This window comes from Hemitrygon akajei, chromosome 2 (assembly GCF_048418815.1).
Source record: "Hemitrygon akajei chromosome 2, sHemAka1.3, whole genome shotgun sequence".
Lineage (NCBI taxonomy): Eukaryota > Metazoa > Chordata > Chondrichthyes > Myliobatiformes > Dasyatidae > Hemitrygon > Hemitrygon akajei.
Genome location: NC_133125.1, coordinates 164,861,255 through 165,005,433, shown reverse-complemented (window position 1 = coordinate 165,005,433; position 144,179 = coordinate 164,861,255). Strand labels below are relative to the sequence as shown.

At 46.0% G+C, this 144,179-nt stretch overlaps 2 protein-coding genes across 3 annotated transcripts in view; both read right to left on the bottom strand.

Annotated features, from left to right (window-relative positions):
• LOC140718028 (zinc-binding protein A33-like) overlaps nt 1–13,910 on the bottom strand; it is a 21,487-nt gene extending 7,577 nt beyond the window's left edge. The window contains exons 1-5 of the mRNA XM_073031617.1: nt 13,451–13,910; nt 13,272–13,367; nt 2,794–3,027; nt 2,141–2,163; nt 1,935–2,053 (exon numbers count right to left, since the gene is read on the bottom strand). Coding sequence (XP_072887718.1) covers nt 1,935–2,053; nt 2,141–2,163; nt 2,794–3,027; nt 13,272–13,367; nt 13,451–13,861 — 883 coding nt within the window. The 5' untranslated portion in view covers nt 13,862–13,910. The remainder of the gene's footprint in view (nt 1–1,934; nt 2,054–2,140; nt 2,164–2,793; nt 3,028–13,271; nt 13,368–13,450) is intronic.
• Nucleotides 13,911–32,701: 18,791 nt separating this feature from the next.
• Nucleotides 32,702–124,356, bottom strand: vars1 (valyl-tRNA synthetase 1). Of its 2 annotated transcripts, none has more exons than XM_073031616.1 (31): nt 124,278–124,356; nt 120,967–121,371; nt 114,568–114,711; nt 106,106–106,250; nt 103,334–103,527; nt 103,068–103,152; nt 100,127–100,227; nt 97,587–97,711; nt 94,376–94,540; nt 93,382–93,463; nt 91,108–91,227; nt 90,275–90,383; nt 89,057–89,145; nt 85,696–85,786; nt 84,180–84,304; nt 82,369–82,472; nt 80,949–81,107; nt 69,497–69,587; nt 66,736–66,841; nt 65,807–65,877; nt 64,125–64,250; nt 61,635–61,739; nt 57,203–57,271; nt 55,860–55,938; nt 53,399–53,526; nt 47,320–47,475; nt 46,269–46,475; nt 44,260–44,371; nt 43,141–43,313; nt 35,210–35,359; nt 32,702–34,504 (listed from the first exon to the last, which is right to left on the bottom strand). In XM_073031616.1, exons 2-31 carry the CDS (start codon nt 121,327–121,329, stop codon nt 34,436–34,438), a joined length of 3,843 nt encoding a protein of 1,280 aa, XP_072887717.1. In that variant the 5' UTR covers nt 121,330–121,371; nt 124,278–124,356; the 3' UTR covers nt 32,702–34,435. The 2 variants fall into 2 exon arrangements, with proteins under 2 accessions (XP_072887717.1, XP_072887716.1); XM_073031615.1 differs by lacking the exon at nt 124,278–124,356 and adding an exon at nt 124,092–124,208.
• Nucleotides 124,357–144,179: the final 19,823 nt, after the last annotated feature.

The following is a 144,179-nucleotide window of genomic DNA, read 5'->3' as shown; positions in this document are numbered from 1 at the left end:
AAAAGACAGGGAATGGAGGGATGTAGAACGTGGGCAGACAGAGAGATGAACAGACAGGGAATGGAGGGATGTAGAACGTGGGCAGACAGAGAGATGAACAGATAGGGAATGGAGGGATGTAGAACGTGGGCAGACAGAGAGATGAACAGACAAGGAATGGAGGGATGTAGAACATGGGCAGACAGAGAGATGAAAAGACAGGGAATGGAGGGATGTAGAACGTGGGCAGACAGAGAGATGAACAGACAGGGAATGGAGGGATGAAGAACGTGGGCAGGCAGAGAGATGAACAGACAGGGAATGGAGGGATGTAGAACGTGGGCAGACAGAGAGATGAACAGACAGGGAATGGAGGGATGAAGAACGTGGGCAGACAGAGAGATGAACAGACAGGGAATGGAGGGATGTAGAACGTGGGCAGACAGAGAGATGAACAGACAGGGAATGGAGGGATGGAGAACATGGGCAGACAGAGAGATGAACAGACAGGGAATGGAGGGATGTAGAATGTGGGCAGGCAGAGAGATGAACAGATAGGGAATGGAGGGATGTAGAACGTGGGCAGACAGAGAGATGAACAAACAGGGAACGGAGGGATGTAGAACGTGGGCAGACAGAGAGATGAACAAACAGGGAACGGAGGGATGTAGAACGTGGGCAGGCAGGTGGAATTAGTGTAATTTGGTCACATGGTCAGCACAGACACAGTGTGATCAGGTTACTGAGGGAACTGAGAAAATACATCGTGGAGGCTCCGGTCACAAAGAGTAAACAAGGGAGGATTGAACTCTGAGAAACGCCTGGTCACAGCTCTCTGACCCGAGGAGTTTCAGAGACAGAGGAGTATACAGAAGAGGGAAATTCAAGGGCAGAAAATGAACACGTGATCACCCCGCAATTGAGGTAAAGGACAGTTTTAAGGGGTTCAATGTGTATATTAAATGAAAGAGTAACTCGTGAATAAATTGGTTTCTTTAAGGGACAATCTGGAGCCACTGTGGAGGGAAATGGTTTTATATGAATATTTGAATATATTAATATTTCTCATCTGTATTTCCCAGGGAGAAGGTCACGAAAACCAAGGAATTCAGGAAAATAAGTTCAGGAAATGACATTTTGGAACATATTGCATTACAAAATAAGAGGTGCTGGTGAAATCTTGACCGAGGTCAATACTGGTTAGTGTGTCTGGGCTCAGTCTGATAATGATTCAATGTGGTGGTTTGATAACAACAGTGAGACTCGCGAGTCCAGCAGGGGGCAGACTTGAGTCTGCAGTCACAGACAGGTCAGACAGGGTCAGTGGCTCACGAGGATCTCGTGTGCATCTTTCTGACAATACTGGATACCACTCCGATCCAAGCTTTAATTTATTTTATTTAGAGATACAGTACGGAACAGGCCCTTCCAGCCCAACGAGCCACACTGAGCAGCAACCCACCTATTGACACTAGTCTAATCACAGAACAACTTTCAATGCCCAACGAACTTACCAACTGCTACATCGTCAGATTGTGGGAGGAAACCGGAGCACTCGGAGGAAACCCACATGGTCAAGGGGACAACATACAAACCCATATAGACAGTGCTGGAACTGAACTCGAACTCTTGACACCCAGAGCTGGAATAACTCCCCAGATTATGTGGTCAGGTTCACACTCATGTCCTGTCGGATTTGTACGGTCTGGATGGGACCAGGATGCAGTGTTTAATCTAACAGTCCCGTGTACTGGTTGTATTGTGCCCCTGTGTCGGTGTGTTCAGGGGTCTGATATCTCTAGCTGACCATCTGACACTGATATTTCCCAGTAGGTAGGATTGAAACTGGAATAAAACTACAGTTCCCCTTCAGTCCATTGTTACAGACAATCTTTGCTTTTAATTCTCATTAATTGTGTCTCATAAACAAGGACAAATGAATATGCAAATTTTACCTCGATTAATGGCATCAAGTGTTTCTCTCAACGCTGTGTTCAATAAATAGAGATGATCGAATTTTTCAACTGGAAGGACACCTTCTGTCACTGACAATTGCTGGGGGTAATCGCTAATTCTGCAAATATAAAATTGTTGGTGATGAACTGCAATTTTGAACTGGTTTACAAATCCATTCAGAGATTCAGCAAAGAGCATATCTTACCTCCTCTTCCGACGAGTTTCCTCCTGAAATAAATAAAACACAAATCTGAACAGACTGAGACTTACAGTCCTCATCCTGAATTTCATCCAAATCATTACAAGATGTTGTAAATTCACATTCCTACAGTCACACGCATGTACGAACAACACAGAACGACTTGGTAAATGACAAGGAATATTTCTGAAAATGTAAAGAAACAGTGTAGGTTTCCCTTAGTTCTCTAATCTAATGGAAAGCACATTTACCTATTGATGATAAATCTGATGTGTGGGTCACATTCTGGAACTGATCCTTTGTTCTCACTGATTGACAGAGAGACCGTCTCACCCACAGTACCAGATACACTCACAGCATGTGACTGGAACTGGATATTAATGTGAGTTTCAGGGATATTTGATATGGGAATTGAGGAAACAATCACCAGTTCAGTGTCATGTTCAGAGTAACTCATTCACAAGAAGATTGCAGATGGTCCTGTGACATACCGATATTGTGGAATTCCAGTTTTGGGACAACGACAGTCCTGAACTTCTGAAACATCTTTTTTGTCTTAAATCAGTTTACAACCATTTGTAAATGTCACAGTTACTTCAAATATATTGATCCCAATTTTGTCTACTTTCACAAAAGCAAAAAGAAATATAATCTCTCACCTTGAGAAATATCACACTCTCTTTTTGATCCATCTGTTCCTGTAACCTTGAGATCTCCTCCTGAATAGAATTTAAATTCTTTTGAATCTCTCGAAGATTTTTCTCCATTGGATTTAGAATCCTCTCCTCTTCTTCCCTGAGATCTCTGAGTATACGCTGCTCTTTCTCGGTGAGAATCTGGTGCAGTTCAGCAAACTGTGATGTGACGTGGGACTGAAGGGTGTGTGACTGTTCCTGTCAAGTGAAAGGTGAAGATTATTTACTATATTCCTTTGACGTATTTCCTTCTGACATGGAAGGTGTGCGTTCAAATCATCAAATTTATATTGGTTCTCAGAACAATCCCATCAATCCCATTTCCTCATGTTGTCCTGAACACATTTCTTGCTCACATGCCCATTAACTCTGACCTGAGTCACATACCCCATCTTAAGCTCAAAGTTCAATGCAAAATTATTATCAACATACAGACGTGTCACCATGTACAACCCTGCGATTCCTTTTCTTGCAGGTAGTCATGTTAAATACAAGAAACACAATTGAACCAATGAAGGACTGTACCCAACGGGGCGGACAATATCAATGTGCAAAGAAAAAGCAACAAATGTCCAAGTACAAGAAGAAAGAAAAAAATCCATAATAATAAATAAATAAACAAACAAAAATAAATAAATACAGAGAACATGAGATGAAGAGCCTTTGATCGTGAGTCTAGTTCAGTGGGAACAGTTCCTGTACCTTGTTCCCGATGACAGCTGCAAGAAGAGAGCGTGGCCTGGGCAGTTTGGGTCCATGATGAACGATGATGTTTTCCTGCGACAACGCTCCAAGTAGATGTGCTCAATGGTGGGGAGGGCTTCACCCGTGATAGACAGGGTCATATCCACTTCTTTTGTAGGTTTTACTGTACAACGGCACTGGTATTTACAAACCAGGCCACGATGCAACCTGTAAATATAGTCTCTACCACACATCTATAGAAATTTGTCACTTTTAGATGTCATGCTGAATCTTCACAAACTTCTAAGAAAGTTGAGGTGCTGCCATACTTTTTCGGTAATGGCACTTACATGCTGGACCCAGGATAGATCCTCTGAAAAATGATAACACGTAGGAATTTAATGTTGCTGACCCTCTCCTCCTCTGATATGCCAATGACAAATGGCTTAAGGACCTCCGGTTTCTTCCTGCTGAAATCAATAATTTTCTCCTTGGTCTTGCTGACATTGAATGAGATGTTGTTATGAAACCACTCAGCCATATTTTCCACGTCCCTCCAGTATCCTGATTTGTCAGCACCCTTCATCTGGCCAATGACTGTGGAGTTATCAGCAAACTTAACTATCGTACTGGTGTTGTGCTTCGCCTCCCAGTCATAGTGTGAGTAGAGCAGGGGGCTAACACATAACGTTGTGGTGTTCCTGCACTGAGGGAAATGGTGGAGATGTAACCAATAGGAATTGACTGGGGTCCGAAAATTGAGGATCCAGTTGCACAAGGAGGCATTGAGACCTAGGACATGAATTTTATTGATTAGTTTTGAGGGGCAAGTAGTGATGATGGCTGAGCTGTAAGCAGTGAAGAGCATCCTGATGTACTGTGCCAATAAGGTAGTCACCCCCCCCCCCCCAGAAGCTTTCATGTTTTATTGTTTTACAACATTGGATCACAGTGGATTTAATTTGCCTTTTTTGACATGATCAACAGAAAAAACTCCTTCGTGTCAAAGTGAAAACAAATCCGTACAAGGTGATTATAAATATAAAACACAAAATCATTGATTGCATACGTATTCAGCCCCATCAAGTCAGTATTTAGTAGATGTACCTTTGGCAGCAACTGCAGCCTTGAGTCTGTGTGGATAGGTCTCTATCAGCCTTGCACATCTGGACACTGCAATTGTTCCCCATTCTTCTTTACAAAACTACTCAAGCTCTGTCAGATTGCATGAGGACCGTGAGTGAACAGCCCTTTTCAAGTCCAGCCATGAATTCTCAATTGGATTGAGAATTGGCCAATCCTGGACATTAACTTTGTTGTTTTTAAGGCATTCCTGTGTGGCTTTGGTTTTATGCTTTGGGCCATTCGTTCACTGGAAAACAAACCTTTTCCCAAGTCACAGTTCTCTTGCAGACTGCACAGGATTTTCCCCTGGATTAACTTGCATTCATTTTGCTGCATTCATTTTACCCTCTACCTTCACAAGCCTTCCAGGGCCTGCTGCCGTGAAGCATCCTCACAGCATGATGCAGCCACCACCACACTTCACAGTAGAGATGGTGTGTTTTTGATGGTGGACGGTATTCCGCTTATACCAAACATAGTGTATAGTCTGATGGCCAAAAAGCCCAATTTTCGTTTCATCAGACCATAAAACCTTCTTCCAGCTGACTTCAGAGTCTCCCACATGCCTTCTGGCAAACTCAAGGGGAGATTTCATGTGAGTTTTTTTTCCCCACAGTGGCTTTTACTTTGCCCCTCTCCCATAAAGCTGTGACTGGTGAAGCATCCGGGCAACAGTTGTTGTATGTGTAGTCTCTCCCATCTCAGTCACTGAAGCTTGTAACTTGCCAGACCAGAATGTTACTGATCTGATTCATCCAGGTTTCTGGGTAGGGAAAATTCTGAATGATTTTGTGGGGACAACTCGTATACAACAGCTTTTATACAGTCTGTGATAGCCGTGATTTATTCATTCAGATTGTCTGTTTTATTTCTTGGATTTAGTTGATTTATCAAGCCCTTTTGGCGGCAGTTATAAGTAATGATCAAAAATCTTCTTATTTTGGGTTATATAGAGGTACCCGGCAGGGTTGCCCTCTTACTCTGTTGTTATTCAATCTGGCCCTAGAACCTCTTGCAATTGCTCTTCGGGACTCCAGTGAGGTTTTGGGTATTAAGAGAGGAGATAAAGTACATAAGGTTTCATTGTATGCAGATGACTTGCTAGTTTATGTTTCAGATCCTAACAAATCTATTCCTGCTTTGTTATCTATTTTTTCTGAAATTGGTAGTTTTTCTGGATATAAATTCAATTTGCATAAAAGTGAGTTATTTCCTATTAATGAGCAAACACGAGGAAATCTGCAGATGCTGGAAATTCAAACAAGAGATTTGAATTAATCTCTTATTATCTTTCCTTTTGGTTAGTCCTGACGAAGGGTCTCGGCCCGAAACGTCGACAGCGCTTCTCCCTATCGATGCTGCCTAGCCAGCTGTGTTATACCAGCATTTTGTGTGTGTTGTTATTTCCTATTAATAATTATTTTGATCAATATGACCAATTTCCTTTTAGTATTGCTAAAAATAATTTTACTTATCTCAGAATTAAAATTACCAAAAATTTTAATAACCTGTATAAATATAACTTTAATCCATTAATTGAGTATACACAGCAAGTAATATCTAAATGGCCTCCTTTGACATATCATTAATTGGCCGTATTAATGCTATTAAAATGATATTGTTACCGAAGATTTATATGTGTTTCAAGCAATCCCCTTTCGTTCCTAAACTGGTTTTTTTGGATAGAATAGACTCTAAAATTTTATCTTTTATTTGGAATAATATAATTCCTAGATTGAGTAAACCTTGATTGGAGAAATTAAAAAAGTTTGGTGGTATGGCTTTGCCAAACTTTAAATTGTATTATTGGGCAATTAATATTCATTATATTTCTTTTTGGATTCATTTTTCAGACATACATGATTGTCCCTTATGGGTAGATTTGGAGAAAAACTCGGTGAAGGGGTATTCTTTGGCTTCTTTATTAGGAGCTCCTCTTCCTTTTTTGCTTTCTGATCGGCAGTCGAGATTTTAATCCTATTATTAAACATACATTAAGAATTTGTTTTCAATTTTGTAGATCCTTTCACTTTAATAATTTTGTTCTTTCTAGTAAAATCCAATTATTTTTTAAGCCTTCAATTTTTGATCAGACCTTTTCAATTTGGAAAACCAAAGGAATAGTAACTGTTTTAGATTGGTTAGTGGATAACTGTCTAATGTCTTTCACTCAATTAGTGGATAAATATGACCTATCTAATGTATACTTTTTTTAGATAGTTGCAAATTAGGAATTTTCTACGTAATTTACTGCCAGATTTTCCCTCGGCTTATTCACCCAATATTATTGATACACTTTTTCAAGTTAAACCATTTCAAAAAGGACTGATAGCTATAATTTATAAATGGTTATTGAATTTGCGTATGTTATCTAATGATAAAATTAAAGCTGTGTGGGAATTGGAGTTTTGTAAGTATCTTTCAAATAATCAATGGGATAAAAAATTTTATTTAGTAAATACTTCTTCTATTTGTGCCCATCATTCCTTGATATAGTTCAAGGTAGTGCATCGGGCGCATTAGTCAAAGGACAAATTAGCCCATATTTTTTCTAATATTAATGCTATTTGCGATAGATGTAATATTGAGGTGGCTACTTTAACACATATGTTCTGGTCCTGTATCAAGTTAGATAATTTTTGGAAAGAAGTCTTTAAAACTTTATCTAAGGTTCTGAATTTGGATCTATAACCGAATTTACTCACAGGAATTATTGGGATCATTCCATCGGAAGCAGGAGATATTCCTGTTTCTGCTCAATGGATGATAGCTTTTACAACTTTATTGGCTAGGAGAGCCATTTTGCTTAAATGGAAGGATTCTAATCCACCTACTGTTATTTATTGGCTTACCTCCATTATGTCCTGTTTAAGGAACTCGGACATTTGATACATCCTCTAAATTTGAGGAAATTTGGCAACCTTTTATTCAATATTTTCATATATAACCATATAACAATTACAGCATGGAAACAGGCCATCTGTTTATTCTCTCTATTTTGTTGACATCTTTCCTATAATTCAGTGACCAGAACTGTACACAATACTCCAAATTCAGCCTTACCAATGCCTTGTACAATTTTAACATTACATCCCAACTCCTGTACTCAATGCTCTGATTTATAAAGGCCAGCATACCAAAAGCTTTCTTCACCACCCTATCCACATGAGATTTCACCTTCTGGGAACTATGCACCATTATTCCTAGATCACTCTGTTCTACTGCATTCTTCAATGCCCTACTATTTACCATGTATGTCTTATTTCATATATGTCAAACTCAAGGCCCGCGGGCCAAATCCGGCCCGCGGTGGAATTATCTTTGGCCCGCGAGATAATATCTAATTACTATTAAAGCTGGCCCCAGTAATCGAAGCGCCTATGGCGTATGATATGGATAATGCTGAGTTTATTCAGGTACCAGGTTTTCAGGGTTTTTAGTGTTTATTCGGCAGTCTTGCTCGGCAGTCTTCTTCATAAGAAACGGAATTTGTAAAGGGAAACACTTTGTAGTTATAGCAGAGACTGAGACACATGACAGCAGGCTGAAAAAACGGAGGCAACGAAAGCTGTGTTCGCACGCGTCCGACTGATCCAGCCCGCATGAAGCTGCATTTTGCTCAATCCGGCCCGTGACCTAAAATGAGTTTGACACCCCTGTCCTATTTGGATTATTCCTACCAAAATATAGAGTTATATATGCCAGTTACATTTTTGAAGTTTTGGATTTGATCAGAAAGTTTTTCCTTGTTTTTTCTTGCTTTCACTCTCAGAGCTGCCCGGGTCTTTTTTTCTTTTTTCGTTTTTTTTTTGTGTTTTTGGTTTTTTCCCTGTATATTTCAATTATTTCCTTTTATTTGAACTGTTATTGATATAAATATTTGTGATAATTCTCCTCTTGTTTTATATATATATACTTTTTTATTTAACTAATAAAAAGATGGATAAAGAAGAGTCTGTGATACTGGATCTGCTGTTAAGGAATCAGACAGGGCAGGTGACAGAAGTTTGTGTAGGGGAACACTTTGGATCATTTGACAACAAAGCCATTAGTTTCAAAGTAAATATGCAAAGAGATACGTCTGGTCCAAAGGTTCAGATTCAAAATTGGAGAAAGGCCAGTTTTGATGGTATCAGAATGATCAACAAGTGTGGATTCGGACACTCTGCTTTCCAGCAAAGCTGTACTTGGAAAGCAAGAGGCCTTCAAAAGGAAAACTTTGAGAGTACAAAACTTGCATGACCTGTCAGGTGATATTGTCAAGATATTGAAGCCCTGGTTAAGAGAAAAACTGAGGTGCATAGCAGCTATAAGCAAGTAGGAACAACTGAGGTGCTAATGGATGCAAGAAATGCAAGAGAGCATTTTAAAAATAAATCAGGAAGGCAAAAAGCAGGGATGAAATTGCTCTAGCAGACAAGGTGAAGAAGAACCCCAAGGGAATCTACAGGTAAGGTAAGGCTACCAGAAAGGAGCTTAAGAATGAAATTATGAGAGCCAGAAGTGGCCATGATAAGGCCTTGGTGGACAGAATAAAGGAAAACCCCAAGGCATTCTACAAGTATGTGAAGAGCAAGAGGAGAAGATGTGAGAGAATAGGACCAATCAAGTGTGACAGTGGAAAAGTGTGTATGGAACCGGAGAAGATGGCAGAGGTACTTAATGAATATTTTGCTTCAGTATTCACTACAGAAAAGGACCTTGGTGATTGTAGGGATGACTTGCAGCAGACTGAAAAGCTTGAGCATGTAGATTTTAAGGAAGAGGATGTGCTGGAGCTTTTGGAAAGCATCAAGTTCGGTAAGTCACCGGGACGGGACGGCATGTACCCTAGGCTAATGTGGGAAGCGAGGGAGAAGATTGCTGAGCCTCTGGTGATGATCTTTGCATCATCAATGAGGACGGGAGAAGTTCCAGAGGATTGGAGGGTTGTGGATGTTGTTCCATTATTCAAGATAGGGAGAAGGGATAGCCAAGAAAATTACAGACCAGTGAGTCTTACTTCAGAAGTTGGTAAGTTGATGGAGAAGATCCTGAGAGGCAGGATTTATGAACATTTGGAGAGACACAATATGATTATGAATAGTCAGCATGGCTTTGTCAAAGGCAGGTCGTGCCTTACAAGCCTCATTGAATTTTTTAAGGATGTAATTAAACACATTGATGAAGGTCGAGCCATAGATGTGGTGTATATGGATTTCAGCAAAGGATTTGATAAGATACCCCATCCAAGGCTTATTGAGAAAGTAAGGAGGCATGGGATACAAGAGGACATTGCTTTGTGGATCCAGAACTGGCTTGCCCACAGAAGGCAAAGAGTGATTGTAGACAGGCTGGTGACCAGTGGTGTGCCTCAGGGATCTGTTCTGGGACCCCTACTCTTTATGATTTTTATAAATGATCTTGATAAGGAAGTGGAGGGATGGGTTAGTAAATTTGCTGATGACATTAAGGTTGGGTGTGTTGTGGATAGTGTGGAGGGCTGTCTGAGGTTACAGCGGGACATTGGTAAGATGCAAAACTGTGCTGAGAAGTGGCAGATGGAGTTCAACCCAGATAAGTGTGAGGTGGTTCATTTTGGTAGGTCAAATATGATGGCAGAATATAACATTAATGGTAAGACTCTTGGCAGTGTGGAGGATCAGAGGGATCTTGGGGTCCGAGTCCATAAGACACTCAAAGCTGCTGTGCAGGTTGACTCCATGGTTAAGAAGGCATACGGTGCATTGGCCTTCATCAATCGTGGGACTGAGTTTAAGAGCTGAGAGGTAATGTTGCAGCTATGTAGGACCTTGGTCAGACCCTACTTGGACTACTGTGCTCAATTCTGGTTGCCTCACTACAGGAAGGACGTGGAAACCATAGAAAGGGTGCAGAGGAGATTTACAAGGACGTTGCCTGGATTGGGGAGCATGCCTTTTGAAAATAGGTTGAGTGAACTTGGTCTTTTCTCCTTGGAGCGAAGAAGGATGAGAGGTGACCAGACAGAGGTGTACAAGATAATGAGAGGCATTGATTGTGTGGATAGTCAGAGACTTTTTCCCAGGGCTGAATGGCTAGCACAAGAGGACATAGTTTTAAGGTGCTTGGAAGTAGGTAAAGAGGAGATGTCAGGGGTAAGTTGTTTTATGCAGAGAGTGGTGAGTGCATGGAATGGGCTGCCGGCAGCAGTGGTAGTGACGGAAACGATAGGGTCTTTTAAGAGACTCCTGGATGGACATATGGAGCTTAGAAAAATAGAGGACTATTGGTAACCCTGGGTAATTTCTAAGGTAAGGACATGTTCGGCACAGTTTTGTGGGCCGAAGATCCTGTATTGTGCTGTAGGTTTTCTATGTTTCCAAGGTACATTAAGAGCAAAAGGGTTGTCTGAGAAAAAACTGATCCTCTGGAAGCCAGAATGGTAATCTATGCGTGGAGTCAAAATGAATGGGAGAGATCTTAGATGCATTCCTTGTGTCTGTATTTCCTCGGGAGATGGATACAGAGCCTATACAAGTGAGGCAAAGCAGCATCAACTTCATGGACCCTGTACAGATTACTGAGGAGTAGTTGTTTGCTACCCTGAGGCAAATCAAGGTGGATAAATCCCCAGGGCCTGGCAAGGTGCTCCCTCGGACCCGACAGGAGGCAAGTGCAGGAATTGCCAGGGCCCTAGCAGAGGGCCTTAGTGCCAGAAGAGGTACCAGAGGATTAGAGGATAGCCAATGTTGTCCAACTATTTATAAATGGCTCTGAACAGAAACTATAGGCCGGTGAATCTGACGTCAGTTGTGGAAAAGCCACTGGAACTTTTCTAGGACAACAGATATAGGTGTTTGGATTGACATGGGCTAATAAAAGACAGTCAGTATGGCTTTGTGTGTGGTAGGCCATGGCTAACCGAACTTATGGAGTTTTTCTAGGAACTAACCAGAAAATTGGATGAAGGTGAGGCAGTGTAAGTTGTCGACATGGACATTAGAAAGGTATTTAACAAGGTCACACATGGGAGGTTGATCAAGAAGGTTCAGTCACTCAGCATTCAGAATAAGGTGGTAAATTGGATTAAACACTGGCTTTGTGAGAGAAGCCAGAGTGTGGTAGTAGAGTGTTGCCTCTCTGACTGGAGGCCTGTGACCAGTGGTGTGCCACAGGGATTGGTGCTGGGTCTTTGGTTGTTTGTCTTCTATATCAATGATCTGGATGATAATGGGGTTAACTGGATCAGCAAATTTGCAGATGACCCCAAGATTGGGAGTGTAGTGGAAAGTGAGGAGGGCATTGCTTGCAGACGGACCTGCATCAGCTGGGAAATGGGCTGAAAAATGGCAGATGGAATCTAATTCAGACAAGTACAAGGTTTTGCACTTCAGTTGGACCAGCCAGGGTAGGTCCTACATGGTGAATGTAGGTCACTGAGGAGTGTGGTAGAACAAAGGGATCTGGGAATACAACCCCATGATTAATTGTAGTGGTGTCCCAGGTAGATAAGGTCCAATGAAAGCTTTTGTCACATTCACCTTCATAAATCAATGATCCGAGTACTGGAGATGGGATGTTATGTTGAAGTTGTACAAGACATTGTTGTGGCCTAATTTGGAGTATTGTGTGTAGTTTCGGTCACCTATCTACAGGAAAGATGTCAACAAGGCTGAAAGAGTACAGAGAAAGTTTACAAGGATGCTGCAGGGTCTGGAGACCCTGAGTTCTCAGGAAATATTGAACAGGTTAGGACTGTATGCTTAAGAATGGAGAAGATTCGGAGGGGATTTGATAGAAATAATTAAATTATAAGAGGTATAGGTAGGGTAAATGCAAGGAGGCTTTTTCCACTGAGGTTGGGTGGGAATACAACCAGAGGCCATGGTTTAAGGGTGAAAGGTGAGAAGTTTAAGGGGATAACGAGGGGGAACAATCAGTCAGAGGGTTGTGAGAGTGTGGAATGAGCTGCCAGCACAAGTGTTCCATGCGAGCTTGATTCAATGTTTAAGAGAGTTTGGGTAGATACATAGATAGTAGGGATATGTAGGGTTATGGTCCAGGTACAGGTCAATGGGAGTAGACAGCTTAAATAGACTCATCATGGAGTAGATGGGCCAAATGGCCTGTTCCTGTGCTGTACATCTCAATGATTCTCAGCCTCTATGACTCTGTGTTTCGGCCTGGCTTGAAATGTTCCCCTCCTCCCTCTCTTTTGGCCATGACCATGAACCTTCGTCCACTTAAATATGCCAGAACTGCATGTTTAACACGGAGTGCATCAGAAGATAGAAAAATTGCTAATTAATTAAAACGTTTGATACTACGTTGCTTAAAAGGAAATTTCAGACTACAGTTTGCAATGAGAGTAATTCAGAAGAAATACATTTATAAGTTTCGTCAGCGGCCCACAGAACATTGCTGAGGGTCACCGGTGCCATGTTTGAAGTAGTAAATAGGGTTAATTACAGGAACCAATTAACCATTCAAAGAACATGTCTGTGAGATGTATCTGAAACTGTTGTGATCACAGGGAGAACATGCAAACTCCACACAGACAGCACCAGATGTCAGATTGAGCCCAGGTCACTGGATCTGCGATACTCGGCTATTTTACACTAAAGGGAACAAATCTACACAACAATATCAGAAATTCAGCTCAGAAGCCTCACCCGAACTCCGGAAATCTTCTCCTTCTGTTGCTGTTCCATTTCCTCAAAGTACGCTTTGTTTTTTGTGAGAGAGTCGAAGGAAGATTTAACCCGATCCTGGGAATTAAAGAGTGAATAGATTGGACACAATACATACATGGCACAACAGAAACAGACGAGCGAAAGTGGTTTGTTTTTACCTTGTAGACTTGAACGGCTTCTTCAACCGGCATGAAGTTGTGGGACTTGTGTTCCCGCGCAGTCGCACAGATCACGCAGATCAGTGTCTTGTCCGTCTCACAAAACAGCTTCAGCTCTTCCTCATGTTCCTCGCAGTGAAGTTTACTCTCCTTCTCTTTCGGATTCAGGTTTAGTTTTCGAGCTTTCTCAGACATATTTGCCAAGGCCCGATTGACCTTGAGGGTCCGGTCTGCAATCTCTTCTCTACATTCCGGACAGGAGTTTCTCTCCTGTCTTTCCCAACACTGTGTGATACAGGAGCGACAGTAGTTGTGTCCACACTCCAGAGTGACAGGTTCAGTGAAGAAATCCAGGCAGACGGGACAAATTGCCTCCTCGGTTAAACTCTCGACCTGCCGTTGGGAAGCCATGTTCAGTCCCGGTACTTCCTGACTCAGAATGCTTTCACTTTCGGGGAGCTGCTGAATCCCTGCAGTACCGGGACCGTCCACTAGAGGCGCCGAGTCTCAGTGATGAACGGTCCTGCTGAGGGGTTTCGGCCCGAAATATCCACTGTACTCTTTCCCATAGATGCTCCCCGGGCTGCTGAGATCCTCCAGCATTCTGTGTGTGTTGAACGAACGTCATGTTGGTGCACGTGTTCAAAGTGAAGGAATGGCAGCCATATCTACACCAGGGTAGAATCAGAAACACAGTAAACAGGTCGGAATATAAAAGAAACAGAGAGAAGAGGCTGGTTTATTGTAAGACAGAACTGAAAGGGACAATTCCTGAAAAGCGAGACAGTCAGTGTTTCGGATGAAGGATCTCGACTCGAAACGTTGGCTGTTGATTTCCCTCTGGAGATCCCGCCAGACCCGCTGATTCCCTCGTGTTACTTTTTTGCTCGAGGACCAAGGAGAGTCAGACTAGGGTGTAAAACAGTGGTTCAGTGCAAACTCACAGCAACTATTACATAAGTTAATGCTATGAAACTGGGGGTGTTGAGAGAATACTGTGTTGCGAGGTGACAAATGCCGGGGGCGATGACCGAGATGTGGCTGCAGGAGAAAGCACAGGACTGGACATTATACATCACAGGGTGAAAACATTCAGTTTATCCTTGAGGTTATTATTTATCGATAATTGGTGTCCTATTTGCCTTCTCAATAGTGATTATAAAATTGTGGCCCAAATCTTTGCTAACAGAATGGAAGTAGTTTTACCATTTATTAATGATGAAACACAGTCAGGTTTCATGAAGGCTCGTCATATCTCTAATAATGTCAGATTAGTTTTAGATCTTATTGATTATTCGCATCTTTTTCAAAATCAGAGTTTTATACTGTTTTTAGATTTTTACAAAGCTTTTCATACTATTGAGGATCAGTTTATCTTCTCTGCTCCTGGTAAATTTGGATTTGGTCCATTATTTTGTAAGGTGGTTAAGGCTTTGTACACAAACGCTGATAGTTCTATAAAGTTGGGGACTTCACTGAGGTTTGATGTGAATAGGGGGTGAGACAAGGTTGTCCTATCTCACCTTATTTATTCCTTTTATGTGCTCAGCTGCTCACCTATTCCATCCAGTCGAGTCCTCTAAAAGGCATTTCCTGTGCAAATTCCAATTTTCTGATTAGTCAGGTTGCAGATGATACGATTCTTTTTTTAAATGATGTTTCTGAAATCTCATTGGCTTCAAGTTGTATTTCTGCTTTTTCCAAAGCCTCAGGCCTCTGTTTAAATATTCACAAATGTGAATTGTTTCCTCTTAAAGGTTGCACTCAATCTGTAATTAGTAATATTCCAGTAAAAGACAAAGTTACATATTTGGGGATAACTATTGTTAAAACGAATACATAAGGTGTGTGGATAATTTTCAACCTCTTATAGACAAAACCAATAAAAGATTAAACCAGTGGCTTCAAAGTGACTTATCGTTGAAAGGCCGGGTTTTGCTTTGTAAAGCAGAAGGTCTTTCTAGGCTTATGTACATAATTCTCCACTTATACGTCGATAAAAAAATCTGTAAATTGATAGACACCATGTTGTTTAATTTTTTATGGAAAAACACAGTTCACTATATTAAAAAAATCTGCTGTCATGAATAGTTATGACAAGGGGGGTCTAAATTTCCTTGATTTTGACAGTCTTAATAATACTTTTAAAATTAATTGGATTAAACAATTTTTACATAGTCCTACTATATGGAATTGTATTCCTTCTTTTGTCCTTTCCCAGGTTGGTGGTTTGCTATTTTTTCTTTTATGTAATTACAAAATAGACAAAGGTCCTCTCCGTTTATCTCAGTTCCATAAGCAGATGCTTTTATCTTAGTCTTGATTTACAAACACAATTTTTCTCCTCATAGTTATTTTATCCAGAATAACCACAACATAACTGATAATAATGAATCTTTGTTTTATAAAGGTTGGTTTAATAATAATATTTTGTTAGTTAAACAGATACAATTCCTTCTGGTGTAATTATGTTGTTTAGAAATACATCATTTGGTAGTTGAACTACCCAGCCTGGATCTATCCAGTACAGCTGGAGGAAATATTTGTTTTCCTCCGTCTTTTAAAAAAAATGGAGGTATTAGAATTTTGTTTCAAAAAGACATTACTTCTATTCCTATGGCTGTTAGTTTTTGGAATAGTCACTTGGGGAGTCTGAGGTGGAGGAGTATTTGGGGCTTATTTAAAAAATCTTTATTCAGGAATAAAATTAAAGAAATTTATTTTAAAATTATACATAGATATTATCCATCCAATGTTTATTTGACAAGGTTTAATTCTGATATTGAAATTAACTGTTCTTTTTGTGGTTTATATCCAGAAGATTTATTTCATCTGTTTTGGGATTGTAAATACAGTATGTTAAAACTTATTGTGTTGATGTTTGTCAATTTATAGATCAATATATTAATGTGGATTTTACTTTTGTTTTGAAAATGTTTTATTTGGGTTTACTAATAATACCAAATCTCATAGGGATCATTTCTTTATCATAAATCTTTTGTTAATTTCCAGCAAATGTTGGCAATAGGAAACCTTCATTTATATTTTTAAGTCAGACTTCAAACTACACATTAATACTCTGAAAACTTCCCATGACCAGAAAGCTGTAAAGACTGTACAAATTTATCAATGTTTCGGGTTATTTCTGTTAACGTTTTTTGTTTTGTGACTCCCTTTAGATATAGTTCCTTCTGTCCAGCAATTAAGTGGAATGGATAGAGTGGACAGCCAGCACCTCTTCGCCAGGGCACCACTGCTCAATACAAGAGAACATGGCATTAAGGTAAGTAGTGGGAAGTTCAGGGGGATATTAGAGGAAGGATTTTCACTCAGAGAGTGGTTGGTGCGTGGAATGCACTGCCTGAGTCAGTGGTGGAGGCAGATACACTAGTGAAATTTAAGAGACTACCAGACAGGTATATGGAGGAATTTAAGGTGGGGGGTTATATGGGAGGCAGGGTTTAAGGGTCGGCACAATATTGTGGGCCGAAGGGCCTGTACTGTGCTGTACTACTCTATGCCAGAGGATTGGGAAACTTTTAAAGAGCAACAGAAGATTAGTAAAAAGGCAATACGGAGAGAAAAGATGAGGCACGAAGGTAAGCTAGCCAAGAATATAAAGGAGGATAGTAAAAGCTTCTTTAGGTATGTGAAGAGGAAAAAATTAGTTAAGACCAAAGTTGGGCCCTTGAAGGCAGAAACGGGTGAATTTATTATGGGGAACAAGGAAATGGCAGATGAGTTGAACAGGTACTTTGGATCTGTCTTCACTAGGGAAGACACAATCTCCCAGATGTAATAGTGGCCAGAGGACCTAGAGTAACGGAGGAACTGAAGGAAATTCACATTAGGCAGAAAATGGTGTTGTGTAGACTGATGGGACTGAAGGCTGATAAATCCCCAGTGTCTGATGGTCTGCATCCTAGGGTACTTAAGGAGCTGGCCCTAGAAATAGTGGAAGCATTGGTAATCATTTTCCAATGTTCTATAGTTTCAGGATCAGTTCCTGAGGATTGGAGGATAGCTAATGTTATCCCACTTTTTAAGAAGGGAGGGAGAGAGAAAACAGGGAATTATAGACCAGTTAGCCTGACATCAGTGGTGGGGAAGATGCTGGAGTCAATTATAAAAGATAAAATAGTGGCACATTTGACAATAGACAATAGACAATAGGGGCAGAAGTAGACCATTCGGCCCTTCAAGCCTGCACTGCCATTCTGAGATCATGGCTGATTTGGATAGCAGTAACAGGATCGGTCCAAGTCAGCATGGATTTATGAAGGGGAAATCATGCTTGACTAATATTCTGGAATTTTTTGAGGATGTAACTATGAAAATGGACAAGGGAGAGCCAGTGGATGTAGTGTACCTGGACTTTCAAAAAGCCTTTGATAAGGTCCCACGTAGGAGATTAGTGGGCAAAGTTAGAGCACCTGGTATTGGGGGTAGGGTACTAACATGGATAGAAAATTGGTTGGCAGACAGGAAACAAAGAGTAGGGATTAATGGGTCCTTTTCAGAATGGCAGCCAGTGACTAGTGGGGTACCACAAGGCTGGGTGCTGGGACCGCAGCTATTTACAATATACATTAATGATTTAGATGAAGGGATTAAAAGTACATAAGCAAATTTGCAGATGACACAAAGCTGGGTGGCAGTGTGAAATATGAGGAGGATGTTAGGAGAATGCAGGGTGACTTGGACAGGTTGGGTGAGTGGGCAGATGCAGTTTAATGTGGATAAATGTGAGGTTATCCACTTTGGTGGCAAGAACAGGAAGGCAGATTACTATCTGAATGGTGTCAAGTTAGGAAACGGGGAAATACAACGAGATCTAGGTGTCCTTGTTCATCAGTCACTGAAAGTAAGCATGCAGGTACAGCAGGCAGTGAAGAAAGCTAATGGCATGCTGGCCTTTATAACAAGGGGAGTTGAGTATAGGAGTAAAGAGGTCCTTCTGCCATTGTACAGGGCCCTGGTGAGACCACACCTGGAGTATTGTGTTCAGTTTTGGTCTCCAAATTTAAGGAAGGATATTCTTGCTTTTCAAGGAGTGCAGTGTAGGTTCACAAGGTTGATTCCCGGGATGGCGGGACTGTCATATGTTGAAAGATTGGAGCGACTGGGCTTGTATACACTGGAATTTAGAAGGATGAGAGGGGATCTGATTGAAACATCAAGATTATTAAGGGATTGGACACACTAGAGGCAGGAAACATGTTCCCGCTGATGGGTGAGTCCAGAACCAGAGGCCACAGTTTAAGAATAAGGGGTAGGCCATTTAGAACGGAGTTCAGGAAAACCTTTTTTACCCAGAGAATTGTGGATCTATGGAATGCTCTGCCTCAGAAGGCAGTGAAGGCCAATTCTCTGGATGCTGTCAAAAAAGAGTTAGATAGAGCTCTTAAAGATAGTGGGGTCAAGGGATATGGGGAGAAGGCAGGAACGAGGTACTGATTGTGGATGAGCAGCCATGATCACATTGAATGGCGGTGCCTGCTCGAAGGGCCGAAGGGCCTACTCCTGCACCTATTGTCTATTGGACCCCTGGCTAATCTGCAAAAGCAAAATCAGAGTGGGCCCTCCGTTGGTCAGGATTGTCCGTGGCCATTGCGTCCTAGCTGTCTACGCAAGCCAGGACAGTACAATATAGACAGCAAGCTGTTGCCCATGCAGTAAGCTCCCGTTCTCCACGCGGCTGATGGTTCACCGATACAGTTTAGCACCAGTGGCGTCGCAGGAGTTTCCAGTCGGTATTTAACTCAACAAAAGGAATCCAGCTCTGGATATCTTGCCTGGAGTTTATTCCAGAAGGCTTCCCCGTGAGTGGTACGGTCGCAAGATAACAGAGGTTTTGAGATCAGATTTCCTGTTCGCTGAGCTGTGAACAATGGCTGATGACCCCATCTCCCTCAAAGGCTATTGACTCGCCTTTGCCCCTTCTCCTGTCAGTAAAGACGGTTCCGACGGGCTTAATAGTTAAACCACACGTGAATACCCGGATCTAGACTTGTTTGTCAGAGATTATTTCAGATGTACAGCATTGGGGGTCTTTAATAGCGGGAGCTTCTCCTCACTGCACAACCCCCCCCCCCCCGGATAAGACAAGCTTAAGTAACCGATAATCCCGTTTATTTTCTCTGTCATATATGATGTGAAGTGTGTTGTTTTGCAACAGAAGTACAATGCAAAGACATAAAATCACAATGAATTATAAAACAAATGGTACAATAAAAGGAATAATGAGGTAATCAATGGGAATCAGGGGAAACATCCCTGGCACAAAGAAAGTGATTGTGGTGTTTGGAAGCCAATCATCTCAGCCACAGAACATCTCTGCGGGAACTCCTCAGGGCAGAGTCCTAGACCCAAACATCCCCAGCTGCTTCATCAATGACCCTTTCATTCCTATTCACGGGTAGGAAGTGACCAAGGAGAACATCAAGAAGTTCATTGTCCCCAAAGGGACTTAGACAGCATGGCAGGGTCAGAGACAACTGAGGAAACTGCAGACAGGGTGTAACACCTCATGCGCCCAGCAGGCGGCGCCGCCACCTCCAAGAGCAATGTTGTCATCTGTCTGGGAGGAGATCCTCACTCCTCATCACTAGGAGGAATCTCAATAAGATTTACGAGACACACCCGAGTCTGATTGAGAGGTGTTTAAGGCTGGGGCTGCGTCTGCCAGTTGCTCAGTCTTTATACTGTCTCTGTTTGTCAGAATCAACTGCTGGAGTTGAATAACTCTCTGTGGATTTACTGACCTGCGGCTGTATTGTGTAAATTCTGGCCTGGGATCTCGCCTGTGGAAACACCCGTGTTCTGTGGAACAACTTGTCTTGATTTTCTCCTCAAGGCTTGGTTCTTGTGAGACAGATTATCTGAAGCTTTTTTGTTATATTCTCTCGGAACTCCTCAGCTGCCCGTCTGTTTGGACTCTGAACAAGTGAATGTGGCAAGACGGTTGTGCTGAGCGCCTCTGACTGTTGAAGTAACATTTGAAGACATTTGACGAACACTGTCGCTGTCTCTGTCTGCAATTGTACTGAGACCCTCCTACACCCCTTACAGAGTTGCAGCAACTACTACAGTGAACGCGGTGGATTGAGGGACGAGTATAAGGCAGCACTTCATCGCGGAATTCTCAAAGAGCATCTTCCATTCTCGGGTCCGCTCCATGGAACTGGATGAGACCTGCTCACATTTCTTAGAACAAAAGTCTCCCGGGGGGGGGGGGGGGAGTTTTATGATACACACCCTTATTGAAGAGGAAATACTAGGTAGCATCCTCACAGACAGACCTACTGAGGATCTGTTGGTCCTTCTATAACGGTCTGTATGACCGAAAGGCCACAGAGTGTGCAGCCTCCCGAACGTCCTATCATCTATCACGCAGGTGTTAGACAACAGCAAGCGGGAGAGTCTGGACCAGCCACTGACACTGGAAGAGCTCCATCCGATTGGCTCCATCCGTTCCTATGACTCGAATAAAACTTCCAGCAGCGAAGCCTTTCCTTGGTATTGGTGTAGAGGCTCCATCTCACTTCTGAAGTGGTTGGAGAGTCCCGACTGTCTACTTTTCTCCACGTGGGGATCTTCTTTCACTTTATTGATTGTCAGCAGCCCCCCCCCCCCCCCGTCCCCAATCACTTCGAATCCCGTCCATTCACGTCTCTGACATCTCCTCCATTCACTTGGACTGAGCTTCATCTTCCGGGTTCACCCGTCATCCACCTGGTAACGCGCCCAGTTCCTGAACGATATTGCCAATTACCAGACCGTCGCCAAAACAAATCACTGAACCCCTCCCCCATTTTGTCCATCATCATTTCACCTTCCCAGACATGCCCCCATAATCCAGGACGAGCTCCTAATGACCCGTCTGATCCGACCTCTTCCAAATTTGTACATGACGCCCTCCCAACACTCCAGTGATCTCTCTGTCCACACTTCCGATTCGCTCTACCCCCCTCAGCTGTACAACTCTGAACCCAACTCCCTGCTTCCACAACGGGGAATATTACAGAACGCAGGACCCTCAAGCAAGACCAGGATTGCAATATTTTAGCCTCCCTATCACATGTAAGCTGCCGCCCTCAGCGCTGATGATCCAGTTTCCGGTGATCTCAGTGTCATTGAGTCATTCAGCACCGACACTGCTGCAAGATCATCAACTCAGTGAGAGAGGCTCTTCGTTCTGCCCGAAACCTGTTGGTCTCCCAGCACAGCGAGGTATCCGTAAGGGAATGTTGCCGACGATCATATTCCAGGCTGCAGGAAGACGAGCTTCGGGACGCAGTAAATGTCAGTGCAGCCAGTGTCGGTATCGCTCTTGAAGGGGCTGAGTCGAGTTGCGAAGCCCTCAAAACTTGAAATGGAGCATCATCCACGGGGCAACCTGAGTGGCAATGGTTTATATACTGTTAACATGAGTGAATATATTGACCATATGATACTAAGAATGTAAAACATTTTATCCACGTTGTGTCTTCTCTGCATACTTTATTATGAATAAAGTTTATTTTTAAAATACAAAATGCAGCTCAGAAACAGACCTTCTCCACTCGATTCATCGTCAGCCGTTACCCACGCATTATACAAATCCTACACTGCAGTTCCCACATTCGCCTCATCAGTCACCTCAGTTCAGGGGTGAAAGCGAGAACTGGGAGACTCTGGAGAAGGTGCACTGCCCTGTGCGGCCAGCAGGTGGGAGTATCGCTCCGGTTATTCGTCCTCACTCTGCTTTCACAGTTTGTCAAAGGAAGCTGATGAAAGCAACATCCTTTGTAATTTTTCTCTGTAGTTTTTCAATCTTATTTACTTCTTTCCTGTTGACAACTGCACACAATGATCCTAATTAGGCCTCACATCTTCACATCTTATGTCTTCACGTCTTACACATCTTCGAAACATCAACCCATCTCCTACACTCAGTAATTTGATTTATGAAGGACAGCGTGCCAAAAGCTTTCTTAACAACCCTATCTATCGAATTGACAATAAACTGGACTGGTCAAAGAACACTGAGACTGTCTACAAGAAGCGTCAGAGCCGACTGTATTTCCTAAGGAGACTCAGGTCCTTTAACATCTGCCGGACGATGCTGAGGATGTTCTACGAGTCTGTGGTGGCCAGTGCTATCATGTTTGCTGTTGTGTGCTGGGGCAGCAGGCTGAGGGTAGCAGACACCAACAGAATCAACAAACTCATTCGTAAGGCCAGTGATGTTGTAGGGGCGGAACTGGACTCTCTGACGGTGATGTCTGAAAAGAGGATGCTGTCCAAGTTGCATGCCATCTTGGACGATGACTCCCATCCACTCCATAATGTACTGGTTAGGCACAGGAGTACATTCAGCCAGAGACTTATTCCACCGAGATGTAACACTGAGCATCATAGGAAGTCATTCCTGCCTGTGGCCATCAAACTTTACAACTCCTCCCTCGGAGTGTCAGAAACCCTGAGCCAATAGGCTGGTCCTGGACTTATTTCCACTTGGCATAATTTACTTATTATTATGTAATTATTTATGGTTTTATATTGCTATATTTCTACACTATTCTTGGTTGGTGCGACTCAATTTCCCTCGGGATCAATAAAGTACGTCTGTCTGTCTGTCCATCTGTGCCACCACTTTCAATGCGTTATGGACCCTGATCCCTTTGTTCCACCGCACTACTCGGTGCCCTACTTATGGAGTTCTTCCTTAATTCGTTCTGTTGTGTTTTTTGTTTCGTTTTGTGGCCGCCTGCAAGAAGTCAAATCTCAAGGTTGTACAGTGTACACACACTGATAATATATGTACTTTGAACTTGAACTTTGAAATTTGAGTGTTCTAACCAGCTGCATCACCGTCTGGTTCGGGAATCTGTCCACAAGTCCCTACAAAGGACTGCGAGGACCGCTGAGAGTATCATCGGGGTCTCTATTCCATTCATCGGAGATAGTTATCAGAATCAGGTTTAATATCACCGGCATATTTCATGAAATCTCTTAATTTTACAGCAGCAGTACAATGAAATAAATGATACATAGAGAAAACACCGAATTTCAGTAAATATATATATTAAATAGTTACGGTAGTGGGAGAAAAAACAGAAATGAAAAATGGAGTGAGGTGGTGTTCATGGGTTCAAGATCCATTTAGATTTTGGATGGGAAAGCTGTTCCTGAATCGCTGAGTGTGTACCTTCAGCCTTCCTGAAGGTAAGAGTGAGACAGGAAGAGAGAAACAGAACAAGGGAGGTATATGGGGTAGAGGTGTAGATGGGGCGAGCAGGAGTTGGGGAGAGAGGTGGAGATGGACGAGAAGGAGATGCGGGAGAGCTGGAGATGGGGGAGAGGTGAAGATGAGGGAGAGGTGGAGATGGGGAGGTGTGGAGATGGGGAGAGGTGGAGATGGGGGAGAGCTGGGGAGGGTGGAGATGGGGAGAGAGGTGGAAATGAGGGAGAAGTGGTGTTGGAGATGGGGAGAGGTGGACATGGGGAGATGTGGAGATAGGGGAAAGGGAGATGAGGAAGAGGTAGAGATGGGGCGAGAGGGAGATGAGGGAGAGGTGGAGATGGGGAGGTGTGGAGATGAGCGAGAGGTGGAGATAGGGGAGAGGGAGATAAGGAAGAGGTAGAGATGGGGCGAGAGGGAGATGAGGGAGAGGTGGAGATGGGGAGAGGTGGCGATGAGCGAGAGGTGGAGAGGGGAGAGGGAGATGAGTGAGAGGTGGAGATGGGGCGAGAGGGAGAAGTGGAGAGTTGAAAATGGGGAGGGTGGAGATGGGGAGAGGTGGAGATGGGGGAGAGGTGGAGATGAGGGAGAGGTAGAGAATTGGAGATGAGGAGAGGTGGAGAGTTGGAGATGGGGAGGTGTGGAGATGGGAAGAGCTGGTGAGGGTGGAGATGGGGAGAGGTGGAGATGAGCGAGAGGTGGAGATGGGGAGATGTGGAGATAGGTGAGAGGGAGATGAGGAAGAGGTAGAGATGGGGCGACAGGGAGATGAGGGAGAGGTGGAGATGGGGAGAGGTGGAGATGGGGGAGAGGTGGAGAGTTGGAGATGGGGAGGTGTGGAGATGAGCGAGAGGTGGAGATAGGGGAGAGGGAGATGAGGGAGAGGTGGAGATGGGGCGAGAGGTGGAGATAGGGGAGAGGGAGATGAGGGAGAAGTGGAGATGGGGAGAGGTGGAGATGGGAAGAGGTGGAGATGGGGAGAGGTGGAGTTGAGGGAGAGGTGGAGAGTTGGAGATGAGGAGAGGTGTGGAGAGTTGGAGATGGGGAGGGTGGAGATGGGGAGAGGTGGAGATGAGCAAGAGGTGGAGATGGGAGAGAGAGGTGGAAATGAAGGAGAGGTGGTGTTGGAGATGGGGAGAGGTGGAGATGGCGAGAGGTGGAGATGGGGAGAGGGAGATTAGGGAGAGGTGGAGATGGGGCGAGAGGGAGATGAGGGAGAGGTGGAGAGTTGGAAATGGGGAGGTGTGGAGATGGGGAGAGGTGGAGATGGGGGAGAGCTGGGGAGGGCGGAGATGGGGAGAGGTGGAGATGAGCAAGAGGTGGAGATGGGGAGAGGTGGAGATGAGCGAGAGGTGGAGATGGGGAGAGGAAGATGAGGAAGAGGTAGAGATGAGGGAGAGGTGGAGATGGGGAGAGGTGGAGATGGGAGAGAGGTGGAGAGTTGGAGATGTGGAGGTGTGGAGATGAGCGAGAGGTGGAGATGGGGGAGAGGGAGATGAGGGAGAAGTGGAGAGTTGGAGATGGGGAGAGGTGGAGATGAGGGAGAGGTGGGGAGTTGGAGATGGGGAGAGGTGGAGAGTTGGAGATGGGGAGAGGTGGAGATGGGGAGAGGGAGATGAGGGAGAAGTGGAGAGTTGGAGATGGGGAGATGGGGAGAGGTGGGGAGTTGGAGATGGGGAGATGGGGAGAGTTGGAGATGGGGAGGGTGGAGATGGGAAGAGGTGGAGATGGGGAGAGGTGGAGATGGGGAGAGGTGGAGGTGAGGGAGAGGTGGAGAGTTGGAGATGGGGAGAGGTGGAGATGGGAAGAGGTGGAGATGGGGAGAGGTGGAGATGAGGGAGAGGTGGAGAGTTGGAGATGGGGAGGGTGGAGATGGGGAAAGGTGGAGATGGGAAGAGGTGGAGATGGGGAGAGGTGGCGATGAGCGAGAGGTGAAGATGGGGAGGTGTGGAGATAGGGGAGAGGGAGATGAGGAAGAGGTAGAGATGGGGCGAGAGGGAGATGAGGGAGAGGTGGAGATGGGGAGAGGTGGCGATGAGCGAGAGGTGGAGATAGGGGAGAGGGAGATGAGGGAGAGTTGGAGATGGGGAGGTGTGGAGATGGGAAAGGAGAAGATGGGGAGAGGTGGGGAGGGTGGAGATGGGGAGAGTTGGAGATGAGCAAGAGGTGGAGATGGGGGAGAGAGGTGGAGATGGGGGAGAGAGGTGGAGATGGGGGAGAGAGGTGGAGATGGGGAGAGGTGGAGAGGGAGATGGGGAGAGGTGGAGATGAGCGAGAGGTCGAGATGAGTGAGAGGTGGAGATGGGGGAGAGAGGTGGAGATGGGGAGAGGTGGAGATGGGGGAGAGAGGTGGAGATGGGGGAGAGAGGTGGAGATGGGGGAGAGAGGTGGAGATGGGGAGAGGTGGAGATGGGGGAGAGAGGTGGAGATGGGGAGAGAGGTGGAGATGGGGAGAGGTGGAGAGGGAGATGGGGAGAGGTGGAGATGAGCGAGAGGTCGAGATGAGTGAGAGGTGGAGATGGGGAGGTGTGGAGATGAGGGAGAGTTGGAGATTGGGAGAGAGGGAGATGAGGGAGAGGTGGAGAGTTGAAGATGGGGAGGTGTGGAGATGGGGAGAGGTGGAGATGGGGGAGAGCTGGGGAGGGCGGAGATGGGGAGAGGTGGAGATGAGCAAGAGGTGGAGATGGGGAGAGGTGGAGATGAGCGAGAGGTGGAGATGGGGAGAGGAAGATGAGGAAGAGGTAGAGATGAGGGAGAGGTGGAGATGGGGAGAGGTGGAGATGGGGAGAGGTGGAGATGGGAGAGAGGTGGAGAGTTGGAGATGGGGAGGTGTGGAGATGAGGGAGAGGTGGGGAGTTGGAGATGGGGAGATGGGGAGAGTTGGAGATGGGGAGGGTGGAGATGGGAAGAGGTGGAGATGGGGAGAGGTGGAGATGAGGGAGAGGTGGAGAGTTGGAGATGGGGAGAGGTGGAGATGGGAAGTGGTGGAGATGGGGAGAGGTGGAGATGAGGGAGAGGTGGAGAGTTGGAGATGGGGAGGTGTGGAGACGAGCGAGAGGTGGAGATGGGGAGAGGGAGATGAGGGAGAAGTGGAGAGTTGGAGATGGGGAGATGGGGAGAGGTGGAGATGAGGGAGAGGTGGGGAGTTGGAGATGGGGAGAGTTGGAGATGGGGAGGGTGGAGATGGGAAGAGGTGGAGATGGGGAGAGGTGGAGATGAGGGAGAGGTGGAGAGTTGGAGATGGGGAGGTGTGGAGATGAGGGAGAGGTGGGGAGTTGGAGATGGGGAGATGGGGAGAGTTGGAGATGGGGAGGGTGGAGATGGGAAGAGGTGGAGATGGGGAGAGGTGGAGATGAGGGAGAGGTGGAGAGTTGGAGATGGGGAGAGGTGGAGATGGGAAGTGGTGGAGATGGGGAGAGGTGGAGATGAGGGAGAGGTGGAGAGTTGGAGATGGGGAGGTGTGGAGACGAGCGAGAGGTGGAGATGGGGAGAGGGAGATGAGGGAGAAGTGGAGAGTTGGAGATGGGGAGATGGGGAGAGGTGGAGATGAGGGAGAGGTGGGGAGTTGGAGATGGGGAGGGTGGAGATGGGAAGAGGTGGAGATGGGGAGAGGTGGAGATGAGGGAGAGGTGGAGAGTTGGAGATGGGGAGAGGTGGAGATGGGAAGTGGTGGAGATGGGAAGAGGTGGAGATGGGGAGAGGTGGAGATGAGCGAGAGGTGAAGATGGGGAGGTGTGGAGATAGGGGAGAGGGAGATGAGGAAGAGGTAGAGATGGGGCGAGAGGGAGATGAGGGAGAGGTGGAGATGGGGAGAGGTGGCGATGAGCGAAAGGTGGAGATAGAGGAGAGGGAGATGAGGGAGAGTTGGAGATGGGGAGGTGTGGAGATGGGGAAAGGAGAAGATGGGGAGAGGTGGGGAGGGTGGAGATGGGGAGAGGTGGAGATGAACAAGAGGTGGAGATGGGAGAGAGAGGTGGAGATGGGGGAGAGAGGTGGAGATGGGGAGAGGTGGAGAGGGAGATAGGGAGGGTGGAGATGGGGAGAGGTGGAGATGAGCGAGAGGTCGAGATGAGTGAGAGGTGGAGATGGGGGAGAGAGGTGGAGATGGGGAGAGGTGGAGATGAGTGAGAGGTGGAGATGGGGAGGTGTGGAGATGAGGGAGAGTTGGAGATTGGGAGATAGGGAGATGAGGGAGAGGTGGTGATGGGGAGAGGTGGAGATGAGGGAGAGAGGTGGAGATGGGGGAGATGAAGGAGATTTGGAGATGGGAAGAGGTGGAAATGTGGAGAGGGCAGTGGGGAAGGGGGAGGGCGGGGGGGGACAGACGATGAGAGCACGTGGTGTACAGAGAGCTGAGAAGAGAGATGGGGAGTTGGAAAGAGAGAAATGGCGTGATGCAGAGAGAGATGGAAAGACAGAGAAATAGAGATGGAGATAGAGAAAGAGACAGGAATCGGGAGAAGGACCAATCAGAGACGGAGACGGACTCGACAGAAGCATTTAAGAGCGGGAGCGATTTTACGAAGTTTAATATGGAGAGATGATTCTCTTGTGAGAATATAGAGCGGAAGACCTGAGGATAATGAGATGTTTTTCCTGAGATTTTGGTTTTTGAAACCTCTCTACAAAGGGCGCTGGAAGGAGAAATCCTTCAATATTTCTAAAACAGAGCAAGATTACTGATAAACGGGGTTTGGGCGTGGCTTAAAAGATTACGATAAGCAAATATGCGGAGTTGAGATTTCAATTCGATCAGCCGTGCTTTGATGGAAAGCCGAATATAGATGGGATGAATAGTCTCTCCAATTTGTATGACCAAAGAACATACGGCAGTGAAGTCTTTGAGAAGCAGCTGGGAGAAATCCCCTGACAACCTTCAATCGCCGCATACTGCGTTTCAGAGGTTGAAATGCAATGTGCCCGACCCCCAACATACGCCGTTACATGAGAAAAGGGGCGGAAAATGGCGCCGCCCACTCGCATTTCTGCTCCACGGGAAGTGTCAAGGAAAAGACGGTGGATCGCGCAGCTGGAGAATCTGAATCAGGTTTATTATCACCGGCATGTGACGTGAAATTTGTTAACTTAGCAGCAGCAGTTCAATGCAATACATAACCTAGCAGAGAATAACAAATAATAATAAATAATTTTTAAAATAATAAGTAAAAAAGTAAATCAATTACGTATATTGAATCGATTTTTAAAAACGTGTAAAACCAGAAATACTGTATACTGTATTGTCCAAAGAATCTATGTCCATTTAGGAATCAGATGGCAGAGGGGAAGAAGCTGTTTCTGAATTGCCTTCAGGCTTCTGTAGCTGGTAACAGTGAGAAAAGGGCGTGCCCTGGTGCTGAAGTTCCTAATGGACGCTGCCTTTCTGAGACACCGTTCCCTAAAGATGTCCTGGGTACTTTGTAGGCTAGTGCCCAAAATGGAGCTGACGAGATTTACAACCTTCTGCACCTCCTTTCGGTCCTGTGCAGTAGCCCCTCCATACCAGACAGTGATGCACCTTGTCAGAATGCTCTCCACGGTACACTATCGAAGTTTTTGAGTGTATTTGTTGACATGCAAATCGCTTCAAACTCCTAATAAAGAAGCTGTCTTGCCTATTTTGGGACCGGGTCAGATCCTCCGAGATCTTGACACCCAGGAACTTGAAGGCAACGAGAACTCGACGCTGATTGGACAGCTCCTGGACGGCCGATTCCAGTACTAGGCCCAGCCAGCACTTGCCACCTAATGAACCATCGCTCGGCTGAGTCCGGGTGGGGGTGGGAGCGTTGCCAACTGCTCTTGGCCACGGGAAACAGCGAAATCGCGAGAGAAGGGATTAAAAATAAACGCAGGGACCTAGAATGTCGAGCTCTGTTGATGAGTGTGTGGGTTTTAGCGCAAACGGGGGTAAGTGATTCTCCAAACCCCGAAGGAATGGGCCACACTAAAATACCCAGGATAAGGAATCGGTCTGAAAGAAGGATAAAGTAGACAGAAAATTTGAGTAGTGGGAAATTTGCCGGGTTCAGGAGACATGCATACCACTATCGGCTGTGGAGAGGGTCCAGCAAGCTTTGGAACAAACACTGCGGGTGATGGAAGTCTGCAGTGAAGCGAGAAATGTGGTGGGACCGTCGAGGAGAGGAGAGCAGTGAATCCAATCTACTTTCTCTGGTAGATTCACTGATCATTACAATACCTCTCCCACCTCCCAGCAACTAGTAAAGAAAAACACATCTCACCATGGTCCTGCTGCCAGCTCTCTGAAATCTCTGTTCTCTAATCACTGAGCACTGTTACTCAGAGCCAACCTCGCCTCACCTCCCAAGGCCGCCAAATCATTTTGAACACTCGCACAAAAATAACATTTCTGCCCTCAAACAAAAGACTAAAAATCCTCAGCAGGTCAAACAGCGTCTGAGAGGAGAGAGTCGGTTTCACATCCATTCTGATCACCTTGTGATTGGATGGACTAGAATATAAAAACAAGCATGTGATGCTAAGACTTTATAAAGTACTGGTGAGGCCTCACTTGGAGAATTGTGAGCAGTTTTGGGCCCCTCATCTGAGAAAAGATGTGCTGAAACAGGAGAGGGTGCAAAGGAGGTTCACAGAAATTATCCCAGGATTAAACAGCATGTCACATGAAGAGTGTTTGATGGCTTTGGGCCAGTATTCACTGGAATTCAGAAGAATGAGGAGTGATCTCATTGAAACCTATCGAATGGTGAAAGGCCTGGATAGATGTGGAGAGAATATTTCCATGGTGATGGAATCTAAGACCAGTGAAGATGGCTTCAGAACAGAGAGGGATCCTTTCAGAACAGAGAAGAGGAATAACTTCTTTAGACAGAGGGTTGTGAATGCATGGGATTTGTGGAGGACAGGTCTTTATTTAAGGCAGATGGTGATAGATTCCTGATTGGTCAGGGCATGAAGGGATATGGGAAGAAGGCAGAAGATTGGTGTTGAGAGGAAAATTGGATCAGCCATGATGAAATGGCAAAGCAGACTTGATGGCCCAAATCTGTTCCTATATATTACTGTCTTATGGTCTTTATGCAGAGGTCCATAGATCTCTCAGAGTTGAAGCTGTATGATGTATTGGTCTTCATTACTCAGGGGACTGAATTCCAGAGCCACAGGCTAGGATGCAGTTCTATAAATTCTGGTTGGGCAACACATGGACTATTGTGTTCACATCTGGTCACATGATTATAGGAAGGGTGCAGAAGCTTCAGAGAAAATATTTAGAGAAAATATTCAGAGAAAATAGTGCAGAAAATATTTACCAGAATCCTGCCTGGATTAGGGAGCATTTAAAGTAAGGATGGGTTGAGTGAGCTCGGGCTTTTCTCTGTGGAGAGGAGTCTGAGAGGTGACTTGATAGAGGTGTACAAGGTAATAAAAGGCATCGACGGAGTGGACAGCCAGAGACTTTTTCCAAAGGCAGAAATGGCTAATAAGTGAGGGCATAATTTTAAGGTGATCATGGTATATCTCACAATCCGTGGCCTCCAAGTCCATCTCCTGCTCATTCACAGAGCTGGAGTCGTTACTCATGTTCCCTTTCCCTCCAACCTCAAAGTTCTTCAGACTCTACTTACGTTCTCCCTGAGGGAGGAGCTCTAAAGACTCAGAGAAAAATAATATATCTTCTTCTCCTAAATGGGCAAGTTCATTTCAAAACAGATTCCTTCCTCCAGCCCTGTCCACAATCTCAATTCTCCCTCAAAGAAACATTCTCCTCACATCCAGCCCGCCAAGATCCCCTTAGAGTCATAGATACAGGGTCATCCACCCATTTGCTCCATGCCAACCAAGATGCCAATCCCACCTAGTCCCACGTGTCCATGTTTGGATAGCATTCTTCTAAATCTTTCTTATTCATCTACCCATCCAATTGACTTAATGTGAATTACTAGCACACTTAAGTGGGATGTTATGTGGTTTATAATCTCACTGAAGGAATTGCTTGCACAGACTATAGGCAACTGCTCCAAAACCAACAGGACATTAGACAGTGCAGGGACTTAAAGGTTTGCAGGAACTGAGTCCTGGGTCACTTATCTAAAAAATTGCAACGGAGCAATCACTCAGTTAGAGTATGCTGTTCTCACAAGGGGTTGTTCCCATAATGGAGAGGTCAGTGTGTGATTTTGTTTAGTGTGGGGATGCTGATACACGGGCAGCCACCATACAGGCTTTGACAGATCAGGATCAGGGCTCAGTGGCGCGGAATGCAAGACGACCAGGGATCCTTCACTGCTGCAGCTTTCCTCCAGTGTGATGTCCACTGCCATTGTGATGTGTCCTCATCTTCCACCAGTTCCACTGTTGAGCTCCTGGTTGGATTGCCCTTTGACTGGACCGTTCGCCTTTGACTGTATCGCCATGGGTGGCCCTACCAGGAGCTAAGCTCCAGAATGCATCACTGTCAAGATCTCAGGAACTCACAGGCCTCTCCACCACGACAAGGTGATGATCTTCAGCGAAGAAAATTACAGGCGTTTCCTCATACCTTTCAATTCCCTCTCCCACCCATCTCACTCTTCATTACTTCTTATTAACACCACCCTTTGAAAGAGAATTATTTTTTCTTTGGTCACATTAAGGCAATTACAAATTGTATTTTAATCACTTGTTTTTCACGAGGCAAAGTGATTCAAACTATTGAACTGGCAGAGATTTGCATTATCAATATCATCTGGCCAAGTAACACACACAAAATGCTGGAGAAACACAGCGGGCCAGGCAACATCTATGGGAAAAAGTTCAGTCGACGTTTCAGGCCGAGACCCTTTGGCAGGACTGTACCCAAAACGGTGAATGTACCTTTTTTTCCAAAGATGCTGCCTGGCCTGCCTACTTCCTCCAGCATTTTGTGTGTGTTGCTTGGATTTCCAGCATCTGCAGGTTCTATCTTGTTTGTGATCATCTTGTCAAACCCATTGTTGCAACAAATGTTATCAGTTAACAAATGTTTACTCTACAAATTAGAATAATAATCACATCAGCAGAACCAATACAAAGCAACTCAGGTTTATAGTTGGTTACAGATTGAAAACTCCAAACAAGCCAACATTCTTGCAAGAAAACAAAACTTTTTTTTATTTAGACTCATTCCAGCTCTAAATTGGGAGGTGGAGGAGAGGGGTGGGGTGGGGAAATGGCCAGTGTGTGCCAATGCACATTGGGAGGAGGGTGAATGACTGCTGGGAAGGAGCAAGTAAACAGGACAGCAGGTGGGGTAAAAGGATCAGGGGTTGGTGGTGGGGCGGTGGAACAAGATGGGAATATCTGAATCAAGTTGCTATACAACCAGAACAACGTGGAGATTGTCACAGACTGACGTGGCTGTAACTCACTGCAATACTGGGCAGTGATGATGCCAACACAGATCGACGTGAGGGAGTCCTTCATTCAATATTCAGTTTTTTTTCTTCTTAGGACTGCCTTGTGATATACAGCAGAACGTAAATCCTTTCCCAATTCCACAGCGGTGGAGATCCCAAAACCTGGACTTGGACACTGGGAGAATGCCGGCACTGGAAGTAGATTCCATCTTGTCAGTACAAGGTGAGATCACCTGCAAAAGATATTCTGCAATCTCCCAGCGGAACAAGATGGCAGCTGGGAGATGTTCACAGCCTTGGGCCACAAGCCATCATCCGGATAAACTGAAGGGGGCGGCTGAAATTCAAGCCCACCCCTCTGAAAGATGCCTGGTGGTTCAGCGGCACAGTGACTGGAGACGCTGCATCACGGCTCCAGACCCGTGTTTGAACCTGACACCCCCCCATCCCCGGACAACTAGAACAATGACTGACAGCTAATCAGCTCCTCCTCCCCCCACCTCACATGGCAACTACCTGAAGCCCCCTCTTCCCCACATCCATTAGCTACTGAAGCTTGTTGCTTCCCTTCTCACCCTTCCAAATGAGCTCAGCCTGACCATCGGTCACTATAAATCCCTACAGCAGATCATTCCGGTGAAGTCCGGAACCTTAAAACCTCGAGACCATCTCGAGTGAGAGGGAGAGGGAGAACAGGAGGGCACAAGTTTGCCGAGAGTTGGTGTTGGGCTGGTTAGGAGACAGACACAAGGTCTGTCTGCAGGGCTGCATGGCCTCAGTAAACGGGGAGATGGAAAGGGGACGGAGAATTAGGAGAGGGAGGAAAAGTTGGACAAACAGACAACAACTTGGAGAAATGAACGAGACAGAAAGTGAAAGAGAGAAACAGAGGCACTGAGGGAAAACAACATGAAAGTGAAGGTGAAAAATTGAAGGGAGAAATCAGAAAGAGGAAAGAGGGAGAGCTCAGGAAAACAACGGGGAAGTAATGACAGAGAGGGAGAAAGAAAGAAAAAGGGAGAGAGATGAGGAGGAAGAGAGTGAAAGAGGGAGAGAGAGAAAAACGGGAAGAGTTGGAGTGGGGAGAGAGAGAGAAAGCATGCCACTCTCAGAGGGAGAGCGGGAAAGAGTGAGTGCAGGGAATTCCCTCTGAGGTGGAAATGAACCAACCTGTCACCCATAGATGAGGGAACGGTGGGGATTGGCACACAAATGGGACTGAATGGAAAGGAGTGAGACAGCAGGCACTTCATGTCACCCATCACCAACCCGTCCACACCAGAGCTGGGTTTGTACCCGGAAAGTCAGGTGTGCTGCGAAGAAGGGCCACACCATCCTTCAGTTATACACAGTCACAGGAGAGCGGTTAAAATCCCCGGCACCCTCCCTGCTTCACTCAGCAGGTCAGATCATCTTCTCAAAGTTCCTCATGGCCTCTTCCACCTTCTGCAGTTCAGTTTCGCTTTGCTTCAACTGGGAAGGAAAGGAGAAAATCAAATCCAGCTCAGGATGCACTGCACAATAATGTTCAGGTGAGGTGGAGAGACTGCAGGAGGCTCAGCCCCTCTACCACATCCCATCATTCAAACAGGATCATGACTGACTTATTGTCCAACCACACCCCCCCCCCCCCCCCCCCCCACCTCAGGATTCCTTCATATCAGCTCTGGATTTAAAACAGGTTAAACACAATCCCAGCCGAGGGTTGTGAGAGAAGATAACCCTCTCTGCACTCCTCCATTGCACTCCAGGTTAGGTACACTGTGCAAAGCTCTCTCCACACACCCCCAGTGTAAGAACAACACTGATCAGATACAGAGTGAAGCTCTCTCTATACAGTCCCATCACATGCTCCCAGGGTGAGTTCAACGCAAGTCAGATACAGAACTGTTTTGGCACAGACCACAAACACAAAACTTACACTCCTAATGTGCAGAGTCAGCTGTGTTTTAACCTGTGGGAGGGGTTTCTGTCTCTGGAGCCATACATCCAGTGACTGCCTTCAGCTGACAGACACGTCCCATGAATCATAGACTGACTGGGTCCACCCACAGGGTCCAGTGTGAGAGATGGCCACACCCCCCTCAATCACTGCAGACTAGATCAAAAAGCTTAACCTGCGTGTGAAGCCCCCAACAGACCCCGGGCACAAACTACTTTCAGATTCACCCTCCTCACCTTCTCCACCTCCATGTCCTGGATTTTCTGAGGCACTTTGGTGCTGTAGTCAGCTTTGGACATTTTCTCCCTGAGTTTCGCAATCTGTTTCTGAACCTCTCCCTGCTTGGTCCTGAGTTTTGTGACCTCCTTTTCCGCATCAATTAGTCCCTTTTAAACAAAAAGCAAAAGAAAATGGAAACAGTTATAGATTGAAAGATTAGCTCACTATATTCTGCATCCTGTTTTCCTTTGTATGAACTCAAGATATGGAATTATCTGTTTATACAGAAGGCAAACAACATCCTTTCACTGTACATGTGACAGTAATGAAGAGTGGTGTCTGTATAACAGTGGGGGCAGCCGGATGTTGAGGTTAATGTGTACCTGCCCACACCTTCATTTATTTCATCCCACCACACACTTGCTCGGTTCTCTCCCAGAAATTGAAAACTCCTGAATTGCCCCTTCCCCAAGTGCTCCAGTTCCCTTTCCGACCCCATCCTAAAGGCATGTTAGTGGGCTGCTGGAAGTTACATCTATTGGAGGCAGCGACAACATAGTCTGCCCACAATGTTCAGCAAAACAACACAAGCAACGACAACAAGAGAAAAGCAAAACAACAGCAAAACTAACCTCTTTTCCACCCACCTACCCAACCAGTCACACAGACAGGAGTATAAACCCAGGACAGGTTGCCTCTGAGCTGACAGTCCCTGGCCCCTGACTCTCCGACATCCCTCCAATTAGAGACTTTGTCTATCACTGAGAGAAAATACACCCAGGCTGCACACTCCCTCCTCAAAGCTGTAATGTACCCGGCCTCCATTCATCTCCTGTGTGCTGTCATGTTCTCCCTCCGACACAAGATCAGAACTGTATGAACCCTGTGGTTTAACCTCAGTCAGAAACAGTTCCAATGAGGCTTCGATGTTTCTCCTTCCTTGCCTCAGAAGACACATGATCCAACCACACAACGTGCAAGAGTTGTTTCTCTAGGATCAGGGATCCCTACTTGGTGTTCACTAACCCCTCGATTACTGGTAGGGGTCCATGGCATAAAAAAGGTTGGGAACCCCTGCTCTAGCACTGTGTGAAAGTCCACAAAGTGGGAGAGGAATTCAGCAGGTCAGGGGGTATCTATGGAAAGGAATAATGAGTCGAAGTTTCTTGCTGAGACCCTTCATCTGGACCAGCCTTCGTCTGAAATTTCAAGTCTGTATTCCTCTCCATAGATGCTGCCTGACCTGCTGAGTTCCTCCAGAAGTTTGTCTGTTGCTCTGGATTTCCACCATCTGCAGAATCGCTTGTATATCTGCTCAATATTTTGCTCATTTTTTAGACTATTTAGTTACTATTTTAGAGATTCTTATTGTAACAGTGATTTTGTGTCTGTTACTCTGGATTGCCACCACCTCCCGTGTTTATACATGGTACAAGATATCTTTCAGTATAATCTTTTTTTTCAATATATTACTTCAGTTTTTGGTTTGATAAGACAGTATGTATTGCCCACCCGCTAAATCTCCTGGTCAAGACTGGGGAGGGATGTTGAGCTGCCATCCAGATCAATGACAGTCCCGGCAAAAGTGGTTCCTGATGGGGATGGATGGTAACGTAGTAAATAGTGTAATGCTGTTACAGAGTCAGTGTTCAGCAATCGGGGTTCAATTCCCACAGCTCTCTATTAGGAGCTTGTACGTTCTCCCCGTCACTGTGTGGCTTTTATCCGGGCACTCTGGTTTTCACACACCTTCCAAAAATGTACTGTTTACATGAATGCGAGGACAATGGAAGATACGGACATTGCGTAGGTGGAAGAGATTAGTTTAGTTGGTGTATCCAGAGATACCAGCCACGTGACAGATGCACTGCCACCTGGCTGGTCGGAGGACACACCACATGCCAATCAACATTTGGTCCCTCCCAACTAATCAATGCACACCTAAATTACTGGTCACCTTAATTGGATTATCTCGCCCAGCCCCATGATTTAAAAGGTGAGACTTGGCCTTCCTTGCCCTCTCTTACAGACCACCTCATTGGAGGTAAGTGCATTGATTTATGTTTGGGAAGGTCTATCGTTTGTCCTGGTAAGGGAGCCGCAGCTATCCAAGGTCAAGGGGGATAGCTGTTGTAGTGCTTTTCCCTTGTTCTTTGTTTGTGTAACTGTACCCTGTCCCTACACCGCTTCCTGTGTATTGTAGTTGCTTGTGTTGACCGGACTTCCCCTTGTAAATAAATTCCTTATTAATAAAACTGTGTGTGTCCAGGCCTCTACTGTTGAGACTCAAAGAACCAGTTATTTCCATCACAACATTTGGCGCTGCAGAGCAGGGTCTCATAGGTTTTGGCTGGACACAAGCACAGAGGATAATGTTCTGGAATAAGGGGAAGAAAGCCAGTGCAGGCTCCCAGGATAAGATCCCGGGGTGGGCTGATGAAAGGGAGGGATTTGAGAGTCTGGCCAGCGTGCTGGCAGACCACAGAAAACCAGTGGACTGGTCTGAGCAGTTAAAGCCCCGTGGAGAGAAGCTGGACCATCATGTGGTCTCCCTCCTGAAGGAATCAGGGTTCCCCAAAGCCAAGGGGAGTCCAAGGGATGCCTTCTGGTTGTTTGCGTCCCTGCTGAGACACCAGGTTAGAATTACTGATCACCTGCAGCACTTGTGTGGTCAGAAGGACAGGGAAATTGAAGACCTCAGTCAGGGTTGTTGCACGCTGAAGGAAGCAGCACAGGCTGCCCAGGCCCGAGCCAATGACCTTGAAGTTAGGGGAACTGAATTTGCCTGTCGCCTCATAAAACTTCAGCAGGCCAGGGCAGCCCGTCGGTCTGGCTGGCAGCCGGACCCATTAAAGATTCGAGCCTTAGTCCAGTGTGGCGACAAGCTGGACGCATGGCTGGGGGATGGGGACATCTGGCTGATAGTGACGACGAGGGGGTGCCCGAGGAACCAAGGTCCCACAACCACCCTTCTCCCTTCTCACCCGAGCTCCAACATGCCCGACCCATCACCACGCGGTCCCAGGTTCACCGCAGGGAGGAAGGGAATGAGGGGGAGACGGCCGGACCTTCTCCTGGTCACTCCGAGACCACGGAGACCCGGGACTTCTCCCCCAAGGAGCTGACCCAGTTGGCGGATCGGTATCGCCAACGACCAGGCGAGCACCTGGCCGCCTGGCTGCACCGGCTGTGGGACGAGGGGGCCCCAACCTCAGCCTCTCCCATCAGGAGGCAAGCGCCCTGGGAAACCTCTCTGACCAGCAGAGCATAAACAATGCGCTGCGGGCGCCACAAGCAGAAATCCGCGACGGCACAACCCTGTGGGATCGGGTAGTGACCGCGGTACGAGCTCGCTATCCCACACTTCTGGAGTGGGATCTACACGGGTGCCCGCAATGGGGTACGGTCAGTGAGGGCACCCGGGTTATCAGGGAATGGGCACTGGTCAACGGCATCTATCAAGGTGCCTGCGACCGTAACTTCCTTGAAAACACACGAGTGACCGGTGCCCTAGTGGGATACTTGGTCACTACCGCACGCCCCGATCTGAAGTCGGTAATCCTGCCCCTCATTGCACCAGCTAGCGGTAGGACCGTACGGGATGCCATCACCCTCCTGGAGGGATTAGAATATATACAGAGGGGGGTACCTACGCAGGTCCGGAAGACCGAGACAAGGGGCCTAGACACTATCCCTCTCAGATATACACGCAGGCAGCTGTACACGGACCTGCTGCGTGCAGGGGTGGATCGTAACCAGTTAGATGGCATCCCCACCCCCAACCTATATGCCCTGTGGAAGGAGCATTGCAGGGGGAAGACTACTTACAAAAAGACCACCACCCGAGTCCCCACCCTCAGAGTTATTCCACAGCCGCTGAGTAGACGTAACGAATGCTGGTGCAGACTCCGCAATGCGCACACTTCTAACTTTTCAGTGGGTCACAGCAACTGTCAGCGAAACTGGTACCCGGGTGCCCCAGTGACCACTGCCGACGATGCCGCTAAGCTGGGAGCTCCCTGGACTCTAAACGGGACCCACTGGATCTGCGGCCACTGCGCCTACCCGTGGCTCCCCACGAGCTGGTATGGCTGCTGCTTTCCAGCATATGTGGTGCCCTTCATCCACCCCCTGAATGACCTTGGGGAGCATCTGGCATACAGCGGCCACCGGGACAAGAGGGCCATTACAGAGGCAGAGAGGTTCTGGATGATAGCCTTTCCCAGTTATGGTACGGCCCGGCTGTCCCGGGAGGTGATCCAGATGACCAGTGTGCTCGAGACTTTGGCCAACGAGACGGCAGTGGCACTGCAACACACGGAGGATGCCCTCACCCGAACGGCGGCAGAACTGACCCCTGTCAGGATGGTCGCCCTGCAGAACCGAATGGCACTGGACTACCTACTCGCTGCTGATGGTGGAACGTGTGCAGTGGTTGGTAAGGAATGCTGTACCTTTATCCCTGATGAGTCCAGCAACATCACTCACATTCGGGACTCGGTGGCTAAAACTCAAAAATCAAGGGACCAGCTCCTCCAGCACAACACGTCATGGGGCAATTGGTGGCCGTTTGGGTCCCTAGGGGGGTGGTGGGCAATTGTCATTCACTGGTCCATCGCACTCATTCTTGTAATCATAGCCATTTCTATACTATGTTGCGCATGCCAGCTGATTAAGAGTGTCTCTGCATTTACTTAGCTGCTCAAAATTGGTTATTTCTGGTACATGCGATTTTGTTTCACTCTCTTATGTGTGTTGGCTATGTGGTGCGTCTTCCGAGGGGTGGAGTGTATCCAGAGATACCGGCCACGTGACAGATGCACTGCCACCTGGCTGATCGGAGGACACACCACATGCCAATCAACATTTGGTCCCTCCCAACTAATCAATGCACACCTAAATTATTGGTCACCTTAATTGGATTATCTCGCCCAGCCCCATGATTTAAAAGGTGAGACTTGGCCTTCCTTGCCCTCTCTTACAGACCACCTCATTGGAGGTAAGTGCATTGACTTATGCTTGGGAAGGTCTATCGTTTGTCCTGGTAAGGGAGCCGCAGCTATCCAAGGTCAAGGGGGATAGCTGTCGTAGTGCTTTTCCCTTGTTCTTTGTTTGTGTAACCGTACCCTGTCCCCACACCGCTTCCTGTGTATTGTAGTTGCTTGTGTTGACCCGACTTCCCCTTGTAAATAAATTCCTTATTATTAAAACTGTGTATGTCCAGGCCTCTACTGTTGAGACTCAAAGAACCAGTTATTTTCCATCACAACAGTTGGCAACACACACAAAATGCTGGTAAAACTCAGCAGGCCAGGCAGCATCTGTGGAAAAGAGTAAATAGTCAATGTTTCAAACCGAGACCCTTCATGAGAACTGCAGAAAAAAGATGAGAAGTCAGAGGAAGGTGGTGGGGGGAAGGGTGGAAGAAATACAAGGTGGTCGGTGATAGGCGGCGTAGTTGGTGAGGACAAAGGAACCCTGTACCTGGTGAGGTGTGGGAGGATCGGGTGAGGGTGCTGACCTTTTATACCAAAAGACACAGGAGCACAGAAAGGCCATTCAGTCCATCGAATCTGCTCTGCCATTCTGTCATCGTCAATTTATTATCCCTCTCAACCCAATTCTCCTGAATTCTCCCCATAATCTTTGATCAAGAAACAATCAACTCCACTTGAAGTATACCCAATGACTTGGCCTCCACAGCCGTCCGTGGCAATGAATTCCAGATACACCACCCTCTGGCTAAAGAAATTCTTTCTCATCTCTATTCCAAATGGAAGTTCATTCATTCTGAGGCTGTGCCCTCTGGTCTACACTTACCCACTGTAGGAAACATCCACTCCACATCCACTCTGTCTAGGCCTTTTCAGTATTGGGTAGGTTTCAATGAGATCCCCCCTTATTCTTCTGTATCCCAATGAGTACAAGCCCAGAGCCATGAAACACTCCTCATACGCTTCCCATTTCATTCCCAAAATCATTCTCGTGAACCTCCTCTGGACCCTCTCCAATGCCAGATCAGGGGCTCAGAACAGCTCACAATACTCCACGTGTGGACTGACCTTATAAAGCCTCAGCATTACATTCTTCTTCTTATATTCCAGTCCTCTCAGAATCAATGTTAACGTTACATTTGCCTTCCTTAACACTGACTCAACCAGCAAGTTAACCTTTAGGGAATTCTGCTCAAGGACTCCCAAAACCTCTGATTTTGGGATTTTCTTCCCATTAATAGTCTACGTCTATATTTCCTCGAGCAAAGTGTGTGACCATACACTTCCATTTGCCACTGCTTTGCCTATTCTCTCCATCTCTCCAAATCCTCTGTATACTCCCTGCTTCTACAACACCACCTGCCCCTTCACCGATCTTCACATCAGCTGCAAACCTGGCCACAAAGCTATCAATTCCATCATTCAAATCATTGACATATAATGTGAAAAGTAGTGGTGTCAACATCAACTCCTGCGGAACACCCCTTGTCAACAGCAGGAAACCAGAATGAACCCCCCTTGATTCCCAGCTCTTGCCTCCTACCATCAGCCAATCTTCTATCCATGCTTGTATCTTTCCTCAAATACCACAGGCTCTTGTTAAGCAGTCTCATTTGCAGCACCTTGTTGTAGGCATTCTGAAAATCCAAGTAATTCCCTTCACTCCACTGTTACACTGTTACATCTGACTTTAACGTCTCCCTCTCAAACTGCAGGATGAATTCTATCATATAATGATTACTACCTCCCAAGGGTTCATTTACATTAAATTCCCTAATCAAATCTGGTCCATTACACAGCACCCGATCCAGAATTGCCTTACCCCTACTGTTCTCAACCTCAAGCTGCTCTTAAAAACCCATCTCAGAGGCATTCTACAAATTCCTCTCTTGGCGTCCAGCACCAGCTTGATTTTTCCAATCTGCCTGCATACTGAAATCCCCCATGACTATCATAACATTGTCCTGTTTTCATATACCCTTCCTGTCTTCAATTTCAATTTATATCCCACATCTTGGTTCCTGTTCAGAGGCCTGTATATAACTTCTATCAGGGTCTTTTCACCCTTGAAGTTTCATAAATCTACCCACAGTGATCTATATCAATCTTATTTTATCTCTTTCTAAGGATTTGATTCAAAATTTTTTAAAACCAACTAAACCACTCCAACTCCTCTGTCTACATGCCTATCCTTTTGATACAAATTTTTAAAAATGTCAATCAAACCCTCAAGTCTTCTCTCCTCCACCTTGGCTCCTAAAAGCAAAGCCCCAAGCTCACTTAATCTAATATCATAAGACATGCTCTTAAATGCAGGCAGCATCCTGATTAATCTCCTCTGCACCAAATGCACTAAATCTTCCAGAGCCTTCCTATAATGAGGTGACTAGCAATAAGAACAATATTCCAAGAGTGGTCTCACCACAGTGTTATAAAGCTGTAAGATTACTTTGTGGCTCTTGAACTCGATCCACCAACTAACAAAGGCCAATTCACCAGACGTATCTTAACCACCCAATCAACTTTACTCTTTGTTTTGAATATCTAATAAAATGTATGTAACCACAAGATCTGTGACCCATTTCTGACATCCAATGAACCTTCTGGCCAATATCATCCCCAGATCCAACACTGGTAATGGCAAGGCGAGAAGCTTTGTGCTGCTGGTGACAAAGAAACGGTTAAGAACAGACATTCCAAAAACCAGAATTGGCCCACCAGGTGTAAATACCATGAACGCACAAAGACACGGCCAACAAGAAGCTTGGCATATGCTGGGCGATGGAATATTATCACTGAAATTGGAATTAAGATGGGCATATTCTCCAGGTTCAGGAATGTTGACTTCCCTGCAACCAAATAGATCCTCTTCACAAGATACTGGAGTAACCCAAGGGGTCAGGCTGCATCTCTGAAAGGACAGTGTCAGGGAGGTGATGTTGAGATCAGCTTACCTTCAGCATCAGGTGGACAGAGCAGCGGTCCGAGGCGATGGCGACGGCACAACCAGTTGGACAGTCCTTGTCCACCAGCACTGTCACCGTCTTGCAGGAGGACAGCGTCTCGATGTAGGAGGTGAACAGACTCACCAGATCGGCAGTACTTTGGTCCAAGCACTTCAAGTAACCTTCAGGAAATAAGCAGAAAGACTGTGAGCCCGAGAGTCCTCGGGTAAGTCATGGTACAGGGACGACTCTACCGCTGCACCGCAGTCTGGGACTTCAGTCTCCTGCACCTCCTGTCCTGTGGTAGTTGTGAGCAGATAGCATGGTCCAGGTGGTATGAGATCCTTGTGTCAAAGGGAGGGAGGCTCATTCAGACAAACATGGGGTACAAGTAAGGCAGAAAGCAGTAAACATTTTCCCCATCTAAAACCAGATGGTGTACTTCTCCAAACTTGTCTTCAATGTTACAATCAAACCCACATCCAACACTTCCACTGGCAGCTCATTCCACACTCTCACCACCCTCTGAGTGAAGAAATTCCCCCTCAGTTCCCCCTGATTTGTATTGGTCTATTACTGGTTTTGGTGTATTATTGTCACAAGTACGGAGATACAGTGAAAAGCTTGTCTTGCAGAGTGTTCATACAGATCAGATCATGACACAGTGCATTGAGGTAGATCACGGTAAAACAGTAACAATGCAGAATAAAGTGTAACAGCTACACAGAAAGTGCAGTGCAGGTCAACAATAAAGTGCAAGATCATAATGAGGTCGATTGTGCACCAAGAGTCCATATTATTGTACAAGAGGTCTGTTCAATAGTCTATAACAGTGTGATAGAAGCTGTCTCTGAGCCTGTGGTACATGCTTTCAGGCTTTTGTATTTTCTGCAGGGTTCACCATCCGACATTTCTCTCAAGGACAGTATCTCCCCCAGCGCTGACTTCCCTCTGTGCTGCACCGGACAGCCGTCAGCTGGGATCCGATCGACGATCCCCACCAGCCAGGAGAGACTGAAGCACCGACCCATCTCTGGGAACAGCGCCACACAGAGGGAAGCGTGGGAAGTGCAGCCAGGAAAATTCAAGTGAACAGTGCGGGGCAGCGGTGTGGAAATGCAGACTCACAGTCAGCCTTGGTCTTGGTGAGGTTGTAGTCGGCTCGCAAGGACCGGATAGTGTGGATGATGGACAGGACAAACTCCATGTTCCGGTCGAGTTCCTCGTCCCTCCAGTTGTACTGCAGGAAGAGAAGAAGAGAAGGAGGACTGAGGCACGTCAGTGTTTCTGACATTCACAGACAATGAGAACAGTCTCAGGGCCACTTTCGTATCACCACTGCTGGCAGCCCGTTCCAGGCACCCATGGGAATACTTACCCTATACACCCCTTTAAACTTCCCTCTCGCTCAACCTAACACTGAGCTCTCTATTATTTGAGATTTATACCCTGGGATAAAGACACTGAGTATCTGCCCACTTTGACCTCCAGCTACAGTGAACCTCGGTATCCCAATCCAGCAGAAACATTTTTGTTCCCTTTGGAAAAGCTGCAAGTACTTGTATATGGATCACTCTGCATTTAAAAAATCTACCCCAGATGTCTACACTGTCAATGCTCCCCCCCCCACCCCCCCCCCCCCTCCGTCCAACAATCTCTCTGACACCGTAACCCCCCCACCACCGCCACCTCTGGCAGCTCACCGCTTCGCCGTGCACCTACGCCCCATCCATCAGGAAAAAGCCAGATCTCCCACAGACCACCCATTTTAATTCCAACTCCCATTCCCATTCCGTCATGTCAGTCCATGGGCTCCTCTGCTGCCACAATGAGGCCACACTCAGGTTGGAGGAACGACACCTTATGTTCCATCTGGGTAGCCTCCAACCCGATGGCATAAAGATCAATTTTCTAACTTCTGGTAATGGCGCCCACTGCCCTCACCATTCCCCATTCATATTATCTCTTCACCTGCCCATCATCTCCCCCGGTACTCCTCCCCCTACCCTTTCTTCCATGGCTTTCTGTCCTCTCCTATCAGATTCCCCCTAATCCAGCCCTTTATTTCTTTCACCAATCAACTTCCCAACACTTTACTTCACCTCTCCCCACCTTCCCGGTTTCACCTATCACCTACCACCTTGTATTTCTTCTACCCCTCCCCCTAACTTCTTCCTCTGACTTCTCATCTCTTTTTCTCCAGTCCTAATGAAGGGTCTCGGTCCAAACTGTCGACAACACTCGTTTCCATAGATGCTACCAGGCCTGCTGTGTTCCTCCAGCATTTTGTGTATGTTGCTTGCATTTACAGCATCTGCACATTTTCTCTTGTTTGCCAGTAGCATTATACAGTTAACTTATTAAATTTGTGACATAAATGCTCCTTATAATTTGTCAATTTATTTGTGTTAATACTACTTTAAGTGTTGTGTGTGTCTTACACATACAATGCTGTGCAGCTTGGTCAGAGGAATGTTGTTTCATTTGGCTGTATACCTGTACAATTGAAATGACAATAAACTTGAACTTACACTTCCCCTCCTTCATCGTACAACCGTCCCTTAGTTCACGTGACATTAATAAACCTCTTCTCATTACTACCATCAGGGCGGAGGCACAGAAGTCTGAAGACACACACTCAACATTCTAGGAACAGCTTCTTCCCCTCCGTCTTTCTGCTCCTATGTCTTATGGTCGTATCAGATTTCCGACAAAGAACACATGAACCATATCTCACTTTTGAGAAACAAGCACAAAATACTGGAGAACTCAGTAAGTCAGGCAGCATCTATGGAGGAGAAAAGATCCTGATGAAGGATCTCAGCCTAAAATGTTGACTCTTTATTCCTCTCCATGGATGCTGACTGACCTGCTGAGTTCCTCCAGCATTTTGTGTGTGCTGCTCAAGACTTCCAGCATCGCTTATGTTTACGTGTTCTATTTTGCTTATTTTTTGCACTATTTATTTATTTTTATGTTTCTGATTGTAACTTGCAGTAATTTTTGTGTCTTGCTCTCTATTGCTGCCACAAAACAACACATTTCACGGCAGACGTCAGCGGTAATAACCCTGATTCCGATTACCGGTTTCCTGTGAGTCCTACAGCGAGCAAATATACACACAGACGCACACAAACCTCATCACACTCGGGGTACGAGGTCACACTGATACTCGGCGGGTCCTGAGCCTGTCGCCTCGGCAACCTTTGGTACAACTCCTCGGTGATGAAAGGCATGAAGGGGCTCAGAAGGCGGAGGGCCGCGTCCAGGCAGGTGTACAGCGTATTCCTGGCTGCACGGGCAGCATTCTCGTCCGGGCCAGCAAACACAGGCTTCAAACATTCCTGAGAGAGGGGAGAAGGAAAATATGACGATCGTTTCAGGCATAAGACCAACTTGCACTGGAGGATTTTATAAATGGCAAAGGAGAGAAAAAGTACCACAGGGCAGGGGCAACCGAAGCCCAACTGGGGTTCAGGGACCTCGGTGGGGTTTGAGGCTAGAGCCAAGAGCCGGACCGGATCTGGTACCTGGTGAACAGACTGGAACGTGGGCCAGAGAACGAACCCACAGTCTATACCAGACCAGAGCATGCAGCCAGAGATGGGGTCTCGAATGAATTTGGGAGCCAGCACCGGCAGCTGGAGCAGGACGTGGAGCCCAAATATGGAGTAGAGAGTACAACTGGAGCAAGGGGCCTGGAGAGTAGACCGGACTGCGGACCAGAGTAGACCAGATCATATAGGTGGAGGAGGGCCTGGAGAGTAGACTGGAGCCTGGAACCAGAATGGAATGTGTATCTGGAGCTCAGGCCCAGAACATGAACCATGACTGGGATCTGGATTGAAGTGTCCAGCCAGACTCCGGATCCCAGGATGCAGCATGCAGTTGGAGCCCGGAGCGTGGATCAGACCTGGATCCGGACCTGAGCGGTCAGCTGGAGCTGAGGCCCAGACTGGAGATGGGACCTAGGACAGGAGCCACACAGCAAAGCATAGGATCTATTTCAGTTTCTTTTCAAAAGCTGAACAAAACTCACCAGTTTCTATTCCCTGATTCACAGGCCACACTGTAAAACTCATTACTCTGCTTTGTAAAACGTTAAATATAATGAAATAAAAACATGTTTGCTGCCATATTAATGGGAGACCTAATGAGGACATTGTGACGGGTCAGTTGGGAACTCACCAGGTAGACATTAGACAGCTCATACAGCCAGAAGTTGTAGATGGCAGTGGTGACCTCCGGGAAGTCGTACTGCCTGAAGCTGTGGTCACAGGTCCGCACTGCGTGGCTGAGGCGGCTCAGGATCCAGCGGTCCATCAGACTCTCCTGTGACGAGCGCTGTACAGGGAGGGAGAATGGGGAGAACACAGGGGCAGATGGGCAAGACAGGAGAAAGAATGAGACATAGAGTCCCTATCTGCCCAGCCTCTGCCACCTCCCAAAACAATCCCAGCTCTCCAATCCCATTCCGAGATTCCACACTGCCGGAATTTTTATCTTTAATCCACTTCGAGAAGTAAACTCAGGAAATGATTTTCACAGTGAACGACATGGTCCTGACGAGTGTTCTCGACCAGAGGGACTCAGGTATAGAAGTATATTAGACCATAAAATACAAGAGCAGAATTAGTCCATTCGGCCCATCGAGTCTGCTCCGCCATTTTATCATGCCTGATTCCGTTTTCCTCTCAGCACCAATCTCCTGCTTTCCCCCCAGCCCCCATATCCCTTCATGCCCTGACCAATCATGAATCTATCAACCTCTGCCTTCAATAAAGTCTTGGCCTCCACAGCTACCTGCAGCAACAAATTCCACAGCTTCGCCACTCTCTGGCTGAAGAAATTCCTCTTCCGTCTCCATTCTAAAAGGATGCCCCTCTATTCTGAGACTGCATCTTCTGGTCTTAGACTCCCCCCACCATAAGAAGCATCGTCTCCATATCCACTCTATCAAGCCTTTCAGCATTCGATAGGTTTCGACAAGATAGGCCAAAGCCAGCATGGTTTCCCGAAAGGAAAATCCTGCCTGACAAGCCCACTGCAACTCTGAGAAAATTACAAGCAGGGTAGACAAATGAGATGCAGTAGATGTGGTGTACTTGGATTTTCAGAAGGCCTTTGACAAGGTGCCACACATGATGCTACTTTGCAAGATAAGAGCCCATGAAATTACAGGGAAGTTACTAGCATGGGTGGAGTATTGGCTGGCCGACAGAGAACAGAGAGTGGGAATAAAGGGATCCTCTTCTGGCTGGCTGCTGGTTACCAGCAGAGTTCCACAGGGGTAGGTGTTGGGATCGCTGTTTTTTTTTACAATGTATGTCAATGATTTGGACTACAGTATTAATGGATTTGTGGCTAAATTTGCCAGTGATACAAGATAGGTGGAGGAATGGGTAGTGTTGAGGAAACAGAGAATCTGCGGAGAGACTTAGATAGTTTAGGGGAATGGGCAAAGAAGTGGCAAATGAAATACAAAGTTGGTGGAAGAAATTAATGGGCAGACTATTATTTAGATGGGGAGAGAATTCAAAATGCAGAGATGTAAAGGGACTTGGGAGTCCTTGTGCAAGATACCCTAAAGGTTAACCTCCAGGTTGAGTTGGTTGTGAAGAAGATGAATGTAATGTTGGCATTCATTTCTAAAGGTATAGGCAAAGAAGTGGCAAATGAAATACAAAGTTGGTGGAAGAAATTAATGGGCAGACTATTATTTAGATGGGGAGAGAATTCAAAATGCAGAGATGTAATTCATTTCTAAAGGTATAGAATACAAGAACAGGGATCTGATGTTGAGGCTCAAAAAGGTAGTCATGAGACCACACGGAGTATTGTGTGCAGTTTTGGGCTCCTTATTTTAGAAAGGATATACTGACATTTTAGAGGGTTCAGAGAAGATTCACAAGAATGATTCCAGGAATGAAAGGGTTACTGTATGAGGAACATCTGGCAGCTCTTGAGCTGTATTCCCTGGAGCTCAGGAGAATTAAAAGGGGGATCTCATAGAAAGGTTCTGAATGTAAAAAGGCCTGAACAGATTAGATATGGCAAAGTTATTTCCCATGATAGTAGAGTCTAGGACAAGAAGGCACAACTTCAGCACTGAAGGACATCCTTTTAGAACTGAGATGAGGAAAAATTGCTTTAGGAACAGGGTGGTAAATCTAGGGAATTTGTTGCCATGAGTGGCTGTGGAGTCCAAGTCATTGGGTGTATTTAGGGCAGAGATAGAAGGTTCTTGATTAGCCAGGGCATCAAAGGGTATGGGGTAAAAGCAGAAGAGTGGGGATGCCTGGAAGAATTGGATCAGCCCACGATTGAATGGCGGGGCAGACTCAGGGGCCAAATGGCCTACTTCTGCTCCTATATCTTATGGTTTCAATGAGGTTAACCCTCATTCTTCTGAATTTCAGAGAACACAAGCCTAGAGCCATCAAACACTTTTCATATGACAAGCAGATTAATACTGGAATCATTTTCAAGAAACTCCTTTGTACCCTCGCCAGTGTTAGCACATCCTTCCTAAGATAAAGGGCCCAAAACTGCTCACAATACCCCGTGAGGCCTCGACGGTGCTTTATAAAGTCTCAACATTACATCCTTGCTTTTATGTTCTGATCGTCTTGAAGTGAATGCTATCATCGCATTTGTCTTTCTCACCAGACTGAACCTACAAATTAACCTTTGGGGAACCCTGCATGAGTACCTCAGTTCTTTTTTTTGTATTTTCTCTCCATTTAGAAAATAGTCAACCCTTTCATTTCTCCTACCAAAGTGCATGACCATACACTTCCCGACACTGTACTCCATCGGCCATCTCTTTGCCCATTCTCCTAATCTGTCTGTCCTTCTGTAGCCTCTCTACTTCCTCAAAACTACCTGCCCCTCCACCTATCTTCATATCATCTGCAAACTTTGCAACAAAGCCAATTAATTCCATCAACCAAGTTTTCAATATATATCATGGAAAAAGAATCGGTTCCAACACAGACTCCTATGGAACACCACTGATCACTGCAGCCAGCTAGAAAAGGCTCCATTTATTCCCACTCTTTGCCTCCTGCCAGTCAGCCACTCCTTTATCCGTGCTAGAATCTTTCCTGTATTACCATGGGCTTGTAGCTTGTTATGCAGCCTCATGTGTAGCACCTTATCAAAGGCCTTCTGAAAATCCAAGTACACAACATCAACTGATTCTCCTTTGTCTATCCTGCTGATTATTTCTTCAAAAAATTCCAACAAATTTGTCAGGCAAGGTTTTCCCTTGAGGAAAACATGCTCACTATAGCCTATTTTATTATGTGCCTCCAAATACCCTGAAAACACATCCTTAACAATCAACTTCAACACTTTCCCAGCCACTGAGGTCAGACTAACTGGCCTATAATAGTTCCTTTTCTTCTGCCTCTCTCCCTTCCTAAAGAGTGGAGTGACATTCACAATTTTCCAGTCTTTCGGAACCATTCCAGACTCTAGTGAGCCTTGAAAGATCATTACTAATGTCTCCGCAGTCTCTTCAGCCACCTCTTTCACAACCCTGAGCTGTGCACCATCTGGGACTTACCTACCTTCAGATCCTTCAGTTTCCCAAGAACTTTCTGCCTAACTTCTCACACTTATGACCCCTGACACCTGGAACTTCCACCAAACTGCTATTGTCTTCCACAGTGAAGATTGATGCAAAATACTTAATTCAGTTCACTCGCCATTTCATTGTCCCCCATTACTACCTCTCCAGCATCGGTTTCCAGTAGTCTGATATCCATTCTTGCCCCTCTTCTACACTTCATGTGTCTGAAGAAACTTCTGGTATCCTCTTCAATACTGCTGGCAAGCGTGTTTTCATGTTCCATCTTTACATTCTTAATGTCTATTTTAGTTGCCTTCTGTTGGTATATCTAAAAACTTCCTAATCTTCTAAATTAGCACTAATTTTTGCACTATTATATGCCCTCTCTTTGGCTTTTACATTGGTTTTGACTTCCCTTGTTGGGAATGGTTGTGTCATCTTGCCTTTAGAATACTTCTTCCTCTTTAGGATGTATATAATCCTGAGCCTTCTGAATTGCTTCCACAAATTCCAGCCATTGCTGCTCTGCCCTCATTCCTGCCAGTGTACTTTTCCAACCAATTTTGGCCAACTGCTCTCTCATTCTTCTGTCATTCCCTTTACTCCACTGTAAACTGATATCTCTGATATTAATAACATTGAAGAGAAAATTGGATAGGTTCGTGAATGGGAAGTGTTTGGAGGGATGTGGTCTGGGTGTGGGTCAATGTAACTGTACAGAAGATTAGGTTGGTAGGTACTAGATAACTAATGGGCAAGTTCACTGAAAAGTGTGTGCAGGTGGACAGGGTGGTGAAGGAGGCATTTGCAACGCCGTCTTTCATCAGTAATGGGCACTGAGTGCAAAAGTCGGGATGCAGTGTAACAATCATACAAGACGTGGTGAGGTTGCATTTGGAAAATTGCGCACAGTTTTGGTCAAACAGCTTAGCTAAGATGTTACTAAATGGGGAGGAGTGCAGAGACAATTTACAAGGATGTTGCAACGACCTGGGGACTTGTGTTATAGATATAGGTTTGGCAGGATTGGATTCAATTCCTTGGAGCCTGAGGGGTGATCTTAAAGAGGTGTACAAAACCTTGAGATGGATAGATAGGGCCAATCTACACAGTGTCTTCTCTAGGTTAGGGGAAAAGATCATCGGAGCACAGGCTTAGTGTGAGAGAGATTTAATGGGAAATTAAAGCACAACTTAAAAAAAACTCAAAGGGTAGAAATGAGTTGCCAGAAGTGATGAAGTTTACAAGTTCAAAGTAAATTTATCATCAAGGTACATATCTGTTATCATGTAAAGCCTTGAGGAGGCAGGGACAATTACACATTTCAAGGTTGTATAGTTTATACTTTCTTTGATAATGAATGAATCTCAAATGCTTTAAAGCTGGAAGTCTAGTGGGACAGTTACATGGATAAGAAAGGCTTAGAGCAGGTGTACCCAACGTTTTGATGCCATGTACTCCTACCTTTAAAAGAGGGGTCTGTGGACCCTAGGCTGGGAACCCCTGGTTTAGGGGGATGTGGACCCACAATGGAAATGGATGGGCATTTTGGTTGGCATGGAACAGATGGGCCAAAGGGCCAGTGTCCGGACCACATGACTACAAGAAATCCTTTTACTGTCTTCTGCATTTCCCCTTGACAGGTGATATGGGACACCAAGTATTTTTTACAATCATTTTAAGAATCAACCACACATATTGACCATCCTGGGTCAGGACAGCAGGCTTCCTTCCCCAACTTCCTCAGGACATAGGAGGCAGTTTGGCCAACTCTTTGAGTCATGCCAACTCATAAGCGTTCCCATCACCCCATGGGTGCTCCCTGTATCCCGGACACATCTGCTGTTCCCATTTAAAAGGATCATGAATAGGCACTTGGATGAAAGCGAAGTGAAGGTCTACGTGGGAGAGAAGGGTTAGTTTGATCTTGGGGTAGATTAAAGAGTCGGAACAACCTCCTGAGCTGAATGGGCAGTATTGTGCTGCAATGTTCTATGTTTTATCAACATCCATGAGTCAATTTTATCCTTGAGTCAGAAAGATACATAAAAATCACGAGCTATGACAATCATGCCTCTACAGTATTGTAATGGACCGCAACAAAAAACACACAAAGTGAATTTATTATCAACAAATGTACAAATTAAACAACCTTGAGATTTGGCTGCTTCCAGGCAGTCACAAAGCAAGGGACCCAAAAGAACGCAAATCAATAAATAAATAAGACCAACCCCCATTGCCACAGAGCAAGAAAAAAATCATGCAAACAACAGAAGCAGCAGCAATCCGAACCAGGCTGAGTCGGATAAAAGGGCAGAGCGAAGAGCGGAAACCAGTTCTGCCTTTCTCTAGATGTACACATATGTATGTATGTATCTACGAATATGCATGCTGGATTTACGAATTTAATAATCTTACAGGAGTTTGATCATATGTAGGGGTGTCCATAAGCTAGGGAGAGACTGGAGAGGAACAGATACTTTTTTAGGCACTTGTATGAAATAAAAATGGAGGGCTATGTGGGATGGAAGGGTTAGATTGATCTCGGTCTAGGTTAAAGGGTTGGCACAACATCATAGGCCAAAGGGCCTGTACTGTGCTGTACTGTTCTATGTTCACTATCTCATGACGTCCCAATGCGGTCACAGCCGACGAAACACTGAGGGGAGACAGGCGGTCCCCATCACCTACCTGGGCAGAGGCCTCTGGAGTGAAGTCCTGTCCGAGCCCACGGATGGCAAACTTGGTGGCGTTCCACAACTTGTTACAGAAGTGCCGGTAGCCAAGGACGCGGTTAACGTCCAGGTTGATGTCCCGGCCTGTTGGCACAAACAGGAGAGGTCTCACCATGGAATCACAGAAGGGTTACCACACAGGTGGTTATTTGGCCCATCAAATCTGTGCCAGACCCAGGCAAGAGCAATCCAACTCCTTCCTCTTGTTGGATTAGAGTATAAAATTGTTATTTTCTTGTAGCTTAACGTTCTCTGTGGTTGTTTACAGTTTTTAATATAATGATTTATATATGTGTTATGCATGTTCAGTGAATTTTTAGTTATTGTAGTCATTTTCAGTTATTGACTCAGTATCTTTCTAGAAGTTTCTCTGCCGCCTATGGCACATTCATGAAAATGCATATTTTATAGGCTATTTCTTATCACTGGAATGTGCTTCATCTATCTTGCTCATAGAAATCAATCTCAACTTTTTTCCTCTTTGCTTTTCTTCATCCTTTGTTCTTACAACATTCTAAGAATGATGCACACATGATAACTAAGGCCAATCTTTCTTTTCTTTACCTATTGGGCAGTAATTACCAAGTCTTACGCCTCATTCTCAACTTCCAAAGAACCTCTGGATCCATAACATCTCCAGATCCAACAATCTTCTCAGCAAAGTAAAATTTATCATTCTGGAAAAGAGCTGGATTATGGAGGCTCAAGAGACTGAGGGTGCTGAAACCTACATCAACAGACAACATGTCGCAGGAACTCAGTAGATTGAACAGCGTCCCAGGGGGTGGGGGGGGGGGTTTAAAATAGAACAGACTGTCAAGAAACTTTTGAGTGTGGTGCTCATGCAATGCCACGACCCAAAATGTCAACAGGTCCTTTCCTCCCACAGATGATGCTCGACCACTGAGATTCTCCAGCAGATTGTCCACCAGACTCTGGCACCTGCAGTCTCTGTGTTCCAAACATTCATCCTCCTTTTCAACACTGCCCCCACCCTTGACAGTCCCCATCCAAATTACCCCCGGGATAAAGCTAGCTCTCTACTCATCACTTTTGACCAGCTTGGTAGGGCAACTGCTCGGCCCGTGACCACAAGGAACTGCAGAGAGTTGTGGACACAGCTCGGCACTTTGCTGAAATTTCTCATGCCTTGGAAAAGAAGCCAATGTAATCGAAGACCCCTCTCACCCCAGACCGTCTCACCTTTATAAACTTATTGATACACATTGTGGAATAGGCCCTACAAGCCCTTCAAGCCGCGTTGCTCTACAACATCCAATTTATTTCTAGCCTAACTACAGGACAATATACAGTGACCAATTAAACTATCCACCAGTACACCTTTGGACTGTGGGAGGAAACTGGAGCACCCAGAAGAAACCCACGCGGACATGGGAAGAACGTACAAACTCCTTACAGACAGCAGCGGGATATGAACCCAGGTCACTGATTCTTAAGGCATTGTGCTAACCACTACAGTACTATTCAACCTTACCCATCTAATCGATACAAAACCTTGGAAACACATAGCACTAGGTTCAAGGACAGCTTGTGTCCTACTGTTATCGCAGACTTGAATGGACCTCTTGTACAATAAAGATGCACCCTTGATCTCACAACCAACCTCATCATGATCCTTGGACCTCATTGCCTTGGATCGGTATGGACAGCATGTAAAACAAAAGCTTATCACCGTACCTTGCTACAGGTGACGATAGTAAACGAATTCCAGTTCATCTCCATTCATAACCTCTGGTTCCACCAATGAGATTCTAACTTCTCGCTGTCTACTCTACCGCAACCCTTCAAGGGTTTAAATGTTTCCTTATTTCCTGGAGAATAGGAGAAGGAGGGGAGATCTACCGGATGCATAAAAAATTATGAGGGGTAGAGATGGGGTGAATGCTTGCAGGCTTCTTCCCCATAGGCTGGGTGAGACTAGAACTACAAGCTTAGGGTGAAAAGTGAAATATTTAAGTGAAATCTGAGGGGAAGTTCTTCACTTAGTAGACAGAGCGAGTGTGGAACTGGTCGCCAGCAAAACTGGGAGATGACAGGTCAATTCTGATGCTTTAAATAAGTTTGGATTGTATATTGATGAGAGGGATATGGAGAGCTATTACCCAAGTGTAGGTTGATTGGAATAGGAAGACCAGGCTGGTCCAGACTGGATGGGCCAAAGGGCCTGTATCTAAGCCGCTGTGCTTGATCATTTAACTTCCATCTCAAAGCCCCACGTCTCACGAACACCAGCTTTTCCCAACGTCAGCTGGCTAAAGTGCCCTGAAACCAGGATCAGTCCTCTAAAGTTCTTCTGTGCCACTGATGGTTGGCCAGCTGCCCCAATGACCCACTTCCTGTTCCTGTCCCACTTACTCCCACCCCCCCCAGAGCCATGGTTTCCCCAGCCAGGTTACCTTGAGACGTGTAGGCACATAGCGCGAATCTCAAGGCGTCCGTCCCGCATTCGGGAATCCCATTCGGATAATCAGATTTCTGACAGGGAAAATGCAGAAGACATGGAGATCAAAAAAGGAGGTTCTAAAAACTGGAAGGGGAAAACAAGCTCATGAAGGACTCACATTTACCATTTAAATTGCCTTTCTTGGACTTGAGCCAACAAATGTTATAAAAGTCACTCTGATCAGGCTGGGTCTTTTCCCAATCTGTGCACAGTAAGATCCCAGTACGTCTGGTCAGTTTCTCGGCATCACCCTGTCCCACACAGAAAGAAGCAGTCTGCTTTTTCCAAATTAATGGTCGCCACTGTTCCAGAGACAAATTACAGCCTGCTTCAAAACGTCCCAACGCTCTCAGAAATCTCCCCCCTGTTGTGTGCTTTATCTGCCTGGAATTCCCAACTGAGAATTCCCCATCTTCTCCTGGAACATTCACCCCCGACAGGAATTCTAAGAATTTAGACTATAAGATTAGGCCATTCAGCCCATCAAGTCAGCTTCACCATTTGATGACGGCTGATTTATTTTCCCTCTCAACCCCATTCTCCTGCCTTCTCCCGGTAACCTTTGGTGCTCTTACTAACCAAGAACCTATCAACCTCCACTTCAAACATACCCAGTGACAGCTGTCTGTGGCAATGAATTCCCTCTGGCTAAAGAAATTCTTCCTCATCTCTGTTCTAAAAGAGCGTCCTTCTATCCTGAGACTGTTCCCCCTGATCTTTGACTTCCCAACTACAGGAAACATCCTCTCCACGTCCACTCCATCTAGGCCTTTCAACGTTTCAGTGAGATCTCCCCTCATTCTTCTGAACTCCAGTGAGTACACGCCCAGAATCCTCAAACTCTCCTTATATTTTAACCATTTCATTCCTAGAATCATTCTCACCAACCTCCTCTAGATCCTCTCCAATGTCAGCACATCCTTTGTTTAAATAAGAGGCCCGAAACTGCTCACAATGCTCAAATTGTGGTCTGTCCAATGCCTTAGAAAGCCTCAACATTACATCCTTGTTTTTATATTCTAGTCCTCTTGAAATGAATGCGACATTGCATTTGCCTTCCTTACCACAGAGTCAACCTGAAAGTTAACCGTTAGGGAATCCTGCACAAGAACTCTGAAGTCCCTTTGCACGTCTGGTTTTTGAATTTGCTCCCCATTTACGCCTTTATTCCTCCCACTGAACTGCACGACCATACAGTTCCCTACACTGTATTCCATCTGCTTTGCATCACTGAGTGGGGAGGCCACTCAGCCCCTCAACATCTGCTGGAACAGGGGACACAAACACCACGCTTACCTGACCAGCCTTGGCTCGCTCGAGCTCTGCCAGCTCCAGGTTGCTCTCCAGCAGCTGTGCGTGAAGACCCTGCAGGAAGGGAAAGAGGTGAGAAACCATCACAGGCATCTCCCACCACCACTCATGAAAGAACATGACAGCCACAGGCTCCCTAAACACAAGAGATTCTGCGGACGCCAGAAATCCCGAGCAACGCACACCCACACACACAAAGTGTCGGTGGAAGTCAGCGGGTCAGGAGCCATCTATGGAGGTGAATAAGCACTTTGTATGTGCTGCCCAAACTCAGTACGGAGTTCTTCGTGGAAAAATAGTCCTTCCCTTGTTCCCAGTGACATCAGACCATATAACCATATAACAATTACAGCACGGAAACAGGCCATCTCAGCCCTTCTAGTCCGTGCCGAACGCTTACTCTCACCTAGTCCCACTGACCCGCACTCAGCCCATAACCCTCCATTCCTTTCCTGTCCAGAAACCTATCCAATTTTACTTTAAATGATAATATCGAACCTGCCTCTACCACTGACATTCACCAGTAACCAACAGTCTCCTGGAGGAACCCAGTCTGTGGGGTAGGAACGGGACTGCCTGATCTGCTGAGGTCTTCCAGCAGGTCATGTGTTGCTCCAGATTCCAGACGCTTCAGAGTTGGGTGTCTCCACATCCTCAGTGGTCCTCACAGACACACACAATTGAGAGGACCAAAGGCTGAGCCCAACACCTTGATGCAATCACGTAGAAGGCACCCCAATGGCTCGACTTCATTCGGAGTCGGAGGACATTTGGTACGTCACCAAAGACGCTCACAGACGTCTACAGATGCTCCACTGAGAGCATTCTGACTGGGTGCATCACGGCCTGATCTGGAGACGACAGTGTGCACGATGGAAAGAGGCTGCACAGGGTTGCAAGCTCAGCCAGTTCCACCACAGGCACCACCCTCCCGGCCATCGAGGACATCTTCAGGAGGCAGTGCCTCAACAAGGTGCCATCCAGCACTAAGGACCCTCACCATCCAGGACGAGCCCTCTTCTCATAATCCCATCGGAGGTGAAAACACACACTCAGCGACCCATGAACAGCTTCTCCCCCTCCACCAGAGTTTCCGGACACTACCTTCTCACTCACACTCTATGCATTATTTATTCATTTACAGGCCTTTATCTGTTTGCACTGTATGGAACTCCTCATTAGAACTGAGTGAGTGAGAAAGAATTTCATTTCAAGTCACAGAGAAGGCGGTGGGAGGGTGCCCAAGACTTTCAATTTTATGTATTCTACTGTACTGCTCCCCAGATTCCTTGACATACGTGAGTGATGATAAACCTGATTCTGACGTGGGTCTTGGTTGTGGACTGAGAGTCGGAAGGAGGCACAGAGGAAGGAATCATGGTTGAGGGGGAGGGAGCGGGAAGCACCAGAGGGACATTCTGTCGTGATCTGCGTTTGAGAGGGTGAACAACTTCACGTTCCTCGGCATAAACATCACTGAGGATCTCACGTGGTCTGTACATACTGGCTGAGTGGTGAAAAAAGCACAACAGCGTCTCTTTCACCTCAGATGGTTGCAGAAGTTTGGTATGTGCCTCCAAATGCAAAGAACTTTCTACAGGAGCACAATTAAGAGCATCCTGACTAGCTGCATCACTGCCTGGTACGGGAACTGTACTTCCCTCAATCACAGGACTCTGCAGAGAGTGGTGTGGACAGCCCAGCACATCTGTAGAGGTGAACTATTCAGAACAATTACAGAGACAGGTGTGTAAAAAGGGCCCGAAGGATCATTGGGGACCCGAGTCACACCAACCCCAAACTGTTCCAGCTGTCCTGACGAAGGGTCTCAGCCCGAAACGTCGACAGTGCTTCTCCTATAGATGCTGCCTGGACTGCTGTGTTCCACCAGCATTTTGTGTGTGTTGCTGTTCCAGCTGCTCCCATCTGGGAAATGGTGCCGCAGCATAAAAGCCAGAACCGGCAGGTTCCAGGACAGCTTCTTCCACCAGGCCATCAGACTGATTCATTCACACTGATACAATTGTATTAATATGTTATCTTGACTGTCCTGTTGTACATATTATTTATTACAAATTACTATAAATTGTACACTGCACATTTATATGTAAATGTAATGTAAAGATTTTTACTCGTTATGTACTATGTGAAGGATGCAAGTATTAAAGTCAATTCAATAAACCAATTACTTGGAATCAAATTGCCTTGCCTGGTGTCTACATCAGTGCCACACCCCACCCCGGCACTCATCCTCTGCTACCCGCCCCACAGCCCACCCCGGCACTCATCCTCTGCTACCCGCCCCACACCCCTCCCGTGGCACTCATCCTCTGCTACCCGCCCCACACCCCTCCCGTGGCACTCATCCTCTGCTACCCGCCCCACAGCCCACCCCGGCACTCATCCTCTGCTACCCGCCCCACACCCCTCCCGTGGCACTCATCCTCTGCTACCCGCCCCACACCCCTCCCGTGGCACTCATCCTCTGCTACCCGCCCCACACCCCTCCCGTGGCACTCATCCTCTGCTACCCGCCCCACAGCCCACCCCGGCACTCATCCTCTGCTACCCGCCCCACACCCCTCCCGTGGCACTCATCCTCTGCTACCCGCCCCACAGCCCACCCCGGCACTCATCCTCTGCTACCCGCCCCACACCCCACCCCGGCACTCATCCTCTGCTACCCACCCCACACCCCACCCCGGGGCTCATCCTCTGCTACCCGCCCCACACCCCTCCCGTGGCACTCATCCTCTGCTACCCGCCCCACACCCCTCCCGTGGCACTCATCCTCTGCTACCCGCCCCACACCCCTCCCGTGGCACTCATCCTCTGCTACCCGCCCTACAGCCCACCCCGGCACTCATCCTCTGCTACCCGCCCTACAGCCCACCCCGGCACTCATCCTCTGCTACCCGCCCCACAGCCCACCCCGGCACTCATCCTCTGCTACCCGCCCCACACCCCACCCCGGCACTCATCCTCTGCTACCCACCCCACACCCCACCCCGGGGCTCATCCTCTGCTACCCGCCCCACACCCCTCCCGTGGCACTCATCCTCTGCTACCCGCCCCACACCCCTCCCGTGGCACTCATCCTCTGCTACCCGCCCTACAGCCCACCCCGGCACTCATCCTCTGCTACCCGCCCTACAGCCCACCCCGGCACTCATCCTCTGCTACCCGCCCCACACCCCTCCAGTGGCACTCATCCTCTGCTACCCGCCCCACACCCCTCCCGTGGCACTCATCCTCTGCTACCCGCCCCACACCCCTCCCGTGGCACTCATCCTCTGCTACCCGCCCCACACCCCTCCCGTGGCACTCATCCTCTGCTACCCGCCCCACAGCCCACCCCGGCACTCATCCTCTGCTACCCGCCCCACACCCCTCCCGTGGCACTCATCCTCTGCTACCCGCCCCACAGCCCACCCCGGCACTCATCCTCTGCTACCCGCCCCACACCCCTCCCGTGGCACTCATCCTCTGCTACCCGCCCCACACCCCTCCCGTGGCACTCATCCTCTGCTACCCGCCCCACACCCCTCCCGTGGCACTCATCCTCTGCTACCCGCCCCACACCCCTCCCGTGGCACTCATCCTCTGCTACCCGCCCCACAGCCCACCCCGGCACTCATCCTCTGCTACCCGCCCCACACCCATCCCGTGGCACTCATCCTCTGCTACCCGCCCCACAGCCCACCCCGGCACTCATCCTCTGCTACCCGCCCCACACCCCTCCCGTGGCACTCATCCTCTGCTACCCGCCCCACAGCCCACCCCGGCACTCATCCTCTGCTACCCGCCCCACACCCCTCCCGTGGCACTCATCCTCTGCTACCCGCCCCACAGCCCACCCCGGCACTCATCCTCTGCTACCCGCCCCACACCCCTCCCGTGGCACTCATCCTCTGCTACCCGCCCCACACCCCTCCCGTGGCACTCATCCTCTGCTACCCGCCCCACACCCCTCCCGTGGCACTCATCCTCTGCTACCCGCCCCACACCCCTCCCGTGGCACTCATCCTCTGCTACCCGCCCCACAGCCCACCCCGGCACTCATCCTCTGCTACCCGCCCCACACCCCTCCCGTGGCACTCATCCTCTGCTACCCGCCACACACCCCTCCCGTGGCACTCCACCCTTGCAGCAAATAATCACAGCAAACGAGCCAGTTCTGATGTAGACGGGCTGCAAGATAGTCACACACTCTCACTGATCTCCACTGGTTGATACCTGTTGCATTCCTCCAGCATCTTGTTTTTATTTTGTTCAGTTACTAGCATCTACAGCCACTTGCGTTCAGTATTTGTGTTCAGAAACTAATCTGCCTCCCTAGATCGACCTAACCGCCACACACCAGTTTGAGGGTTTACAAACCCCAATGTGCTAAAAGCGTGGCCTCTCCCAAACTCACCTCCAGCGTGATGCCAGTGATCACATCCAGGGGATCGATGACGTTGCCCAGGGACTTGCTCATCTTTCGACCGTGGGCATCGCGGACGATGGCATGGAGGTAGACCTGAGTGAGTGAAGGAAAAATCCCGTCAGAACAAAAGAACGGGGGTGGGGGGTTCTCGGCTGAAGATGTGTCTCTCTGCAAGGTTTATTCCTGACAATGCAAGGGCTCAGAGACAAAGGACACATGAACCTCAACACCACTTTTGAAACATCCCTGCTGGTAAACATAACGGCAAGGTCACAGAGCAGTTACTGTTACACTGTGACTCTACCAGCAAACCGGGTTCAATTCCCACTGCTGGGAATCTGCAGGGAGTCTGCAGATTCTCCCTGTGACCGCGTGGGTTTTGTGCGGGTTCTCCGGTTTCCTCCTGCAATCCAAACACGTACAGGGGTAGTTGGTCACATGGGTATGTTTGTGTGGACAAGCTCACTGGGCCAGCAGGGCCTGCTACCACGCTGTTTCTCCAAACTTACAAGCAGAGCTAAGGAGGTTATGGTGCCTAACAGCGACTCCTTTGCTTGCATCTTTGAAAACAGCTCTATTTCCGTCTTTAATATCTCTATTTTTCCATTTCAGGGTTCTTTTGAAGACCCAGACCTGGAGTTACATGCTGACTACGGTTCTTTGCGGGAATGGGAACGGATTTTAGTCAGGAATTTGACAGGGGTCCCCATGGTCGGCTCATTCAGAAAGTCAGGAGACACAGGATCCAGAGAAACTTGGCTGTGTGCATTTAAAATTAGCTTGCCCACAAAACGCAGAGGGAAGTAGTGGATGGAACGTATTCTTTCTGGAGGTCGGTGACGAGTGATGTTCCACAGGGATCTGTTCTGGGACCCCCTGCTCTTTGTGATTCATATAAGTGACTTGGATGTGGAAATGGAAGGGTGGGTTAGTAAGGTTGTAAATGACACAAAGGCTGGTGGAATTGTGGATTCTGTGGGGAAGATTGTCGGGGTCAAAATCAGATACTAACAGGAGCTGGCCTGAGAAATGGCAGATAGAGTTCAATCTGGAAAAGGGTGAAGTGATTCACTTTGGAAGATTGAATTTGAAGGCAGAATACAGGGTTCATAGATGGATTCTGTAGAACACAGGGATCTTGGATCTAGGGCCATAAATCCCCCATAGCTGTTGGGCAAGTTGATAAGGTGGTTCAGCAGGCAAAAGCGTGTTGGTTTTGTTATTCTGGAGATCGAGTTCAAGAGCTGCGAGGTGATGTTGTAGCGCTACGAAACCCTGATCAGACCACATTTTAACTATTGTGTTCAGTTCTGGTCGCGACGGCTTCTCTCCCTGGAGCAAAGGAGAATAAGAGGAGACTTGATAGAGGTGTACAGGATGATAAAAGGCATTGAAAGAGAGGCCACAATGGCTAATACAAGAGGGCGTGATTTAAGGTGATTGGAGGAAAGTATGCTGAGGGAGGGGGAATGACAGAGGAGGTATTTTTACACTGACAGCAGTGGGTGCATGGAACGCACTGCCGGGGTGGTGGTAGGGCAGATATGTTAGGGAAATTTATGGGAGTCTTAAATTGGATAGAAAAATGGAGAGCTGTGTGTGGGGGAAGGGTTAGAATGATCTCGGAATAGGGTAGGGAACAACATCATGGGCCGAAGGGTCTGTATTGCACTGTTCTGTTCTGTGTTCTAAACACCCCACTCACCCCAGACATTCTCTCTTCTCCCCCTCCCACTGGGCAGATGATACAAAAACCCGAAAACACATCCCACCGCCTGTCCTTAAAATGGGCTCTTAAAGACATCAAACCCACAGACATTTATCGAAACTTTTGGGAGGTCGGGCAACATAGGTAGGGAGTGAAACACTGGTTGTGTTCCAGGTCAACAGCTTTTCATGAGAAGAAGGAACGCAAGCTCCCAGAAGCAGACAGAGCCCGGGAGACGATGGGAGGGCAGGATGGGTTGAACACTGACCGAGTGCTGGTAAACGGGATTATTACCAGTAGGACTTGATGGTCAGCACAGACATGGTGGGCCGAAGGGCCTGTAATCATTCTGTTTGATTTTATCATGGATGGGGCAAGGTGAAAGATGAGGTAACAATGAAGGAAGGATGAGACCAAGAGAAGAGTTAACGGAAGGAGCAGATTTGCAAGAGGAAATACTGTGGGCACAAGAGACCAGAAATGGGTTAGAGAATCTTGAAGAGGCTCATCACCCAGAAACATTTTGACCTCTTTGCATTACAAAGTCTTTTTTCATATTCCAGTTGTGCACTTGTATAATTTAAAGATTGTTATTTGTGAATGCTGCTTATCTGAGGCTGTCTGCCCGTGATGGTCAGACAAGGTTTTCATTGCACCTGTACCCACATGTACATATCACAATGAACTTGACCTTGACCTCAGCACTCCATCCTCTACGGTCTGTGCCGCAAGCCTGCGGCCCTGCCAGTAATTTTCAGTGTTAACGTCACCTCTTTGAATGGAAGCTTCCCGGTCAACTTCAGTCCCAACATCACCATCCGAGCTACCCAGAAGAAGAGGATGTCGTGACCCGTCTCGAGCAGCGTGCCTGGGTAGAAGACTTTCAAGTCCTCCGTCTGCAGAAGGAAATTACATTCATTAATTTCACGATGCAAATCTACGGCAAGGGGTCCCTGCTCTTTTTTATGCAATGGACCAAGTCCATTAAGCAAGGGGTCCATGGATCCTAGATTGGGAACCCCTGATCTATGAGAAGGGAAAAGGCCATTCACACCCACTGTGTTATACTCCTCATGAAACCTCTAGTGTACTCCCAATAACTTCCACAAGAGGCAACAGAAATTCAGCATGACCCCATTGACCATCAGCAATTTCTAGATAGAAAGCATCCTGTCTAAATGCATCACAGCTTGGGATGACAACTGCTCTGCCCGTGACTGCGAGAGACTGCAGAGTGGTGGACAGAGCTCAGTCAGTACATCACATAAACCAGCCTCCACTCCACGGACTCGGTCTCTATGACCTCAGTAAAGCAGTAAGTATAATCAAAGACAAACAAGAGCAAATCCAAGCAACATACGCAAAGTGCTGGAGGAACTCAGCAGGCCAGGCAGTATCTGCGGGAAGGTGTACTGTCGATGGTTCAGGCCAAGATGTCCACTGTACTCTTTTCCATAACCTGGTCTGCTGAGATTCTCTAGCATTCTGTAGTGTAATCAGACCCCACCCACTCCAGACAGTCTCTACTCTCCCCCCTTCCATCGGCAAAGATTAAGTCTGAAAACACGTACCACCAGACTCAAGGACCAAAAGACCAGAAGCCATACGAGCAGAATTAGGCCATTTGGCCCATCAAGTCTGCTCTGCCTTTCAACTCTTGCTCATTTATTTTCCCTTGCAAAACCATTTTCCTACCTTCTCCCCATAACCTTTGGAGCCCTTATAAATTAAGTACGCATCACACTCCACTTGAAACATACTCAATGACTTGATCTCCACAGCATTTTGTGGCAATGAATTCCACAGATTCACCACCCTCTGGCTAAAGTAATCCCTCCTCATCTCTGTTCTAAAGGGACACCCTTGTACTCTGACACTGTGCCCTCTGGTCTGAGACTCCCCCGAATATTAGAAACACCCTCTCTACCTCTATTGAATATGCCTTTCAATATTCAATAGGTTTCAAGAAGATCCCACCCACCCCTCCCCCTAATTCCATGCCAAGAGCCATCAAATTCCCCTCAAATATTAACCGTTTAATTCCCAGGATCATTCTCATAAACCTCCTTTGGATCATCTCCAATCTTTTTTGAGATAGGAGGCCCACAAGTAAGGTCTGGCCAATGCCTTATAAAACCTCATCGTTACATCCTTCCTTTTCAATTCTAGTCCTCTTGAAATGAATGATAACATCGCATCCACCTTCCTTACTACCAACTTAACTGGCAAAAGTCAACGTTCTGGGAATCATGCACTAGGACTCCAAGTCCCTTTGCACCTCCAATTTATGAATTTGCTCCCCATTTAGAAAATTATCTACACCTTCATTCATTCTTCCGAAGTGCATGGCTTGAAGTGATCCATGCACAAAGAGACTTGTGTTCTCTGCCACCTTCATGGCCCCCCACACACTCAGGCTCCCGAGTTTCTGACGGAGTGAATCCCCACTCACCTCATCCGGCCAACCGAAGATGGAGAAGGGGAAGAGGCCAGAGGAGAACCAGGTGTCCAACACGTCCTCATCTGTTGGACAAAGAGACTGGGTAAGGACCAGGCACACAGACACCAGCTCACCCCAACAGGAATCGCGTGGCACTGAAAGGATTTGACCCACTGCTCCATGCCGGATTGACGCCCATCCAGCCCGCTTTGCTACTTCCCCCCTCAGCAACATCCCCCTCCCATTCAATGCACCTTCGGTGCTCACAACGGGAGATTCTCTGCTCTCCGGGTGAAGGAGATTCCCTCTCCCCTCTCCACCAAGTTCCTCACTGGAATCATCAGTGACAGTGTTACACTCAAAGCTTGCCTCAGAGCTCCTCTCTGCATCAGCAACCAAGCATGCAGGCCAGCACACAAAGGCACCCATGCATCAAGGAGGTCATCCATCACAAAGGACCCTCGCCCTCTGGGACATGCCCCCTTACCAGCATCAGAGAGGAGGGACACGAGTCAGAGACCCACACTCACATTTTTAGGAACATCTTCCACCCCACCACCAAATTTCTGATCTGAATGGTCCATGAACCCATGAACACTGCCTCACTGTTCCTCGTTTGCAGTGTTTGTTTGGAGTAATTTTTATGTTTTCACTCTACTGCTGCCACAAGACAACAAATTTTATGGCATATATCAGTGATAATAAACTTGATTCTGATGTGATCTTCCATGCTCAAAGAGCCCCCGATGCCTGCACACGAGTGTCTCCCACACCTCTTGTTTCTACACTTTATTTTCTGCACCCTTTCCACTACTGGTGACGTACACGTTTATAAAACCTGCTCCCCCCATGGCTCAATCAACCATCAGGAAAATGTCCCACACTCCACATGCACCCAACACACTGCTTCTGGTAAAGACGGGGTCACCCTGCAGACTCACCCTGTCGGAGTGAGATCAGGTCAGGAGAGACGTTGAACCTCTTGGCTGCCTTCTGTCTGGCAATCTCCTCGGTGCGGCCGCTCACCCAGTAGTGGCCATCGGCATCCTGGATGAGCAAGGACAAGGGGGATTTAAAATTAAACTGCGACGTCCTCGGAAAGAGGACACTTGTTTCTCCATCCACTTAGACCCATCAATCATTACGTAGCCTCAACTCCATCCAGCCAATCAACACAGTTGATACATCGTCTCAACTCCACCCACCCAATCAGTGTGGCCGACATGCCCCCTCACTTCCATCCACCCAAGCAACATGGCCGAAACATCACCCTGACTCCATCCATGCAATCAGCATGGCCGATACATCACCTCAACTCTGTCCACCCAATCAGTACTGCCAATACAGCACATCCAACATATTTTTTAAACTCTACCAACTCAATCAACAAGTTTAAATCCACCTTAACTCTGTCCACCCAATCAGTCACTCATAGCTCCCCTTGCGACTAATGAAATTATCACTGGTTCCAGTATTAAGCTCTTTGTTCTGGACTTCACCAAATGACGTGCTGGTCACTGTCAACTGCCCAGAGTGTAGATGAGTGATGGGAGTCAGTGGGATGAGTGTCACTGGGTCACAGGGGCTGTTTCCATGCTATCAGACTCAAATCAATTGTTTCTCTGTCCATATGATCATCACTCTAATTCAGAGCCGACTCCTCACACTCCCCTCTTCGATTCTCAGTGGGGCTGGGGGAGAAACAGCTCATTCTGTTCACCCCATAATTCCGGTGATTCCCTTTACCCATCTCCTTCTTCACTGGGCCACAGCACACCTGCCCTGACAATCCCCAACCCACCACCCCATGTGCCAGCTTAAAACTGTCCTACCATTGATACAGACCTCGATCGACAGAGCCTGCCTCCAGGCAAAGAAAATAAAACAAGAGGTCTTGGCAGCGGCTCGGTGGCCGTTCCTTCCGGGTCAAAACCTGGAAATGGGGCCCAGGGAATGCAGGTGATGGGTTTACAATGAGCCGGGTAACAAACCATTGTTCAGATATCCCAGTCGGGCAGCAGATTATCAGTTTTACCATAACAGTAAACAAATTCCAAGCTGACAAACAATATCAAGTAAAATGTGCGAGTGATTAACTGGAGAGCTCCAGCAAAGGGCCAGCACATGTATGACGGGCTGCATGGCCTCTCCTACGTTGCAACATCATCCATTCCTCCTGCAAGTTCGCAGATGATCGCGTGGCAGTGGGTCGTATCTCAGTCATGAGGGCAGCACTGGATGGAGACAGGGAGCTTAGTAACGTGTTGTCATGACTACAACCTTCCACTCAATGTCAATAAAAGAGCTGGTCACTGAATTCAGGAAAGGGGTTGGGAGGGGGTCGGTGCACAAGCTCTGATTGACAGCCACAGTGCTGAGGTTGACAGCTTCCTGTTCCTTGATGTGAAAATCACCAATACTCTGTCCTGGTCCACCCAAGAAAGCTCACCGACACCTCTACATACTTCCTCAGAGGGCTAAAGAAACTCAGCATGTCTCTGACTACTCATGCCAAATTTTCATTGACACATCACAGAAAGCATTCTGTCTGGACGCATAATGGCTTGGTCTGCCCGTGACGCAGGAAACTGAAGAGAGTTGTACAAGAAAGAAACAGATCCCCCTCTGTGAACTCTGTCTATGCTTCTCGCTCCCTCAGTAAAGCAGCCGGCAGAATCAACAACCTCACCCAAGCCGGGCACTCTCTCTTCTCCTCTCTCCCAATTGGGAAGAGATGCAAAAGCCTGAGAGCATGTTCCACAGGCTCAAAGACAGCTTCTACCACACTGTTATAGACGATTGAATACAGCTCATACAATAACATGGACTCTTGGCGTACAATCGACCTCACTATGATCTTGTTTTACCTTCATTGCACAGTTACACTTTACTGTGCACAGTTCTTGTTCTGCCTCATTCTAGCTCAGTGCACTGTGTAATGCTCTGATCTGTATGAACAATATGCAAGACAAACTTTTCACTGTATCTTGGCACTTATGAAAATAATAAACCAATTCCAATACCAGGCTTGTGTACTGTGTGTTAGACTCAGAGGCTTTATTCAACAAGGGAAACGTGCAAACGCCACAAGTAGAGTTTGTTGATTTCACTGTTTAAAACAGAGAGGGACTGGTACATCGAGGTGGAACGTGGAGGTGAGCGAGTGTTCAGCACCGAGTGCCTGCCTCTTGCTCACTGCTGCTGGATAAGGTGCCTGTCTGACGGCCTATCGCTCGCTGATTCTGTGTTCGGGTGATCTCCCTCTCTCTCCCTCGATGCCATCAGACAATGTAACCGACTTTCTGCGATTTACAGAACAGACTGTGGACTGTTTCAGTCCTGTTTTTTACATTCTGTGTTTTCGCCCGTTCCCTCTTGTCGATGTTTGGAAGAATTTGTTAGTTTTGTATGTGTAGTGGTGGGGTTGGGGGCTTGGGGTTTGATGTTCCTGTTGCCATTTGCACAATTTTTTTCATGGGGGGGGGTTGATCATGTTGCCACTTGCAAGGTTTGTTTTTTCTTTGTGTGTGGTGGTGGTGGGGGGTGTTAGTGCTTATCTTAGAACGACTTCCATGGCTTCGTGACTATCTGGGAAAGACGAATCTCAGAAATGTATACTGCATACATACTAAGATAATAAATGAACCTTTGAACCTTTCAGAAGCTTTAGGCGAGACCAGCCAGTGCATGCAAGGGGCTTACCTCTCCAGCAGGAACTGCGGGATCGTTGACTGTCACAAAGTACGCCGGCGTCTGATGTCCCCACCACAGCTGCCGAGAGATACACCAGTCTCTGCGGAGAAAGCAGGCAACAGACATCAGCGCTGAGGGAACGGGGGGAGCCTGGGGCTGGGCACTTCACTGGCACAGCGGGCAGAACAGCTGACTCACAGCTCCAGGTTCGATCCTGACCTCTGGCACTGTCTCTGCAAGTTCTCCCTGTGGTTTTCCTCAAGGTGATTCATTTTCTTCCCAGATCCCAAAGACAGGCAGTTAATTGTAAAGTGCTGCAAGTGCAGGAGAAAAGTAGAATCCGGGGGCAAAGGGAACATGGGAAGAATAAAATGGGATTAACGTAGGTTTGGGTGCATGATGGCCAATGGACCGAAGGGAATGTTGTACGGCTACAAATTTTGATACTCACAGAGGAATGAAGGGCGATACTATATAAAAAAAGACACATTTTTAAATGGGTTCCAAAGTAGAAGGACTGGGTGCGTAGGAGCAGCAAACGTGGAAATGGAAGGACAAGCAGAGAGTGGATTGAAAAGGAAGAAACCCGAGGTGCTGGAAATCCAAATCAAGCAGCTGGAAGCACTCAGCAGGACAGGCCACATCTCTCCATTGGGCAGAGAACACAGAAGCCGGAAAGCACATACCACCACTGCTCAGGAGCAGCTTTTGTACCACTCTTAGCTTTCTCTGTGTTGTGTTTTTTTTTAATTACGTAGTTCAGTCTAGTTTTTGTACTGTGTCATGTAACACCATGGTCCTGAAAAACGTTGTCTCATTTTTACTATGCACTGTACCAGCAGTTATGGTTGAAATGACAATAAAAGTGACTAGACTTGACTCCTGTACGGTCAGATGGAGTATTTTCCTCACAATCTATCTCATCTTCATCTTGCACCTTGTTACTTAGCTGCACTTTGTCTGTAGCAGTTACATTTTATTCTGCATAGTTATTGCCTTAACTTTTTCTACCTCAGTGCACTATGTAATTAATTGATCTTTCAGAACAAGCTTATCACTGTATCTCAGTACATGTGACAATAGCTGTAATTGTTCCTTCCTCAACCACTTCCTCCAATAGCTCATTTCATATCCCCTCCCCACCTGGGTGGAACAAAACTTGCCCCTTTTGTACCATTTAATTCTCTCCTTGAATCTGTCTCCTGTGGTTTTGGACACCTGCACTGTGGGAGGAAGGCTGACCACAAAGCAATTCCAAATTCTATATTAATGGGAGAGAAAGATTTAACATTTCAGGTCGAAGATCCTTTGTCAAAACAAGGAAAGAAAGTAGCTCCAACATTTTCTGTTTTTGTGTAATCATACAGGAGTATGTATTATTAATGTAGGCTATCCCCAGGTAACTAAAGAGGTTCTCTTTTGGGGTCCAAGTCTATAGGTCCCTCAAAGCTGTGAGATAAAATTCATGAGGTGGTTAAAAGGCATATGGTGTGTTGGCCTCCATTAGCCAGGGACTGAATTCCAAAAGCTGCGAGATAAAGTTGCAGCTCTATCAAACTGTGGTTAGATCACACTTGTAGTATTGTGTTCAGTTCCAGTCACCTCATTGCAAGAAGGATGTGGAAGCTTTAGAGAGGGCTCAGAGGACATTTACCAGGATGCTGGCTGGATTAGAGAACAGGAAAGACAGAGCAAGCTGGGGATTTTCTCTTTAGTGAAGGAGGACAAGAAGTGACTTGATAGAGGTGTACAAGATAATAGGCTACTTACTTATCAGGAGTGGTGATACAGGCAGATACATTAGGGGCATTTGAGAGATTCTTATACAGTCACAAGAATGATAGAAAAATGGAGAGCTACGTGGGAGGGAAGGGTCAGTTTGATCTGAGAGTAGCTTAAGAAGTCGGAGCAATGTCGTGTGCAGTAATGTTCTATGTTTTTACCAGCATCCTTGAGTCCATTTTGTCCACAAGTCAAAAAATACACGAAAATCACTAGGTATAGCAATCATACCTCTGCAGTATTGTAACGAATCGCAACAAAGACATACTAGACCAATAACAATTATTATACCAATATAATTATAATCATATAAATATAATTGCAAAGAAAGCACAACTGCTCAGGAGTCTGTGGAGCTTCGGCACGTCATTGAAAACCTTGGTGAACTTCTATAGACGTGTGGTCAAAAGTGTGCAGACAGGCTGCATCACGGCCTGATAGGGGAACAACAATGCCTTTGAGTGGAAAATGCCACTAAAGGTAGCAGATTTGGCCCAGCACATCATTGGTAAAGCCCTCCGAACCATTGAGCATATCTACATGAAACGTTGCCATAGAAATGCAGCATCCATCGTCAAAGATCTTCACCACCCAGGCTATGCTCTTTTCTTGCCGCGGCCATAAGGTACCTCAGGACTCACAACACCAGGTTCAAGAACAGTTATTACCCCTCAACCATCAGGCTTTTGAACAAAAGGGGATAGCTACACATTTAAGGATGATGTTATATTGTTATTTCACGCTCGGATATTTATTGCTAATTTATATCTGCATTTGCAGTCTCTTTAGAGTTTACAGTTACTGTTCTATACATCTGCTAGGTGTGTGGTGACATATGTACTTTTATAATAAATTTACTTCGAACTTTGAAAGTTATTTTTAACTTTGAATGACTAAAAGGCAAGAGCAAACGAAGGAAACTAGTTCTGCCTTTCACTGCAACGAGCATATGTACAATTAGAAGAAAACGTTCGTGAAGCCTTTGCAATTACCTGGTTTTCTGCAATAATTACTCATGAAATGTGGTCTGATCTTCATTTAAGTCACAATAATAGACACAATTAATAACACACAATTATGCATTTCATGTCTTAATGAACACAGTGGTTAATGATTCACAGATCTATCTGGAAAAAGTATGTTAACCCTTGTACTTAATAACTGGTCGAACTTACTTTAGCAACAGGACCCTCCAACAAACGTTTCCTGTAGCTGCTGATCAGACTTGCACAATGGCAATGAGGAATTCTAGAACATTCCTCTATACAAAACCGATTCAATTCATCAATATTTCTGGGATACCTTGCATGAACAGCTCCCTTCAGGTCATGCAACAGCATCTGGTCTGGACTCTGACATGGCCATTCCAAAACACAAACCTTCTTTTTAAACTATTCTGTTGTTGATTTACTCTTGTGTTTCAGATCATTGTCTTGTGGCACCATCCAACTTCTGTTCAGCTTCAGGCGACAGAGGGCTGCCCTAACATTCTCCTGTAAAATGCCTTGATACAATTTTGAATTCATTGCTTCCTCAATGATTCTAAGCTGTCCAGGCCCTGTGGCAGCAAAGCAGCTCCTTTCACCCTGCAACACAGCTGGGATGAGGATGAATTGGTGTGTGGTGCCCTTTTCCCTCCAAGCACAGCAGTGTGCATTTCTGCCAAAATGTTCAACCTTTGTCTCATCTGTCCACAGAACATTGTCCCAGAAGCGTTGTGGAACATCCAGATGGTCTTTTGCAAACGAGACGTGCAGCAATGCTTTTTTTTGGAGAGCAATGGTTTCCTCCTTGTTCTTCTATGAACAACATTCTTGTTCAGTGTTTTGCTTACAGTTGACACATGAACAGAGACTTTAGCAAGTTCTAGAGATTTCTGCAAGTCTTTGGGGACAATTTCTCTTACTGTAAACTGATGGAACTCAGGTCTTTGGAAATGTTTCTGTAGCCTTTTCCAGCTTCATACATCTCTACAATTCTTCTAAGGTCCTCTGAAAGTAGTTTTGATTGAAACATGGTGCACATAAACAGATATTTCTTGAGAAGAGCAGGCTCTGTCAGTAACCTGACTTTGTGTGTCTTGTTTATAGGGCTGGGCACATCGACAACCCACATTCATCTCATTGAATGGAACACCTGACTCTGAATAGCTTTTGTAGAAGACATTACTCCAGGGATTCACATACTTTCTTGAAACTGGACTGTGATTGTTTAAATGGTGTACTCAGTATTAACAAGAAGTATAATTATTTGTGTGTTATTAGTTTAGGCAGATTGTGTTTGTCTATAATTGTAACTTGCATGAAGACTAGAACACATTTTATGAGTAATTAATGCAGAAAACCAGGTAGTTGCAAAAGGTTCACAAACTTTTTCTTGCAACAGTATGTACGTATGTATATATGTCAGATTTTTGAATTTAATAATTTTACAGGAGCTTGTTCATATATAGGGGTGTCCATAACCCAGGGAGAGCCTGAAAAGGAACAAGTATTCATCTATTTTTTTTTTACTTAGAGATGCAGCAGAGTAACTGTCCCTTCTGGCTTAACCACAATCTTCAGTGTCAGCACTGACCAGTTGGACTGAATGGCCTTCATCTCCATGCTGTCTTCATGTTTCCATGGTACCGAGGAGTAAAGTTCTGGACTTCTCTAGTGCCTTTAACACCATCCAGCCCAAGATCTTAAGGCACAAGCTAACGGAGATGGGAGTAGACTCTCACATGGTGGATTGGATAGTGGACTACTTGACAGATAGACCTCAGTATGTGCGGTTGGGAGACTGTAGGTCTGACACGGTGGTCAGCAGCACAGGAGCGTCGCAGGGGACCGTGCTCTCTCCAGTCCTGTTCACCCTATACACATCAGACTTCCAATATAACTCGGAGTCCTGCCATGTGCAGAAGTTCGCTGACGACACGGCCATAGTGGGGTGTGTCAGGAATGGACAGGAGGAAGAGTATAGGAAACTGATACAGGACTTTGTGATATGGTGCAACTCAAACTACCTGCGTCTCAATATCACCAAGACCAAGGAGATGGTGGTGGACTTTAGGAGATCTAGGCCTCATATGGAGCCAGTGATCATTAATGGAGAATGTGTGGAGCAGGTTAAGACCTACAAGTATCTGGGAGTACAGTTAGACGAGAAGCTAGACTGGACTGCCAACACAGATGCCTTGTGCAGGAAGGCACAGAGTCGACTGTACTTCCTTAGAAGGTTGGCGTTATTCAATGTCTGTAGTGAGATGCTGAAGATGTTCTATAGGTCAGTTGTGGAGAGCGCCCTCTTCTTTGTGGTGGCGTGTTGGGGAGGCAGCATTAAGAAGAGGGACGCCTCACGTCTTAATAAGCTGGTAAGGAAGGCGGGCTCTGTCGTGGGCAAAGTACTGGAGAGTTTAACATCGGTAGCTGAGCGAAGGGCGCTGAGTAGGCTACGGTCAATTATGGAAAACCCTGAACATCCTCTACATAGCACCATCCAGAGACAGAGAAGCAGTTTCAGCGACAGGTTGCTATCGATGCAATGCTCCTCAGACAGGATGAAGAGATCAATACTCCCCAATGCCATTCGGCTTTACAATTCAACCGCCAGGAGTAAGATATGTTAAAGTGCCGGGGTTAGGACTCAATGTATTTAAGTAAACTACTTAAGAACTTTTTAAAAGCTATTATTAATGCTTTTTGAGAGAGTGATTTAGATGCATATCATATTTTTACTGAGTTAAGTATTGGTTGTAATTAGTTTTGCTACAATAAGTGTATGGGGCATTGGAAAAAAAAATGTTGAATTTCCCCATGGGAATGAATAAAGTATCTATCTATCTATCTTTCTACAAGCCGGCTTCCTGCTCATACTGAACATCCCGTGAGTGGAAAACATTGCCACCTGCTGGTACAGTGAACACAGTACAAGTAGTCCCCAAGTTACAAACATCTAACTTACGGACAACTCGTACTTACGAACCAAGGAAGGAGAACGCCGTCTGCCATTTTAAGTCAGATCATGATGCCGTCCGTCATTTTAAGTTGTTGCCGTTGACGCTGTGTTGAGTGCTTAACTTTGTAATTGGCTTAAAAGTTCCTTAGTAAGATTCACCCTGACCCCGCCCCCCCCATTCCGATAGGCTGGTGGCGCAGTGAGATCAGCGCCAGGCTGGCGAACGGAGGTTCTCAAGTTCAATTTAGTGACAGACTGCTCCCGTGCCGGGTTGATGTCGATCCAGTGACTCCCGTACCATCCGTGCTGGGTTGACGTCGAGCTCACAACTCGACCTTGTGTGTAAAAAAAATACTGCCACCTCCAGTTTAAATTCCTACACGGAATATTGCGGAGGATCAAATACCCAAACCCAGCACAGCCCCCACTTGTCCCATTTAACCTGTCTCAGTGCGGTGCAGTTTAGGACTCGGGGAATTCAGTGCGGTGATCCTTAGGACCCAGCGGACCTCGGGGGCCGGCACAGCTCGGGACCCGCCGCCCACAGTGTTTCTGTTCCATTGACGGGAAGCGATCGCGATTGAAAATAAAGTGGAAATAATAAAGCATTTGGAAAAATGTGAAACACCATCGGTCATTGGAAAAGCATTAGTCAGATTGTGGTTAAGCCAGAAGGGACAGTTACTCTGCTGCATCTCTAAGTAAAAAAAAAGTAGATGAATACTTGTTCCTTTTCAGGCTCTCCCTAGGCTATGGACACTCCTCTATATGAACAAGCTCCTGTAAAATTAGTCAGTCAACGATCGGAACAATTTTAAAGGATAACGGATAAAGTGAGAATAATGGAGCATGTGAAACGCCCTGCCCCGATGAAAGCTACAATTATTACTAAGCAACGCAGTGGTTTAATTATTGGAATACATACATTTCTTAAGTGTTTTATATGCATAGAAAGGTAAAATATATACTAAGACGAACGTTTGACTAACTGACACTAAATAATACCGAATGTACTTGTTCCGACTTAAAGACGGACTCAGGAACGGAACTCGTACGTAACCCGGGGACTGCCTGTACAGGCACTTCGGCCCTCAATGTTGTGCCGACCTTTCAACCAACTGCAAAATCAATCTAACCCTTCCCTCTGGCGTAGCCCTCTATTTTTCTTTTATCCACATATTATCTAAGAGATTTTTAAAGTGTCCCTGATGTTTTTGCCCCAGCCAATGTCTCTGGGCAATGCTTTCCACGTGCACACCACTCTCAGTGTAAAGAAGGTGGTTTGAATCTCGGATAAACTTCCCGATGAGATGATGGAGGCAGATACTCTCACGAAAACTAAGAACCCAGAGTTTGGGAAACCAAGAGATAGAGGGGCAGAGGTTTAAAATGGGAGGGGAGAGATTTAATAGGAACCCAAGGAGCAGAGATTTGTGGACAAAACTCAGCCCATCACAGGGACCAGCCTCTCCTCCATGGACGCTTGCTGCTTCAGTAAAGCAGCCGGCATTCAGTACTGTACAAAAGTCTTCAGCACATGTAAAAAAAAAATCTGTGAAGTGAAGATGCTTTCAAAAATAATGAAAAGATTCAAAATATCAAAAAAAAGAGCAGTAAACAGTGAAAAATGAAATCAAATCAATATTCAAGGATAACCATCCATGAGGTTCACAAGGATGTTTCCAGGAATTAATGGGTTATCATACGAGGAACGCTTGATGTCCCTGGGCTTGTACTCACTGAAATTTAGAAGGATGAGGGGGAATTTCATTGAAACTTTTCGAATGTCAAAAGGCCTAGACATAGTAGACGTGGAAAGGATGTTTCGCATGGTGGTGGAAAGGACAAGAGGTCACAGGCTCAGGATAGAGGGGTGTCCATTTAAAACAGAAATGCCGAAAAATTTCTTTAGCCAGAGGGTGATGAATTTGTGACTACAGACAGCTGTGGAGGCCAGGTCGTTGGGTGTATTTAAGGCAGAGATTGATAGGTTCTTGACTGGCTACGGCATCAAAGTTTATGGCGAGAAGGCCAGGGAGTGGGGTTGAGAAAGGAAAAAAAAGGATCAGCTATGATTCAATGTTGGAGCAGACTCAATGGGCTGAATGGCCTAATTCTGCTCCTATGTCCAATATTTGTTGTCACCTTGCTTTGCTTTTAAAACTGCATCAATTCTCTTAGGCACACTGTTGTGCAATTTTATAAGAAAATCGGCTAGAAGGTTGTTCCGGACACCTTGGAGAACCTGCCACTGTTCTCCAGACTTTGGATATTTCACTTGCTTCTGTCTCTCTAGGTAATCCCAGACAGCCACGAAGTTGTTGAGAGCTTCCACCACACTTCACTGTTGTCTGCAAACACTCATTCATGTAGCACTCTCCAGCTCTACTGCGGACAAACATCTCCTGTTTGAGCCAAAAATTTCAAATTTTGGCTCAGCAGTCCAGAGCACCTGCTGTCATTGTTCAGCACCCCGCTCCTCGTGTTTTTGTGCGTAGATGAGACTCTTGGCTTTGTTTCCACTTCGGAGGAAAGGACTTTTGGCAGCAACTCTTCTGGCAAGACTTTTCCCACTGTAGAAGGGTGCACTTGGGTTCCAATGTCCACTATTCCACTATGACTTCAGAGATGATAGGCTTCTGATTTAGATGGGATGTCACTTTGATGTATCTCTCATCTGCTGCACTCAAGTTTCTGTGTTTCTGGTGCTAAACATTGTCCGTTTTGTTGTGCTTCTTCAAAAGAGCTTGCACAGCACATCTTGAAACTCCTGTCTGCCACAAAATTTCTGCTTGGGAGAGACCTTGCTGATGCAGGATGACCACCATCTTGCTCTGCTCACTCTTACCATGGTGCAAGAATTGATCTGAAGGTTAAACTGTCACATCTGAAGACGCCCTCAACCTATTAGAGTGGATGTCCTTCACCCAGTTTGGTTCGTTCTACACCCGTTCCCATCTCAGTTAATCAGTTTAGTTCATTCAACTCATTATGTCATGAATCATTAGCATCCTGTTTGCTGTCTATGTTTAATCATGCACTGGGCTATATACTTACAAAGCAATCGAGTTTTTATTTGAAAAATGCTCTATCACTTAATATGTTTCCTTCAGTAATGAAATACAAAAATTTCACTGTAACATTTAATTTTTTGGAAAATGTATGTTTGTAATGCTCTTCTCTACTGAAAATGCTCTTTTCTACCGACACACTAATGCAGAAGCCAAAAACAAACATCTAAAACAAAATTGAAATTAAAAATCTAAGGTACCTAAGACTTTTGCACGGACCTTTAATCAAAGACCCTACCCACCCTGAACATTCTTCCACCATCTCCCGTCAGGCAGAAGATACAAAAGCCTGAAAGCACGTACAAAAAAAACTAACGGAGATGGGAGTAGACTCTCACATGGTGGATTGGATAGTGGACACGGTGGTCAGCAGCACAGGAGCGCCGCAGGGAACCGTACTCTCTCCGGTCCTGTTCACCCTGTACACATCAGACTTCCAATATAACTCGGAGTCCTGCCATGTGCAGAAGTTCGCTGATGACACGGCCATAGTGGGGTGTGTCAGGAATGGACAGGAGGAGGAGTATAGGAAACTGATACAGGACTTTGTGATATGGTGCAACTCAAACTACCTGCATCTCAATATCACCAAGACCAAGGAGATGGTGGTGGACTTTAGGAGATCTAGGCCTCATATGGAGCCAGTGATCATTAATGGAGAATGTGTGGAGCAGGTTAAGACCTACAACTATCTGGGAGTACAGTTAGACGAGAAGCTAGACTGGACTGCCAACACAGATGCCTTGTGCAGGAAGGCACAGAGTCGACTGTACTTCCTTAGAAGGTTGGCGTCATTCAATGTCTGTAGTGAGATGCTGAAGATGTTCTATAGGTCAGTTGTGGAGAGCGCCCTCTTCTTTGTGGTGGCGTGTTGGGGAGGAAGCATTAAGAAGAGGGACGCCTCACGTCTTAATAAGCTTGTAAGGAAGGCGGGCTCTGTCGTGGGCCAAGTACTGGAGAGTTTAACATCGGTAGCTGAGCGAAGGGCGCTGAGTAGGCTACGGTCAATTATGGAAAACTCTGAACATCCTCTACATAGCACCATCCAGAGACAGAGAAGCAGTTTCAGCGACAGGTTACTATCGATGCAATGCTCCTCAGACAGGATGAAGAGGTCAATACTCCCCAATGCCATTAGGCTTTACAATTCAACCGCCAGGACTTAAGAACTTTTTAAAAGCTATTATTAATGCTTTTTGAGATAGTGATTTAGATGCATATCATATTTTTTACTGAGTTAAGTATTGTATGTAATTAGTTTTGCTACAACAAGTGTATGGGACATTGGAAAAAAAAGTTGAATTTCCCCATGGGGATGAATAAAGTATCTATCTATCTATCTATCATAAGAAATAGGAGCAGGAGTAGGCCATCTCGCCCATCGAGCCTGGCCCGCCATTCAATAAGATCATGGCTGATCTGTCTGTAAACTCAGCTCCATCGACCTGCCTTTTCCCCATAACCCTTAATTCCCCGACTATGTAAAAATCTATCTAACTGTATCTTAAATATATTTAGTGAAGAAACCTCAACTGCTTTCCTGGTCAGAGAATTGCACAGATTCACCACTCTCTGGGAAAAACAGTTTCTCCTTATCTCCATCCTAAATCTTCTCCCCTGAATCTTGAGGCAATGTCCCCTAGTTCTAGTCTCACCTACCAATGGAAACAATTTTCCTACTTCTATCTTATCTATCCCTTTCAAAATTTTGTATGTTTCTATAAGATCCCCTCTCATTCTTCTGAATTCCAGAGAACTCCCAGGCGACTCAATCTCTCCTCATAGGTTAACCCCTTCATCTCTGGAATCAACCTGGTGAATCCTCTGCACTGCCTCCAAAGCCAGTATATCCTTCCTCAAGTATGGAGACCAGAACTGCACACAGTACTCCAGGTGTGGCCTCACCAGTACCCTGTATAGTTGCAGCATGACCTCCCTGCTCTTGAATTCAATCCCTCTACAATGAACGCCAACATTCCATTTGCCTTCTTAATAACCTGTTGTACCTGCAAGCCAACTTTTTGCGATTCACATATCACCAGGTGAAGGAGAGCTTCTATCCCACTATCAGACTCTTAAATGGACTTCTTGTATGAAAAGGAGGATTCTGGACCTCACAATCTACCTCGTAATAATCTTCCCTGCACTGCACTTTCTTGGTGGCTTCTACACTTCATTCTGCATCGTTAGTGTCTTACCCTGTTCTCGCTCAATGCCCTGTGTAATGATCTGTTCTGTTTGAACGGCACTTAAGACAAGTTTTTCCACTCTACCTTCGTACGTGTAACAATAATAAACCAATACCAATATCAGAAGGTGGTGTGTACATGGAATGAACTATCAGAAGTGGTTGAGCAGCTATACTTACATTACAAAAGACAAATGGTCAGGTAAGTGGATTTAGAAGGTCAGTGAGCAAATGGGACTCGCTTGAATAGGCAACTTGGACGTTACAGAGCAGTTGTGCCGAAGGAGCTTATTTCTGTGCTGTATAACTCCATGACTAAGCATCTTGATACAGAAGGCTACAGACGGAGGGTAAATGGGGTCAGTATAGACGGCTACAACACACAACATGATTGCTATGGGCCGAAGGGCCTGATTCTGTGCTGTACCAGTTTAATACAACACACAAGCAACATGATCGCCAACCACTGGGAAAGTACCTGATATTGTCCATCCAGTTAAACCACGTCTTGAGGTGAGTCTCTGGGATGATCTTCAGTTCCCCATTGCGCACGGCATCAGCCGCCATCTTCGCCATCTCACCGCACCTGACGTACCACTGGGGCTTCAGCAGGGGCTCCACGATGTCCTTGGAGCGACTGAAAAGAGAGGTTTATTAGTTCACTGAGCAGACTCATCGTCACAGCAACACACCGGGCTCCATCTTTGTGTCCCTTTCATTTGCCACCCACAAGGTCAATGTTTACTGGCCTCTCTTCCCACCGGCTTATTTCCAGAGCAAAGGAATCAGAATTCAGCTTTGTTATCATTGACATATGACATGAAATTTGATGATTTCCAGCAGTAGAATAGAGAGATACACAAGAAGTCACTACAACTTACAATAAGAAATAACCTTCAGGTTCCTGATTGTTAACGTCTCTGAAGATCTACGCTAGGCCCAACATATTATGAAGAAGACGCGCCAGCAGCTCGAATTCATTACGAGTCTGAGGAGATTTGCTACATCACCAAAGGCACACTCGAATTACTACAGCATTCTAACTGGGTGCATCACCGACGTGCATGCAGAGGGTTGTAAACTCAGCCACCTCAATCAAGGGCATGAGCCTCCCACCATCGAGGACATCTTCAAAAAGACCGAGCCTTAAGAAGGCAGCATCTGTCATGAAGGCCCCTCTCCACCCAGGACATGCCCTCTTCTCATTTCCACCATCAGGGAGGAAGGGCAGGAGCCTGAAGAGACACATTTGATGATTTAGGAACAGACTCTTCCCCTCTGCCATCAGATTTCTGAATGGTCCATGAATCCATGAACACTCCCTCATATCTTATTTTCTTTTGGCACTATTTATTTCGTTTTTCTCTTACAGCTGTAATGTCCTGGTTCACATCTTTGCTGTTACGCTGTAGGTATTTCATTTAGCAGCTCTGTAAGAGCTGTCTGTTCTGCTTTCAGCCTGTTTGGGTTATTGTTGAAGATGAGGGATGATGTGGAATGTGTGCCATCCGGTTAGCGGGCGGTGAGGGAGAGTAAGGATGGTCTTGGGCTTCTGTTCGAGAGGAGGTGAAGAGTGAAGACGCTGGGGATAACCAATTGTAGCTTACGATCTGGTGTGAGATCCTTTGTTTGAGATGGATCACGAGCGATATTCGGAAGGTGGTGTGTGCTTTCACGTTGACCAGTACGTGAGTGACAGAGAAGTTCAAGATGAGCTCCAATTATGCACATTAGACTGTTTAATTAGAATGGGTCTTTTTCTTTTTGTTATTCTTTACTAACCCTTCAGTTAAGATTAATTAGTATAATTCCTTTAATTGTATGTACTGTTATTTCATGGCATTAATTTGTAACGGTAGCAACGGCGTGGTGCGGGGTGCGAGGTCTCAGCTCCTCACCTGCAGACTGGCACCACCATGGGGTTGTCCTTCACCTCCTTGAAGAGTCCTTTCTGCTGCAGGGCTTCCAGTACTGCCTTACGGGCGTCAAAACGCTTCATTCCCTGGATAAACAGGAGCAAAATTAAAAATCACAGAGTTTATCTGTTACTCTGCCCCCTCTGTATCGGAGCCTGGCAGCAAACACATGCTTTCGCTGGCTTGAGACTGCTTGGGCTTAACTGTGGCCAACGCAAGTCTTACTCGGTGTCTAATCCGTACTGTCCCAGCTCTGGAGTGTGTGATGGGACACGGTTTGGGGAGCTTTACAACGTGTCCAACCTGCGCTCAATACTAATCACTACTGGAATAGCCTGACAGTTCCTCAAAACTGAGAAATGAGTGTGTTTGACTATGCCTGTACCTCAGCTTGAGCCAAGAAATAATAAATAATAATAGAGCAACACACACAAAATGCTGGAGGAACTCCGCAGGCCAGGCAGCATCTATGGAAAAGAGTACAGTCGATGTTTCAGGACGAGACTGTTCAGCGGGTCTGAACAAGAGGATGAGGCTTCCTCCAGGACTCGTGGATGGCTCTCTTAAGAGGGTGATGGCAAAATGAAACCAGAAGGGTCGGAGCAGCCCCTACAGATATGTGAAAAATTGCTGTAAAGACACTCGCTCCAGTGCAACAACTACGTGCTACACAGTCTCTTCCTGCCCGGCAAAAGGGATGTGGCTAGGAGATCCGTGTAGCAACTTTAAAACCTATTCCTACTCTGGGAGTGTTTGACTGGACAGTGTAGAGGGAGCTTTGCTGTGTCGTCTATGCCATCCCATTCTGGTGTGTGTGATGGGACAGCGTAGAGGGAGTTTTACACTGCATCTAACCTGTGCTGTCCCTGCCCTGGTTTGCGTGTGAGACAGGGCAGCATAGAACCAGTTTCACTGCAGGTCTAAATTGTGTCATCCTTGCCCTGAGCTTGAGTGATCAGTGCAGAGGGAGCTCTATTCTACATCGAACCTGTGATGTACCTGCTCTCAAGAGTCTTTGATGGAACAGTGTCGAGGGAGCTTTAACCATGACGTCTCTGCCCAGAGAGTGCCTGATGCCTTCTCCCGATCTCCAGGACAACAGGCTGAATTTACTGAGATGGGAGCACACTACGTCACAGGAAGAGCACTGCTTACCACTACGAACGGAGTAACACGGTAGCACAGTGTTTAGCGTAATGCTAGTAGAGTGCCCACAACCCGGGTTCAATTTCTGCCGCTCTCTGCAGGGAGTCTGTACATTCTCCCTGTGACCGCGCGGGCTTCCTCCGGCAATCCAAAGCCGATTGGAGTCAGTAGGTTAATTCATCACATGGGTGTCACTGTGTGGTGCAGAAGGTCCTGCTAGCATGCTGTATCTTTAAGTTTACACAAGCGTTTGGAGAAGCATTGTCTGATTAGGGATAGTCAACATGACTTTGTAAACGGCAGGTCGTGCCTCAGGAGACGGACTGAATTCCTTGAGGAAGTGGCAAAACAGATTGATGAAGGCAGAGCAGTGGATGTGATCAATGTGGATTTTGGTGAAGTGATAGACAAGGGTCCCCATGGTTGGCTCATTCAGAAAAACAGGAGGCACAGGAGCCGGAGAAACCGGCTGTGTGGATTCAAAACTGGCTTCCCAAAAAGGGCAGGAGGTTGTAGTAGATGGTGTGCATTCTGCCTGGAGGTCGGTGAGCAGTGGTGTTCTGCAGGGTTCTGTTCTGGGACCCCTGCTCTTTGTGGATCAGACGTCACAAAGGTTGGTGGTGCTCGGAATATAGCTCAACGCTTACCAGGAAAGGCTCAGGGACGTTGATGAGATAGCCATTGTCGTCCATGATGTTGATGAACTCAAGTTGATGCCTCATTCCTACTTCATAGTCATTCTGGTCGTGAGCAGGAGTGATTTTAACAGCACCTGAAGGAGTAGATAACAGGGAAAAGATTTCAGAGCTCCTCTGCCTCAGTACCACTCAATCACACTCTGATCCCTCTGCTCTGGAGGGCTTGAGTTATCAGGAGAAAGGGGATGGGCTGGATCTTTGGACTTGGGTTCAATTCCCACTCCAGAGACTCGAACACATGATCCAGGGCAGCACATCCACATTGGATGTGAGGAGATGGTACCCAGTTTAAAAAATAAAATCACGTGGGGTATTTCAAAGGAGAGAAAGGATGATCCCCCTACCGAAGGAAGTTGGGAGGTGACCTGATAGGAGGCATACAAAATCCAGAATCAGAAGGTTTACTATCAGCTACAGATGCCATGGAACTGTAGCAACAGTACAAAGCAAGGCATAAAAATTATGTTACAAAGAGAAATGATTGACAATACAATTAGGATTAAATAAATTAAAATTATTAGAGGTATAAATAGGACAGATAGAGTCGGTTTCCTGCAGTCGTCATCATCATTGTGCACCGTGTCTTCTGACATGGGCAGTAATGGTCTCTCCGTGACCATGATTGTTCTTGGCAAATCGGTCAACAGATGTGGTTTGCCGTTGCCTTCTGAGCCGTGGCTTTACAAGATGGGTGACCCCAGCCATTACCGATACTCTTCAGAGATTGCCTGCCTGGCGTCAGTGGTCACCTACTTGTGATATGCACCACCTGCTCCCATGGCCACACGTGACCCTGATCTGGGGGCTAAGCAGGGTGACCTGCAGGCTAGTGGAGGGAAGAGGCGCCTTATAACTCCTTTGCTAGAGACACATCTCTGCACCACCACCCAAGTTGATAAGAGTGTCCTGGGTAATGGCCAGTGCCCTTTACCCAGGGCAAAAATGGTTGATATGAGAGGGCATGACTGTAAGGTGCTAGAAAAGAAGGTATGGGGGTGGGGTGGATGTCAGAAGTAGATGTTTTACATATAAAGTTGGAGGTATGTGGAACACACTGCCGGGATGGTGGTAGATAGATACATTAGGAACATGAAAGAGACCCCTAGGTACACACAAAAAAATGAAAGAAAAGTGGAGAGCTATGGGGGAGGGACGGGTTAGATTGATCTTATGCTAGGTTAAAAGGTCAGCACAGCATTGTGGACCGAAGGGCCTCTGCTGTGCTGTAACGTTATATGTTCCTCTACAGTGGGGATTTCCAGCCTTTCTCCTGCCATAGACCAATACCATTAAGCAACAGGTTAGATAAAGCATGTAGGTTAGATAAAGGGGATGCACTGGATGTTGTATATTTGAATTTTCAAAAGGTTTTTAACAAGATACCACCATGAGGCTACTTATCACATTAGGAGCCCATGGTATTACAGGAAAGTTATAGAGCATTGGTTGATTGGGAGAAGCTTACCAGTCCCAAAGTTCATATCCACAAACTCGTCAAAGACAATGGGCAATTTCCGGTCACAGAAAGGATGCAGAGCAAACTTGCCTCCCAGGTTCTAGAAAGAGGAAAGAAAAATTAATCAGGGCTTCAGTAAAAATGTAACCATAAGGGTTAGAGTCAATGAAGGTTCCCTGTTCCTCCAAATAGGGCCACAGCTTCTCTTTCTATGGAATATGACCATTTCAAAGTTCAGGTTCAAAGTAAACTTATTATCAGTACATACATGTCACCATATACAACCCTGAGACTCCTTTTCTTGTAGGCATCCTTTTCTGTAAATCCAATGGCCATAATAGAATCAGTGAAAGACTGCACCCGACAGGCTGGACAACCAGCGTGCAAAAGACAACAAACTTTGAATTATCAAAAAAGAAATTATCATCATAATGGTAATACATAATTGAGCAAGAAATATCAAAAACGTGAAATGAAGTGTTCTTGAAAGAGCGTCCTTGAGTTGTGAGAACAGATCAGTGATAGGGCAAGTGAATTTGAGTGAAGTTATCCCCCTCTGTTCAAAAGCCTGTTGGGAGAGGGGTAATAACTGTTCCTGAACCTGGTGGTGTGGTTTCTGAGGCCCCTGTCCCTTCTTCCAGATGGATGTAGGGAGAAGAGAGCATGACCTGGGTGGTGGGGGTCCCTGATGATGGATGCAGATTTCCTGCCACAGTGCTCAGTGTAGAGGTGCTCAATGGTGGAGAGGGCTTTACCTGTGATGGACTGGGTCGTATCCACTACTTGTTGCATGATTTTCTGCCCAAGGGCATTGGTGCTTCCACACCAGGCTGTGATGCAGCCAGACATTAAACTTTCCACCACACATCTAAAAAAGTTTGTCAGAGTTTATGGTATCTTCACAAACTTATAAGGAAGTAGAGGCAAAAACTACAAAGCATTTTGGTATGTTGTTTTATTATTGTCACATACCAAAGCTTACTGCAATCGCACAACAATTCGACACTTCTACGTTCAGTCTGCCACTTTATTGTTTAAATGTTGGTCCATGACCACCTCTTCTGCCACAATGAGGCCTCTCTCAGGTTCTCCTCACCTCCCACTTCCTTTTCTCATAGGGTCCACACTCCTCTCCTATCAGATTCCTTCTTCTCCAGCCCTTTACCCTTTCAACCTTTCACCTCCTAGCTTCTTCCTTCCTCCCCTCCCAATCCACCTGGCTTCACCTACCACCTCCTAGCTGGTCCTCCTCCCCACCCCCCCCCCACCTTATTCTGGTATCTTCCCCCTTCCTTTCCAGTCCTGAAGAAGGGTCTGAAACATCAAGTGTTTATTCATTTCCAGAGATGCTGCCTGACCGGCTGAGCTCTTCCAGTATTTTGTGTGTGTTGCTCCACACTTTCGCTGTAGCTTTTACACTGGGTAGAGGCCAGACTAAGAGTGGTCCACCAGTCCTACAGGTTCAGCGGTTCAGCTCAGAGGTAACAACCCTGACTAATCAAAAAATTGTTACAGAAACAGCTATGAAGATTCCTTCTACATCTGAATGTAGAACGCCAGTGGTAACAGGCAGTAAGTACCGAGGCTTTACTGTGTATATGGATTGAGATTATGGTCTATGGACTCTCTTTCAGTCTTATGTGCTTTTGCACATTTTTCCCTCTTTTTTTTTGGTGCAGAAGAGGGGATTTCGGGGTCAATGATCTTGCTGCGGTTTGTGTGGGGGGGGGGGAGCGATGTTCATGTTCCATTTGTTCTTTGTTGGTGAAGAGGGGAATCAGGAGGCCAACGTTCTTTTTGCATTTCATGCCGGGGAGTTGTCATTTGGGGGTCAATGTTCTTGTTGAATTTTTGTTAGCTTTTTGTGCGGGGATCAGGAATATTTGGGGGCCAATATTCCAGTTGGGTTTCATGTGGAGGATTTGGGCGTTTGACAATTGTGCTCCCTTTCTTTTTTTTTCTTGTTTTCATTGCCATCTGGAGAAGAAGCATTTCAGAGTTGGAACTTCGACAATAAATTACCTTTGAATCCTTTGAGGTAATAATCACCCTTGCACTTCTGTGCTAAGCGACTCTAGCCATCTTTTTTTCAATAACACACGGTCTAACATAGTGGTCGCCAACCAGTTGATCGCGATCAACCCATCGATCTTTGAGACTTTCCCCAGTAGATCCCGAAAAGAAAAATGAAAAAAGAAAAGAAAAAGAAAAGACCGGAAGTAACACCCACCCCCCACCCCGGCAACCCCCTCTCTTTACAAACAGCTTTCCATAGCGGGAGTATCGCTATATTACCATTATCCTAATTGGTATTAACATCTTTATAATGCTCACATTACAACACTTCTCCCCTTTTAAATTCCAACATTCCACAAATGTAAAAGAACTGGGAAACGAAAAACAGTGGTGCCATTAGCTTGCGTGCCTCTGAAACTTGTACTAGTGTCTCAGTAACAGTTTACCAGTATAAAACACCTGAAAAACGTGGCAGGTTCAACATTCAGTCTAACAAAGGAAACTGTCCATTCAGTCTGCCAGGAGGTTTGTGACAGTGTTGTGCTACAACAGATGAAAATGATTAAATCTAAGCACAGGAGCTGTCTTACTGTCAGACACTTCACAGACTGTCTCAGACTGGCTGTCCGTAGTTATGAGCCGAATTTCAGGGAACTAGCAGAAAGTATTCAGCCCCAGTCATCACACTGAGTGCAAGAGCCAATCTTTATTCATTTATTTCTTGTGCTGAAATAAAATTAAATAATGAAACATAGAATTAAAGGTGTTGTAATTTGAGCATTATAAAAATAAGTAATACCAATTAGGATAATGGTAATATAGCAATACTCCCACTACAGGAAGCTGTTTGTAAAGAGAGGTTGCTTCCAGGGTTGCGGGATTTTATTTCCAGTCCCTTCTGCCCAGTGCGCATGTGTGTGTCTAAATGATTTAGTCGGTCGATCTTGCCTTTCACTAAGGCCGAGGTAGGGGATCTTGGTCTTAAAAAGGTTAGCAACCACTAGTCTAACACAAATCAATGCCAATACCAATTATGTAACTTTTCCCTCTTCTCACGTGAAAACCCATGCCCTCTAGTTTTTAATTCCCTTTCGCTGGGAAGGAGAGCCTAGTTTGCTCAGATGGTGTTTTACTCTCACAATCTACCTTGTTATAATCTTGCACTATCGTTTCCTTGCACTGCACTTCTCTACAATAAATAATAAATCAATACCAAATTCAGTCCAGGGAAGAGAGGTTTGGTACAACCGAAGAGTGGTGAATGAGGAGACACAAGATACTGCAGATGCTGGAATGTAGATTAACAAACATGATTGGATGGCATAGGCCGTGTGTTTGGGAGGGGCATGGTTACCTGGTATCTCGGATCCTGGGGATGGACAGCCACAGCAGTATCCCCCAGCATGGTCTCGATACGCGTGGTGGCCACCACCACCTCCTCATCTGCGAAGGAGAGGGAGAAGGGGAATTACTCGCGGACAAACGTTCAACACTGAGCCCACGCCCGGCAGCGCCAGAGGCTGGGATTGAACCCGGGTTTCCAACACTGCGAAGCAGTGGCTCTACAGCTCCGTCACCACACGACCAACACAATAAACATCTGGAAGGCAGGGACAAGGTGATTGTCGGGATTCCCAAGGGTGCGGAGGAACAGAGGGATCGTGGGATCCACATCCATGGGTCCCTCAGATTTGCCACGCAAGGTGATCGGGTGGTTTGAGAAGATGTATGAGGTACTGGTCTTCAACCGTTGAGGATTGCTGGTTCAAGAGCCGCTCTATAAAACTCGGGTTAGACCACATTTGGAGTATTGTGTTCAGTTCTGGTCACCTCATATAGAAAGTATGTGGAAACTTTAGAGAGGGTGCAGAGGAGAACTACCAGGAGGCTGCCTGGATTGGACAGCCTGTCTTATGCGGAGACATTTCATGCCCTGGGTCTTTTCAAAGGGGAGGAAGCTCGGGCTTTTCTGCTTGGAATGAAGCAGAGTGAGAGATACCTTGACAGAGGTATAAACATGATTAGAGGCATAAAGTGGACAGCCAGCGCATTTTTCCCCAGGACAGAAATGGCTAATACAGGGGCATAACCTTAAAGAAAGTAGGGCGGAAAGTATGGGGTGGGGAGAAGGCGGAATGTCAGAAGCAGGAATTCTTTACACAGAGTGTGCTGGGTGTGTGGAACGTGTTGCCAGTGTGGTGGTACAGGCAGAAGCATTAGGGACATTTAAGGAACTTAGATAAACACATGAATGACAGAAAAATAGAGTGCTTTGTGGGAGGGAGGGTTAGATTGACTGTGGAGTAGATTAACGCCATGTGCTGAAGGATCTGTACTCTGCTGTATTACTCTATTGTGTAATTGGACTATACAGCAGATAAGAGCAGGTTAATGGAACCAATGCCAGCATCAAATTGAAGGGCCGAATGGCTTCTTTTTGAGTCTGGATAACTCCAAAGCTCCAAGGGGTAATGCCAAAGCTGTGGCAGTCTATGCCAGTGGTAACCGAGCAGCCAAACATGATGTGGAACTGTGCTCTTTAATCGCTGCGACAGGCTCCTCCAGGACTCACCTGATCCCTCCAGCTTGTAGGCAAAGGAGACGAGAACGCCAAACTCCACCTTGTCTGCATAGTTAGGCACGGGCAGGAGAGTCCGACCGGTCAGCTCCTTCTTATCGACCTGGCAGGGAACAAGAGCTCTTCGTAACCTGCCGTAACAATGCCAAACCCTCCCACTGTAACCCACACCTCCTGTCTGTCCGTTTTGGAACTGGCCATTCCTGCTCCTGCAGGGTTTTCGTCCTCATCTGATTCATATTACTGTGGCTCTTTGGCCAGGTCCCACAGCCTTCGCTGTTCCACACACACACAGTAGCTCAAGACGCTGGTAACTGACCCAGTTGGTCTCACCCTATCACAGGTGATCCCCCTTGCTCTGATAACAGAGGGAGAAATGTGTAGGTATGTGCTAGACCCTGGGGGGAGTCGACAGGACTGCGCCAAGAGCGCAGACTACAAGAGAATTCAGAGACTCTTGGGATCAGCCTGTGAGCCAGAATATACTCAATGACCCTCTTTCTACAATGTCAGAAGGTTGTTCCTCCTGCATTTAGTGTGCATGTTGCACAGGGCTAAATGAGCCCACATTTCAACAGGTCAGACCCAGGAGACAGTCTCAGTGCAGAATTCGAACCCCGCTAAATTTCCAAGTCGGCAGGACAACAGGACAAGTTAATCTTCTGGCTGTGGTGCCCAAGCCAAAGCTGTGTGACACCCGGCCAGGAGCCACGGCATTTCCGTTTGCCGAGCCCAGCAGCCTGGACAGCCAGGAGAATTTCTGAGCATGTGGCGCAGGGTGGTACACCGAAACCACCAGTCCAACTTCCCACACCTTCCCCTGGTACCTCAATGTCAGAGATGGCAGAGTTCAGCATGCAGGACCAGTTGACCAGTCTGGTGCTACGGTAGATCACACCGTCATCGTGCAGTCTGACAAAGGCCTCCTCGACTGCAGCCGAGAGTTTCTTAGAGAGGAGGAGAAAAAGAGAGACACAGGTGCTTTAGGATCCACTGATATGAGGGTGGCACAGAAGACAGACCTCCCACCTCGTGGCTACAGGTCACCGGTTTCTATCCCAACCTCGGACACTGTCTATCACCGGTTTCAATCCCAACCTCGGCCACTGTCTATCACCGGTTTCAATCCCAACCTCAGACACTGTCTATCACGGGTTTCAATCCCAACCTCGGCCACTGTCTATCACGGGTTTCAATCCCAACCTCGGCCACTGTCTATCACCGGTTTCAATCCCAACCTCGGACACTGTCTATCACGGGTTTCAATCCCAACCTCGGCCACTGTCTATCACGGGTTTCAATCCCAACCTCGGCCACTGTCTATCACCGGTTTCAATCCCAACCTCAGACACTGTCTATCACGGGTTTCAATCCCAACCTCAGACACTGTCTATCACCGGTTTCAATCCCAACCTCGGCCACTGTCTATCACCGGTTTCAATCCCAACCTCGGCCACTGTCTATCACCGGTTTCAATCCCAACCTCAGACACTGTCTATCACCGGTTTCAATCCCAACCTCAGACACTGTCTATCACGGGTTTCAATCCCAACCTCGGCCACTGTCTATCACCGGTTTCAATCCCAACCTCAGACACTGTCTGTCACCAGTTTCAATCCCAACCTCGGACACTGTCTATCACCGGTTTCAATCCCAACCTCGGCCACTGTCTATCACCAGTTTCAATCCCAACCTCGGACACTGTCTATCACCGGTTTCAATCCCAACCTCGGCCACTGTCTATCACCGGTTTCAATCCCAACCTCGGCCACTGTCTATCACCAGTTTCAATCCCAACCTCGGACACTGTCTATCACCGGTTTCAATCCCAACCTCGGCCACTGTCTATCACCGGTTTCAATCCCAACCTCAGACACTGTCTATCACCAGTTTCCATCCCAACCTCAGACACTGTCTATCACCGGTTTCAATCCCAACCTCGGACACTGTCTATCACCGGTTTCAATCCCAACCTCAGACACTGTCTATCACCAGTTTCCATCCCAACCTCAAGACACTGTCTATCACCGGTTTCTATCCCAACCTCGGCCACTGTCTATCACCGGTTTCAATCCCAACCTCAGACACTGTCTATCACCAGTTTCCATCCCAACCTCAAGACACTGTCTATCACCGGTTTCTATCCCAACCTCAGACACTGTCTATGACCGGTTTCAATCCCAGCCTCGGACACTGTCTATCACCAGTTTTGATCCCAACCTCAGACGCTGTCTATGACCGGTTTCGATCCCAACCTCGGCCACTGTCTATCACCGGTTTCAATCCCAACCTCGGACACTGTCTATCACCAGTTTTGATCCCAACCTCAGACGCTGTTTGTCCAGAGTTTGTATGTTCTCACTGTCACTGCCTGGTTTTCCCAGGTGCTCTGGTTTCCTCCCACCTCGCAGAGACCTGCAGGAGGGTCAGTTAATAGGCCACTGTAAATGCTCAGGGTGTGTGCTTGGGAGGGAGGCGTGTGTGCATGTGAGGAGAGATCGTGTTTATGTGAAGGGAGTGCGCATTTGTGTAGAGGGGGCGCATGTGGGTGCACGAGAATAGGTGGGGTGTGTGCATGGGGAGTGTAAACCTGCCTCTGTTATACTCTTTTTTTAAAAAGTTAAACAATGAATACAGGTAAATAAACAACAGGAATCATCCTTTTGTCCCTCAAAAAAGTCCATAATTATTGCTACTAATTCATTAATCATTGATCACATTTGCTCAGAAATACCATACAATACTCAGAGAAGATTATCACCAATTTGGGCACACTCTTTGAAGAGGTTTCGCTGGCTGTTTGAAATGATGGCATTCAAAACAAACTTTTTCATGGTTTCTCTATCCATTCAATAATAATGATCGTATTACAATTTATAGGAGAATACCTAATCCTAGATAAAATCTTTTCGGCATTTGGGGCACATGGCAGCACTGGACCTCCTGACCTGCCAATTTTCCACACAGGTTGCAACACCGTTCACTGCTCGCTGAATTCTCTGCCCAGGGCACTGTCTCTCCAGCTTTGGGAAGCCAGGAACAGCACTGCCTCTGTGCCCCTCGGCACAAACAGCCCACCTTTCCCGGCGCTCGATTCTTACCGGGTCCATGGTGAAGCAGGCACGGTCCCAGTCCATGGACGATCCCAGCTTCCGCAACTGGTGGTAAATGCGGTCACCCTTCCTGCAGGGAAAGGGGAACGACGAGAGAACAGAAAGTGTCAGTCACTGTGTAACGGCCATCACTCAATACAAACACACCTCATGGGACTTCCCCAGCTAACTCAGTTATAAAATTATAGAACGGAGATGTGGTACAATCAGGTGGGCTCTTAATCTACCTTGTGCCTTGCTGTCTGTCTGCACTGCTCTTTCTCTGTAACTGTTACACTTTATTCTGCATTCTGTCATTGTTTTCCCTTGCACTCCCTCAGTGCACTGATGTGATGAAATGATCTGTACGGAGGGCATGCAAAGCAATGTTTTCCACTGTGCAGGTCTGTGCTTTCTTTCCTGTTACTGATTGTCTCCTATACTACATCAGTTCACTCTCAGCTTGGAAGAGTAACCCCTCATATTCCATCTGAGTCGCCTCCAACCTGACGGCATAAACATCGACTTCTCTAACTTCTAGTAATTTCCACACCCTTCCCCCTTCCCTCTCTCTCATTCCCATACTGGCTCCTCTTACCGCTTTTCTTCTTCTCCACTGCCTATCACCTCCCTCTGGTGCCCCTCCACCTTCCCTTCCTTCCATGGCTCATTCTCCTCTCCTACGAGATTCATTCCTTAGCCCTTACAGCTTCCCTCCCAGCTTTTCACTTCAAACCCCCTCCACCAGACACTCAACACCCCCCTCTCCTGGTCTCAGCCATCACCTTTACCCTCTCCCCACCTCCTTCTTCTGGATGTTGCCCCCACTCCCTTTCCAGGCCTGATGAAAGGTCTCAGACGCTGCCTGGCCTGTTGAGATCCTCCAGCGTTTTGTGTGTGTTGCTCTGGATAGTCAGCACCTGTCAAATCTTAAGACAGGTGCAGGGAGACTTCCGTCCGACACCCGGAGACGTAGCAGGAGTGAGAATCAATTCACACTTACTCGTGCTTCCATTTCCACACCTCCTCCACGAACCGCTGGCGCCCCAGGTCGTGCCGGGTCTTCCGTGACTCCCGCCACAGCCGCTTCTCCACCACCACCTGGGTAGCGATGCCGGCGTGGTCACAGCCGGGGTTCCACAGCGTTGTCTCTCCCCGCATCCGGTGCCTGGTCGGGGACAGAAACACCGTCATGTCCTGGCATACCAGACCCTTCAGCAGACCAACCAGGCACTTCCTCCTGGTCACAAATGAATCAACGCCACTCAAAACAGAGGGAAGAGATCTGTCGCCCGGAGGGTGGTCATCCTTCAGAATTCTCCACCCGAGAGGCTCCCTCACTCAGGACTGTCAGAACATCAGCTGGGTGGCAAAGTGACCCAGTAAGTAGAGTCACCGCCTCACTACACCAGAGACCTGGATTCAATCCTGATTTCCCAACACTGTCCACGTGTGAAGTTTGCACACGCTTCCTGTGACCACGTGCGTTCCACCACCCACTCCCCCTCCCCCGTCCAAAAGGTGCTCGGGTCTCCTCGTGTATCCCAAGATGAGCGGGGCAGTGGGGCGGAACTGTCACGGAACAGCCAGTACAATCGATTTACAGTGCCAGTGATGAGGGGTCAATTGATTACTGTAAACATCCCCCAGTGTGTGGGTTAGCATTGGGACTGAAGGGGAGGAGAAAATGGCAGTGCGACGCAGCGCGCGCAGCCTCTCTGGAGATTGATATCTGTTTCGTGTTAAGTAGGGATCTGTGCACAATTCTGATTTGATGGAGACAGACGTGAGAGCGTGGAGGAACATCTGGAGAAACTTCTGAAATGCCCACTTCGCTGCCGCTGCTACTGTGCGGTCCGGAATCTCCGGAGGAGAAGGCCTCCGAGGCCTCGGCTTTGCTTGTTTCGGCGGCCGGGACGCGGTCGAAGGCACTCGGCAGAGGATGGCGCTCGGGAGGCTGTATCGGAGGGGCTGGTTGGAGGCTTGAAGTTTTCGGATGGACTCAGAGTCTGCTGTCATCAGGTGCATCCAAGGCATTGTCAGTGCCTGGAAGTTTATGGCAGGGAGAGTTTTTCCCGTTTGCTGCCTGATATCGGGACGATTGGAGTCGATCGGGACTTGAGACTTTTTAAACCGGGCCCATGGTCTGCGTTTATCGAATTATGGTATTGCTTTGCACTGCTGTAACTATATGTTATAATTATGTGGTTTTGTCAGTGTGAGTCTTTGGTTTGTTCTTTTTTTTGTGATATCACTCTGGAGGAACATTGTATCATTTCTTAATGCATGTATGCATTTCTAAATGACAATAAATGAGGACTGAGTGTCCTCATAATCTAATCTAATCTATTGCCAGACTGACTGCATGGTAAGCTGACAAATAGTTCCTGTAGCTACTGGCCGGTTATTTTGCGTTCAGCTTTGGCTAAATGCTTTACAGACAATGAACATCACTTGCAGTCACATAAAGGAAGGTAGTTACGGTTGTTGAAGTGATTTACCCCAGTCCCAGGGCCCCAATATCAGGGCAGTCTTCAGACCCTGACAGCAGAGAGAGGGGAGAATAGGTGATGGTGGCAGAGAGCAGGGAGAGTAAAAGAATACTGTGGGGGGAGGAGGTGGAATAGGAAAGGGGGTGTTCAGGAGGCAGAGACTAGAGTGACCCAGCAAGGCAAACTGGAGGTGGTGCCAGTCAGAGTGAATAAGCTTCCAAGGGAAGGTGAGGCTGTTAAAGGAGGGAGGAGAGGAGAGTCAGAGCGACTGCTGGAAGTGTCGAATACCACAGCATCACAGCCCTCAGTTCACTGCAGAAGATCCAGGTTTGAGCAAGACCCACTATTGACCCCAGACTGGTCTTTAACCATCAGTCAGTCTGGACTTTAACTCAAAGTGACTGGGCTCCAATCCCAGCCCATCACGCGCCCATCAACCAGCCCAGTTCCTTCCCCGGAAAACCAGAGTAATCCCAGGCACTTCCTAGCTGGACAGCAACAGGCAGGGGCGGAAGAGGCAAGACTGGATCACAGTGGGGCATTAAATTAACAATTATGATACACATTAACAGTCTGGAAGAGGGGACTGAGTATAGTGTATCTCAGTTTGCTGATGATACTAAATTGAGTGGAAAGGAAAACTGTGCAGAGTACAGAGTCTGCAGAGTGATATGGATAGGTCAAGTGAGAGAGCGAAGGTCTGGGAGACGGAGTATGATGTTGGTAAATACGAAGTCATCCAGTTTGTAAGGAAAAATAGATAAGCTCAAAGTGACACGCTCAAAATGCTGGAGGAGCTCAGCAGGCCAGGCAGCATCCATGGAAAAAAGTACAGTCAACGTTTTGGACCAAGACTAGTCCTACTGAATGGTCACAGCCCAAAACGTCGACTGTACTCTTTTCCATAGATGCTGCCTGACCTGCTGAGTTCCTCCAGCATTTTGTTTCCAGCATCTACAGATTTTCTCATTTTTGACAGAAGATCAGATTGTTGTTTAAATAGTGAAAGACTGCAGTGTGTTGTTGTGCAGGGGAACTTGGGAGTGTTTGTGTATGAATCGCAAAAGATTGATTTTCAGGTACAACAATTTATCAGGAAGCCCAATGGAATGTGGGCCTGCGTTGCTGGAGAGATTAAATTTAAGTGCAGGGAGGTTATGCTGCAACTGTACAGGGAACTGGTGAGGCTGCACCTGGAGTACTGTGTGCAGGTTTGGTCTCCTTACTTGAGGAAAGATGGACTAGTTTTGGAAGCGTTCCAGAGCAGGCTCGACAGGTTGATTCCGGAGGTGAGCGGGTTAGCCTATGAGAGATTGCATCACTTGCTGGAATTCACAAACAAACGAGAGTGATCTTACAGAAGCTTATAAAATTATGAAATAGACAGATAAGATAAAAGCAAGGAAGTTGTTTACACTGGTAGATGAAACTAGAACTAGGGGACATAGTTTTAAGATTCGGCGGAGTAGATTTAAGGTGGAGATGAGGAAGAACTGCTTTTTCCCCACAGAGTAGTAAATTTGAGAGATTCTTTGCCCAGGGGAACAGTAGAGGCTCCTCATTACATCTGCTTAAGACAATGTTAGATAGACGAGGGATAAGGTTATGGGGAAGAGACAGGTAGGTGGAGTCGAGTCCACGGCCAGATTAGCCACGATCGTATTGAATGGTGGAACAGGCCAGGTGGCTGACTCCTGCTCCTGGCCCCTATGTTCTCATTACCAGCGGGTGAGCGAGTCCTGGATGGCGTTGGTCAGGGCGTGGCCCAGATGGAGGGAGCCGGTCACGTTCGGCGGAGGAATGCAGATCATGAACAGGCCCCTCTGGTTGGGTTCGGAGATATTGCGCTGCAGGGACCAAAAAGGAAACATGCTTTACAGCTTCTGAACCCAAAAACCGTTTCCATCAAATACTTGTTTAGAGAACAGCCCCTTCCAGCTCAACGAGCCACACCACCCAGCAACCCATCTATTTAACACTAGCCTAACCACTGGGCAATTCACAGTGACCAATTAAGCTAGCAACCGGCATATCTTTCCACCGTGGGATAAACCTGAGCACAACAAGGAAACTCAGGTATTTCACAGGGAGAACACACACACTCCTTACAGACTGCGTCAGAATTGAACTCCGAAATCCGTAACGCCCCAATCTCTAAGAGTGTCGTGCTGAGGGTAGCAGACACCAACAGAATCAACAAACTCATTCGTAAGGCCAGTGATGTTGTGGGGGAGGAACTGGACTCTCTGACGGTGGTGTCGGAAAAGAGGATGCTGTCCAAGTTGCATGCCATCTTGGACAATGTCTCCCATCCACTCCATAATGTACTGGTTAGGCACAGGAGTACATTCAGCCAGAGACTCATTCCACCGAGACGCAACACTGAGCGTCATAGGAAGTCATTCCTGCCTGTGGCCATCAAACTTTACAACTCCTCCCTCGGAGTGTCAGACACCCTGAGCCAATAGTCTGCTCCTGGACTTATTTCCATTTGGCATGATTAACTTATTATTTAATTATATATGGTTTTATACTGCTATATTTCTTCACTATTCTCGGTTGGTGCGGCTGTAACGAAACCCAATTTCCCTCAGGATCAATAAAGTATGTTTGCCTGTCTGTCTGTCAAAGATGATAAAACAGCCCCAAGAAACATTATTGATCCTTTCCAGGCACTGTCTTTATTGTTCCATCTCCGAGAGTCTGATTTACACTCCATAAAAAACACACCTTTGGAAATTGGATTTTCCTCCAATGGGAGCATTCCAGATTAGTGTTCCTTGGCTATTAATTAAGCGATGTATTTGCTTCCTTAAGGTTGCAATAGCTGAAGGAGGTTGTAGGGATAAACTCCCACTACCTATTGAATGCTCCCAATGGCATGCATCTCAAATAGCCTCTGACAACCAAGTCCAGCTCCTGGCCTTCATGTGTGGCTTAGCTAAGCAGCCGTCGACCCCAGTGGAACATGGGTTTGTGCCTCTGGTGGACTGTGTCCTCTCCAGGGTGCAAGCTGGGGTGGGAAGATTTGAAGAACTGGCTGTTGCCCATGCAGCGGGTTCCCCCTCTCCACGTCACTGATGTTGCCCAAGGAAAGGGCAAGCACCGATACAGCTTGGCACCAGTGTCGTCGCAGAGGTTGCCAGAGTGAAGTTGTAAACAACATCAAACTGCCTTAGGGACCCTGACTCCAGATTTCTTCCTCGGGGTTTACTCCCGAAGCCTCTCCCATGGGTGGGTTTGGCCACAAGGCAGCGGAGGTTAAAAGTCAGAGATTTCCTTCTCCTGGCTGTCCAATGCTGACGGGCTCCACCTGCCCAAACTGTTTCTACCGACAGCAGAAAGGGTGAAGTCCCAAAACCTGTCAGTTTGGGCAGATGGGACTCATCAGCTGCGGTTGACGGCTCATCTAGGAGAAGGAACCTAATCTCAAACATCCACTCCTTGCAGCCTTACTGACTCACAAGGAAGGTTTCGAATACAAACCCCAAGGAATGATCCGCAGCTGGAGTCCCCAAGGTAGTCTTACGCTGTAAGGCAACTCCTACGATGCTGTATCGGTCTCCGTCATGCCTCCGGATTCATTAGCTGCACGGAGAGGGGAAGCCTACTACCTGGGCAATAGATTGCTCGCCATATCATACTGCCCTGGCTCCCATCAGGTAGTTGGCTAGGGTGCTTGATCCCAGCTAACAGAGGGCCTCACGTTGTATTCTATGAAATGTTGTCATATCAGTAAAGTTCATCATTTGAGAGCAGGGCCATTTGACCCAACTGGAACAACAACCCAAACACTGGAGGAACTCAGTGGGTCAGGCAGCATCTGTGGAAGGAAAAGGACAGTCGACTTTTCGGGTCAAGACTTCTCATCTTTTCCTCCATGACACTAAATTATCATACGTATTGTTCAATAATGGCTGGGGGGGGGGGGGGTGACCCAGTTGGTTGTGGCTAGCTGGCACTGATGGGGAGATTAGGGGAAGAGTCCTGTGTTGATACTGAAAAATCAAAGCCCAACATCCAATCAGAAGCCCAGATGGAAATACAAAGCCCAATCGGAAGCCCAGATCGAAGCGTAAAGTCCGATCGGAAGCCCAGATCGAAGCGCAAAATTCACTGTTTCTGCTGCTGTTTAATGGATTTCCCAGCTGGAATCTGCTGTGTCGTACCTCAGTTCAGAGCCCGATACAGATATGTCAATACAACTTCTACGCTGTGTGGCCTACAGTGTTAATACTGACCACCCACTCACCCAAACTTACCCCATACTCAGGCTTGAAGAACCCTTGCTTCTCCCACCAGGAGTACCAGGCTGCTTCGACATACTGCGGGCTATAGGAATCCGGCATTGGGCAGGTCACATCTGTGGCCCAGAGAGAGAAGCTCATTAGGTTAAGTACCGCACACTCCAGCATCCTCAGCGAGAGATACTACAAGCACTGACAATCAGTCAGAAACACTCAGCAAGTCAGGCAGCGACTGCGGAAAAACAAAGCCGAACAAATACTGCAAAAGCTCATTGTGGACGTTGAAAGGGTCCTGTTCAGCAAGGGTGTCAAAGATGACGGGAAGAAGGCAGGAAAATGAGGTTGAGGGACCTTAAGACACAGGAGCAGAATTAGGCCAGTCAGCCCATCAAATTGGCTCCACCATGGCTGACTCATTACCCCTCTTAACTCCACTTTCTGCTTTTCCCCGTAATCGTTGCCATCCTTACTAATCAGAACCTCTCAACCTCCGCCTTATACAGCAAATACAAGACGTATTCAATCCCCTTGGAAGTTTTCATGTTTTATTCTTTATAACATTGAATCACAGTCAATTTAATTTGGCTTTTTTGACACTGTTCAACAGAAAAAGACTCTTTCATGTCAAAGTAAAAACATATCTACAAAGTGATCTAAATTAATTACAAATATAAAACACAAAATAATTGATTGCATAAATATTCATCCCACCCCTGTAATATGACACACCAAATCGCCGACAGCTTTTAGAGATCATATAATTAGTTAAATGGAGGTCTGTTTTTGGAGACCTGTGTGCAGTCAAGGTGATACAATTGACGGTAGTAAAAATACACCTATATCTGGAAGGACCAACTGCTGGTGAGTCAGTATCCTGGCAAAAACTACACCATGAAGACAAAAGAACACACCAAGCAACTCCACGAAAAACTGATTGAAAAGCACAAGTCAGGAGATGGACACAAGAAAATGTCCAAGTCACTGACTATCCCTTGAAGCACAGTTACGTCAATAATCAAGAAATGGAAAGAATATGGCACAGCTGTAAATCTGATTAATGCAGGCAGTCCTCAAAAACTGAGTGACCTAGCAAGAAGGGAACTAGTGAGGGAGGCCACTAAGAGAGACCTATGACAACTCTGGAGGAGTTACAAGCTTCAATGGCTGAGATGGGAGAGACTACACATACAACTGTTGCCTGGGTGCTTCACCAGTCACAACTTTATGGGAGAGGGGCAAAGAGAAAGCCACAGTTCAAAAAAAACTCACATGAAATCTCAGCTAGAATTTGCCAGAAGGCACGTCAGGGACTCTGAAGTCAGCTGGAAGAAGGTTCTATGGTCTGATGAAACCAAAATTGAGTGTTTTGGACATTGGACTAAACACTATGTTTGGCATTAGCCAAACACCGCACATCATCAAAAACACACCATCTCTATCGTGAAACATGGTGATGGCTGCATCATGCTGTGGGGTAGAGGGTAAAATGGATGCAGCAAAATACAGGGAAATCCTGGAGGAAAACCTAATGCAGTCTGCAAGAGAACTGGGACTTAGGAGAAATATTGCTTTCCAGCAAAACAATGACCCCAAGCATAAAACCAAGGCTACACAGGAATGTCTTATAAACAACAAAGTTAATGCCCTGGAGTGGCCAAGTCAGAGTCCAGATCTCAATCCAAATGAAGATTTGTGGCTGGACTTGAAAAGGGCTACTTATTCACGGTGCCTAAGCAATCTGACAGAGCTTGAGCAGTTTTGTAAAGAAGAATGGGGAAAAATTTGCAGTGTCCAGATGTGCAAGGCTGATAGAGACCTATCCACACAGACTCAAGGCTGTAATTGCTGCCAAAGGTACATCTACTAAATACTGACTTCAAGAAGGTGAATGCTTATGAAACAAATTATTTTGTGTTTTATATTTGTAATGAATTTAGATCACTATGTAGAGATGTTTCCACTATGACACGAGAGTCTTTTCCTGTTGATCAGCCTCAAAAAAAGCCAAATTAAATCCACTGTGATTCAATGTTGTAAAACAAAAAAAACACAAAAACTTCCAAGGAGGGTTGATTACTTTTCGTAGACACTGTATATATATCCAATGTCTTGACCTCCACAGCATTCTGAGGCAATAAATTTTACAAATTCACTACCCTCTGGCTGAAGAAATTCCTACTCGGCTCTGTTCTAAAGTTTACTCTGACGCTGTGCCCTCTGCTCCTAATCGCCACCACCCCCACCCCCCCAGCATAGGAAACATCCTCTCCATACCCACTCGATCGAGTCTGCTCGGTATTTGCTAAGCTTCACTGAGATCCCCTCATTCTTATATCTCCAGTACCAACGATACATTAACACCTTCACTCCCAGGATCATTGTCGTGAACCTCCTTTGGAGAAGGAAAATACATCAGCCGTGTTCAAATGGCGCAGCAGACTCGATGGCCTAATTCTGCTCCTCATCTGATGGTCCCGAACCAATTCTCACCCCTGCAGGAACTACTGAGCACCTTTGGTAAAGCAGAGGTGCTCTCGAGGCTGTGTGAAAGTCTGACAGAGGATTACACCGTCTGAGTGTCTGTGTAGGTGCTTCAGTGTCTGCATGCGCGCCTGTCCGTGTGTCTGTCTGTGTACGTGCCTGTCTGCATGCGCGCCTGTCTGTGCACGTGCCTGCGTTCACACCACCGCTACGTACAGGCTGTGTGCCCTTCTAAACGAACAGCGACCATGGAATAACAATGGCTCTTGTGACACAGCGGGCACAGCTGCTGCTATGGACGTCGTGACAAGGCAAAGGTTAAGACAACGTGCAGGCAGTGATAGTCAACCCAGGTGAGAAAAGTCTTGGAAGAGCATGCCACCCCTTTGCACAGCAGGGATACAAAGACAAGGTAAGGATACAAACAAATTGAACTCAGGCCGCTGGTAACCCTGCCCCCCCCCCCCACCCTCACCTTTCTTCTCTCCTGCAGGAGTTGCAATGTCATATGTGGTCACTCCAAGATCCTTCTTTTCTTTCTTGTCTCCCTTGGCCTTTTTCTGGGAAAATACATAGATCAAAATAAAAGTCAGCATGGGATTGATAATCTGGGGAGAACATTCTATCACAGAGTCTGTGACCTGAAACATTAACTTACTCCCCCTATACAAGTGTTGCCTGACCAGCACCTATTTACCCACCCTCCTCCACCCCAACCCCTTGCACCCACTACCTCCCCACCTCGGGTTGCCTCAGCTGCTGCTCCTTCAGCTTCTCCTGTTTCTGCAGGAACCTCTCCATCTTCTCCCGCTTCAGCTCCTCCTTCTTCAGCTGCGCGGCCGTCTTCTGCACCGGTTTCCCTTCTGCCTGCTCTGCTGGCGTACCCGGCTCTGGGACACCCGTGCTCTGCTTCACACCGGCTGGCCGTCCCTGACCTGTGCCGCAGACAGACGAAAACTTTAAACCAGGGGTGGCAAACATATGGCATGCACGCCCGAGGTGGCGCACGCAAAAAATGTTGTGGTCATACAGTATGCAGTGCTGCCCCTTGACTTTTTAAACCCCACCCATAATAAAAAGAGACATAATGATTATCTTTACTGCCAAACAAAGAAACAAATGAGTTTTTACAACCCGAGAGCAGTGAGATGTTTTCACAGGAAGCACCAGAAGATGGTTGTGAGAGCGTGAGATGTTGGATGACGAGGTCAGACATCTTGCAGACCCTGTACATAGCCAGTAAACAGCTGGGCCAGTTGGCATTCGTCTTCTCTCTGCTTGTATTTTTTCTTCTGCCAGTTGTAAGTAAACACTGGACATTCAGTGACGATCACAGTAAATATTGTACGTAGTTTAGCACCACCAAGAATATTTATTTTTCATAACATTATCTGAATGCACCACCATCAGCAAACGAAATATACAGGGCAGTAGCAAAAGGATTGTCTGGTCAGCATGCTGACATTTCTTGTGTTATATACAACATGTATTCACTGGAATTCAGAAGAGCGAGGGTTGACCTCGTTGAAACCTATCGAATGGTAAAAGGCCTTGATAGAGTGGATGTGGAGAGGATGCTTCTTATGGTGGGATTATCTAACACCAGAGGGGACAACCTCAGAATAGAGGAATGTCCTGTTAGAACTGAGATGAGGAAGAATTTCTTTAGCCAGCAAGTGGTGAATCTGTAGAATTCATTGCCACAGGCAAAAGTGGAGACCAAGTCTTTATGTATATTTAAGGTAGAGGTTGATAAATTCTTGATTGGTCAGGGCTTGAAGGGATACAGGGAGAGGCAGGAGATTGGGTCTGAGAGGAAGAATGGATCGGCCATGACGAAATGGCAGAGCTGACACTCAATGGGGCAAAAAGCCTAATTCTGGTCTAATGGTCCAATTATTTTAAGTGATTCACTCATCAATGATAATCTCTGCTCAAAATTGCCATGGAATGTGGGAGAATATTTTTTAGAAGATTATCGCCAATGTGGGCACATGTTCTCGAAAACATTTGCCACCCCTGTGGTAGGCACTACCATCAAGAATGAGAAGGAGAAAGAGGCCATTTGATCCCTTCAGCCAATTCTGTCCTGGTCTACTTACCCAACTCACCACCCAATGAAACTCATCGCCTTGCTTTGGGATTTTTGCAGTCTTAGCAGGGAGAGACCACTGAACATCCACCCTACTTCTCCTGAAGAGTGGCTTTCTGAGCTTTTTCTCGAGAGGTGCACAGAGTGCCAGAGATTCAGGCTCAATCCCAACATCTGGTGCATGTCTGTGTGTGGAGTTTACACCTTCTCTCCACCATCCCACAGAAGTGCAAGATGGTAGGTTAATTGCCTGATGTAAGTTTCCCCCTCGTGTGTAGGTGAGTGATAGAAACTCAGTATGTCTCCATCGGCTCATACCAATTGTTATCGATGCACCATTGAAAGCATTCTGTCTGGATACATCACTGTTTGGTACGGCAACTGCTCTGCCTGTGACCACAAGAAACTGCAGAGAGTCATGGACACAGCTCAGCACCTCACAGGAACCAGCCTCCCCTCCACGGACTCTGACTACACTTCTCACTGCCTCAGCAAAACAACCAGCATAATCAAACACTCCACCCACCCCAGACATTCTGTCTGCTCCCCTCTTCCATCAGTCTGTGCCAGTGGTGTTGTGGTATTCCCATCCGCTCTTCATAGCAAGTGGTCCTGGGTTCGAACCTGACCAGCTCCATGCACACTTTCCATCTGTGCTTTATTCTGCCAAGTTATTTCTTTCTTTATTCCACCTCAATGCACAGTGTAATGGTTTGTTCTGTATGAACAGAATGCAAGACAAGCTTCTCACTGTATCTTCATACATGCATCAATATTAAATAAATACTAATATGGTGGAATTAATGAGGTGGTGGGATTAGTGTAAACAGGGGTGTTGATGGTCAGCACAGACTTTATGATACAAAGATAGGTGGAGGGACAGGGAGTGTTCAGAAACCACAGAGTCTGCAGAAGGACAGACACATTAGGAGAACGAGCAAAGAACTGGCAGATGGAATATAGCGTCGCGAAGTGTGCGGTCATGCACTTTGGTAGAAAGAATAAAGGTATAGAGATTTCTCTGAACGGCCAGAAATTGGAGATACTAAGGGGCTTGGGAGACCTCATGCAGGAATCCTGAAGGTTGGCTTGCTGTTTGTGTCCGTGGTGAGGGAGGCAAACGTAATGTTAGCATTCATTTCCAGAGGACTAGAATACAAAAGGATTGCATAATTGCTAAATTGATGTCCTCAATTGGTAAAGGCATCCAAAGTTACAGAGAGAAGGTAGGAGAACAGGGTTGAGAGGGATAATAAATCAGGCAGAGCAGCCTTCATGGAGTGAATGGCATTCTTCTACTTCTTTTGCTTATGCCCCCAAACTGGTTTCTCCGGAGCAGTCACAATCCTCCTCTTTCTGGTGGACACTACCACCCATTGAATACTCCTCCATCCCTCGCCCACTCCCCCCAAAGTTCTCACCTGCACATTTCTCTCTGGTCACAGATGTAGTCTTCTCACACAGCTTCACTTCGGCCAGGGCTCTCTTGAACTCGGGCTGGTTGACACAGGTCAGGAACCAGCGATTCACATTCACATAAGGTTTCCTGAAATCAGGCTCGAAGACCTGTGGGGGAAAGCACAGGACAGCATGAACACGAAGTGACAACACGATAATCAACACAATAAATTAAGCACATGCCCTGCATAGTGTTGCTGCAAACTTTGCAAGAGCACAGCCTTCATACCCAATGGTAAGGTTTTGGCAATTGGCCTTTGCTTTGCATACCAAACATGCAGATCATTCCAACAAAAGAAGTACACCCAGCTGGCACAAAAGAAAAGGCACTAACAGATTGCAGAACTGGGTGTCACGGGGAAAAATGCCTGCAGCAGGCGTACCAATGAGGTCACGAGAGATTCTGCAGAAATCTTAAGCGACGCACGCACAAAATGCTGCAGGAACTCAGCAAATCGAGAAGCGTCTGTGGAGGGGAAGTAAACAGTCAACGTTTCAGGCAGGGACCCTGATGAAGCATCTTGGTCCGAAACTTTGACTCTTTTATTTCCCTCCATAGATGCTGCTTGACCTGCTGAGTTCCTGCAGCATCGTGTGTGAAATCAACACAGAAAGTACAACGGCAACGACAGGAAGAGATCAAGAGTTCATCGCTATTATACAAGAACATCGTTCAAGAGTCTCATAACAGCAGAATAGAAGCCAAATTATTCACAGCAATGTAAAAATTTATTATCAAAGTATAAATATGTTACCATACACTACTTTGTGAGATTCATTCATAGGAAAATAAAATACAATAGAAATTATGGGAAAACCATTCATGAACAAAAGACTGACAAACAACCAAAGTGCCAAAGTAGACAAATTGCACAAATAAAAAAATAATACTGAGAACAGGAGCTTAAAGAGCTCCTGAAAGTGAGTCAACACGAGGAAATGTGCAGATGCTGGAAACTGAAGAAACACACACAAAATGCTGGTGGAACACAGCAAGCCAGGCAGCATCTATAGGGAGAAGCACTGTCGACGTTTTGAGGCGAGACCCTTCGTCAGGACTGAAAGTGAGTCTGCAGGTTGTAGAATCAGCTCAAAGTTGAGGTGAGTGAAGTTATTCACGCTGATTCACAAGCTTGATGGTTGAAGGTAAGTAACTGTTTCTGAACCTGGTGGTGTGGGACCTACGGCTCCTATACTTTCTACACAATGGTAATAGCGAGAAGACAGCATGCCTTGTGTAATTTTGTGTAATATGTTTAATTTGTGCTTTTCCTGTGAATGTTGTGTCTCTGATGCTGAACGCCTGTGATGCTTCTGCTGGTAAGTTTTTCATTGCACCCGTGCATACATTTACTTGTGCAGATGACTCGGTTGTATAAGATTATCAGGACAAGCCCAAGACATTTCATTTGATGCAGCATTTGCTTTCCAAATAAGACCATAAGATATAGGAAAAGAATCAGGCAGTTCGGCCCATTGAATTTTCACTGCTCTTTCATCATGGCCGATTTATTATCCCTCCCAACCCCATTCTCCTGCCTTCGCCCCGTAACCTTTGACATCCTTACTAATCAATCTCCACTTTAAATATGCCCAATGTCCTGGCCTCAAAGGCTGTCTGTGGTAACGAATCCCACAGATTCACCCCCTTCTGGCTATGGAAGTTCCCCCTCACCTGTTATTTGTGGCTAATGCATGCTGACAAACAGCTGATCATTTAGACATGCTTTCAGCTTTCATGCATAAAGACAACACATCTCACCTTCAGGTATCCTCACGCCTTCATGTAAAATAGGAGACCCCACTCATTTCCTCGAAACCAATGAGGCCCAAAAAATCCTGCTCTTGACTCTGTTACCACCTACCTACATCAGGCAGCCCAATTAAACACTAATAGGGAAGCCCATGCAGTCCCGGGAAGAAATGGGCAAACTCCATGCAGACAGCGCCGAAGGCCGGGATCAAACTCCGGTCTCCGGTGTTGTGAGGAAACAGTCCTCTACCACCGCAGAAAGTATGCCCAGCTGCTCTGCATGAATCAAGGTGTTGGCTTTACGAGCCAAAATGTCATCCTTCCCTTTCTCCAGCAACCACCCAGATATTCCTCAGCCTGCTGCGTTCCCCCAGCAGTCTGTTGCCCCAGCTTCCAACATCTCCAGCTCTTGCATCTCAGGTTAGACAATAAGATACGGGAGCAGAAATGGAACACTCGGCCCATTCCATCATGGCTTGCTATTCCTCTCTCCCACATTCTTCTGCCTTCTCCCCGTAATCTCTGATGCCCTGACTAATCAAGAACCCACAGCTGTCTGTGGCAATGAATTCCACAAAATCACTACTCTGTGCTAAGAGAAATCTCTCTTCATCTCTGTTGCAAAGGGACATCCTCGTAACCTGAAGGCACATCCTCAGGATTTTACAGTCAGACTGAAATAAAGGGATATTTTGGGACTAATTAATACCCCAATAGCAAACTGTTCACACTAAGCTCCAAAGTGGGATATTCTGCACAATGAGAGTCTTGAACAGACCTCCTGTGCGATAACGATGAACTCACGATTTTTCAATCGTGGCCTCTGCACCCTAATTGGGTCCAGTCCAGGTGGCACAGTAGCATAACGTTAGCACAGCAGCTTTACTGCACCACCTTTCACCAAATATGTAACAAATAAAGCTAATCTTTACCTACACTGCACTCCCTGCAACTAAATTCCACACTGCACATTCTTAATACTTTTCCATTTTGTCATTTACTGTCACAAGTCACACTAAAACATCAACAGACAATAGGTGCAGGAGTAGGCCATTCAGCCCTTCGAGCCAGCACTGCCATTCAATGTGATCATGGCTGATCATCCACAATCAGTACCCCATTCCTGCCTTCTCCCCATATCCCTTGACTCCACTATCTTTAAGAGCTCTATCTAACTCTTTCTTGAAAGCATCCAGAGAATTGGCCTTCACTGCCTTCTGAGGCAGAGCATTCCACAGATCCACAATATTCTGGGTGCAAAAGTTTTTCCTCAACTCCATTCTAAATGGCCTACCCCTTATTCTTAAACTTTGGCCTCTGGTTCTGGACTACCCCAACATCAGGAACATGTTTCCTGCCTCTAGCGTGTCCAATCCCTTAATAATCTTATATGTTTCAATCAGATCCCCTCTCATCCTTCTAAATTCCAGTGTATACAAGCCCAGTCGCTCCAATCTTTCAACATATGAAAGTCCCACCATCCCAGGAATTAACCTACGCTGCACTCCCTTAATAGCAAGAATGTCCTTCCTCAAATTTGTAGACCAAAACTGAACACAATATTCACAGCAAATTCCTAAACAGGACACACAAAATGCTGGAGGAACTCAACAGGTCTGGCAGCAACTGTGAAAATGAATTTGAGACAATCTGAGACCCAGACCCTTCTTCAGGACTGAAAAGGAAGGGGAAGACGCCAGAGTAAAAAGGTGGGGCGGGGGGGGGGGGGGGGGGGGGAGGAGGAGAAGGAGGCTAGCTGGAAGGTGATGGGTGAAGCCTGATGGGTGGGAAAGGTGAAGGGCTGGAGATGGAGGAATCTGATCTGAGAGTGGCCCATAGGGGAAAGGGAAGAAGGAGGGGCACCAAAGAGATAGGAAGGTGAGAAGAGATAAGAGGCCAGAGTAGGGAATAGAAGAGGGAAGGGGGAGGGTATCTTTTTAACCTGAAGGAGAAATCAATATTCATGCCATCAGGTTGAAGGTGTTGCTTCTCAACCCTGTGGGTGGCCTCATCGTGGCACAAGAGCACAGAGAGGGAAGAGGTAAAAGAAGCTCAGAGAGAAGCTGTTTTTTTTTAATTGATCGCGGCAAAGAGGCTAGACTGTGCAGGCGTGTGACGTAGCGCGTCAAAGGTTTAAAAGAAAGACTGCCATATACAGCGGCCATCGTCGTAGCGGACTGAGGCAGAGTGGGTCGGCTTTGGCTCAATCAGGCTTTGGCGAGAACAGGCAGAGGTGAGGTTGAACGGGGCACAACTGCGCAAGCGCATGAAAGTCAGCCCATGAGGCACCGGGAGAATTTAAAAAGCGAGCAGAGGCTGAGTACAAGCTTCACTCCAGGTAAGGTAAGGCCGGGTAAGCTCCTTTAATTAATATAATTAGATTAGGAGTAGGTAATGGAGGCAGTTAGGGCAGTTGAGTGCTCTGTTTGCAGTATGTGGGAAGTCAGGGCGAGCACTGTTGTCCCTGATGACTACATCTGCGAAAGGTGTATCCAGCTGCAGCTCCTGACAAACCGTGTTAGGGAACTGGAGCTGGATGAACTTCGGATCATTCAGGAGGCAGAGGCAGAAATAGACAGGAGTTTCAGGGAGATAGTCACCCCTAGGAGTCAGGAGGCAGGTAGTTGGGTGACTGTTAGGACAGGGAAGGGGAATAGACAGGAAGAGCAGAGCACTCCTGTGGCCATTCCCATCAACAATAAGTATACCGTTTTGGATACTGTTGGTGGGGACGACCTACCAGGGAGAAGTTGCAGTGGTTGGGTCTCTGGCACTGAGACTGGACCCTCAGCTCAGAAGAGAAGGAGGGAAAAGAGGAGGGCGGTAGTGATAGGGGATTCGATAGTTAGGGGGACAGATAAGGGGTTCTGTGGAAGAGATTGAGAATCCCGGATGGTCTGTTGCCTGCCTGGTGCCAGGGTCTGCGATATCTCAGATCGAGTTTTCAGTATTCTCAAGAGGGAGGGTGAGCAGCCGGATGTCGTGGTCCATGTAGGGACCAATGATGTGGATAGGAAGAGTGAGGAGGTCCTAAAAGGTGAGTTTAGGGAATTAGGCACCAAGTTAAAGGTCAGGACCTCCAGGATAGCAATCTCAGGATTGCTGCCAGTGCCACGTTCAGGTGGGTTTAGAAATAGTAAGATAGTGCAGATCAACACGTGACTGAAGACATGGTGCAGGAGGGAGGGCTTCAGATTTATAGATAATTGGGCAGTTTTCCAGGGAAGGTGGGACCTGTTCCAGCGGGATGGTTTATATCTGAACTGGAGGGGACAAATATTCTTGCAGGTAGGTTTGCTAGAGAGGCTCCAGTGGATTTAAACTAGATACGAGGGGGGAGGGGAACCAAAGTGTAGGAACAGATGTATGGGAGAAGGAAGAAAAAGACAGTAAAGTTGTTTGCACTGTTAGTGATAAACAGAGAGGAAGAGGTGAAGAATTTCTTAAATGCATTTATTTTAATGCTAGGAGCATTGTAAGAAAGGTGGATGAGCTTAGAGCATGGATTGATAACTGGAAATATGATGTTGTAACTATTAGTGAAACATGGTTGCAGGAGGGGTGTGATTGGCAACTAAATATTCCTGGATTTTGTTGCTTCAGGTGTGATAGAATCGGAGGGACAGAAGGGGAGGCGTTGCGTTGCTTGTCAGAGAAAATATTACAGCGGTGCTCTGGCAGGATAGATTAGAGGGCTCGTCTAGGGAGACTATTTGGGTGGAATTGAGGAATGGGAAAGGTGTAGTAACACTTATAGGGGTGTATTATAGACCACCTAATAGGGAGAGAGAATTGGAGAAGCAAATTTGTAAGGAGATAGCAGATATTTGTAGTAAGCACAGGGTTGTGATTGCGGGAGTTTTTAATTTTCCACACATAGACTGGGAAGTCCATACTGTAAAAGGGATGGATGGTTTGGAGTTTGTAAAATGTATGCAGGATAGTTTTTTGCAGCAATACATAGAGGTACCAACTAGAGAAGAGGCAGTGTTGGATCTTCTGTTAGGGAATGAAATAGGTCAGGTGACGGAGGTATGTGTTGGGGAGCACTTCGGGTCCAGTGATCACAATACCATTAGTTTCAATATAATTATGGAGAAGGATAAGACTGTACCCAGGGTTGAGATTTTTGATTGGAGAAAGGCTAACTTTGAGGAGATGCGAAAGGATTTAGAAGGAGTGGATTGGGACAATTTGTTTTATGGGAAGGATGTAATAGAGAAATGGAGGTCATTTAAAGGTGAAATTTTGAGGGTACAGAATCTTTATGTTCCTGTTAGGTTGAAAGGAAAGGTTAAAAGTTTGACAGGGCCAAGGTTTTCAAGGGATATTGGAAACTTGGTTAGGAAAAAGAGAGATATCTACAATAAATATAGGCAGCATGGAGTAAATGAGGTGCTCAAGGAATATAAAGAATGTAAGAAGAATCTTAAGAAAGAAATTAGAAAAGCTACAATAAGATACGAGGTTGCTTTGGCAAGTAAGGTGAAAATAAATCCAAAGGGTTTCTACAGTTATATTAATAGCAAAAGGATAGTGAAGAATAAAATTGGTCCATTAGAGAATCAGAGTGGACAGCTATGTGTGGAGCCAAAAGAGATGGGGAGATTTTGAACAATTTATTTTCTTCGGTATTCACTAAGAAGGATATTGAATTGTGTAAGGTAAGGGAAACAAGTAGGGAAGTTATGGAAACAATGACAATTAAAGAGGAGGAAGTACTGGCACTTTTAAGGAATATAAAAGTGGATAAATCTCCAGGTCCTGACAGGATATTCCCTAGGACCTTGAGGGAAGTTGGTGTAGAAATAGCAGGGGCTCTGACAGAAATATTTCAAATGTCATTAGAAATGGGGATGGTGCCGGAGGATTGGCGTATTGCTCATGTTGTTCCATTGTTTAAAACGGGTTCTAAGACTAAACCTAGCAATTATAGGCCTGTCAGTTTGACGTCAGTGGTGGGTAAAGTAATGGGAAGTATTCTTAGAGATGGTATATATAATTATCTGGATAGACAGGGTCTGATTAGGAACAGTCAACATGGATTTGTGCGTGGAAGGTCATGTTTGACAAATCTTATTGAATTTTTTGAAGAGGTTACTAGGAAAGTTGACGAGGGTAAAGCAGTGGATGTTGTCTTTCTGGATTTCAGTAAGGCCTTGACAAGGGTCCACATGGAAGGTTAGTTAGGAAGGTTCAATCGTTAGGTATTAATATTGAAGTAGTAAAATGGATTCAACAGTGGCTGGATGGGAGATGCCAGAGAGTAGTGGTGGATAACTGTTTGTCAGGTTAGAGGCCGGTGACTAGTGCTGTGCCTCAGGGATCTGTACTGGGTCCAACATTGTTTGTTATATACATTAATGATCTGGATGATGGGGTGGTAAATTGGATTAGTAAGTATGCAGATGATACTAAGGTAGGTGGCGTAGTGGATAATGAAGTAGGTTTTCAAAGTTTGCAGAGAGATTTAGGCCAGTTAGAAGAGTGGGCTGAAAGATGGCAGATGGAGTTTAATGCTGATAAGTGAGGTGCTACATTTTGGTAGGAATAATCCAAATAAGACATACATGGTAAACGGTAGGGCATTGAAGAATGCAGTAGAACAGAGTGATCTAGGAATAATGGTGCATAGTTCCCTGAAGGTGGAATCTCATGTGGATAAGGTGGTGAAGAAAGCTTTTGGTATGTTGGCCTTTATAAATCAGAGCATTGAGTATAGAAGTTGGGATGTAATGTTAAAATTGTACAAGGCATTGGTAAGGCCGAATTTGGAGTATTGTGTACAGTTCTGGTCACTGAATTATAGGAAATATATCAACAAAATAGAGAGAGTACAGAGAAGATTTACTAGAATGTTACTTGGGTTTCAGCACCTAAGTTACAGGGAAAGACTGAACAAGTTAGGTCTTTATTCTTTGGAGCGTAGAAGGTTGAGGGGGGACTTGGTAGAGGTTATTTAAAATTATGACGTGGATAGACTTTTTCCATTGAGAGTAGGGGAGATTCAAACAAGAGGACATGAGTTAAGAGTTAGGGGGCAAAAGTTTAAGGTTAACACGAGGGGGAATTTCTTTCCTCAGAGAGTGGTAGCTGTGTGGAACGAGTTTCCAGTAGAAGTGGTAGAGGCAGGTTCGGTATTGTCATTTAAAGTAAAATTGGATAGGTATATGGACAGGAAAGGAATGGAGGGTTATGGGGTGAGTGCGGGTCAGTGGGACTAGGTGAGAGTAAGTGTTTGGCACGGACTAGAAGGGCCAAGATGGCCTGTTTCCGTGCTGTAATTGTTATATGGTTATAAGAGGAGGCCATGGACAGACCTGTCAGCATGGGAATCATAATTAAAATGTTGGGCCACCGGGAAGCCATAGATATAAATTGTAAGGCAAATTAAGCTGATCCTTGATCCTTTTAAATGTCCTTACAAGACATGCAAACAAAGATTTTCACTGCACCTCGGTACCTGACAGTAATAAACCAGGTACCAGTTACCATGGGACATCACTTCCGGTGTAGTTCCTGAAGAGAAATCGTCCTATTTAACCAATCAAGAATAAAGAGGCAGACTCCTTCCAACACCACAACACAGAGGTCACAGCCACTGAAGGAAGCCTCAGTGTGGAAGATAGCTGTAGCTTGTTGGAAATCGCCCGCAGAAATCATGCGACTTACGTGCTGGTAGGGCAGTAGCAGCGCGCAGCTCACGGCAATGTCCGCCAAGGTGATCGCCTCCCCCACCAGGTAGGTCCGCAGCTTGAGATGGTCGTCGAGGAACCGCAGAGCCTTCTGCAAATCCAGCTTTGCTCTTTCAACGGCCTGTAATAACAGATAATGAGAGGGGGAGTTTATTCGACAACCAAGGTAACATTAGAAACATGAAACATTTCAGGGAGGCACAGAAGTCAGCAGTGAGCTCCTGTGCCTCACAACCGAAGGACCCAGTTTCAATCCTCATCTCTGGCGCAGTCTTTCAGAAGTTTACACCTTCTCACTCTCACTGAATGATACTCCCCCAGCAGGTCCAACGTGACTGAGGGGGGTGGGGGAATTCTTCCGCCAGTAACTGGCATCTACTCTGAGCTGAATGCACTCTTCCCCCGCCATAATACGTTAATAAGCTAGAAAGACGGAGGGAATGGAAAGAGTCAGTGGATGTTCCCAGAGGGGAAGGATTGGCCTCTTGGTTCAAAAACCAATGGTCTCAATTTAAGGACTCTTTACCTCTCATCTTCTATTTGCTCGCACAGTTTGTTGTTCATTGATCCTGTTTACAGTTACTGTGCTATAGGTTTTCTAAGTATGCCGGCAGGAAAAAGAATCTCAAGGTTTTCTGTGGCGTCTTGTATGTACTCTGATAATAAATTTTACTTTGAACTTTTGAACTTTCAAGTGGAGCCATGCAAAAATGCACAGGAACTCTAAGACGCTTTATTTACACAACGGAGTGGTTGCCATCTGGAATGCAGCAACTGCTGAATGGAGACAGGTTCCATTGTTTTGGGCAAAGGGGATAAACACAGAACACTAGAGCACAGTACTGTACCTTGTAACCTATTCGAAAGCCAATCAATCTAACCCTTCCCTCCCACATAACCCTCCATTTTTCAATCATGCACGTGCCTACCTAGTACCCCCACCCCGGCAGCACATTCCACGCACCAAACACTGCGGATCAAAAAACTAACTCTGACACCTACCCTGTATTTCCTTCCAATCTCCTTAAAATTATGAAGGGGAACTCAAGGCAAAGTGAGAGCAGAGGAGGGCAACAGTGTGGCTTTTCCAAACAGCTGGCAGACATAGCCATGGCCCTTTGATCGAGACTCTCCCAGAAGCAGGCTCAGCACAACGACACAAGCGCAGCCCCCTCAGGATCTGACATCCTTCACCCATCGTACTTCCAAACCCCAAAAGAATATGACATCATTTTAAGCCAGTTGACAACCCTCTCACTCGGGGGAGTAGCCCAGTCATTCCTCCCACCTCCCTTCACCGTCCCTATCTCCAATGATTGTTCAGCCTCCACTTAAATGTCTGAATCACAATTAGACCAGAAGACATTCAGAAGTTGTATGCACATGTAAATTAATTTCTGTAAAGCGAACGTACTGTCAAAAATAATGAAATGGTCTCTAAATATCAAAAAATTTACTATAAAGAGCAGTAAACAGTAAAAATGAACTAAATCAGATCAATACCTGATGTGACCACCCTTTGCCTTTAAAACTGCATCAATTCTCTTAAGTACACTATCACGTTGTTTTATAAGAAAATCAACTGGTAGATTGTTGGGCAATCTTCTTGGACAACTTAGACCTTAATACCTTGGAGCAGATTTAGGCCATTTGGCCCATCGAGTCTGCTCCATCATTCAATGATAGCTGATCGTTTTTTTCCCCTTTTCAACCTTTTCCCCAGCCTTCACCCTGTAACCTTTGATGCCAAGTCCAAACAGGAACCTATCAATCTCTGCCTTAAATATACCGAAAGACCTGGCCTCCACAGCCTCCTGTGGTAACAAATTCCACATATTCCCCACCCTCCAGCTATAGAAATTCCTCCGCATCTCTGTTTTAAATGGACGCCGCTCAGTCCTGAGCCCGAGCCCTCTTGTCCCAGACTCCTCCACCATGAGAAACATTCTTTCCTCATCTACAGTCTCAGCTTTTCAACATTCTAAAGATTTCAATGAGTTCCCCACTCAACCTTCTAAATTCCAGCAAGTACAGACCCAGAGCCATCAAGCATCGTATGATATCGCTTTCATTCCCAAAATCATCCTTGTGAACCATCGCTGGACCCTCTCCAATGCCAACACATCTATTCTCATATAAAGAGCCAAAGACTGTTCAGCATACTTAAGGTAAGGCCTCCCAAGTGCCTTATAAAGCCTCAGCATCACTTCCCTGCTCTTATATTCTAGACCTCTTGAAATGAATGTGAACATCATATTTGATTTCCTCACCACCGACTCAACCTGCAAGTTAACCTTTTGGGTGTTCGGCACAAGACCCTTTGCATCTTAGATTTTTGGATTTTCTCCCCAACTAGAAAATAGTCTGCACATTTATTTCTTCTACCAAAGTGCATGACCATTCATTTTCCAACACCGTATTTCATTTGCCACTTTCTTGCCCATTCTCCTAATTTGTCTAAGTCCTTCTGCATCCTCCTCATTTCCTTAACACTACCTGCCCCTCCACCAATCTTCGTATCACTGGCAAACTTGGCAACAAAGCCATTTATTCCATCATCTAAATCATTGATATACAGCATGAAAAGCAGAGGTCACAACACCGACCCCTGCAGAATATCACTAGTCACTGGCAGCCATCCAGAAAAGGATCCTTTCATTCCCACTCACTGCCTCCTCCTACCAACCAGCCAATGCTCTAACCATGCAAGTAACTTTCCTGGAATACCATGAGTTCTCAACTTGGTAAGCAGCCTGATGTGTGGCACATTGTCAAAGGCCTTCTGAAAATACAAATATACAACATCCTCTGCATCCCCTTTTATCTATCCCACTTGTAATCATCTCAAAGAATTCCAACAGGTTCATCAAGCAAGAGTTTCCCTTAAGGAAATCATGTTGACTTTGTTCTATCTTGTCCTGTGTCACCAAGTACTCCATCACTTCATCCATAACAATTGACACCATCTTCCCAACCACTGAGGTCTGGCTAACTGGTCTATAATTTCCTTTCTGCTGCCTTCCTCCTTTCTTAAAGGGTGGAGTGACATTTGCAATATTCCAGTTCTCCAGAACCATGCCAGAATCCAATGATTTTTGAAAGATCATTACTAATGCCTCCACAATTTCTACTGCTACTTCTTTCAGAACCTAGGATACAATTCTTCTGGTCCAGGTGACTTATATACCTTTAGGTCTTTCAGCATTTTGAGCACCTTCTCTCTTGTAACAGTAACTGTACTTACTTCTCTTCCCTCACACCCTTCAACACCTGGGACACTGCTGGTGTTTTCCACAGTAAAGACTGGTGCAAACTACTCATTTAATTCATCTGCCATCTCCTTATCCCCCGTGATTATTTCTCCTGCCCCATTTTCTAGCGGTCCTGTATCCACTCTCATTTCTCTTTTATTTTTAACATACTTGAAAAACTTTTACTATCCACTGTGATATTATTTACCAGCCTGCTTTCATATTTCATCTTTTCCCTCCTATTGACTCTTCTGTAGGTTTTTAAAAGCTTTCCAATCTTCTGTCTTCCCACTAATTTCTGCTTTCCATTGTACTGTTTTTCCATTTGAGTACTGTATCTCTTTGCTTTCGAAATATATCTGTCCTGCACCTTACTCATTTTTCCCAGATACTCAACCCACAACGATTTAACATCTTCCAACTCTATATCACGTCCTTGTAATGATTTGATGCCATTCTTTACCAGCAGAGCCATGCCACCCCCTCTGCCTAACTTCCTATCCCTCTGATACAATGTGTAACCTTGAACATTCAGCTCCCAACTACAACCATCCTTCAGCCACGATTCAGTGATGGCCACAACATCATACCCAACAATTTGTAAAAGTGCAACAAGATCATCCACCTCCTTTCTAACACTCTGTGTGTTGAGATATAATACTTTGAGTACTGTATTTGCTACCCTTTTTGATTCTGCATCCCTAATGCACTGATACTCACCTTGCTGGCTATATTTTTGTCCTATCAGCTGCCTGCCCTTCCTGACTGTCTGAGTGAATTATTACTTATTATTATATTAATTATTATTATTATTAATTATCCTTGCTTTATTACTATCCATCCTAGCCTGAATCCCTTCACTCCAGTTCCCATGCCCTGCCAAATTAGTTCAAACCCTCCTTTACAGTTCTAACAAACCTGCCTGCAGGACTATTGGTTCCCCTCTGACTCAGGTGCAACCTGTCACTTTTGTACAGGTCATACCTCCCCCAAAAGATATCCCAAAGATCCAAGAACCTGAAGCCTCGCCCCCTGCACCAGCTTCTCAGCCACGCATTAATTTGCCAAATCATTTGCTTCTATATCCTCAGTGGTGCATGGCACAGGTAGCAAACCAGAAATGACCACACTGGAGGTCCTGATCTCAGCTTTCTGCCTCACTCTCTCAATTCTCCCTTCAGGACCTCTTTGCTTTTTCTTCCTATGTCATTGGCACCAATATGTACAAAGACATCTGACTCCTCTCCCTCCCCCCCCCCAAAATGCTGTGGACGCGATCCGAAGTGCCCCTGACCTCGGCACCTGGGAGGCAACATTCCATCCGGATGTCCCATTCACATCCACAGAATCTCCCGTCTGTTCCTTTGACTATTGAGTCCCCTTATCACTGTCACTCCCCTCTTCTCCCTCCTGCATTACAGAGCCATCCTTCAGTGCCAGTAACCCGGTCTTCGTGGCATTCCCCTGGGAGGTCATCCCACACAACAGTATCCAAAACGTTACACTTACTATTGAGAGGAATGGCCATGGGGTGCTCTGCACTAACTGCCTTCTCCTGACAGACACCCAGCTACCCGCCTCCTGCAACTTAAGGGCGACCACTTCCCTGTAACTCTAATCGATGATCCCCTCACTCTCCCGTACAAGCCAAAGGTCATCCAGCTCCTGCTCCAGATTCCTAACACGGTCTTCAAGGAGCTGCAGCTGGATGCACTTCTCCTAATCTCCAATATCCAGCGTGAAAGACACAGAATGGCTATTTAAACTGCACCAATTCCCCTGACACAGTAAGGAAAAAAGGGAAACTTAACAGTAACTTATCCGGAAACACACACAAAATGCCGGAGGAGCTCAGCAGACCAGTCAGCATCTATGGAATAAAGTGCAGTCGACATTTTGGACCGAGACCCTTCGACAGGACCAGAGATTTTGGCCCAAAACGTTGACTATGCTTTTTTCCCCCATCGATGCTGCCTAGCCTGCTGAGCTCCTCCAGCACTTTGCTTGGATTTCCAGCATCTGCAGATTTTCTCGTTTGTAATGAGAAACTTACCCAAAGCTAATGCCTCTTCCAAGTCAAAACCACCTTTGAGCCAAAGCCCGACACTCACACTCCCAACAATGGCCGCTCCACTTGTCCCTTCTGTACTTTTATTTAATCCTCTCTGCGCTGCTCCCGCCGCTGATTAAGCCACCAGAATGACAGAGTTCTGCTACAGACTTTTGCTGCCTCACTTGCTTCTGTCTCTCCAGGTAATCCCAGAAAATCTCCACGATGTTGAGATTGAGGCTCTGTGGAGGCCATACCGTCTGAAACCACGTAAAAATCTCGGGTGCCTGAGACTTTTGCACAGTACTGTAAGCGGAGAATTAGACCATTCAGCCCATCGAGTCTGCTCCACCATTCTAATATGGCCAAGTTATTTTCCCTCTCAACTCCATTCTCCTGCCTTCTCCCCATGTATTTAATATGAGGTTGATAAGTTCTTGATTAGTAAAGGTGTCAAAGGCAGGAAAATGGGTCTGTGAGGGATAATAATTGCATGACACAGCAGACTTGATGGGCTGAATGGCCTAATTCTGCTCTTCCATCTAATCGACTTCCGTTTTAAATATAGCCAATGGCTTGGCCTCCACAGCCATCTGTGGCAACCTGTGACTACACTCTGGGTGGCCTAGCTCCTCTCTACAGTACTGTGCAGATTTTTATATGCTTTCAGAAATTCCTCATTTGTTCTAAAGTGATGTCCCTCTATTCTGAGGCTGTGCCCTCTGGTCCTAGACTCACCCACGATAGGAAACATCCTCTCCACGTTTTGGCGTATTGCACTGGCATTTCACACTCCTCCAGTTACACAACCCACTGAGCCTGTGTAGTAGGTCCACAGAGCAATCCTATTTCACTGATGAAGGGTTTCAGCCCAAAACACTGGCTGTATTTCATTAGGAGTTTGAGGAGAATTGGTTTTTATGTATAGCAATGTACTGCTGCTACAAAACAGCAAACTTCATGCCTCATGTCAGTGATATTGGAAATGAACTGGGATCCTTGGAGCCGTGAGGCAGCAGTTCTATCTGCTGCACCACGAGGCTGCCCTCTGGGGGCTCAGTTTGAAGGATAGTACCTGTTTGTTGTGCTTCAGTAAGCCCAGAGCTGGGAAGGCCCAGGCACAGGCCGATGGGACCACCTCGATGTCCGCGTAGCTCACCCACTGCTGCACCAGGGCAGCCTCCTTCGGGCCGCAGCCCCTCATCCGCTCGGGGACCAGGTAGTGCGCCACCGCAGACGCGCCATGGATGTGCGTTTTAGGGTCGGCTTCCAGGGCCGGCAGCCTGTCTGGTGTCGAGCTCGTTAATGCATCACCGGCTGATGGTCCACGGACTTCCACCACCTTCAGCTTCAGCTTCCCGTACTCCAGAGCAATAAGAACCCTGGCGTTCTGGAAGTTATGAGGGTGAGGAGAGAGGTAGAGCGACGGCGGGGCCATTGTGAGTTATTCCAGTGTCCAGCTGCAACAGTGGGGAAGGGTCTAAAAAAAAGCACAATCTTGTTTTAAACTTAATATTATTTTTTGCCAGAGCCTGTAGTACCACCAACCACCCAGATACACCAATCCTGCACCAATCCCTCCTTTTTTATTCTCAAATGTCAAAGTAAATATATATCAGAGTACAGATATTTCACCACTTACAACCCTGAGATTTACACTCTGACAGGCATTTTACGGAAAATAATAAATTAGAATTTATGAAAACTACCCATAAACAAATACTGGCAAAGTATTGTGCAAAAGAAGACCAACTATGCAAATAAAAAAATACTGAGGACGAGGTGCAGAGTCCCTGAAAGTAGTTCTGCAGGCTGTGGATTCTGCTCAGCATTGAGGTGAGTGAAGATATCCATGCTGGTTCACAGGCCTGATCGTTGTAGGGTAATAACTGTTCCTGTGAGACCTGAGGCTCCTGCACCGCCTGCCTGATGGCTGGATGAGAGGGCAGCGTGGCCTGAATGGTACGGGTCCTCCATGACGGATGCTGCTTTTCTGCGGCAGCGCTCAGTGGTGAGGGAGAGCTTTACCTGTGAAGGAGTTGACTAAATCCCACACTTTCAGTAGAGATGCTCACCCACTCCTCTCCCTCTCTCAAGGTTCTAGCACTCACCTGCGAACTAGGGACAATTTACTTATCACCCCACGCATTTGGGATACCATCTTCAACACAGCGGTAACAATTCGCTGTAAGGCGGTAACGCGAAAGCAAAATAACCAAGTAACATCCCAGCAGATGAGACAACTTTTTTTAAAGTGATATGGCATGGCAACAGGCCCTTCCATTGCCCAATTACACACACAATCAATTAATCTATTCACCCCTACATCTTTGGACTGTGGGAGGAAACCAGAGCACCCCAAGGAAACCCTTGCAGTCACGGGGGGAATGTACAAACTCCAGACAGACATCAGCAGGAATCCAACCCGGGTCACCAGCACTGTAATAGTGTTATGCTAAACGCTATGCTAGGTGTAGTCACTGGTGCATCTGCACTTGGAAAGTTACAGGAAATCTGGAACAGAAGACATTACCAGTACGCCTGTGTAACTCCTGAACCAGCATGGATAACTTCATGCACCACAACACTGAACAGATTCCACCACCTATGGACTCTCCTTCAAGGACTTTTACAACTCCTGTCCTCAGTGTTACTCCTGTCCTATTTATTATTGTTTATATATATTTGCATAGCTGGTACTCTTCTGTACATTGGATGTTTGTTAGCCTTTATTTCTGCAGCTTTTCGACTGGGTTGTGTTTCTTTGTTCTTCAGTGAATGCCCACAAGAATACGAATCCCAGTGTAATAAATGGTGATATACACCTTTGACACTAAATTTACATTGAACTTTGAAGGCTCGAGTTACAAGGATAAATTGGATAGGGTGGAACCTTCTCTCCCCCCCCCCCCCCCAGGGAAAGAGACTAAGGGAGTGGCCTCAGAGGTCTATACAAAACCACGAGAGACTTAGAGAAGGTGGACGATCACAGGGTAGGGGAGTTTAAACTAGAGGACATAGATTTAAAGTGAAATGGGACCCAAGGGGAAACATTTTCATAGGGGATGGAAGAAGCTGCAGAGAAGGGGACAGTTATGATGGGTATACGGATAAAGAGGAATTTGAGCCAACACAAGCAATTAGGACTAGCTCAGATATGCGTCTTGGTCAACGTGGACAAGTTCAGCCAAAGGGCCTGTTTCAGCGCTGAATACCTGACTCTAAATCTGACGTGCCAGAGATTAACTAGTCTACCCCAATCACTGCTCTGACAGACCTGAAAACCTGTTCCGTGAATATTTGAATTCCATCTACAGCCAGCATAAAGTGGTTTCGGCAGCAGAGAACTGTAAGCTCCACCCCAGATGCAATCACCCAAGGCCCTGTGTAGTTCGAGCAGTAAAGGACAACATGCCATTTGTTTTCAGCGCAAAGACAGCCGTTTCCCTTTGAACATCAACATTTTGCCACTCCCACCGCGTGTGAAACCAGACCAGGTTTGAGATGTAGAGGTGACAAGCCGCCACAGAGAACGTAGGGAAGATGCGACTTTGAATCCAGGGTTGTTCCTTTTGCAATGTATGCAAGTTTCGGTATACAATGAGCGGCGAGGGTGTTGTGCTCGCTTGCAGGTTATTTGCCCAGAGAAACTCTCAGGAGTAAAAATGAGATTTCCAGTAAAACGAAACAAAAGAAAACTTGAATTCAGTCCTCTTTATAAACACTCTGGGGATAATCATGAGACTTTAAAAAGGGATATAAATGTAAACATTGAGACCCTGCTACCGTGATCTTATCGTACGTTATAGAAATTAACCTCTGCTGCTATGTGACAGCCGGTTGCATCAGCTGGTCAAGTTGCCCCGGCTCATGAGAAGTTCCGGAGCGGGCACTCCAATCAGTGGCGAGGTGACGGAGCAGGGTCCGCCGCTAACGAAACGCGCCCAGCAATTGAAGAGGCTGCCCGCGGATGAAATGAAACGCCGCGACACAGCCCGAGGGTTCGAATGGAACGCCGCGACATACCCGAGGGTTCGAATGGAACGCCGCGACATACCCGAGGGTTCGAATGGAACGCCGCGACATACCCGAGGGCTCGAACATTGATACAAAACGGTTGATGCATCTCCCCCCCCCCCCCCCCCCGGCTCTAACCTAGCAATTTGCAACCATCAGCTCCTCCCTTCACAGCACACTCACCGGTTCCGCGTCCCACACTGACACCCTCGTGGAAGGAGCCGAACTAGGACCCCACGCTCACCGCCCCCCCCACCAGCTAGGTCTGGCCTTCGCTCCGTCCTGAAAAACAGGATCCCGATTGCAACTCAAAATATTGTGCGTCACACCTTATCACTATTTGTCTCTGTTTAGGGAGAGTATGCTAACCTTTTGCTAATTATCGTACCAAAGAGAGTCGATCCCTTTCTATTCTCATCCGGCAGTGAAAAGGGCACATAAATAGGCGCATACAGATTTTTCGTTGCGTTGTCACTGACACCTTGTGGCTGGAAGACTTGATTTGCACCATCAACCTGAATGTTTGGGCTCTACGAGTACTATACGTGGAAACTGAAAGATTATTGTATCGTCAGTGCTTTTACCCCATATACGTTTGACACTCTCTTATTTTGTAACTATATACCTTTACTTAAGATTGTTTCTATAATGGAAATATCTCAACATCGACCCGTTATATTCCTATCTGTTTCAATATTCCTCTTCCAACATTATTATCCCTTATTGCTCCCAACTCCAAATACGGATCCAACACCTTTAATCTCTTGTAATAGGGTAACACTCTCATCCAAGGAAGCAGAGTGAAACTTTTTTGGATTGTATATGAAATGGCACAAAGATGGGCAGGATAGTAAATTGAAAGTATACAAAACTAAATTAATGCCAATAGCCTTATTTAGCATTTACTTATTATTATTTATTTTTATTTTTGTATTTGCAGTTTGTTGTCCTTTGCACATTGCTTGTTTGTGCGTCCTGTTGTGTGGGGTATTCTGTTGAATCCATTGTGTTTCTTGCATTTATTATGAATGCCTGCAAGTAAATGAATCTCAGAGTTCTACACGGTGACATATATATATATACTTTAATAATAAACTTATTTTGAACTTCATTATCACAGCAGCAAAGACATACAATTATTGTAAATTATAAAAGAAAATAAATTGTGAAAAGGAGGAATAGAGAGGCAGTTGTTCATACATTTGTTGACTATTTACAAATCTGACGATGGAGGGGAGAAGTTGATCTCAAATCATTGAGTGTTGGTCTTCAGGTTCCTGCACCTCTTCTCCAATTGTAGAAGAAAGAATCTGACAGTAGACCATGGAATAAAGGGAAGGATTTGAGGAAGCAGAGGGAGGTGATGAAATGTAGGGAGGCTTGGTTTCAGTCGCACAGGACATTAATAAGACAACATTTGAATTGTGAACTACTTTGGTTTCCTAATTTAGTGTCAGATGCAATTCAGAGATGATTTGCAAGACTGACATGTGGAGTTGGTGTGTTGTCTTATTGTGGTGAACTACATATACCTGTCTGGACACGCCCCCTGCTGACTGCTCCTGTGGCTCCTCCCACAGACCCCTGTATGAAGGCGATTGGAGGCACTGCTCCTCCCTCAGTCTCCAGGATGTTTTGTGATGGTCTCTTGCTGCTGACAGTGCTTTCTTCCAGCTAATAAAAGCCTATCTCTGGCCTCACATCTCCGAGAGTTATTGATGGTGCATCACTTATTCAGAAAGTTTGGCCAAGGTTTGAGTTTAGAAGAGGGAGCTTGACTAAAACATATAGTCAAGTCTGTATTTGATCCTGAGGGGCCTGGATAAGCTGTATGTGGAGTGTTATGTATTGTAACTCCAGAACATAAAACTAATTGAAATTAAAACACAGTGCCAGGGATAACACATGTGCATTTAGATTTCATTTTAGTGAGACACACACATATGATGCCGTGCCGTAATGACGTATGTCATTCACATACTTGCTACATATAAGCCATAATAAATTACGTGAGCAACAAAGAATTTATTTACAATTTTACTCAAATATTATAGAAATATTAAATCCACAACACTCCTCCCTGCTCAGCTATAAACTCTAACTCCAATATAGAATGCATCTTAACTCAAAAATGTAATGTATTGCCCTCTAATCATTACACACACACACACACACACACACACACACACTCACACACACACACACACACACACACACACTCACACACACACACACTCACACACTCACACACACACACACACACACTCACACACACACACACTCATACACACACACACACTCACACACACACACACACTCACACACACACACACTCACACACTCACACACACACACACACTCACACACTCACACACACACACACACACTCACACACACACACACTCACACACACTCACACACACACACACACACACACACACTCACACACACACACACTCACACACACACACACACTCACACACACACACACTCACACACACACACTCACACACACACACACACTCACACACACTCACACACACACACACACACACTCACACACACACACTCACACACACTCACACACACACACACACACTCACACACACACACTCACACTCACACACACACACACATACACACACACACACACACACACACACACACTCACACACACACACACACTCACACACACACACACACACACACACACACACACACACACACACACACTACATTATATAATACAGCTTCTATATAGGCATCTACAGCCTTGTAAATTTTAATTATCCTGTTCAGGTCTAAAGATTTAATCACTGTGGAGGATTTCTTATTCTTGTGGAATAACATCTTTCCTGACATGGGGGATCACTCTGCTTGGCAGATGGGACTTGTAGCTGTGAAGCAATCTCAGGTTCTGGGGCCTCATCCATGGCGGTTGTAGGAGTCGACTCTGGGATGGCAGGAAGTGGTTCTGACAGCCCTGGACATCCTCCCTCTCTACCAACTGGCACCATTCTCTTCAAACAATTGACAGAGAAACCTGTCTGGCCAAACAAATCAGAATCAGAATCAGGTTTACTATCACCAGCATATGTTGGGAAGTTTGTTAACTTAGCGGCTGCAGTACAATGTAAAATCATGATAGATATAGGAAAAATATGAAATACAGTAAGTATATATGTATATTAAATAATTAAGTTAAAATAAGTAGTGTAAAAGCAAAAATAAAGAAGTGGAGAGAGTGTTCATGGGTTCAATGTCCATTCAGGAATCAGATGGCAGAGGGGAAGAAGCTGTTCCTGAATCACTGAGTGTGTGCCTTCAGGCTTCTGTATCTCCTACCCGATGGTAACAATGAGAAGAGGGCATGTCCCAGGTCATGGAGGTCCTTAATGATAGAAACTGCCTTCCTAAGGCACCACTCCTTGAAGATGTCTTGGATACCACAGAGGTACCTCTAATCTCCTACTCGAATCCAGTCAGGCCGTTCCCAAGTAGGCTTTCCGTCTGTGCCGGGTTGAGTTTTTGAGCTCGCAACTCGACCTCATAAAATAAATAAAAATACTGCGAAATGTCTGTGTGAGGAGTGATGCGCCACACAGTCTTTCGTTCCGCGCCTTGTAAGGCATGAAAATGCCCGACGTTGGCCTCTCAGGCCTGAGTCAACATCATCATCATAATCATCATCATCTCTAATTTTCCCTTTCAGGGTTCTTTTGAAGACCCTGATCTAAAGTTACACTCTGACTTCGGTTCTTTGCGGGAATGGGATCCACTCTCGGGATTTCACAACTGGCCATTATTCGACATGCCAAGGATGCAGCCTGAGAGCTTAGCTTGCCTTCGGAGGTCCAAGATCTCATGGCTCAAGACAGGCGGATCGAAGGTCGGTGACCCAGCAGGAGATCGGTGTATCCTGGGAGCCGGAAGATCTATGACTCTTTGGGCACAGAGCTCAGTAAAAGCGATGCAGTGGACTTTAACATCATAAACTAGCGAGTCGTTTGTTATGTCTCCCCTCTCGCTGTGAGACGGAGACACCATTTTCTCCCTTATTATGGAGAGAGAGCCTGTGGTATGTCAAATACTGGGTGAATGAGTAGTCTTTGGGATATTGCAAGTCTATGTCTTTGCTGTTGCTTTGGGGCATGCTTGAGGGCTTGGTAGTGGGTGCCAGTGTTTTTTTTGCTGGTGGGAGGGGGGGTCATTGCTTGCTGCCGCTTACTCATGGGAGGGAGCGGAGCTGGGAGTGACCTTGGGGTTCTAACAGTTAACTGTCATTCTTTTGGGACACTCCTCTGTTTTCAGGGTTGCAAAACATTTTGGGTTATACGTATATTGTATACATTCTCTGACATTAAATGTATCTTTGAAACTTTTGATGATGGAGCTGTCTAATTTTACAACTTTCTGTAACTTACTTTGATGCTACGCTACCGTTGTGTTGGTGTTGTTTCAGGGGCTCACGTACACCAGCCCAAAGCAGGTTTAAAGGCAAACCTTGCAGAAAATGCAACAAAGTAGGACACATACAAACAACATTTTGGACGGACAAAAATGAATGAACTGCATACGGAAGAGATAAATACAAAAAGTCATGCTGAGTCTCAAAAAGGGAACCAATCTGCAAGTTGATGATAAAAATTCTGATAACGATGATAGTGACATAGGACTGGCTACCCTTGAGATTTAAATTGTGAAAACTAATAGGAGACAAGCAATATGGCTTACATCAGAAGTGAAAGGCAAATTAATTAAACTGGAATTGGTCATTAGCTCAGCTGTTTCAAAATGAGTTTGAACAACATTTCAAAGATACTGAACTGGATCCTCCAACTGAGAACTTGTACTGGAGAAAAGATAACGCCTATGGAAATGACATTTGTAACAGTGAAATATAACAACCAGCAGGCCACATTTGGCATGTATGTGGTATGAGCAAGAAGGCCAGCATTGTGGGGCAGTGATTGGCTAGACAACTACACCTTGATTAGAGATCCATCCATCACTTGCATATCACATCGCCTGCAACAGAGTCAACTGAAAGTGAATTAAGAAAAGTACTGGATGATGCCACAGAGTGTTCAAGGATGGATTTGGAAAACACAAAAATAGTGTTAAATGAAAATACCACACAGAAGGTTTACAAAGCCTGTCTGGTTCCTTACACCTTTCAAGATAAAGTAGCCAATGAGCTAGATCACCTGGAACCTAAAGGACTACATTCCAAGGTTGAGTGGAGTCCATGGGCAGTACCAGTGGTCCCAGTAGCTAAATCGAATGGGGTTGTCAGGATCTGTGACAATCTTAATGTCACAATCAACCCAGTACTGAAAGTAGATCCACACCCTCTGCCCGGGACAGAGGGTATCTTTGCAAACTTTTCAGAAGGGAAGCGCCTCAACAAAGTGGACTTCCCTGAGGCCTACCTACAAATGGAAATGGAAGCAGAAACCAAAGTTCTTCTCACCATAAGGGCTTTAACACTATCTTAGGTTTATCGTTAGAGTAGTATCTGAACCTGCACTCAGTTAAAATGCTCTGGACTAGCTTCTGCAAGGCAGCCCAAGTACTAAGTGTTACCAGAAAGACATCATTGCTACTGGTGAGGATGACAAGGAACATCTCCAAAATTTCAAGACAATGTTAAAAAGATTAGAAGATAATGTGCTCAGTGCATGATGCAACAGGATTGAATTCTTTGAACTAAGCATCTTACTGTAGTCACATCATTGATGTACAAGGATTACACAAGTAAAACTGCTGAGAAAATTGAAGCAATGGTGGATGTCTCAAGGTGAAAGGATGTATCACAGTTGTGGTCCTTTTTTAGGATTTGTCACTTAATTTACCAGGCTCCTGCCAATCTCCACCCCTCAAACTCATTACTACAGATTGGGAAGAAATGTCAGTTGGGTTAAGCAGTGAGAGATGGCTTTACAAAAGACATAAGAAATAGTGACGTCAGACATTGTGTTCACAGATTATGATCCATATTATCCAGTGAAGCTTGCCTGTGGCACCTCACCATATGATAAAGGTGCAGTCGTGTCACATGTTATGAAAGATAGAAATGAATGCCCCTTAGACTGTGCATTACATTCTCCCACTGCTGCAGAGAAAAGTTATGCACAGACTGATAGAACAGCCTTGAGCATGGTATGGGGTTAAAAACATATCAACCAGTACTTATATAGGAGAGAATTTACCCTCATTACTGATCATCAACCATTGGCCCAAAACATCGACTATACTCTTTTCCTAGATGCTGCCTGGCCTGCCGAGATCCTCCAGCATTTTGTGTGAGTTGCTTGGATTTCCAGCATCTGCAGATTTTCTCCTGTTTGTGATTGAATTACTACACTGTGAAGTCTCTTCGAGGGATGCCTACCCTTTGACAAGAGTTCAGTGAAACCCTCTCTCACTGCTCCCCTTCTGTGATCCCTGCTGCTCTCCGACCCTTCGACCACATGTTTACCTAGACCTATTACCACAGCCGTGTATCCTTTCTGGGAACATGTCTTCGCCACTAGCTTGTACACACAGTTTCCAGATCCATTTAAAAGCTCTTTTACCAATTTACTTCCCAGCTCTTTACTTCATCCCCCTTCAGGTTTCACCTATCACCTTGTGATTCTCTCCCCCTCCCCCCACCTTTAAAATCTACTCCTCAGTTTTTTTTTCTCCAGTCCTGCTGAAGGGTTTCTGCCCAATACGTTTACTGTACTCTTTTCCATAGATGCTGCTTGGCCTGCTGAGTTTCTCCAGCATTTTGTGTGTGTTGCTCAGATTTCCAGCATTTGCAGATTTTCTCTAGTTGATTGTCTCAGGTTGAAGGGAATCGTTGTCTCGGGTTGTCTCTAGTTGATTTGTCTTGAGTTGAAGGGAATCATTGTCTCGGGTTGAAGGGAATCTTTGTCTCGGGTTGTCTCTAGTTGATTGACTCGGGTTGAAGGGATGTTTCACAGATCACAGTTGTGGTCCTATTTTAGGGTTTGTCACATGATATAACAAGTTCTTGCCAGACCTGCCAACTGTGCTCCACCCCTGGAATTCATTACTACAGATTGGGAAGAAATGTCCGTGGATAAAGCCGTGTGAGATGGCTTTCCAAAGGACAAAGGAATGGTGACGTCAGACAGGGTATTCACACACTCATGTCACATGTATGGGAAAGAGTTTACCCTCAGTATTGATCATCAATTGTGTCCATTTTCAATCGATGGGAGTGTGTTCCACTAACAGCAGCAGCACAAGTGCAGAGATGGGCTCTGTTTCTTGGAGGATACAATTACAAGATCGAATTCAAGAGGTTGACTGATCCCATCAACCTCTGTTGACAGACTGTCAACAGTCCCGTTTGGACTGTCCCGTTTAGGAAAGGAAATAACTGAAAAATTTACAGAAGATGTATTCTCTGTAATGAAAATCGGCCTGCGATGACAGATACTGTAATATAAAGGGAAAAGACCCCACACTGTCTCAGGTCCAGTGGGCAACCAAAAATGGCCAGAATGTGTAGCAGAGTTCCTAGTTCTGCCATTTTTACCAGCACTGAGATGAACCTTCCCTTGGTGGGGGTTGACTCATGGAGGGACTGAGATTTGTTGTACCATCAAGTGTGGGAGAAGATACACGCCAGTGATCTAGGCATGGTCAAAATAAAATTGTAGGCCTGGTGGCCTGGGATAGATCAGCATATCGAGCAGCTTGCCATGCACCGTTCATGATGCCAACACATCCAGAAGATGCCAAGAACAGCACCCCTCCACCCCTGGGAATTGCTTGCATTACCCTGCCCCGGGATTCATGTGGATTTTGCTTGCCCATTTTATGGGCACAAATTTCTTGATATTAGTGGATGCAGCTACACAGAGGCCAGAAATGTTCCTAGTGGCCTCAACTACAGGCTCACACACTGTTGATGTGATCAACACCCATCACGGACATTCAACTTCCTCCCCCTCCCATCAGGCACATTATACAACAGCCTTAATGCACGTAAGATTATTGAATGGTCTCCTAGTATGATAAAATGGACTCTTGACCCAACAATCTATGTGTCATGGCTTTGCTCCTTAATATCTGCCTGCATTGCACTCACTCTTTGTAATTGTAACACGTCATTCTGCATTCTATTACAGCTTTTCCCTTGCAAAGATAAAGATTAGTTTTATTTTTTCACATACATCGAAACATAGAGTGAAATGTGTTACTTGTGTCAAATCGGATGAGCACAGATTGCACTGGAGGCAGTAAGCGTCACCTGGCTTACAGCATGCCACGACTCACTAACCCTAACACATAAGCCTTTGCGATGAGGGAGGTATCCATTGCACCCAGAGGAATCCCATGTGGTCATGGAGAGAACATACAGACTCCTTACAGACAGCAGTAGGAATCAAACCCCAATCGGTGGTTGCTGTAAAGTGACTGTGCTAACCGCTATTCTACCCCCCTGTCTTTCTACACTGTTGTTGCCTTAATGCACTGACATGATGAAGGGATGGATGACATCTAGTCAAAGATTTTCCCCATACCTCGGTACATGTGACAATAATAAACCAATCTACCAAGTTAAATCTCCCAGTCTAAAGGTGCTGATATAGTCATCATCGTTTAAGTGACAGGAGCGGGAATGTGAGGCTGAGTGGCTGCCTTCTGCTTCAGAATCAGAATCAGGTTTAATATCACTGGCAGATGTCGGGAAATTTGTTAACTTTGCAGCAGCGTAATTATTTATTTTATATATATAAAAAGTTTTTTTAGAAATATAAAAAAAATAGTGAGGTAGTGTTCTTCTCACACTCTGGATCTTTTCCAGGACTTCAGGTTCCAAGGACCCATCATCTTATTTTTACTATGGATGTCCAGTCCCTATATACCTCCATCCTCCACCAGGAAGGTCTCAAAGCTTCCCGTTTCTTTCCAGACACCAGACCTAATCAGTTCCCCTCTACCTCCACTCTCCTCCGCCTAGCGGAACTAGTCCTCACTCTAAATAATTTCTCCTTTGGCTCCTCCCTCTTCCTTCAAACAAAAGGTGTAGCCATGGGCACTCACGTGGGTCCTAGCTATGCCTGCCTGTTTGTTGGCTACGTGGAACAGTCTATGTTCCAAGCCTATGCTGGTGACCGTCCCGCACTTCTCCTATGCTACATCAATGACTGCATTAATGCTGCTTCCTGCACCCATGTGGAATTTGTCGACTTCATCAACTTTGCCTCCAACTTCCACCTGCCCTCAAGTTTACCTCATCCATTTCCAGCACCTCGCTCCCCTTCCTCAATCTCTCTGTCTCTGGAGACAGCTTATATACTGATGTGTATCACATACCCACGGACTCTTACAGCTACTTGGATTATACCTCTTCCCACCCTGTTACTTGTAAAAAACCCATCCCCTTCTCTCAATTCCTCCATCTCTGCCGTACCTGGTCTTAGGATGAGGCTTTTCATTCCAGAACAAAGGAGATGTGCTCCTTTATCGAAGAAAGGGGCTTCCCTTCCTCCACAACCAATACGGCCAATGTGGTTACATCACTTCCATTTCACACTCATTTGCCATCATCCCATCCTCCTGCCACTCCACCAGGGATAGGGTTTCTCTGGTCTTCATCTACCACCCCACCAGGTGCTGTGTCCAGCACATAATTCTGCACAACTTACGCCATCTCCAATGGAATCCCACCACCATGCACATTTTTCCCTTCCCCCTTTCCCCGCCACTCTCTGCTTTCTGCAGGGATTGCTCCCTATGCAACTCTCTTGTCCATTCGTCCTATCCTACTGATCTCCCTCCTGGCACTTATCCTTGCAAGCGGAACAAGCACCCCTACACCATTCAGGGCCCTAAACAATCCTTCCAGGTGAAACTGTGAGCCTGTTGGAGTCATCTACTGTTTCCAGTGCTTGTGGTGTGGCCTCCTGTATATCAGTGAGACCCCACATAGATCGGGAGGCCACTTTGCCGAACACCTATGCTCTGTTTGCCAGAAAAAGCAGGATCTCCCAGTAGCACCCATTTTAATTCCATTTCCCATTCCAAAATGTCAATCTATGTCCTCCTCCACTGTCAAGATGAGGCCCCACTCAGGTTGGAGGAACAACCCCTTATATTCTGTCTGGGTAGCCTCCAACCTGGGGGCATGAACATCGATTTCTTGAACTTCTGGTAATTTCCCACTCCACTTCTCCTTTACCATTCCCCATCTCATTTTCTCTGTCTCGCCTTATCTTGTTGAACACCCATCGCCTCCCTCTGGTGCTCCTCTCCGCTTTTCTTTCTTTCATGACCTTCTGTCCTCTTCTATCAGACTCCCCATTCTCCAGCCTGCCTCTGCTTCACCAATCAACTTCCCAGCTCTTTATTCACCCTCTCCTCCTTCGGGTTTCACCAATCACCTTGTGTTTCTCTGTCCCTGCCACCACCCTCCCCCTACCTTTTAAATCAGCATCTTTTCTCCAGTCCTGCCAAAGAGCCTCAGCCTGAAACATTGACTCTTTTCCATAGATGCTGCCTGGCCTGCTGAGTTCCCCCAACATTTTGTGTGTGTTGCTTGGATTTCCAGCATCTGCAGATTTTCTTTTGCTAATGAGGTATTGTTCATGGGTTCAATGTCATTCAGAAAACAGATGGCAGAGGGGTAGAAGCTGTTGCTGAATCTCTGAGTGTGTGCCTTTAGGCTTCTGTACCTCCTTCCTAATGGTAGCAATGAGAAGAGGGCATGTCCTGGGTAGTACGGTCCTTAATGATGGATGCTGCCTCTTTGAAGCACCACTCCCTGAAGGTGTCCTGCATCCAATGGAGGCTAGTCCCCATGATGGAGCTGACGATAGGACAACCCAGTGGTGCAGCGGCTGGTGCTTCTGCCTCACAACTCCACCCTCCCAGATGTTGGGTATTGCCTGGGCAGAGTTTGCATGTTCTCTTTGTAAACACAAGGGTTTTGCCTGGGCACTCTGATTCCCTGCCACGCCTCAACAGTGCTCTGATTATTTAATCATATACTGGAAGTCACAGCTCAGTAAGGGACAGAATAATAAAAGGGAAGGATGGACATATGAATCTCAATGAAGTGTCTCGGCCCAAATATTAAACTGTTCATTCCTCTGCCCAGATACCTGCTGAGTTCCTTCAGTATTTTGTGTGTCTTACCCTGGATTTCCAGCATCCCTAGAATTTACTGAAACAGAATACGTAGGTTGCAGGGCCCAGGGAAATAAGGACAGGGAATAGATGGGGCTTTTCCTGATTGAATCAGCAGAGAACCAATGGGCCAAATGGCTGTGTTATGAGATGTAAGATGTTTCCTGAGATTTTCCTGCACTGATTACCTGATAAGATGGGAGTGAGATTTTATGAACTGGAAACTTTGAATGTGGGGATATTCCAGACATCCACACTCAGTGGCCACTTTATTGGTACACCGGAACACCTGCTTGTTAATGCAAATACCTAATCATGCAATCATGTGACAGCAGCTCAATACATAAAAGCATGCAAGTTCAGTTGTTCTTTGGACCAAACCTCAGAATGTGGAACAGATGTGATCGGTGACTTTGACCATGGAGTGATTGTTGGTGCCAGGCAGAGTGCTTTGATCATCTCAGAACCTGCTCATCTCCTGTGACTTTCATACACAACAGTCTCTGGAGTTTACAGAGGATAGTGCAAAACATCAAAAACCATCCAGTGAACAGCTGGTCTGTGGGCGAAAATGCCTCACTAGACCTCGCGAGAGATCGGCCGAACTGGTTTAAACTGACAGGAAGATGGCAGTAACTCAAATAACCACATGGTACAACAGGGATGTGCAGAAGAGTATCTCTGAATGCACAAGTCAAACCTTGAAGAGGATGACCTACAGCAGCAGAAGACCACAGAGTGTATCTTCCCCGTTACAGAACCTCCTGCTCTTGTTTTCAGCGTCCTGACTAATGAAGACCAATATTCCTTATTGAGCTATATATGTGAGCTACCTGCACCTCCAACATCAGGGTTACATGGACCAAGTCACTTTGTTGCGTAGAAGTTCCATCCATGTTTCATGTCTGTTTCATTAATTCTTCTAAATATGTATCTCCTTATGTTCATCTGAATGAAACTCCAACTGCCATTTCTTAGCCCTTTTTGCCAACAGTGAACTAGCTTGCACATTGCCAACCACTCCACCAATCATTGTGTCATCTGAAAGTTTATCGTTCATACCTTCAGTGTCCACATCCTAAATCATTTGTGGATATAACCAACAGCAAACATCCCAGCACCAATCCCCATGGAACATCTTTAATCACAGATGTCCAATCATAAAATCAGCCCCCATCATGAGTAGATCCTTCTAGTCCTTATTCCCTCCGTTTTAAAACCATCTTTTCATCCAATCTACAATGCTCTAGCAAACCCACATTCTAATGGCAATAAATCCAGAAAAACCTGGAGACACTCAGTATATCAGGAAACAATATGGGGAGAGAAACAGGTTTTGAAGTTCAAAGTAATTGAACTTTGAACAAGCCAAGTATCAAACTATGCGTATGTCACCATACACAAACTTGAGATCCTTTTTCTTGCAGGCATTTGCAGAAAAACAAGGGGATTGAGTAGAATTGATGAAAAACTGTAAATAACAAAGACTGTAAAACAGCCAATGTGGGAAAGAAGACAAATCATAAAAGAGTAAATAAATGATTCTGAGGACATGAGTTGTAGATTTGCTGAAAGTGAATCTGTAGGTTGAGAGTCAGTTCAGCGTTAAGATGTATGAAGTTATCTACACCAGTTCAGGAGCCTGATGGTTGAAGGATAATAACTGTTCCCGAACTTGGTGGTGTGATATCCAAGGTCCCTGTACCTTCTGTCCAAAGATAGTAGCAAGAAGAGATAATGGCCTAGCGTCCTTGATGATGGATGCTGCTTTCTTGTGTCAGTGCTCTTTGTAAACGTTCTCAGTGCTTTGAGGTCTTTTCCTGTGATGGACTGGGTTGTACCCACCACCTTTCATACAATTTTCCATCTCTGAGCTTTGGTGTTTCCAGACCAGGCCACGATGCAGCCAGTCAGGATACTCTCCACTGTGCCTCTATAGAGGTTGGCCAAGGTTTTATAAGATGTGTCAAAGCTACGCAAACATTCTAAGATTTATGCTGTTGACATTTCATGAAAAGTAGAAATATTTCAAAATCAAGGATGTTTTAATTTCTAGAGAAGGGTGGTGGTAAAAGTAAACAGAACACAGAGAAGGATAGCTAAATTGTCTTAACTTAATAATTAATTAAGGTAGTTAAACGATGGAGGTATGCAGAGGGTTTGGTGAAGGCCTGTTAATTGCCCAACCTGATGGCATCAACATCAATTTCTCAAATTTCTGGTAATTGCCTCTCTCCCCTCCACCCTCAATATTCCCCATTCCTGTTTCCCACTGTCACCTTATCTCCTTATCTGCCCATCAGTTCCCTCTGGGGCTGCTCCCCCTTCCACTTCTTCTATGGACTTCTGTCCTTTCCTATCCTGCCCTTTACCTCTTCCACCACTCAACTTCTCAGCTCTTTACTTCACCCCTCCCCCAGTTTCACCTTTCATCTGCCATCTTGCACTTCTTCCTCCCCTTCCCACCTCTGACTTCTCCATTCCTGTTGAAGGGTCTCGTCCGAAACATTGACTACTCTTTTCTATGAATGTTGCCTGGCCTGCTCAGTTCCTCCAGCATTTTGTGTGTGTTCCTTGTTAATTTTAGTTGAGTCGGTTGGAGGAGACTCCAACAGAGAGATGAATGAGAGAAGGGAGATGGAAAAATTGTTGGCACAGTGAAATGGACTTGCTGATAACCAATGTGTTCTGTAGAGTAGTCGTCTACTTGATCTTATCGAATGGCGGAGCAGGATCGGTGGGCCAGATGGTCTACTCCTGCTCCTATTTCTTATGTTCTTACATCAGGCTTCTTCATGAAGATCACTCTGTGAGCACAGGATGCAATACACTAATTACTGCTTAACTTGGAGGGAAAACTTGAGTCGCTGGATGGTGGAAGAGAATAGATAAAAGGGTAAGTGTACCATTTTCTGCCCAGCCAGGTCTAGACATTCACTGCAAGTCCACTGGGGAAGCCAAAGCCCAGTGTCTGCAAATCTGAGTCTGCTGGAGGCTGAAGGCCTATCCTGGGGTTAAAGATCTGGGAATGTGCGCGGGTGGGAGGGAGGGAGGAGCAGGGCTTGTTTTGCTTGTTCTGTTCTGCCTAGCTCTGCCGAGCACTGTAGACAAGCGATGCTGGCACGAGAATGTGGGGCAACACTTGTGATCTGCCCCTGGGTGTGCTGGTTGGTAACACAGCTGAGGCACTTCACAATCAAAAGAAAATCTTGGAAATCCAAGCAACGCACATGAAATGCTGGAGGAACAGCAGGCTAGCTCGCACCTTTGGAAAAGAGTACAGTCAACGTTTTGGGCAGAGACCCTTCACCAGGACACCACTGTACTCTTTTCCATAGATGCTGCCTGATCTGCTGAGTTCCTCCAGCATTTTGTGTGTGTTGTTTGGTGCATTTCACTGTATGTTTCAATGAGCACATGATAAATAAACTTGAATCTTGAGATGGAAGATTAACCAACGAAGTCATGGTGGCAATGACCCATTTGGAATATTGATAGGGGAAGGGAAGGCATGCTGATTGAGGGTGACAGAGAGTACAGAGGATGTTCTGTTGAATGTGGAGGCTTCTGAGTTAACCTCGCTCTGAGTGGTAGAGGTGTGTTGAGAACTGAAATGCAGAGAACGGTGTGACTGAGGCCCAGGTGTGGAAAGCATTATCATTTGAACTGTGATAGACTTACTGGTGGAGTGAAATAAAGTCTTTTTATGAAGCAGGGTGTCGGGAGGTGTAGTTTTGAAAGCTGGGGGATTATAGGAGAAATAATGGATGTAGGGAAGATGACTCCATAAGCAAAGTATTAGAGATGGCAGCAGGTGAAATTGACAGCCACATCAAAATTGGCAGCAAAGATGATGCCGTTCAATTCTGTCTGAGAGCAGGAAGCAGCACCAATACAGTAACACGCAGCAGAGTACCACTCATCCGTAGTCACTGAGAATACTTTCTATTTTATAGATACAGTGAGCCCAATGAGCTGCCACCCACCTGTTCAATACTAGCCCAATCACGGACAATTTACAAAGCTTAATTAACCTACTAACCACTGCGCCTTTGGTTAAGGGGAGAAAGTACAAACTCCTCACAGGGAATGCAGTCAAGGGCAGATTTCATGAAGTTCAAAGTAAGTTAATTGTCAATGTACATACAGTTGAAGTCAGTTTACATACACCTTAGCTAAGTACATTTAAACTCAGTTTTTCATAAGTCCAGGCATTTAATCCTAGAAAACATTCTCTCTCTTAGGTCAGTTAGGATCACTACTTTATTTTACGAATGTTGAATGTCAGAATAATTGTAGAGAGAATAATTTATTTCAGCTTTTATTTCTTTCATCACATTCCCAGTGGGTTAGAAGTTTACATACACTTTGTTAGTATTTGGTAGCATTGCCTTTGAATTGTTTAACTTGGGTCAAACGTTTTGGGTCGCCTTCCACAAGCTTCTCACAATAAGTTACTGGAATTTTATTCCATTCCTCCAGACAGAACTGATGTAACTGAGTCAGGTTGTAAGCCTCCTTGCTTGCACATGCTTTTTCAGTTCTGCCCACAAATCTTCTATCGGATTGAGGTCAGGGCTTTGTGATGGCCACTCCAATACCTTGACTTTGTTGTCCTTAAGCAATTTTGCCACAACTTTGGACGTATGCTTGGGGTCATTGTCCATTTGGAAGACCCATTTGCGACCGAGCTTTAACTACCTGGCTGATGTCTTGAGATGTTGCTTCAATATAACGACATAATTTTCCTTCCTCATGATGTCATCTATTTTGTGAAGTGCACCAATCCCTCCTGCAGCAAAGCATCCCCACAACATGATGCTGCCACCCCCATGCTTCACGGTTGGGATGGTGTTCTTCGGCTTGCAAGCCTCACCCTTTTTCCTCCAAACATAGCGATGGTCATTATGGCCAAACAGTTCAATTCTGTTTCATCAGACCAGAGGACATTTCTCCAAAAAGTAAGATCTTTGTCCCCACTGGCAAACTGTAGTCTGGCTTTTTTATGGTGGTTTTGGAGCAGTGGCTTCTTCCTTGCTGAGCAGGTTATGTCAATATAGGACTCGTTTATCTGTGGATATAGATACTTGTCTACCTGTTTCCTCCAGCATCTTCACAAGGTCCTTTGCTGCTGTTTTGGGATTGATTTGCACTTTTCACACCAAAGTACGTTCATCTATAGGAGACAGAATGCGTCTCCTTCCTGAGCGGTATGACGGCTGTGTGGTCCCATGGTGTTTATACTTGTGGTTAAACAATGAGTTTTAATGACTTCAACCTAAGTGTATGTAAACTCCTGACTTCAACTGTATATTTTATGTCACTATATACAAAGATGAGATTCATTTGCGGGCAGACTCAATAAATCCACAATTGTTTAACAACCATTATAGAATTAATGGAAGAGTGCAGCAATTTGTGCATTCATCTAGTGTGCAAAAGACTGTGCAAATACAAAAGAACGAAATAATACTCATAAATAAATAAGCAATAGGTACATATTGAGAATATGTGATGAAGGGTCATTGAACATCAATCCATCTGTTGTTCCCAAATTTGATTCCATGTTCTCGAGTTTGATTCCATGTTTCCACATTATATGCAATGTTCCCAATTTTACCAGACCATCTCAAGAGCGCCAGGCCTGTTTTGAATTTACCAGTCCTGTATCAAGCTTCTCAGTATTCCCTGGGCTGTTAGGTGCCAGCCTTAGGGATAGAGGTGCTGTCATGGGTCATCTCATCTAAAGTCGGAAAGCCCTTGTGCTTCTCGTTAAATCTTGCCAAGTTTATTTTGATGTCTGCAAGTGAGGAAAATGAGAATCCAATTGCATAAATAGATATTGAGGCAAAGTTCTTTAAGTTTATTCATTAGGTTTGAGGGGATGGTAGTATTGAATGCCAAGCTATAGTTGATAAAGAGTTACCTGATGTACAGATCTTTGATGTCCAGATGTTGAATTGAATTGAATTGTCATTACTTCTTACATCCTTCACGTACATGAGGAGTAAACATCTGTACATATCTATCTAAATGTGCAATGTGTAATCATAGGAAACTGTAATAATTTATAATACATAGAACGGTCATTGTAATATAGAAAACACTCAAATCAGCGTGAGTTGAAATCAGCCTGGTGGAAGCGGAGCCTGTTGGTCCTGGCTTTTATGCTGCAATACCGCTTCCCGGGTGGTAGCAGCTGGAGTAGATTGTGGTTGGGATGGCTTGGGTCCCCAATGATCCTACGGGCCCTTTTTACACACCTGTCCTTGTAAGTGTCCTGAATCATGGGAAGTTCACAACTACAGATGCGCTGGGCTGTCCAGGATTGAGTGAAGTGCCAATGAGATGGCATCTGCTGTGCACCTGCTGCTCTGATAGGTGAAATGGAGCGGATCCAAGTCACTAATCAGGCAAACTAACAAACACTTCATCACTGTGGACATAAGTGCTCCCAGATGACAGTCATTGAGGCAAATTACTATGTTCTTCTTAACCACTGGTATAAGTGAAATCTGCCTGAAGCAGAATCAGAATCAGGTTTATTATTATCGGCATGTGTCGTGAGATTTGTTAACTTAGCAGCAGCAGTTCAACACAATACATAAAATGGAATGAAAAAAATTAATAATAATAAATAAAACAAAGATAATAATAAATAAACTAATCAATTACAGTATGTGTATATTGAATACATTTTTTAAAACATGCAAAAATAGAAATACTGTATATTAAAAAAAGTGAGATAGTCACCAAGGGTTCAATATCCATTGAGGAATCGGATGGCAGAGGGGAAGAAGCTGTTCCTGAATCGCTGAGTGTGTGCCTTCAGGTTTCTGTACCTCCTACCTGATGGTAACAGTGAGAAAAGTGCATGCCCTGGGTGCTGGAGGTCCTTAATACTAGACGCTGCCTTTCTGAGACACCGCTCACGTAAGATGTCCTGGGTACTTTGTAGACTAGTACACAGGAAGGAGCTGACTACATTTACAACCCTCTGCAGCTTCTTTCAGTCCTGTGAGGTAGCACACCGCCCCCCCATACCAGACAGTGATGCAGCCTGTCAGAATGCTCTCCACAGTACAACTATAGAAGTTTTTTGAGTGTATTTGTTGACATGCCAAATCTCTTCAAACTCATAATGAAGTATAGCAGCTGTCTTGCTTTCTTTATAACTACATCAATACATTGGGACCAGGTTAGATCCTGGCAGATCTCAACACCCAAGAACTTGAAACTGCTCACTCTCTCCACTTCTGATCCCTCTATGAGGATTGGTATGTGATCCTTCCATGGTTGCAGGAAGGGTGTGATTGGCAACTAAATATTCCTGGATTTAGTTGCTTCAGGTGTGATAGAGTAGGAGGGGCCAGAGGAGGAGGTGTTGCATTGCTTGTCCGAGAAAATCTTATGGCGGTGCTTTGGAAGGATAGATTAGAGAGCTCCTCTAGGGAGGCTATTTGGGTGGAATTGAGGAATGGGAAAGGTGTAGTAACACTGATAGGAGTGTATTATAGGCCACCTAATGGGGAGCGTGAGTTGGAAGAGCAAATCTGTAAGGAGATAGCAGATATTTGTAGTAAACACAAGGTGGTGATTGTGGGAGATTTTAATTTTCCACACATAGATTGGGAAGCTCATTCTGTAAAAGGGCTGGATGGTTTAGAGTTTGTGAAATGTGTGCAGGATAGTTTTTTGCAACAATACATAGAAGTACCAACTAGAGATGGGACAGTGTTGGATCTCCTGTTAGGGAATGCAATAGGTCAGCTGACAGATGTATGTGTTGGGGAGCACTTTGGGTCCAGTGAACACAACAGCATTAGCTTCAATATAATTATGGAGAAGGACAGGACTGGACCTAGAGTTGAGATTTTTGATTGGAGAAAGGCTAACTTTGAGGAGATGCGCAGGGATTTAGAGAGAGTGGATTGGGTCAAGTTGTTTTATGGGAAGGATGTAATAGAGAAATGGAGGTCATTTAAGGGTGAAATTATGAGGGTACAGAATCTTTATGTTCCTGTTAGGTTGAAAGGAAAGGTTAAAGGTTTGAAAGCGCCATGGTTTTCAAGGGATATTAGAAACTTGGTTCGGAAAAAGAGGGATGTCTACAATAGATATAGGCAGCATGGAGTAAAGGAATTGCTCAAGGAATATAAAGAATGTAAAAGGAATCTTAAGAAGGAGATTAGAAAAGCTAAAAGAAGTTACGAGTTTGGTTTGGCAAATAAGGTGGAAGTAAATCCGAAAGGTTTCTACAGTTATATTAAAAGCAAGAGGATAGTGAGGGATAAAATTGGTCCCTTAGAGAATCAGGGTGGTCAGCTATGTGTGGAGCCGAGGGAGATGGGAGAGATTTTGAACTATTTCTTCTCTTCGGTATTCACTAAGGAGAAGGATATTGAATGGTGTAAGGTGTGGGAAACAAGTAAGGAAGTTATGGAACCTATGACAATTAAAGAGGTGGAAGTACTGGCGCTTTTAAGAAATTTAAAAGTGGATAAATCTCCGGGTCCTGACAGGATATTCCCCAGGACCTTGAGGGAAGTTTGTGTAGAGATAGCAGGAGCTCTGATGGAGATCTTTCAGATGTCATTAGAAACGGGGATTGTGCCGGAGGATTGGCGTATTGCTCATGTGGTTCCATTGTTTAAAAAGGGTTCTAGAAGTAAGCCTGGCAATTATAGACCTGTCAGTTTGACATCAGTGGTGGGTAAATTAATGGAAAGTATTCTTAGAGATAGTAGTTATAATTATCTGGATAGACAGGATCTAATTAGGAGTAGCCAGCATGGATTTGTGCGTGGAAAGTCATGTTTGACAAACCTTATTGAATTTTTTGAAGTAGTTACGAGGAATGTTGACGAGGGTAAGGCAGTGGATGTAGTCTATATGGACTTCAGCAAGGCCTTTGACAAAGTTCCACATGGAAGGTTAGTTAAGAAGGTTCAGTCGTTAGGTATTAATGCTGGAGTAATAAAATGGATTCAACAGTGGCTAGATGGGAGATGCCAGAGAGTAGTGGTGGATAATTGTTTATCGGGATGGAGGCCGGTGACTAGCGGGGTGCCTCAGGGATCTGTTTTGGGCCCAATGTTGTTTGTAATATACATAAATGAT

Bases quoted from the DNA above. Each gene is read 5' to 3' on its own strand.
- vars1 (XM_073031616.1), bottom strand. From the start codon at position 121,329: ATGGCCCCGCCGTCGCTCTACCTCTCTCCTCACCCTCATAACTTCCAG. The intron at 85,787-89,056 runs GTAACCATGCCC...TCCTCTTTCTAG, and splicing joins CCCAGGATCCGAGATACCAG to AACCTGGGAGGCAAGTTTGC. The intron at 46,476-47,319 runs GTGAGTTCCCAA...CCCCTCTCTCAG, and splicing joins AGCTGTCTAATGTCTACCTG to GAATGTTTGAAGCCTGTGTT.